The following is a 144,179-nucleotide window of genomic DNA, read 5'->3' on the forward strand; positions in this document are numbered from 1 at the left end:
CCCGAGAGAGGTATGTGTTGTGGGATTGACATTGCCAAAATTGGGAAACAGGGTAGCGTTCAGATAGTGATATATACCTGAACTGAGTATTTGTGATTTAACTGGATATTGCCCACAGATGACTCAGAAGGGGAGAATTTCTTCCTCCACTTAAACATGGGATGGATGTGCATAGAGGCTCTCTTGCTCATTGCCGCACTATAGTTGTTTTGTTCACCGAGTACATTCTTCCCAGGTAGATACAGAAAGCAAAGGTGGCCCAGCTTCTCTGGGCCTCTTGACACACATTCCCTTTCCAGATGAGATGAAAGGAGGACCCCTAAGTTGCACTGGTGTTGGTCCAAGTCTACAACCTCTGCTTTCCAAAGCCCCAGACCAGCACAGCAGTGTCAGACCCACTGAGACACCGGATGGCAGCAGAATTGCTTTACCTGGGCATCTTCTGGAGACAGAGTCTGCAGACTTCATGAATTGCTTAAGACAAATATATCTTTGGAGATATCTCAAGAAATTGGGACTTTCCCAGCTTACTAGTTTGTTTATGACAGAGCAAGAATAGCTGTGAATGACAGGCAGGCCGGATTCCATAAATAAGAAGACATTTGGCTGCAAGTAGCAAAAATTGGATCAGTGATACAAACAAAGATTTTTTTTTTCTATCACTTGAGAAGGCAGCTGCTGGCCTTGTTTCTGGTGCTCAAGATGCCATCAGGGACTCTGTTTTTCTATTTCCTGTCCTTAGCCTTTGGTCTTTTGTCTCCGAGTCACAAGATGTTGTTCCAGCAGCATTTCTATATTGAAGGTAGTAAGAAGAGGGCAAGGGGCAGCCAACCACGTTGGGAGACTTACCAGGAGAAAAGTTTTTCCAAAAACCCCCGGCAGACCTCACCTGTCAGATCACGTCACATAGCCATCCTTAGCTGCGGGAAAGGCTGGGAAATGAGTCCCTAACAGTGTCTGCTGCAATTATTGGGACAGTGCTACACATCTTATAAGGGGAAGCCAGTTAAGTGTTTTACCAGCCAGGTCAACTATACCTATAGCCTTGTCAAATTAATGTGCCAGCCTTGACTTCCACAGCTCATCTTTGATTTATTAGATGTAAATTTCTCACCTCTGTGATGGCTCATACCAATTCAGTCTGCCAGAATAGGACTTCTTTCCACCTATTTTTCTGCCCTAGTTTGTTAAAGCCACCTCTAATAGTTGAAATAATCTAACTTTGTTATAAAGTTTTAAATGCCACCCCCTTGAAACTTTTCCTTGCTTCCTCCAACCTCTTTCTCCTTAGTGTCTTTCCTGGAAATACCATTCTTCTATGGTATATGGTCTTACAGAAGTCAACAGCTCTGGAGAGTATAGGCATCAGCGTCAAAGGATGGTTATCTTATTTGCTGGGGTTTTGATTTCTGAGAAGAGACCCGCTAGCTTCTGTTCACCCACCCACACCCATTCAGTTGCACTACCCATTCAGCTACACCATTAACACAATGGGGCAAAGTTAACCTCATGACCTCTGAAGGACCCATAGGATCCTTAGGACCCATAAAGACCCTGCAGAGCTCTACTCAACCCATGGCCTTGACTGGCATCTAGGCCCAGTGACCTTCAATGGTTTTTCCTGATCCGCTTCCACCTGCCTGTGCATGTACACTCCCCACCCTCCACAACCTTTCATAACAGGACATGCCCTGATATTTCCACCACTTATGGTCCCTTTTCTGACTAGTTAGCTGGGAGTTCTGACACTTAACCCAAGTGACTTTGAGCACATGACCTAACTGGTTTGTAAGGGTCCACGGTGAAGATTAAAATGAGCTTATGAAGGCAAAAGTGTACCTGGTGGACATTTAATACAGATGAGTTCACATGTCCTTGTTGTCTAAAGGACCTGTTCAACCCAGTTACCCTCCACTCATCTTCATCTTAGTATTACCTCTCTGGGTCTCTCCCCTGCATCCCCATCTTGAAAGCCACCTGGAGAAAAGTGACTGATGACATGGACCCTGGAGCCAGGCTGTCTGTCTGGCTTCAAATCTTGTTTCTCACTTATTGGGACAAGTTACTTTGCTTCTTTATGTAAGAAAGGAATAAGTTTCGTTTTCACATAGAGACAGCATGGAATAAGGGAAATGGAGGCAAAACCAGTTTAAACAAGCCCCAGACAAAGAGAAGAGAGAATCTGCCTGATGTAAAGAGACATGAGGTAGTATCAGAGGCGGGAACTCACAGCAAAAAAAATAAAAATTTGGGGGGGGGGATTGGCTAATCAGTTCAAAATCCCAATAATGAGCTAGTTGGCTCTCTGGGATTGGCTGTACAAATTAAAATCTCAAAAGATGAATTAGTTAGTGTTCTCGGATAGGCTGTAACCTCTGTAGTACCCAGTCAATGGGGAAACAGGGGAGGGACTTGCGAATTAGGAGTAGGAGATTTAAACATCGCCATTCTCTTCCTCGGGCGCGCCAGCCTTCCTTCCATGTGTTTGGCTGGACGCCCCATCTTGCAAGATCGTAAATAAATTCTTTTCTCCTCCAGAACCGAGAGAGCGTTTATTCCCTTACAGGTACCACTTTATTTCCGACATTTATGCCTAAGTTTCTTCATCTGTAAAATGGGGATACTAATAGTACATACCTCATAAGGCAGCAATGAGGTTTCAAGGCCTGGCCATCATTACTATTGCTTGGACTCAAAATGTCCAAAAGGGAACTCCATAAATTTCACTGTGTCATATAAAAGGGATATCAAAGGAGAGACTGTTTCCTGGACCACTGACATTTTGGGGGTAGCATGGGAGGGGGGATCTGCAGGAAGGGCTCCTTGAGGTAAATTACCACCTCCTTTATAATCTCCATTGCCTGGTGCATTGTAGTAGCTCAGTAAATACTGGCATCTTAGGTTTCTCTTCCCATTCTCAGCTGCCTTGCTGACACCAGACAAACGTGGTGGATTCTCTGCTTGATGCACTCAAGTGACCAATTCCTGAGACACCGGGGTTTCAAAGAAAGAGTTTATAGCTAGGCCCAAAGCAGGAGATCAGATGGCCTTTTGGCCCAAAAATCTGTCTCTCCAAACTACAGTAATTCTGATAGTTTTATAGTATCAAAAGATGGACAGGTTTTAGGATAACAAGTACAGTGGCCCCAGATGATGTAATTAGAGGTGATCTAATTATTGAGCATGTGCAGATTGATTACATGCTTAGTCACAGAACCTATTTGAGAAAATGGCAGCTTTAATATGGTGTTGGGTGTGATTTTTAGTATTATAATAAGGCATAGGTCACATAGGTTAAAGTCTAAGCTTCTGCACATGTCAGGCCGGCCCATTTTGGTTAGATCCAGCTTTAGTGATCATAAGACTTCCTGTAAAGTTGAAAAACTTGATAAATGGGTACAAGTGAAGGTTAGTCACAAGGTTTTATATCACAAGGCACAAGATAAGGCTATACAATCATCAGAGATCAAGGCAGCTGAATTACAGTTGAGAGATTTCAGGTATTTCCCTCTGTCTACTCTAATAAACCAGGGAAAAAAGGAGTATCTACATAGTGCTTCAGTACTCATAATCATCCCTTAAATCCTAACTACTCGTTTACAAGACCTCCCTACTTAGCTTCTCTTGATCCCTTCCTTGCCCTTCCTACATTCCCCAAACTGGATTCTTTGCTGTTTCAATCCAAAAGAAGTCACCATTTCCCACCCAGGAGCTTTGCTTCAGTCCTTCTTCACCTGGAATTTTCTCCTTTCCATGTGTAAACATCCTAGCTATCTCACACTGCCTCTCTATGGCCCTAACTTCCTGCAAGGCGATTCCTCTTATGCCTCAGCTCCTCATTCGCTTCGCATATGCTTACTGAGGGCATGCTCCCAGTTGGCGAGCTTTTTTGTTGAGCCTCACAATAATTTGCCATATCTGAAGGCCCAGTCCATGTTCTGTCTTGCATGACATGTTTACCAACTTCTTTCTCTCTCCATCTGGATTATAAGCACCTTTGAAGATAGGGCTGAGCATTATACACTATGTGGATTATTCTATACGCACAAGAAATGTCTGCTAAGCACAATATTTGGTGGTGTTTCCTTTTTAGTTCTAGCAATGTGTCATCCCCCCACTTCTTTCAAGGTAGGGATGGCCTATTAATAGAACCCCAAGGTTCACAGGACCTCAGCATTCTTGACCCTCTGAGCCCTATTGATGAGGGTTAAATAGTGGCCCAAGATGGGTAGGTTAGTTACTGGCCCCCAAGTCAGCTAACCCAGTCTCAAGTAACCAAATTCATGCACGAGCAATTTACACATTCAGCTTCCCTTTCTCCTGGGAAAGGATAGGGCAGAAAAGTAGGAAGGGGGACAGGGTGGGAAAGGGGGTGCCATGGGAGGAGGCAGTAAAGTTTATTAGCCCCCTCACTTGGGGCAAGGGGAATCTGCACCGGGAATCCTTGTCAAGAAGGATTTAGGGGGATTTGGCCAAGTGTCCCTGAGGGCCCCCAGCCTCCTCCTAATCTCATCCACATTTCAGACTACTTAGGATCGCATTAAATGTCAAAGCCGACATTTAGGGAAATATCTACATTTCGAATGCATCGCCCGGGTCAAAAGAAAAGCTGAAACGAACCTACCGGCATTAGGCGCAAGAAGCACTCTGTGTGGTCCAGAGTGTGAATGGGGACAGGGGGGTGGCTCCCACCCGGCCTCCCCGCCCAGGAATGCGGGCTTTTCACATGCAGAAAATGCTAATGCTTTGTTCCAGCCTCGGCCTCCCGGAGGCACGGAGGCGCCCGGCCGGACTGTCACAGCTGTATTTGCATGTGAGCGGCCTCTTGTCCCCATCCCCGATTCCCCTCCCCCCAGTAGGGGTTTTGCTGGGGGCTTCAGGGACCCAGGTAGGGGCTGCCTACAAATGTCCTCTGCCATCATTTAATCCCTGCTAAAGGTACAGGTAGCCATTCTGGAACTTTCTGAATGAATATCCTTTCCCCTGAATCACCAGGTAGGTGATTTTTTTTTTTAACTACCAGGATTTTTTTTTTTAACACTTTCAGTTTATATGAAACAATTGATGACTAATCCATGGAAAAAAGATCAAGGCACTGGATGAGCTATCCTCCATAATTCACATTTATGTTCTGTAGCAAGTACCCTGCGTTTGATGTGACGCTTTCCAGGGCTCCAACCTAACCATTACGTGACTCATCCTCAGGGTGGGCATTCGAGACACCCGCGGGGGGGGTGGTGATGAGGTGTTTTATGCACGTTTACGGAGGGGGACACAGTCCAAAGGGTTAAGAGGACGCCGCGGGTCACACCGCAATCCGGCCGCGGCGCGCGGATGCGCAGGCTGAAGGAGGCGGGCCCGGCGGCGGCGCACGGACCTCGGGGTACCGAGAGCCACCTACCGGCGGCATCGCCTGCTCGGTGAGCCGGGGAAGGGCTGGCGGCCGGGCGCGCAAGGGGTGTGCTGTCAAGTCCGGGGCGGCTCCTCTCCAACAAAGACTCACCCCACACCCAAGGGGCACGGAGCGTTGGGGCCCCATCATTTCCTAGAGCTGAGCTTTAGCCCTCTCGGGCTAGCAGGGGCGCAAAAATGCAGGAGCCGCGGAGGGAGAAGAGAGGAGAGAGGAATCGGGAAGCTGAAGGAACCCTGAACGCACGGGAACCCTGGCAGGACGCTCTCTCGCCCTACAAATATGCTCACTGTTTCCTTCAGAGTTTATGGTGTTTAGTTTATTCATTTCATTTCCTTTGTTTCGTTTTCCTTGTTTTCTTTTCTTTTTATTTATTTTAGTTGTTTATTATTTTAGGTTTGTTTCATCTATTTCCATGAAGTATTTTATTTACTTTTATTTCATTTGATAGTCACTTCATTTTACTAATTTTATTGCATAAAGTTTATTTTTATTTCCTCTTATGTTAAATTGTATTTAATTACTTTAATTTATTTCTTTCGATCTCATTTTATGTATTTATTTCATTATTTTTATTTTATTTATGGGCAGAAGAAAAGGGTGCTATCTTTTACACCCTATTCTGGGGCTTGTGTATTTTCTAGCCTCCAAGTTTTAAGAAACAGTTAGTGAAAAAAATACTTTCTTAGCTAAAGTTGTCATCTCCACAACTAAATTCCTTAACGTCAGGGTTTTATGTCATAATTGGCACAGAAAAATATCTGTTAATTGCCCAAAAGTCAATAAATATTTCTCCAGTGGGCACACTGTATATATATAAATGAACTTTTGAGAGTAACTTGCAGACAGTGTGATCCCTCACCCTTGCATACTTCAGCCCGTATCTCCAAGAACAAGGCTATTCTCCACCTAATTATAACACAATATTAAATTATATTATCTAACACACAGTCTAGTCCATATTCACCTTTCCTCCATTGCCCCTAAAATGCCCTTTATTGCTGTTTCCCCCCTGATCCAGAATCCAACTCAGAATCACACATTGTATTTGGTTGTCATTAGCTCTTTAGTCTTTTTAATTCAGAACATTCCCCCACTTTTTTGGTCTTTCATGGCATTGACAGTTTTGAGGACTCCTGGCTAGAGGTCTAGGAGAACTTTCCTCCGACCAGATTTGTTTCTTGATGACTATACATGGATTTTTATGGGGAAGAGGCCCACCATTTTCATTTATGACCCCCCACTCTTACCCCTACCCAAACTGAAGGACCACTTTTCTTAGATGCCAAGACCACGGTTTCTTAAAGTTTTCTGCTCCTGCTTTCCTGTCTCCTTAGATTCCAGCATTCCTATCCCCACCTCACCCCCAAACCAACCTGATAAGGAAAATACCAAGACATCTAAATTTCCCTTTCTAAAAATGTCATATTTTTTTCCCAGGTTGGGAAACTCAACTTTTCATTCCCATTTAATTTCTATGGCTTTCAAAAACACTGGAAAAGGAGTAATCTGGGGGATTTGGAAGGTGGTTGCAGACCCACAGCCAACACTGATCACTGATCAGAGGAACACTAATTGGGATCAGAAGTGAAACAGTGGTGAGAAGTGGGTAGCTGTGGCTGTTCATGCTTGACTCACATTTGTTGAAATGCAGGCTGGACAGCAGTCCTGAGTTGGGGGTGAATCCAACTCCAGGTGGGGACAGAACTCTAGCTCAGATAGGAGTCTGTGAGTCTGGAGAGGGGCATGGGTGGGAGGGGGTATAAAGATAGAAGCCTCCATCCATTCTTTGGACTCATGTTCCCACAGTCAGCGGTCATGCCAAGGAGTCTGCTTAGGCAAGATTCCTGCCACCAGTGGGAAAGGGCTCGGGTTTCCTTGCCACGGATTTTGGGAGGCATCCTGCTTTGCTTTCTTTCTAATTTGTTGGTGATGCATCCACTTGTACACCTTCTCCTGGCTTCAGGGAAGGTGGGAAATATATAGACTCTGGAACTGGATTGCCTGCATTTGAAGCCTACTACTTCCAGTGTGAATTTGGGCAAGTAGCTTCACTTCTCTGTGTTCCAGTTTACATATCTTGTAGGCCTGTTATGAAATTTAAATGAGGTAATATTTGTAAAATGCTAGGCACAGTGCTTAACACCAAGTAAATAAGTGCCAGATCGGTAAAAGTTAAACAAATCAAGTAAATGTAGAAGCTGCTGTCATGCCTTGTGGAGATCCTGAATTCAGTCCTCTCTTCCAGTCTTGGAAGGGAAGCAGGACAGGGTCATGGGAAAGCCTTGGGTGCTGGAATCAGTCACTCCTGAATTCACATCCCAGCTCCGCCCCTCTGGCTATGTGATATCCACGTCTGTCATTTTGTGGGGTAAGGGGAAGGTGGAGGGAGAACGTACATTTAGTGCTTCATTGGTGAACACTGCACAGTAAATGGCCTCTAGCTGCAGAGAAATCATTCTCTGAGTTCCCGATTTCTGCCTGTTGAAATCCAGTCATCCAGGGGTTGCAGCTGCTACATGGTAAGGAGTGGGTGGGGAGGGGCCTCTGCATGCCCATCCCTTCCTGGAGCCCTGACTTCTAGGCTCTGTTTCTCTCAGAGAAGGAAACAAGCTCTTTGTTCCTCTTGACCTTTCCAAGAACAACCTGAAAATCCCTACGGTGGCTTCATGGACCAGGAATCTAAGGTCACCAATGGCCCCTCATGTGGCCTCTGTCAGTGCCATGCAGGCCACAGAAGTGGGGCAACTGTTGTCTAATCCACTATTTCTGTGACAATTGTCCTCTCCATTTACAAGCAGAATGTTTTATAGAGCTCTGAGTGTGGGTTGATTGATTGATTGATTTCTGAAACCCAGATGAGGCTGATTGTGAAAATAGAGCAATGAGCAGGTTTCTTGGCGGAAATGGCAAGCTTTGGTCCCTCATTCATTGATTCATTCAGTGAAATTCATAGAATGAAAGGATTCCAGGCCTCTAGGAAACCTGAGCCAGCAGAAACAAAGCGGTTGAGACCAGGATTCAGGAGGAAAGGCCTAGATTTTTCTTTTGTGTTTCTGGAATTTCAAACCATCCTTAGCTGTTCAAAAAAAAATTTAAGAAGTTAAAAAGTTTTTTTGTTTTCTTCTTTTTTAAGAGAATGAAGTTGCAAAAGGGTCAGGAACAAAAGGAAGAAAATGTCATCCTTACTTGATGGGAGCTAACAGCGTCACTTGGGCCCCTGGGGAGGGTTGTTAGGCCCCCAGAATCAAAGGTGGGAGAATCAGATTTGAGAGGATGAGCAGATCTGGTCAGAAAAAGCAAAAAGGGTAGGTTGCCTTTCTTAGGCCATCCAGGTTTTCTGAGAGGGAAAAAGGGCTTTTTTTCATTATGATCCAAAACAGTAGTGAGGGACTCATTCAGGAAAGGAGTGGCTGGGTTTTCCACCCCTCAGAATTCAACTGAGCCTGCAAAAGGCCTTAATTAGGTCTAGGGGCCCTAATTCAATCTGCATTGCCAGTGTTTCTTTTATTAGAGGGTGATCCTGCTGAATTAAAATTCAATTAATCCCAACTTTAAGAGCAAGAAAACCTATTTGTGAAAAATCATTAAACAGCATATAAAATCCTTTGACAAGCAGCAAAAACTAGGAGAAGTACAGCCAGGCTTTGTTAAGGTACTTTGGACCCAATGAGTTAACTTTTTTAAGGAATTTTAACAAGACAGTAGTCAAAGTGGAATTTGTTCATGTAGTTTATTTAAGGTTTTTACAAGGCCCTGCAAAGAGTTTCTCCCCTAAGTCTAGAATAGGCAAGAGTTTGGTAAGGACATGGTGAGAGGTAAAGTCTTGGAGGGCACTTTTAAACCTGTGAGGAAACAAAACAATTGGTCTGGACTCTTCAAAAATGTGGGGATCCTGAAAGACAAATGAGAGCTAGGGAATCGTTCCGGATTAAAAGCAACATGACTGCTGAATGCAACATATGACCCTGGATTGTATCTTGGAAATGCAAAAGAAATTTGCCCATAAATGACATTATTGGGACAAATGGTGAAATGTGAATAAGGTTTGTGGATTAGATAATCGTATTATATCAATGCTAAATTTCCTGATTTTGATAAACTGCACATTGATTATATAAAATCATGTTCTGGTTCTTAGGAAATGCACAAGGAAGTAATTAGGAATCAAGGGGCTTCATGCCTGTCACTTTACTCCCAAGTGGTTCAGAATAAATAATAATACGTATACGTATGTGTGTGTGTGTGTGTGTGTGTGTGTGTGTGTGTGTGTGTATGTTCCGTATCTGTACATAATATATATTATGTATGTATAATATATACATACAATATATGTATATATAATAATATGTACTTAATATAGTACATATATGTGGGGGAGGGAGAGAGGGAGTGATAATGTAAATTAGGCAAAATATTAACATTTGGGAATTCTGGGTGAAGAGCATATGGGAGTTCTTTGTACTCTCAATGCAGTTTTTCTCTACATTTGAAATTATTTCAAAACATAAAGTAAAAAAATAAAAATAAGTAAAACTAACTAAATAAATGTAAGAAGAGATAAAAGCTGAAAAAAAAAAGAAAAAGAAAGGAAAAGGGGATAGATAGAGAAATAAATAAAATGTTCATATGACAGACAACATTTACTGGTTTCCGCCTGCCAAACAATGCCCCAAGATAGGTGCTAATGGGCTATAAAAGACTTAGGAATCACCACAAGAGAAGCATATAACCAAACGGGGAAGACTTAAGGCTTAAGGCACTTGCTTCAACAATTGAAAATCCATTGTCATCCATGCATCTAACAGGCAGGCATTCAATAAACTCCAGCCCAGAGGTTGTAACTTGGTCCCTGTCTCCAAGGACCTGGTGGCTTTCTATGGGAGAAAGACATCATCTTAGTTCCCTGACTGCTGTGACAAATACCACACTGTGGGTTGGTTTAACACTGGGGATTTACTGTCTCAGGGGTTCAGAGACTAGAAGGCTTGCTTCCTCCAGGGGAATCTGTAGCTTTTAGCTGGCCATTAATCCTTGGAGTTCCTTGGCTTTCCGGTCACATGGAAATGTCTTGTCCTTTCTCTTTGGAGTTCCTGCTGACTTCTGGTTTCCAGCTCTTCCCCTGAAACCTTCCTGACTTTCTCTTTAATAAGGCCTCTAGAAATAGGATTAAGACCCATGCTGATTCAGTTAGCCACATCTTAATAAAAATAACATATTCGAAAGGTCCTGTTTACAATGGGTTCACACCCACAGGAACAGGACTAAGATTAAGAACATGTTTTGGTTTGTTTTGTTGGGGGAAGGGAGGTAGATAATTCAATTTACCACAGACCTGAACGAAATCACTGCTGTGTAGTGTGATAGGAAGTGTGACGGTGACATGAATATGAGGGTATGCATTTCAGTCTGTGGAGGGACCTTAACAAAATTATTTACTTCTCAGAAGATTGAGAAGGAAATACTTGAGTAGATGTTTTACAATCGGAAAGGGAAGGCCTGCTAGATACAGGTGATGGTCTGCAAAAGCACGCAGGTAGGAGACAATACACAGCTTTTACCAAGCAATATTTCAGCAAGTAAACATTGAGCAAAATGGGTGCTGAAAAGCAGCAGGCAGGAGGTTGGACAGGTGAATCATTGCTGAAAGGCTTAGAGGAGACTAGGGTTTCTGAGCTGGGTTTTGAGGAGGAGATTGTCAAGAATGCATGAAAACTACGTATTATAGACAGGGAATGTCTGGTATAAAAGCACAAAGGTCAGGAATGAGCAAATCCCAAGGTGAGGGGCTGGTAAACACCCCGGAGCCTGGGAGTCTGCACAAGGTGGGATTGTGCAACGTGTTTGACTCTTACCTGAGCTACATGCATTCATGCAAGTCCCCAGCCTGTAGTCTCATGGTCAGGGTCAACCCAGGAAAACAAAAATGACTTTACATATTTTACAACAGAGGGAATTTAATGGAAAGATTTGGTTGGACAGGTAATGGAACCCTGAGGTCAGCTATAGCAGGAAGCCACAGCCCTGAAGGTCAAAAGAAGAAGTGATATTACTGGAACCCAGGGCCTGAGGTAACCTGCTGGAAGCTGAAACTATTGTGGACCTGTTTAGAAGGAGTTGGAGCTGTGGAGAAGTGCAGGCAGGGCTGGAGACCCAAGGCAGGGTGAGAAGGGGAGAAATTCCCTGACATTTCCCATCCCCCACTATCCAAACAATTGCCAGAATCCTATTGGCCAAACCCAGCCAGAAGTCAACTGACTGGGAACCTGAGGAGAGCAGCCTGCAAGGATCAGCCCTCACGTGATACAGAACAGAGCACGGGGATGGCAAGGAAAGGATTGAGGGCACACAGGGATGGAAGCAGCCCAGCCAGGTCTTCTCCAGGAATTGTTTTCTGTCCTACACCTAATTGGGCAGTCCTGTCAGTATCGTTACCCCCAATCAGCATTCATTCATTCAATCACCCAGTGTTCCCCAGCTCAGCAGATGGTACTGCCATTCATCCAGATCCTCAGACCAAAAACCTTGGAGTTCCACCTCTTGACTCTTGTCTTTTTCTCATCTAAACCATTAGCAAATCCTACTGGTTCTACTTTCAAAGTATAGTGTATTTCATCACTGTGAAGAGGCACAATTTTTTCATATGGCAATGTTTCTGAAATTGGCATGGTTCTTAAAACGGATGATGCAGAATATTAAACTGGTAGTGTTTTTTCATTGTAGGTGGTGGGTAATGATGGTGTATGCTCCGGTTTCTATTGCCGCACAACAAACCACCCCAAAACTTAACCATGTAAAACAACCATTTTATTATGCTCACAGATTTTTATGAGTCTGGAATGCAGAAAAAGCATGGCAGATATGGATTGTCTCAGCTTCACAATGTCAGAAATTTAAGCTGGGAAGACATGATGGCTGGAAGCATCTCTAAGGGTTGGAGGCTAAAATCATCTTGAGGCATCTTCATTCACATGTCTGAATACTGATCTAGGATGGCATGAATGACTGGGGGCTCACTGGACATCTGTCTGTCTATCTATCTATCTAATTTGTCCATCTTTTCTATCTATCTGTTTATCTTATCTATCTTATTGGTCCATCCTTTCTATCAGTCCATCCTTTTTTCTGTCTTTCTACCTATCCATCTTATCTATCCTTTCTTTCTATCCATCCTTATATATTCTATAAGTTTCTCTATGTGGACTCTCCACATGGCCTCTCTATAAAGGCAGCTCATGGTTCCAAGGGTGAGTGTTCCAGTGAGCAAGGTGGAAGCTGAATGATCTTTTATGACTTAGCCTCAGAACTCACATAGCATCACTTCCATTGTACTCTGTTGGTTGAAGCAGCCGTAAGCCTGTCAAGATTCAAGGGGATAATGGTACTGTGAACAATTGAATGTACGATTTGTTTTGTATGACTGTGTGGTATGTGAATATATCTCAATAAAATGAAGACAAAAAAAAAAGAATCTATGAAAAAAAAAAGATTCAAGGGGAATGGTCAAAGAATTTAAGGCCATGTTTTAAAATCATCATAGGTTATCTTATAATTAGAGCTTAGAGTCCATAGAATATGGTATCTTTAATTCAGCTGCCCCTTACCACCTCCACCACTACAATCCCTGTCCCAGGCTATCAGCCTCTCCGTTCTGTCTCTGTAATTCTACTTCTGCCCTCCTACTATCTATTCTCTACACAGTAGCCAGAATGATCCTTCTAAAACATAAACCTGATCATGTGATTCCCTTGACCTTAACCCTCTATTGGCTTCTCATCCAGAATAAAACAAAGTTCTAACTTTGACTTATATGGCCTTACATAAGAATTTCACTTCTGACTTTATTTTCTATAGATTTCCACCTGTTCATTGCACTCTTACTTTCACTGGCCACATTACTGTTTCTCAAGCAACTCTATCATATTCCCATTTCAGGGTCTTTTCATCTGCAGTTCCTTCTGCCTGCTACTCTTCTCCTACATATCTGCATGGCTATTTGCCTCACTTCATTGTTGCCTCTGCTTAGGTGGGTCACCTCCTGTGGTGGTTTGAACTGTATATTCCCCAGAAATTTAATTTAATTCAGTCTTGTAAGGGTGAACCCACTGTAAGCAGGATCTTTTGATGAGGTTTCTCCAATTAAGAAGGCAAGTCCCACCTCAAATCAGAATGGGTCTTAATCTTATTATTGGAGTCCTTTATAAGCCATGTGAAATTCAGACATACAGAAAGAGGAGGTCACAGGAAGAAAGAGTCTGGACATTGATGGAACCCGGAAGAGAAAGGAGAGACCAGGAGATGCTGCCATGTGTCTTGCCATATGACAGAGGAGCCAAGGATCACCAGCAGCCAGCTGTAGAACACCAGTCTTCAGGAAGAAGGCAACACCTGGTGAGGCCTTGATTTAGACTTTCTTTTAGCCTAAAAACCATGAGCAAATAAATTCCTGTTGTATAACCTGACACATTTCATGGTATTTGCTTGAGCAGCCTAAGAAACTAAAATTAATCTCCTCAGAAAGGCCTTCTATGACCTATCAAAAACAGCAACCTCACTCCCATTATTCTGTCCCTTTACCCAGCTTTGCTTTGGTTTATAGCACTGATCACTAGAACCCAAAAATCCACATTCATTTATCTATACACTGTCTCCCCCTTCAAAGCAGGGACTCTGTTTTGTTCACTGCTGCATTCCCACAGCCTGACACATAGTGGGTGCTCAGTAAATATTCATTGAGAGAACTCACCTATTGCCTCATTACTTCACTGTGACCTTGGACAAATCACTTCTCTTTTCTGGTCAGTTGGCAGGTGGACTGCCAGCTGGCTGATCCTGTATAATTTCACTCACATGGTCAGTAGTTGGCCACATGATAGTGGGGTAATAGGAGAAACTGAGCCATATGTCTCTCACCCTCCACCAGGTTAGCTCAGGTGGTCACAGTTGTCCAAAAGCACTAAGAGGGCAAACACCAAATGTTCAAGCACCTTCAGTTTCTGATTACATCATGTTGGGTACTGTCCATTGGCCAAAGCAAGTCACATGGCCCAGCCCAGAGTCTGTAAAAGGGCACTCCCAAAAATCATGGATAGAGGGAGGCATGAACAGATTGGGGCCATTACTGCAACAACATTTTACACCAACAGGTGAAAATGTTTTCAGAAGGGAGTGATAGCTAAAGTTCAAAGGGGATGGGAGGTAGCAAAAAAGAGAAATGATTTCTGACTCAGGCTTCTGGAGAAAGCTAGGGACTTTGACTCAGTTAGATGGATGGAGATGGAGGACAAAAGACAAGAGCATCACAGAGTATGTGATTAAAGTGAATGGAGGGAAAAAGCATTATTAGTAATAATAACCCACATCACAAACATTTTCTAAACTCTTACTATGCACCAGGCTCTGAACCAAATGCTTTAAAAGCATAATCTTATTTAATGCTCATAACCATACAAAGAGACTCTATTTTTAAACCACATCTTATAGAAAAGAAAAAGAAGGCTTCAAAAAGATGTTTTAGATTTAACAACAAAAGCACACTCCATGAAAAAACAAATTGGTAAACTGGACATCATCAAAACTTAAAATTTCTCATTCAAAAGACAATGAAAAGTCAAGCTACAAACTGGGAGAAAAATCTTTGCAAGGCATGCATCCAAGGTAAAGAACTTGTATCCAAAACAAATAAAGAAGTCTCAAAATTCAATAATAAGAAATGAACATAGAAAACTTGTGGGGTGCAGCAAAGACAGTGCTGAGAGGGAAATTTGTAGCTCTAAATGCTTATATTAAAAAGAAGAAAGATCTCAAATCAGAGACCTGACCTCAAAAACAGAGATTCCAGAAAAAGAAGGGCAAACTAAACCCAAGCAACCAGAAGGAAGAAAATAAGAGATTAGAGCAAAGATAAATGAAATAGAAAAATTTAAAAACTAACAGAGAGAATCAATAAAACCAAAAACTGCTTCTTTGAAAAGATCTAAAATTGACAAACCTTTAGCTAGACTGAGGAGGAAAAAAGAGAAAGGACAAAAATAACTAAAATCAGAAATGAAAAGGGGGACATTACTACCAAGCCCACAGAAATAAAAAGGGCTATTAAGAGGAAGCTATAAACAAGTGTACGCCAACAAATTAGATAGCCTAGATGAAATGGACAAGTTCCTAGAAATATACAAACTACATACATGGACTCAAGAAGAAACAGAAGATCTCTCCAAACCAATGACTACTAAAGAGATTGAATCAATAATCAAAAACCTCCCAACAAAAAAAGCCCAAGACCAGATGGCTTCACAGGGGAATTCTACCACACATTCCACGAAGACTTAACCTCCATTTCTGCTTAAACTCTTCGAAAAAATTGAAGAGGAGTTGTGCTGGTTTGGGAATACTATGTCCCCCAGAAAAGCCATGTTCTTTAATTCAATCTTGTGGGGGCAGATTTATTAGTCTTTTGATTAGTGGGGGAACCTCTTGATTGAGTGTGTCCATGGAGATGTGACTCACCCAACCGTGGGTGATACTTTTGATCAGATTATTTCCATGGAGGTGTGGCCCTGCCCATTCAGGGTGGGTCTTGATTAGTTCACTGGAGTATTTAAGAGAGAAGCTAAGAGCCAACAGAGACCCAGATGCTGGCTAATGCTTGGAGATACTTGGAGATACTTGGAGATGCAGACAGAAGGATGTTTGGAGATGCTAAGCTAAGAGATAAAGCCCAGAGTTTGCTCCAGAGAAGCTAAGAGAAGACCCCCAGATGCTTAGAGAGAAACATCCTGGGAGAAAGAAGTAAGGACGCAGGGAAGCTGAGAGAGAGAAGCTAATACAAATGGCCAGAGACATTTTGGAGAAAGCCATTCTGAAACACAACCAGGGAGCAAAGGACCAACAGATGTCAACCATGTGCCTTCCCAGCTGACAGAGGTGTTCTGGACACCATCAGCCATCAGCCTTTCTTCAGTGAAGGTATCCTCTTGTTGATGCCTTAGTCTGGACTCTTCTATGGCCTTAGAACTGTGACTTTGTAACCTAATAAATCCCCTTGATAAAAGCCAATCCATTTCTGGTATTTTGCATAACAGCAGCATTAGCAAACGGGAACATGACATGACCCTCATGTGAAAGCCAGTTACAAAGATACCACAGGAAAAACAGACCAATATCTCTTATTTGCAATATATAGTGCAAAAATCCTCAAAAAACAAAACAAAACAAAACAAAACAAAAAACTAGCAAAACAAATCCAACAGCACAATAAAAGAATTACACACCATGATCAAGTGAGATTTTTCCCAGGTATGGAACAGTGGTTAACATGAGAAAATTGATGAATATAATACACCACATTAACAGAATGAAGGAAAAAAATATACATGTTCATCTCAATTGATACAGAAAAACATTTGACAAAATCCAGCATCCCTTTCTTGATGAAAACACTTAGAACACCAGGAATAGAAGGAAACTTCCTGAACGTGATAAAGGGTACATATGAAAAACCCACAGCTAACATCCTACTTAATGGTGAAAGACTGAAATCTTTCCCTCTAAGCTTTGGAACAAAACAAGTATGCCCTCTGTCACTACTGTTATTCAACATTACACTAGAAGTTCTAGCTAGAGCAGTTAGGCAAGAAAAAGAAATGAAAGGCAACCAAATTGAAAAGGAAGAAGTAAAACTTTTCCTATTTGCAGATGACATGATCCTATATAGAGAAAATCCTGAAAAATCCACAACAAAGCTCCTAAGGCTAATAAATGAATTTAGCAAAGTGGCTGGGTACAAGATCAACACCCCAAAATCAGTAGTGTTTCTGAACCAGTAATAAACAATTGGAAGAATAAATCAGGAAAAAAATTCCAATGGCAACTAAAGAATCTAGTAAAAACAGAGATTCTGTTCAAGTTAAGCATCACCTCCCCATTCTCTAATCCTAGTCTATTTTCTGGTAACTTATATACTTGATTCTAACTCTATGAGCTTACTTTTTTTAATTTGTTCATAACAGTGAGATCATACAATATTTGTCCTTTTGTGTCTGGCTTATTTCACAATATAATGTCCTCAAGGTTCATCTAGGTTGTTCCTTCTTACAGCTGAGTAATATTCCATCATAGGTATATACCACATTTTGTTTATCCATTCATTGGTTGATGGACACTTGGGTTGTTTCCATCTTTTGGCAATTGTGAATTATGCCACTATGAGCATCAGTGTGCAAATGTTTGCTCACATCCCTCTTTTCAGTTTTTCTGAGTATATACCAAGTAGTGGGGTTGCCAGATCATATGGCAGTTCTATACTTAGCGTCCTGAGGAACCGCCAAACTGTCTTCCACAGCAGCTATACCATTTTACATTTCTAATAGCAGTGAATAAGTATTCCTATTTCTCCACATCCTTTCCAACACCTGTAGTTTTCTGTTTAATAGTGGCCATTCTAGCAGGTGTGAAATGATATCACATTGTGGTTTTGATTTGCAGTTCCCTATAGCTAGTGTTGTTGAGCACCTTTCATGTGCTTTTTTAGCCATTTGTATTTCCTCTTTGGAAAAATGTCTATTCAAAAGCTTTTTGCCCATTTTTCAATTGGGTTGTTTGTCTTTTTATTGTTAAGTTGTAGGATTTCTTTTTTTTTTTTTTTTTTTTTAAGAAATTTCATTTTGAAATAAATTCAAACTTACAGGAACAGTTGCAAAAACAGTTCAAACCCCATACACAGAACCCCAGCATACCCCGAACCCCATCCCCTGATACCCCAATCCACCACCTCTAACATGTAGGATTTCTTTATATGTTCTGGATGGTAAACTCTTATCAGATAAGTGGTTTCCAAATATTTTCTCCCAAAGTATTGACAAAGTCCTTTGAAACACAGAAGTTTCTAATTTTGAGGAGGTCCCATTTATTTATTTTTTTCTTTCATTGCTTGTGCTTTTGGTGTAAAGTCTAAGAAACTATTGCCAACCACAAGCTTTTGAAGATGCTTCCCTACATGTTCTTCTAAAAGTTTTATGGTCCTGGCTATTATATTTAGGTCTTTGATCCATTTTGAGTTAATTTTTATATAAGGTGTGAGATAGGTGTCCTTTTTCATTCTTTCCCAGTTGAGTGGACTTGGCAGCCTTGTCAAATATCAACTGGCCATAGATGTGAAGGTCTATTTCTGAACTCTCAGTTTGATTCCATTTGTCAGTATATCTGTCTTTATGCCGGTACCATGCTGTTTTGACCACTGTAGCTTTGTAGTATGCTTTAATGTCAAGAAGTGTGAGTACTCCAACTTCGTTCTTCTTTTTGACTATTCAGGGCCCCTTATCCTTCCAAATAAATTTGGTAATTGGCTTTTCCATTCTGCAAAGTAGGCTGTTGGAATTTTGATCAGGCTTGCATTGAAACTGTAAATCAATTTGGGTAGAATTGACATCTTAACACTATTTAGTCTTCCAATCCATGAACATCGAATGTCCTTCCATTTATTTAGGTCTTCTTTCTTTTCTTTTAGCACTGTTTTGTAGTTTTCTGAATACAAGTCCTTTATATTCTTGGTTAAGTTTATTCCTAGATATCTGATTTTAGTTTCTATTGTAAATGGAATTTTTTTCTGGATTTCCTCCTCAGATTGCTCATTACTAGTGTATAGAAACACTACTGATTTTTGTGTTGATCTCATATCGTACCACTTTGCTGAACTCATTTATTAGCTCTCACGGTTTTTGTAGATTTTTCAGGATTTTCTATATATATAGGATCATGTCATCTGAAGTTGCTTCTGCCATCTTGCGTTGTCTCAGCTGTGCCTGGGGCCCAGCATCCATCTCACTCCCTCCTTTGGCCCACCTCTCCCATTCCTGAGTCTTGCTTTCTTATCCATTCTGCCATTCCTGAGTCTTGCTTTCTTATCCATTCTGCCAATCTCTGCCTTTCAACCAGAGAGTTTAACCTATTTACATTTAAAATCACTACTGATAATGAGGACTTACTTCTGCCATTTTGCTATTTAGTCTTTGTAAGTCTTACACCTTTGTTTGTCCCTCAATTCTTCCATTAAATGCCTGCTTTCAAATTTATTTGATTTTTTGTATTGAACCATATTGAATTCCTTTTCACTTCTATCTGGATATCATATATTTTCCTTGTGGTTTACCATGGGGTTAAAATTCAACATCCTAAATATATAGCAGTCATTTTTGATTTGATACAAACTTGACTTCCATAGCATACACACATACAATTTCTGTATCCCACCATCCCCTCAACTTTTTTTGTACTTGTTACAAATTATTTCTTTTTACGTTGAATGTCCAATACTATAGACTTATCATTACTTTTTCTGCATTTGCATTTTAGAACCTGTAGGAAGGAAGAAGTTGAGTTACATACCAAAAAATACAATACAATAAAACTAGAATTTATAATTACCCATTTGGTTACCTTTACTGGAGTTATTATTTATGCCATTTTGAACCACTGTCTACTGTCTTTACCTTTCAGCCTGAAGAACTCCCTCTTAGTATTGCTTGTAGGGCAAGTCTAGCACCATTTGTTATGGTGAATGAACTCCCTCAGCTTTTGTTTATCTGGGAATGTCTTAATCCTTCTCTCATTTTTTAAAGAAAATCTCACCACATACAAAATTCTTTGTTGGCAATTGTTTTGTTTCAGTACTTTATTTCAACCCACTGCCTTCATGCCTCCATGGCTTCTGATGAGAAATTGGTCCTTAATCTAATTGGAACTCCCTTGTACATAACACAGTGCTTTTCTCTAGCAGTTTTCAGAACTGTCTCTTTGTCCTCTGCATCAACAGTTTGATCAATATGTGATGGGGTATATTTTCTTCATGTTTAACCTGTTTGGTGTTCTCTGGGCTTCTTGGAAGTGCATATTCATGTCTTTTGCTATGTGGGGGAAGTTTTCTATCATTACTTCTTTGAATAGTCCTTCTACCCCTTTCTTCCTTCTCCTTCTGGGGCCCTCATAAAATGTATACTGGTACACTTGACAGTATCCCAGAGGTCTCTTAGGATGCTTTCAAATTTTATAATTCTTTGTTCTTTCTGCTCTTCACCCTGACTCATTTCAGTTGTCTTGTCTTCAAGTTTGCTGAATCTTTCTTCTTCCACCTCCAATCTGCTGTTGAAACTTCCCTGAGAATTTTTTATTTCAGTTATTGTAGTCTTCAACTCCAGTAGTTCTGTTTGGTTCCTTTTAAAAATATCTACCTCTTTATTGAGATCCTCAGATGTTCATTCATTGTTTTCTTGATACACTTTAGTTTATTCTCTGCATTTTCCTTCATCTCCTTGTGCATATTGAAGAATGATTTTTTTAAGTCTTTGTCCAGTATGTTCATAGTCTGTTCTTTTTTGTTGATGTTTTCTGGATTTTTATCCTCTTCCTTTGGATGGACCATTATTTCCTGTTTCTTTGTCTTGTAATCTTTGCTGCATTCAATTTAATATTTTTTAATGTTAACTCGGATTTGTTCCCTGAGATGTCTATTTCTTGAGTTTATAACCAGCTGGTGATATGACAGAGACTTTCTTGAGTGTTAGCCCTCCTATCAGGAAGGTCTGCCCAAGGTGAATGCAAAGTGCAGGCCCTCCCTGTCTTTTCTGGGTCTGTTTCTTTTCCTAGGCTTGTGTTTGCTAGTGGCCTTAGGAGTTCCCTGGTTTACAGTCACTTGAATGCCTCCTCTGCTTCCCAGGTGACATACCTTTTCCATGTCTCAAGTGTTCCACTGCCTGACTTAGAGCAGGTGTCTTTGCTTCAGACTGTCTGCCTCAATTGTTTTATACACAGCTTTCTTGTCCCAAGGTGCTTTTGTCTGGAAGGCAAATTCTGGGGGTGGGCAGACTAGAGAGGAATTTCCTAATTCAGTCTTTCCCAGCCAGAACAAAGCCAGGGATTCACAAAGGGAGCTGGATGGCTCCAAACTGCCCTGGAGAAGTGATGAAGGAAGAGCCAGGAAGGGTACCAGGACCTTCTTCCATGGCTCCCCAAAGCTGTACTTTCTTGACTTGGCCCCTGCCCAGCAAATGTAGCCCTTTAACTGTCCTCCACAGCTTTGAGGAAACTACTGTCTTTAAGTCTTCTTCACTGCCTTTGCCTGGGGCTGGTTGAAACAGTGGCCACCCGCATAGCTGGGACCCTAATGATGCCAGAATTAATCAAAAGCCATGACCAACAACTGACCCATGCCCACTCCAAATCTTGGGGAAGTAAGATTATTATGTCTCTTTCTGGAACCAGCATGCTAGGCCAGGGGCTTGACCACAGTGATGCCTGTCATGACAGTGGGGTTTGGGTGCCATAACCTCTGCAAGGAGAGAGCAATTTACTGGTATTTACTGTGATTTACCAGCCTTTCCCTCATGCTGTTCCCTGGATGCTGTACAGTTTTGTACTGGACTCTGGAGTTTAAAAATAGTTGATTCAGATAGTTCCCTCCTGTTTAATAGTTGTTTTGGTGAAGGTACCAATTCTTAGATCTTCATACTTCTCCATCTTCCCACAATTCTGGCCAACTGATTTTTGACAAGGGTGCTAAGTCCACTCAATCGGAATGAACAGTCTTTTCAATATGCAGAAGAATGAAGGTGGACCCCTTTATATAAAAACCATATGTAACAATCAACTCAAAATTGATCAAATACCTTAATATGAGAACAACCATAAAACGCCTAGAAGAAAATATAGGGCAGCATCTTCAGGACCTTGTGTTAGACAATGGTTTCTTAGACTTTACCCTAAGGCACAAGCAAACAAAGAACGATAAAAAAATAAGTCTCACCAAAATTTAAAACTTTTATACAACTAAGGACTTTTTCTTGAAAGTAAAATGACAAATACATTTCATCTCTTATACAATAGGAGAAATATATTTGGAAATCATATATCCAAATAGGGTTTAACATTCAGAATATATAAAGAAATCCTATAACTGAACATCAAAAAGATAAACAACCCATTAAAAATTGGCCAAAAGACTTGAATAGATATTTTTCCAAAGAATAAATACTAATGGCCAAAAAGCACATTAGGGAAATGCAAATCAAAACCACAATAAGATACCAATCATACCTACAAGAATGGCTACTATAAAAAATTACATGTGTTGGAGAGGATGTAGAGAAATAGGAATACGCATTCATTATTGGTAGGAATGTAAAATGGTGCAGCCACTGCGGAAGATGGTTTTGTAGTTCCTCAGAAAGTTAAATTTAGAGTTACCATATGATCTGGCAAGCTCACTTCTAGATATATACTCCAAAGAATTGAAAGCAGGGACTCAAACAGATATTTGCACATTGACGTCAACAGTGGCATTGTTCACAATCACCAAAAGATGGAAGCTACCCAAATGTCCATCAACCAATGAATGGTTAAACAAAATATGGTATACACACACAATATTATTCAGCCATAAAAGGGAATGAAGTTCTGATACATGCTACAACATGGATGAAGGCTGAAGATATCATGTTGAGTGAAATAAAGTCAGACACAAAAAGACAAATATTGTATGATCTCACTGATTTCCAATGATTAGAATATACAAATTCCTAATCAGAAACTAGAATATAGGTTATCAGGGCTGGTGAGGGCAGGGGGACAGGGGAAGGGGTGTAGGGAATGGGGCGTTAATACTTAAATTTTACAGTTTTTATTTGGGATGTTGGGAAATTTTGGTAATAGATGGTGCTGATGGTAACACAACATTTTGAATGTAATTAATAGCATTGAATTATATATTTTAATGTGGGTAAAATGGAAATTTTGGGTTGTATATATATTCCTATAATTAAAAATTTTAAAGAAAAATCCATAGGAGTGTACAACACTGTGAACCTTAAAGTAAACCATGAACTATAGTGAATAGTACAACTATAGATATATTCTTTTATTAATTGTAACAAATGTACCATACTATTTCAAGGTGTTAATAATAGACTGGTATATGGGAACACTGTGTTTTATGCATGAATTTTCTAGAAACCTACAAATTCTCTAATAAAAAATAAAAATAATAATAAAACTAGCAACCCATTAAAATAAAGGGCAAACTTTTTGAATAGATACTTGACCAAAGAAGTTATATGGATGGAAAATAAACACATAAAAAGAAGCTCAACATCATTAGATGTTAGGGAAACGCAAATTAAAACCACAGTGATACCACCACAGATAGATTAGAATTGCTATAATTAAAAACAAAGAAAACAAAGGTTTTGGTGGGGATGTGGACGAAGTGGAACTCTCATACATTGCTGGTAGAAATGCAAAATATTACAACCAACTTGGAAAACCACTTCTCAATTTATTGGGAAATTAACATACACCTACCATATGATACAGTCATTTCACTCCCAAGTATTTTCCTAAGAGAAAAGGATATACATGTCTAAGTGAATCTTTATATTTATGTTCATGTGAATATTTATAGCAGCTTTATTTGTAATTGCCAAAACCTGAAAACAACCCAAATGTCCATTGGTAAGAAAATGGATAAAAAAATTATGGTGTAGCCATACGGTGGAATAGTACTCAGCAATAAAAAGAAATGATTTACTGATCCACACAACAACGTGAATTAGTCTCAAAATAACCATGCTAAGTGAAAGAAGCCAGTGTCTCTCCCTCCATCCAAGAGAATACATCTTGTATGATTCTGTATGATTCCATTTATCTAAATTTCTAGAAAATGCAAACAAATGTAGAGTGACAGAAAGCAGGTCACTGGTTGCCTGGAGAGGGATAAAAGGCAGGGATATGCAAGAGGCCCAAGGAAACTTTTGGTGGTGATGGATATATTCAATCTTTTGTTTGATATATCAAAACTTATCAAATTCTATGATTAAAATATGTGTAGTTTGCTTATTTTATGTCAATTATACCTCAATAATGCTGTTAAAAACAAAGGAAGAAATTTAGGGACATTAATCTGGCATAGGATATGGGGTGGGCTGGAAAAGGACTGTCCCAGTTATCTATCGGTGTGTAATAAACTACCCCAAATCTTACTGGCTTAATATAACAACCATTTCATTGTATCTCACAATTTTGTAGATCAGGAATCCAGACTGGTTGATCTGGATGAAGCCCTGTTGCATCAACTTGGTGGTCAGGGTGGGATGGTCCGGAGATTTGAAGACAGCTTCATTCATTTTCCCAATACCGTGGCAGGGATGGCTGAACTCAAACAGGACCCTCTTGCTCTCCGTGTAAACTCAGGACTCTTCATGTGGTCTCTCCAGAAGGCAAGTCAGACTTCTTACACAGTTGCTCAGGGTCCAAGTGATCAAGGTGGAAGCTGCTAGTTCTCTTAAAGCCTGGGCCTAGAAGTGGCATCACTCTGCCATACTTTACTGATCAAAGAAGTCATAGGCCAGTCCAGGTTCTAGAGAAGAGAGCCCTGGGTGGGAAGAAGAGGCAGAGTTGGAATTGCCAAACAGGAGACAGTGCATCCAGAGCAATTATGTTTGGGTATATGTTGGTGGTGGGTAGGGCTCCTGTGTACAGGAAGAGAGGAGAGAAGTAATGCTAGAAAGGGAAATTTGGGACAGAGCAGAAAGGTCCTTGGCTGTCAGGTTAAGGGGTTTGAGTTGAATTTTTTTAGGCAAAGGGAGCCTTTGAAGTCTGGAGCAGGTGTTATCAGTGAGTGACAGGTTACAGGCTGAAATAGGCATGAATGAAACTAGTTTTTCAGCCACAAAATCAGAGCATTTGGAGTAAGAAGCTAATCAGTGGGTACTGTCCTATATATCTTTTGATTTTTCTACATTGAAAACAACTTTTACTTTTCTCCTCTTATAGAAAACGCAGTTGTTAATTTTAGAAAACCCAGACTGGCAGTTTAGGAGGAAGTGACTGGTTGTGAGCCCAATGTGAGATTCTGAGGTCCAGAGGAATGGTGATTAGGCAATGGAAAACCTGAAGGTGGGGGGGCGGTTTGCAAACCACTCTGCTGAGTAACAACAACAAAAACAAAAAGCTAATGTTTACTGAGCACTTATATGTGCTTGGTATTATATTTACCACTATACATTTAATAGCTCACTTAACCCTGATGGACTAGGTACTTACATTATTGCCGTTATATAGTTGAGAAATCTATGGCACAGAGAGGTTAAGGAACTTACACAAGGTTGCACAGTTATTAAGTAGAACTGGCATGTCACCCTAGCCAAGCTCTAATCTACTTTATACAAAATTACATATTTACTTTTACCTTTTATATGCCTATTTGTTCTACAGAGCAATTCAAGTTTTCCTACCGTAGTCTATAAAATTCTAAGTAACGATAGGTTAAATTATATTGTCTGACTTGTTATTCTGAACTCTGGGTTGCTGAAAGCAGCTGACATACTTCTGTTAATGATTCCAAGGCCAGAGTTGGGGTAGAATCAGGAGTTGGCTAGTGCATAGAACTCCATCCCCCCTCAACTGGCAGGATGCAAGCAATGACTCAATGGTTGTCTGTTAGGCTGGCACCCTACCCCCCTCCATCCAATGGTTTAAATAGTAATTATGGTGTAATGTTTGTTTATAATGTTTTTAAAAAAACACTCTGGTGATTTATAGTTTAAAAAATTATGTGAATGTACCCTGAGGATGATGGTGAAAGGTGCAATTTTGATGTCAAAACAAATGGTGCATGGAATATTTAATTAAAGGATCTGATGGAAAAAACAGATGCAAAGTTGCTTTATGGAAATGTGAGCTAACCCCTAATCCAAGGTTTGAGACTGTCACAGGGGCCTAGTGTCCTTTTTGAAAACAAAACAGTTAAAAATGAATTTGAGAAAGAATGTGAATTTACAGTCTACATAAATTCAAGGCTTCCTTTTTTAATGGTTACTTATTAAAATATGATGATTTATTTTCCGGATTCAGGAAGGCATGTATGTTCACTTTCTAATATTAAACTAGTGAAGAAAAACTGAAAGTGTGTTTCTCCCTTGCTAAAAATGGTATTTATTAGCTATATTGGCTATGAAAAATTTAATACAACGTAGTTTATAACAAGAGGATTATGACTTTTCATATGGATATGTAATTCCTGCTCTTCTCACAGATAAACTATATCTCAATTTATTGGAGTCTAATCCTAATTTGTTATTTACCATGATACCACATTTTAAAAAAATCATGAAAATGGTTATTTCCATATACTTGGAGCTAATGAATTGATTTAAATATTTTCCTCTCCTTATCTATGGTTGTCTTAACAGAAGTTAGTAAGGTGCTAATTTCACAATTTATACCGCAGTCCTGCTTCTTGGTGGTGTCCACTCTATTTAAGAAAAGAAGTTACTTCTTGAAATCAAAACCTTTTTCCCCCTTTTATTCTTTCTTTTTCTTTTTCCTTTTGGGTAATTCTGAGCAGTTGCTCCCAGGCAATCAAGTCACCAATCGCTGTCAAATTTGATTTCTTCCTAGAGTTCACACCTTTCTGCTCCTCTATTAAGGCTCAGCTAACTTTTCACCTCTGTTATCCATTTTTAGGACCTTTTATTTGGTCTTAGGGACAGGAGGACTATTCAGTTTTTTGCCCTCTTGTCATCTTTTTAAAAAACTTTTTAGATGCCGGTGGGTGGGGCAAACCAAGAGGAAGACAGCAGGTCTGGCCCATCTCTGTTCTGACCCTCAGGGATAGTCTTCCTTCTGGCAATTCTTTCTCTCCATCTGTTTTCTTTTCATTCTGTTAAAAACAAAATAAATAAAAACAATCTAAGAAAGGAAAAGAAATTAAACCAAAAAATACATAAAACACCTCTGGGGCAAGGACAGTATGGAAGAAAATTCTATAGATGTGTGTAGATTGACACCTGTGTACGTTTACAAGTGGGACTCAAAATGACCATGCACAAAATACGGTGTATTGGCAATAGATGGTGGCTGCGAGACACCCCTCTCCAATTTTTGTAGTATAAAAAGTTTCCTCTGCTTCTCATTCATTTAGCACAGGAAGAACTCAGTTTTGGTTTTCTTTGGGCAATAACTCTTCCAGACCTCCAATATTAACTGTCAGTGTTCCCTGAGCTTGTGTTCTGCTGAGGAGTTGGCTCCTGAGGGCAGCCGAGGACTTGTGCTTGTCCTCAGCCTAGGAAGCTCTTCCCATTCTTGGCACAGCACTTGGGCCCCCAAGGTGGCTTTGTCCCTGGCAGGGAGTTGCTTCTACAGCTTCCTGGGGCCTTTAGCACATTGGTACAGCTGGGTTGATTTAAAGGCTGTTTCTCCCCTGGAAAACTCATTGAATTCAGGAGATGCTGGGGATGTCCACATTCCGTATGTCTCTTTTTTCCTCCACCTTTAAGATCCAGGCATGGTTACTTAGATTGAACTTTGTTATTATTTTTTCCCTTTTATTTACGTACAATTTACACACAGTGAAATTTTGCACAGGATCTTACATGGCAAATTTATAAGTACTGAAAAATGCACACACCCATATATTTCTTTCTCTTAATGTTCTATTATTTATAAGCAGTTTTACTGAGATATATTCACACCATACAATCCATCCAAAGTATACAACCAATGGCTCAGAGTATCATCACATAGTTGTGCATTTATCACCACAATAAATTTTAGAAGACATTCATTACTCAAAAAAAAAAAAAAAAACAAAAAAAACCCTCAAAACATCCTAAACCCTTTACCCCCACTATTATTGACCCTTAGCATTGGTGTGGTACATTTATTAGTTGATAAAAGAATATTAAAATATTACTGTTAACCATGGTCTATAGTTCGCAATATATTTCTATTCCATCACCCTAGAAGGTTGCCTCCAGCCTTATTCCAGTCAATACCCCATCACCTACCTACCAGTGTACTTTTTCTATCTCCTTAACTTAGTTTTGGCGGGTCCACGCTTTCCTGTATGGAACCACACAGTATGAACTCTTTTGCATCTGGCTTCTTTCTCCCAATTTTATGTTTCTGAGATTTGTCCAGTTCCTTGTTTGTAGAAGCGGGCCATATGATGTCGCTAACTGCATGACAGTGTTAAGACTGGGAAAATTGTTCTTTCCCTCCAGGCCAGATACTTCTAAATCCTGGTAAATGGCCCTTTTTTGCCCTTCCAAGTCAATCTCCTTCCAGGGCAGTGCAAGTTCCTCTCGCAGAATCGCTCAGAGAGCCTCCGGCACGACCCAGATGGCCGTGGGGCCATCACCCCAGTCGCTGTGCCCTAAACAGCTGCCCCCTGTCCCCGCCCCTCCCTTGCATTAAAACTCAAAAGGGAACCAGCTCCTTCCACCGATCCAGAATTCAGATTCGTTGAACTCCACGTATCCATCTGCACACATCTGTGCGATGTTTTGTGTTGATCACAGATAATGCAGAATCCTTAAGAAAACGCAAAAAGGAAAAAAAAAAAAAAAAAAGGTGGTGAGGGAACCAAGATCTCAGAAATGGACATCAGCCTCCGTAGAGCCAGGATTCAGAATGCAATCTTTTCTTCTCTAAATAATCGGAAGAGTCACACTCGGCTCTTCCCTCCAAAGGCTTCAAAGGTCGTCACACTGAAGCCCGAAGGCTTCATCTCCCCAGCGGCCAGGAGAAGGGAGGAGGTTGGAGAGAGGAGGGAGGGAGCACACAAAAGCGAGCCGTGCCGAGAGGGCTAATGTTTCCTGTTTGCCTGGAGCCCCCTCCCCCGCCTCCCCTCCCCCGAACCCCCTCCCAGCACTCGGGCGGAAGTGAGTTTGCTCCTTTGGAGATTAAAAGGATTCCGAATTCCGATCACTCTCAATAACCAGCGTACTGAGAGGAGGGGGAGGAGGAGGAGGGGAAGGAGGAGAAGGACGAAGAAGAGGCGGCAAAGCAGAGAAAGAGGGAGTACGCGCTCGCGCGCGCGCACGAACACAGCCCGAACTGGGGGAGTTGTGCAAAGCCCCAGGAGGCCGGGGCACCGCGAGAGCAAAGCCCGGTAGGCGCAACGCGGCCGGGTCCAACAGAGTCCTGCTCGGCTACTCGTTGCAGAAGATGACGCGGGCGCCAGCCAGCGGCGTTAGCCACGCGGCTCCCGAGCTCGCCGCGCGGGGCAGCTGCCGGTTCCACTGATTCCAGCGTGCCGGGAAGGCTTCGTCCCCGCGGCTCGGGATCAGAGAGGGGAACCAAGACGAGGGCGAAATGGCCCGATGACAAAGGAAATGTGATCCCCCTCCGCTGCCAAGGTTTCAGAGAGGACGGACGTGAGGAGGAGGGGCGCGCGGCGCGCGCGGAGCGCGTATAGCATTGCACGACGGCCCGCGCGGAGCGGACAGCGGGTACATCTAATATCTTCCTGCAAATGAATAATTCAGGGCGGCCGGCGGGGACCTGCAGCCCCGCGCTACGGCGCGGTTAAACCTGAGGGGAAGGAGCGCGCGGGAGACGTCCGGGTCAGGCGAGGGAGGGGGGGGGCGCGAGGGCTCCGAGCCGCGTGGGGCGCGCGTGCGTGTTACGGGCGGGCAGCTGTGGCCTGCCTGGGCGGGCGCGGAGGAGACTCGAGGCGCGTGGGGCGCGCGTGCGTAGTACACGCGAGCGGCCACGGCCGGGTCCCCACGAGCTGCAGCTGCGGTCCGGCAGCCCGCCCTACAGGGGAGGCCGCGCCCGGAGGTGCGTAAGCCCCGAGCGCAGCACGCCGGGCCACCCAGGAGCCCCTGGTCGCCGCGTCATGCGGCGGGGCGGCTCGCGCCGCTCAGGGGAACACCAGCTTGACGTGTCACTCGCGTCTTACCTAGTTTGTTTAGGGCACCTTTACCTGCCGAAAAGAGACTAAATTCGTTTAAAGGAAAAAAAAAAAAAAGGCAACGCACCAAATACTCGTGGAACCAAATTGTTTCTCCTGCCGGGACTGGGATTTTACAGCAGACTCTGCTTTGGGGGACTCCCCTAAGCGAACGCGAAGCGAAGCCCCAACTGCTCCAGGGAGTCCTCTGACCTCCCCGTTCCCGCTCGCCCCTCGCGTGTCGGGACTTGTTCCGGCGCTCCCACTTCGTCAGGCACGCGGTCCCCACGTCCTCCGACAGGAATCCATCGCCTCTGGATAGTGGCATTTAATGCACGCAGCGTCGGAGGTAGCAGTGCGCGGGCCGGACGCGGCGAGGCCGAGTGGGCCACGCCGCTCTGGTGCCGGCTCCGGGATTGCAGGCTTAATCGATGCATTTTTCTGAGTGAGTCGGCGGCTCCCCCACCCACCTCGTCCGCTCTCCTCCTCCTCTTCCTCTCTGGTCTCCTCCCTCCTCCGGGCCTGGTTGCAAATGGCTTCGTTCCCCGAGACCGACTTTCAGATCTGCCTGTTGTGCAAGGAGATGTGCGGCTCGCCGGTGCCGCTCTCCTCCAGCTCGTCAGCATCGTCGTCGTCCTCGCAGACATCCACGTCGTCGGGGGGCTGCGGCGGCGGCGGGGGCCCGGGAGCTGCAGCGCGCCGCCTGCACGTCCTGCCCTGCCTACACGCCTTCTGCCGCCCGTGCCTCGAGGCGCACCGGCTGCCGGCGGCGGGCGGCGGCGCGCCTGGAGAGCAGCTAAAGCTGCGCTGTCCCGTGTGCGACCAGAAAGTAGTGTTGGCCGAGGCTTCGGGAATGGACGCCCTGCCCTCGTCTGCCTTCCTCCTAAGCAACCTGCTTGACGCAGTGGTGGCCACGGCCGACGAGCCGTCGCCGAAGAACAGCGGGCGCGCCGGCACACCGGCGGGCGCGGGCGGCCACAGCAACCACCGGCACCACCCGCACCACGCACATCCGCGCGCGCCCGCCTCCGCGCCGCCGCTCCCGCAGGCCCCACAGCCACCCGCGTCCTCCCGTTCTGCGCCGGGCGGCCCGACCGCCTCACCGTCCGCGCTGCTGCTGCGCCGGCCTCACGGTTGCAGCTCGTGCGATGAGGGCAACGCAGCCTCCTCTCGCTGCCTGGACTGCCAGGAACACCTGTGCGACAACTGCGTCCGCGCGCACCAGCGCGTGCGTCTCACCAAGGACCATTATATCGAGCGCGGCCCGCCAGGTCCCGCAGCTGCTGCGGCCGCCGCCGCGGCGCAACAGCTCGGGCTCGGGCCGCCCTTCTCCGGCGCTCCCTTCTCTATCCTTTCCGTGTTCCCTGAACGCCTCGGCTTCTGCCAACACCACGACGACGAGGTGAGTGTGAGGCGGTTTACGACGGGGTTGCACTCGGGTGGGATGGGATGGGACGGAGGAATGTGTTTTTGTACACCTGGCGTCTACGTCCGTGCTCGTGGAGGGGGGGGGTGTTCCTCGTTTTCGTACTTGATTTGATGATGATGTTGTTTTTCCACCTTTTTTCTTTTGGCTAAACGTGGTAGTTGTTGCCTCCAAGTAGATGCTTCTCAAGTGACTTAAGAAGTGTGTGTATACCTGCCTTTTTTGTACGTGCCCGCGAGAGACCCTCAACGGGTCCTGTTTTCCATGTTTCATTTTTTTTTCTGACAAAACGTGGCAAGCGTTGTTTTCAATTAAGCATGAGCTAGGAAGAGATGGGTGTGTGTGTGTGTCTGTAGATCTGGTCTATATGTCCTAGGGGCCTCCCGCATGGACGGTCCCCGAAACTGGGAGAGGGCACCCTCTTCCACCCCATTTGTTTAGGGACTTAGATTTTCTCCTTTCTGTTTGGCAAAGAGTGTAAATTATTGTCTTAAGTAGAACATGAGATGGAAGTGTGTCGACATGGATGGCCTCTCTGCGCGTGCTCACCACAGGCCTCTTTCAAAGTGAGGAGAGGGTTCTCCTTCGTAACTAGCGTATTTTGTCGCTTTTTGTCAAACGCATAGATTGTTGCTTTATACTAGCATTGGGTAGAAAGAGTTGGTTGTATGTGTGTGTATGTGTAGACCTGGTTTCCACGTGCGCGCTTGTGAGGGGCTCCCCAAAGGGATCTCCAAGTGAGGGGAGGACTGGATTTTTTGTTTGCACGGCATGGCAGTCATTTCTTCCTTGTGTTGGGGAAGAGGGAACGTATGTGGATCTTTTACTCGTGTCTAATGGGCCCCCCAGTCTAGCCCCTCTCTGCTCCACCGCAGCCTGTTTCCCGCGCTATGTAAAAAATGTATTCTTCCCCCTTAACTCCCTGACGTGGGCTCACCAGTGGGTCTCGCTGGCCCGGGGCTGCGCCCCGAGGTGGTAGCGGTGTTGAGAACCCTATCCACAGCCCACTCCCAGTTGGGAGTCCGTCGGACCGCGCCCGGCCCTGGTTTCGATCCCTTCGGGAACCGGTTTCCCCGGTTGGAAAATGTCCCCACCCTGCTCAACCAGGGACTGGACTTCCCTTGAAAAACTCTGTAGTAAGCTGCATGCAGCCCGAATCGGGTGGTGCGCAGGGTCTGAGAGCTGTATCTCAGTATTTGGGTCTGAGTTAGCTCTTTGGGCTGATGAATAAATTTTTTGTTTTTTTTTTCACATAACACGTGACTCCCTTCCTCCTCTCCACTTGGGTGTTGGTGTGGGACGAGCACCTCCCACACACCGGAATCCGTGGGACGAACGGGCCAGAAGTTTTGAGGAGCAAAATCTGCTGAGTGGTTGGTAACTTTTTGGACCAGTGAGACTTGGCTTGTGTAATCGCTTTAGTCTTGCTTTGGAGGGAAAGCGGGAGACCGCAGAAGTTTGGTGGGAGTTGCTGCCTGCGAAAGTTGAGGAGGGCGTGTTGGTTCCGAGCTCGGCTGAGGCACGTACGGCGTGGAATATTGTCCGCTCGTAACCTGTTATTTGGGGAGGAGGGCGGAGCTATTGCCTAATGGCTTAAAACCGGCTTCTTTAATTTGAAAAAAGTTGAAAGTCTGATCTTGCTGGAGCGCCTCTTTTTAAAACTTTCCTTCTGGATGTGACGCTTTCTCCTTTTTTAAAAAAAATTCAGTTTTTGGGAACATTTGTAAGTTTACAGAACCCTTCCTTCGTTTGAATGGACAATTTTATTCATGGGTGAATGTTTCTACTGTATTACTTTACAGAAGTGAACGATTGAGTCAAACATACTAACTTGAATCTCAGGAACGAAAAAGATGGAGTCATTTGGAAGAGGGGGGGAGAGGGTGCCCTGAAACCCGCGGGAATTTCCTTCCTGGGAGGGACGTTGATTGAACCCTTTCCCCAGCACTAGAATTTTAAGTGGTCAGTTTTTATTTATATTTCCAGTTAAAGATCCACATACGTTTTACTTGGGCAGTATTACCAGACTTGTAAAAAGGTTTATTCACTTTTTAAATTATAAAGCCATTCAAACCATATGGGAGAGCGAGAAGGTCCCCTCACCCTGGGAGGTACCCAGAGGCCCTGAAATTTTCCCTTTTTAATACGTCTGCAATACTAAGTTGATTGGCAAAAGTGTTAAGATACTATGTTATTAAACGAAATAGTTTTTGTGTGTCTGTGTGAAATTCAGTTTTGAGCAAAATTCTTCCTCAGTTTTTTTTATAAAAAAGTAAACTTGGGAAATTAATTTTTGTATCTATTAGTTCTTGGATATAGAAGTTGAAAAATTTGAAATTAAAGGGACAACTCGAATGCTGTGAATAGAGATCTGAAGCGTTAAGGAGAAAGCATCAGATTTACACAGGATTCCTGGCCACAGCCTAAATTCTAACTTTATTGAAGCAAGCTACGTTTCAGAATATTGTTCCTTTAAAGTCAGGCCTCTTGTCTGGGAAGGAGCACGAGGCACTTCGTAGGATTTCAGAATGTCTTCTATCTTGATTGTGGCTTACTAAGAGCCATGTATTTTACTGTATGTAGAGTCCAGTTCGATTTTTAAAATGTGCTGCTTCACCTGAGTATCTCCTGTGTCAGCAGGCTCTATTAAATAATTCGGGGCGTCCTTACGGTGATTGATGCAACCTGCCTTGGAAAGGAGGCCAGGACGCCTGGCTTGCCCCCACTAATCTTAGGGAGGGTGCCTCCAATGCAGTGAGCCACCAGTAGAGACGGCTTTCCTTACTCATCTTCTTGGATGTGGCTCCTTGGAACTGATAAGTAAGGTGTGGTGCCTGATCTTAAAACATGCCTTTGAAATCTGAAAGGAGCGAATTGGGTTTCCAACGAAATAATGAGATTTGCTTGCTAAGATTTGCTTATCTCGTATTTGGCTTATTAAAAAAACACACACACACACACAGACCTAGTTAGGGTTTTTCAGTAGGTTTGTGCCTTTATTGGTCAACCCGAAAAGTCCGGAGGAGCGGCGGCCCGGCGGGCAGCAGGGCCGGGAATGGGGGTCCGCGTTGGCGGAACCGTGGCCGCGCGCCAGGAGAGGCGGGCACGTGGGAGACTCGCTGCGGGCCCGCGCCGCGCCGGGCCAGCCGGGAGTCCACCCCACTGTGGGAACGCGGCTGCTTCTCTTCCCGCCGACACGCCGGGACCTTTCGGGTTTTGAAGAGAAAGGGTTTTCACTTCGTGTTTCAGAAGAACTTAGGGAGTTCTGTTTGTGACTTGAGTGCGCCGCTGTAGCGGCTCACGAGTTGCTCCTTAAAGTTTGTTTTATTGGCACCTAGGATGTGAGCCCTTTGCTGCTCTGGAGGTGACACTGGGATCAGAAATCTCGGGGGTGTCCAGTGTGTGTGTTCTGTGTCGAAGAGTCAGGTGTCGGCATTCTGTAAATGGAGGAAAGACCGATGGGAGTTTGAGGGTGTCCGGGTCCCCAGGAAAGGTCGTGTCGCTAGCGGTGGGGTTCGGCGGGGGGTGACAAAGTTGTCATCCCTTGAGCAGAGGGAAACATTGTAGCTGACAGCACCCGAGGATGGCAATATTTTTCTCAGTTAGGCAGTCCTGGGATTTTCCTGAGTGTCTTTGTGGAAGATGGGGTACGAGTGTTCACACAGTTTATTTGTAGAGCCTGTATTTTGTTGAAAATAAAAATGCTCCCTGGAAAGAAAAGTTCTGGGATTCCCACCCTGTTTGATCCCTATTGTTGAGCTCTGCTGGGCTGGGGGTTGGTGAGGGTGCTGTAACTATGTTACCCTAGGAAACCTCCCTCCAAAATCGGCCTCAGACTATATGGACGAAGGCATTTTGCTGCCTGAACTAATTGGTTGTGGAATGAATTCTTGTCTCAATTCACTGTAAATAGGGGGTTGTACCTGTATTTAGCTCAATTTTATTCTGTATTTCCAGTCTAAGGTTTTGCAGACATGCATACCCAGCGTATGCAGGCTTCTTTTTAAATTTTATGTATTTGCTTGTGAAATCTATACCAAAAGACATTTTGTAAAGACAAGGGAAAAAAATGAATGGAAGTGAGCATTCTAGTACTTCTGCACCGCACAATTCTTCAGTGCACTAAGAAGCAATAGGTGGATTTGTGTCCTTTCACCTTGTACATCTCACACCTACTGGCCAGAAATTTCTGTTAAACTTCCCAGAGGTGGCTGCTTTGACTACAGCTCAGCAGGTAGCAGGTAGGTGTTTGTAGCTTGAAGTTCCTTGAACTAAGAAAATGCTTGCTAAAAACATAGAGGAGAAACGTGCATTATTGATATCTAAATTCCTCAGCATTTGAAAGTAGTCTGTCTGTGGGCTTTTAAAAAGCCACCTTTGAGCTGAGGCATGTGCCCATTCTTCCATTACAGTGCATAGGAATGGACCTTATCTCTACACACCCCCGGGGAAGTGGGCAATGGTTAGGTTGGCAAGCCTGTACCGTACCTCACAGGTATAACCCCAAATCATAAACTGCTCTAATATTTGAGCACAGTTTGAATGTGAACACTGGGGAACCTTTTCTGACTTAGAATTTTCTCTTTCTAAAGAAAAGTAGACTATACTGGTTTGCGTTGGATGGGCTTGATTTTTGCCTGTAAGATTTTTATTTACGTTGCTAGGAAGTATGTATTTTGGAGAGCAGTGAGGATATTTTGGGGAGAAAACACATACTTTCTCCCGGACTTCCAGTCCTTCATTTGGCACTTACTATATTCTTTATCATTCACCTGTTTTGAAGTTAAGTAGTTGTACTTGGAATAGAGAAATCTTGAAAATGTTGGTGGATAGAATAAAATTGTCTGATACCCCAATTCTCCTTCCCATTTTAGTTACTTATAAATAGAATTTTTAGAGAGTCCTTTCTAGATTTCAGGAGGCTAAAACTGACATTAAAATGTTAGAACGAGTTACCTGACTATTGAAAATGGAATCAGCTCTCTCATGTGTAAAATACGAGCCTCCCTTGTTTACATTGTTTTTTGTGTTTTCATTTAAAAAAAAAAAAACAATTGTGCATACATAGTAAAGAAGCTAGCTTTTTGGGAAGCTATAAATGAGGTGAAATATTTAAAATGCTTATGTTGAAGTGGTTTACTTTGGTAAAAAAGGGTTTATTAATTTTCTGATCCAGGGGAAATTTTCATTTGTTTGATAATTCTCTGTAGTTCTAAAATTCAACAAAAATTCTCCCTGAATTTTATTTTCTCTGATGCTAATAACTTTAAAGCCACATGGTGTGCTTAATCTTGCCATGTCTCCATCCAGTTCTGCACATAGGGCAAGGTATATTTTATCTGTATTCATTCTTAGTGTATAAAGGACCGTTTTGATGTCATTCTTCATGACGCCTAAGCAAAAGATTGAGAAAAATTCTACCATGCCTATGGTTTCAAAGTAGTGTTCCCTCTCCCTGCCCCTGATAGCACTAACAAAGAATTAAAGGCTCACCCCTCACTAAGACTGATTTTTACCATCTTTCTGTTACTTTGGATGCCCGCAAGGAAAGATATTGACAAAGAATTACAGTTACCTACAAAGGGGCAAGGTGTCACCCATCGCAGTCCCACACTGTTCCCCTTCTCGAACCTTTTAGGCATTATGACTTGCAAGAGGAAGCTTGATCATCTTTTCTCTTCAGCTGATGTGACCTCATGCTTGTTCACTACTAAATTATTCCTCTCTCTTTGAGGTTTTGTCTGCATCCACAAACCAAGTTGACTGAAACCCGATTGACTGTTTTGATTGGCAAGACCCTAGCTTGTTAGCAGAAAAATTAGGGGGAATGGAGGATTCAGCGCTGGCTATTTACATTTGAAATTGTTTGACTTAAACCATATTCCAATGTGATTTCATCTTCATTTAGATATCTCTTGCTTTTCCCTTAGTTTAGGTAAATATAATTTGCTTACAATTGGCTTCAAAGGTAGGGTGAAATGAAAAGGAAGGAAATCCCCAACTTCTGGGCTTCATCTCCTACCCAAACCCAAGTGACTTTTTGGGAGATCCATATTTAGTCCGAAAACTTTGTACAACATTTTATTTAATCCTCCTAGCTTTCCTCCTAACCCCAGACAGTTCCTAACCTGAGCATCAATTTCTACTGAGTTATTTTTTAAGTGAGTCTATATACTGATCCCAGTTTAAAGATTAACAAGCACAAAAAAAGTTGGCAGCCACTTGTAATTTGCTCAAAAACAGTTCTCCACACAAATGCCATTTTGGTATTTTTTAGTGATAAGTTATTGCTTTCAGTAATTATTTGTTAGCAAATCGAAACTTGTGAAACTTACTGGGAAGGGAAGTTTGGTCATGAAGAAAAGGGGGGTGGGAGCTGATTTTTGGTATGCTCATTTATCTCCATAAGGGTTTCTGCAGAATAGCACTAGCACATTTTCTCAACATTTATTGGACCTTGACTCACTTGGAGCAGAGCAGTGCTCAAAAAGGAGAATGAAATGAGTCAAGGTCACTTGTGTAACTGAGAACATTCCCTCATGGCTCTGATATCTTATGATTCTGAGGGCACTTGAGTGGGCTTTGGATTCTGAAGCCAGGGAGGAGCACCTGAGAATGAGAGCCTTGTGCCTTCCCAAATGTTTGTTAGCAAGCTGTATCCTTTTGTTGTCACTTCTAGAAAGTTTGGCCAGTTTCCTTCTAGCTGTAACCTTTTGCAGTTAAAAATAGGTTTTTCTTCAGTGAACCCTGAGTTAAACCATGGACTTTAGTTAATAGTACAGTTATAGTACCAGTAGTTGCATTTGTTACAAGGTGTTGGAGGTGGGGTATATATGGGAATCCTGTATTTTAAAAGCATGATTGTTCTGTAAATGCACAGCTTTTTTTCTTGAAATGCCAGCCAGTTTCAGGAGCTTCTTTCATACTCCTTTTCTAATTGAGATAATCATTAAAATGTTGTATAAAAAACCTGTACTTTTAGATATTCCGGCCAAATATGGATCTTAATATGATGGCTTAAGCACAGGTATTTTAAGAAATGAGAATTGTGAATAAAGTGGCATTAGCAGTCTACGGTATATTGGCTATTTAAAGGAAGCCAGAAATCTAGACCACATCTCTGAATTTTGACCAGTGCCTTCTGCCTTTCTCTTTGGGATCAATGTCAGAGGGGGTGGAGGGTAATTTTCTTACTTAGGACCATCTGTAGGCTTGTACTGAAAATGTCTAAAGTGTGTGGGTAAACACTGAATAGTAAGGTGGATATGGGAAAGAAAATTTCAGCAATAACTGGAAAAATGTAAGACAATATACATGCTTGGCTTTTGTTAAGCATACCTTGAAATCACGGCTGTAGGCTCAGATTCTTGGTTTGCCTGGTTTTTCTCTGTAAAATAGGGATATGTCTACACTGTTGTAAGGATTTGAGCAAAAGTATATAAAGTGCCACAGCAGTGTCCCATAATTCAAGGAACACTCCCTCTGCTGCCCCCCAAAAGGTGGGGAGTTTGTGATTGAAGAAAACTGAATTTTTGGTTTTGGAAATTGGTGGCTGAACTGTGCTTTTATCAGTTATAATTATCTGATTCCTCAGGTGATAATACAAGGTTCATGTCATATTCAGGAAGACTGAAACTCATCTTTCATAACTTTTGATCTAGACCATTTCAGAGTTGTAGGGATCTCCAAGCAATTGTATTTAAAGGCTGCATAAATATCATCAGTTTTCTTTTTTTTTTAAAGATGGAATGCCATTTTTTGTTTAGTGTTTTTAACACTAATTTTTGAACGTAAGATTCCTTTTGGAATTGTGGCATTTCAAGGGAACAATCTGATTACTGTGACCCTGGAATACTTTGCAAGCCTTAATACAAGCCTTAATATCTTGGTAATGTCAGGTGTGTGTATGTGTTGGGGGAGGCAACTGAAGAAGAAATTTATTTCAAGAAAGGCTTTAAGTCATCACAAAAAGGTCCTCGGTTTTACAAATAGGGAGACTGAGGCCTGGGGAAGTACACCTCAGGCAGAGTGCCTTGAGCATCAGAACTGTCCTGGCTCCTAGTCCAGCACTCTTCAGCCCTCTTTTCACATTGCTATTTATGTATAAACATAATCCCATAGGTAGGAATTCCATGATTGTTGAATGAATGTGTTTTCTTTTAGGAATTTAAGCACCTGTTATACAACATTTTTCAGTCACGTGATTTCTTGAATGCAATTGAAACTAGTTCTTAACATCTGGAAGAATTTCTGGTAGAAGCTTTGAGTATTAAATAATATCTTGAATTAATTACCGAGTGTCTGGAGGAGATCTTGGCAATATCTGTGTGAGGCTGTTGCTTCCTCTGCCGGCCAATTTGTAACTAACATAGGCATGTTCTGTTCAGAGTCTTGGGGAATGGAACCCACTTTCTGCCATGCCCCCAACCCCCCCAGTGTCCTCCCACCTTGGCTTCAACACTTCACAGCCATTTTTTATTTTATTATTATTATTTAATATGTTTTTTATTGTGAAATTTAACATATACATAACAGTGATTCAAAGTATGATTTAACAAGTGGTTAACAAATTTCACAGAATGTTATGGGATGCAGTTCCACAATTTCAGTTATTTCCTTATTGTGAAATGTAACATATATACAGAAAGGTGATAACTTTCAAGGTATACATATATACAGAAAGGTGATAACTTTCAAGGTACAATTTAACAAGTAGTTATATGAGTAATTTCAGAGTGTTATAGGTTACAGTTCCACAGTTTTAGTTGTTACCTTCTTGTGAAATATAAGATATATACAGAAAGGTGATAACTTTGAAAGTACAATTTAATGAGTAGTTATAGAGCAAATTTCAAAGAATGTTATGGGTTACAACACCCTTTCAGTTATTTCCTTCTAGCTGTTCTAATACCCTAGCACCAAAAAAATGTATATATAAAAGATTCAATATTCGTAATCTTTTGTTAAATCCTGTCTTGTCTGTTGCTGCCCCTTCCTCTCGATTAATCTCTTTGTCGATTCAGCCACCACCCTAACTTTTTCATACTGAAAAGTGGTGTCAGCATTGTGGGGAAGGGGGCTGCATCTGGTTGTTCTTAAAAAGGCTGTTGCCTTTGGGTTTTAGGACTTGTGTGGCATAGTGGGGGACTCTCAAACTAGCTCTGGCCCCTGTCAGTGTTAGTAAATTTAAGGTACAGTTCCAGAAAGATTTTGCCTGATTGTCAGTTCTCAGTAGGTGACACAAGTTGTGTTTGACCCTCAAGAAGGAGCTCAAGGTGTTACCGTTTTTCCTTTGCAGGAACAAAGAGGACTTTTTAAGTTTTCAAAGCACAAGAATGCAGCTCCCTTAACCACACCCCTAGCCATGTTGGGTTTTGAAGGAATCTCCCCTTCCCCTCCCATTGTGTAGGTCAAGGGGGAAATTTTGGCAGCAAAAGAGAACAAGTAGCTTGGAATATATATGCTTGCGGCTTCTTGGTATAAAGACAAGAAAGACATATGCTGTAGTGTCAGAAGACCTGGGTTTAAGGCCCATTGTTGCCATGCAGTAGCTGTGTGACCTTGGGCAAGTCACTTAACTTCTCCAAGCATTTTTGACTTTTAAGATGGGAGGGTGAGGAAAGCCCCCATCTTAAAGACCGATTTGTGGGGAGCTATATTTTAATTAAGGGACTTTGAAGAAGGAACTAGAAACATTTATGGTCTAATGTACATGGACGTAACTGCATTAAATAACCTTAAAAAAATTGGCTTCAGCGTCTACAGGTTGCTGCCAAACTGGTAAAATTCCTTTTTATGAAATTAAATATGCTGCTTATCTTATTCTTATACCATGGAATAATTTGGGTAGTTCCTCATTGCTGACAGGACTTGTGTTAAGATATGCCTGTTTGCACTGAGAATTGTGCTCTGTGCTAAAGATGTATTAAAGCAGTCTAAGACCTATTCCCTGCCTGGCAGTGGGGGGTGGGGGTTGGAGTTCTCAACTTTTGTGTGGGTGTTTTATACGCGGTCTTATTTAAATTACTAGATGACACCTGAATGCTAAAATTTCCTGGGCTTTAAATAAATAGGGGTTCTTTGGGGGAGAAGAGTGAATGTGGGACTGAAAGAAGAGGAGCTTGTTGGAGGATTTAGATAGGAGGTTGACTGATAAGCTGAACAGTCTGCAGAACCTGCAGTGGCTGGCTCTAGAGGAGAGGGTACTTAATAATAGAGATCCATTAATTATGATCTTTCACCTAACTTTTCCTAATCTTTTCAGCAACCTAAGGAAAGCGTTAAATCTTAAGGAGTGGGTCATTGTGTAGAAGGAATAACTGGTCTATCAGTCAGGAACCAGAAGCCATGTCTGTTACTCTAATATAATTTAATATAAAGAATTGTTAGTTAGGTAACTGAAAAGGCAAGGAGAGAACACGAGAGTACTGGGAAGAAGCAGCTGTAAGAAGTAGCTACCACCTCAGTGTTGGGGGATCAAAAGGAGTAGGTTGCAATTATTGATACTTTGGGATCTTTTGGGCCTGGAACCCGTAAGGAAAAGAGGCTGCTCAGTTTGTGGTAGGTGGGGGTGTGGTGAAGCTGGTTCCCCCCTAGTGTTAGAAAGCAACAAACTGGAATCAAAACAAACTGGAATCAAATGCTGCTGCTGGAACAAACCAGTGTTGCTGGGGTTAAGAAGTTTGTTGATGGTGTGACCCAGGGAGCGCACAAGAAAGAACAAGGCTGGCAAAGCAGAGAAGTGGTTTGCTTAGTCCCAGCATCAGCATTACAGAGGAGAGGATAGAAAGAATATGGGTGTGGGGCTGAGAGACTCAATGATGGGCTTCCCAATTGGTCCTTTGTCCTGAGAGCACATCTGACTTGTGTTTGATGTAGAAACTTGGGAGAGACCTCTGCCTGACGAGAACTGCAACCTGTCCAGAACTCTTCTACATGAGCTTGCTCCAACCCTTTTCCTTGCTGATTGCAGACCACTCCCTGGGGCCTCTGGCTCTCACCAGTTGAGCTGTTTGCTTACCAAGAGAGAATGGTGATGTTTTGTTCCCAAACCTGTTTACATCAGTTGTACTTGTGAAGAAAGAATAGTAATTTCTATAAAAACTGGCCTGAATTCTTTGGAAAGATGCAATAAAGGAGAAGGCCCCAAGAGCAAAATAGCTCCATATCCATATCCCTGCCCTAAGTTTACACAACCAATTTGAGATTACATGATTCCCTGCTTTCTCCGTGGCCTTGATCTGGTTCTGACCCCTGAGTGGGGGCTGTTGCTTGTGCACAGAAGGGGCATCTCTGGACAGCTGTCTCTGGAAGACTGGGTATCTCCCTGGTGTAGACAGGAATATTACAGGCCATTATGGTTATAATCCGAGAGAGGTGGGGAGGCTCAGTTCAGTCTGCAGGAAGGAACTCTGCCTTTCCCTGTCTCCTCTCCCTTGTCAGCCATTTTGCCCTTAAAATGGGCAGCAACCCCTTCTTACCAACAGGTCTCTTGGGTGTTTGTACCCTAAAGCCATGGCTTGAAAGGGAAGACCTCACCTCTCCTAGCCTGGTGATATTCTGTTTTTGTTTATTGAGGTGTATGCTACATACAGTAAAATTAACCTTTTTTAGCTCACAGTTGTGCAGGTTTTGACAGAAACACACCTGTGTGTTACCACCACAGCTAGGAGACAGAATGTCCCATCACCCTCAAAATTCTCCTGAGCTCCTTTGGAGTGAATACCTCCCCCCAGTCCCAGGCAACCAGGGATCTGGCCTCCATGCTTTCACACAGCAGTCATTGGAGAGTCCTCCATGCTGTCTGTCAGTAGTTCGTCATTCCTTATTGCTGAGTAATATTCCATTGTATATAGGTACCACCGTGTCCATTCACCAGTTGAGTGGCATTTGCAACCCCCCATCCCCTTTTGGTGATTGTGAATAAAGTTGCTGTACGCATTCACGTATAGGTTTTTATTCCAATGCTTGGAAATGTGTGCAGTGCTGTGCTGAATTGTTGGTCACTGTCTCATGCCTGAGTCCCCATTTTGACCCAGCACCTCTGTGTAAACTCTGTGTAAACTCCTGTGACTTTGAGCTCCTCGGTTTTCTCATCTCTCAATAGGGGATGATGATAATGGCATTAGTCTTCCTCGGACTGACTTGTTTAAGAATCAAATGAAATATATTCTGAGAAAAAAACTGTAATGTGCCTGAAATGTAAACGAAGGAATTGGTTTGGGGGCAGTGCTGCACAGGCCCACTGGAAGCACTTGTCCTGCCTTTTATTTTTAATAAATTTATTTTTAATTTTCAAAAAGAAAAAAAGAAAAACAGTTTGTTGTTTCCTTTAGTTTTTATTTTCTTTGCTTTTTGTTGGCTTTGGCAGAGCTTACTAGGATTTAAGGGAATATTGTAAGAGAAAAATTTACCAATTTAAATTAAAAATACATGGTACAGATAAAAAGAAATTAAAACCACAGCTCTGGTCTGCTCTGGAGCTTTGGGAAAAATCTTGGGGAGATCCCCTTTCATATAGTGTGGATGTAGTGAGGTTTTAAGTGTCTCCACTTTGAAAACTGAAGGCTGGTAGGGGAGAAAAGATGACTGTTAGGGTTTATTTATGGTGATAAATGGAAATCATCTTAGGAAAAGGATAGCAGGATCCTCTCTCATAGCAGGAAGAGAGATAATAGTTAACTTTAGACCTTGCTTGGGACTTGCCACAATAGCTACTAATTTGTAGTTTTTTCACCCTTATGTCTGTTGGGCAGTAAGTACAAACGTAACCTTGGTGTCTAAGAATTGAAGTTATTACCTTGTCATTTGCAGTATCTTTGCCTTAAAAATTAATAACATACAAATTATATAGTGAAAGACACTTCATAAATTTGGGCATATGGAAGTTTTGCTTTTAGTACAGCCAGTTTTAAAGTTTGAAAATGAACGTTTACTTCCCTCGTAAAATGATATTTACATTTGGTCTTCGAAGCATTCATATTAGAGGGTTTTTTTTTGTTTTTTTTTTTCTGTTGATTGTCTAGGGTCTACTGCAGAATTGAGCACAGAATTTGTCTGAATTTAATGGCACTGTCCAGTTCATCAGTGTCTTTTTTTTAGGTCCAACAGAACTTGTTTTCAAGGTTTTTTTGTTTGCTTGTTTAGATGCAGAAGTAATTCTTACCCCAACCCCCCTCAAAGTATGAAAAAGCAACAAATCAATAAATAGAAATAGAATTTTAAAACCATGTACAAGATCAGATTATGGAGATGAGGAGGAGGTGATACCGGATCCCTGTTTGAGAGAGGAGGTTGAGTTTCAAGATCTGTTGAGACCTGTTGTTGGTTTGTAACCTGGACAAATAACAATTCTTACGTAAAATGGTGGGAGAGTTTCTGGGGTTCAGAATGTCCAAGGTATAACATTCTGTGGTTCCAGCACATTGAGAAGCAAAACTCAAAACTAAAGGAGTGTCAGGATATTTTCATTCTTGCAACATTGCAACCTGATATTTAAAGATTTTTTTTCTAACTGGCATTTTGTTTAGACTTACACTTGCCATATTGCTTTGTAATTTTCCTGAATATGTGTATGCCTGTTAGTGTAATAATTATTTGATCCCTTTCATTTCTGTCTCTTTTTACCATCCCTAGTCAGTTTGTAGTTCCTGAATGATTGGAAAATTGAGATTTTTCTCAGGGCTACCTTGTATTCCCAGGAAGTAACTTGGATAAATTAACTCTAATCCTGATTTGATTATACAAGTATTACATAAATGTATTCTTTGTTTAGTTTATCTGTTTAAATTAAAAATATTTTTAAATTCTTTGTTTAATTTTCCTAAACGTATCCTTGATCCCAGTCCTTTCCCGAAGTATTTGATGTTCTGGGTTTGGTGTGTTTTCTTCCAAACCCTTCAACAACCATTTATGCACACATACATACAGAAATGTAGTCTTAAAAATACACATAGATGTGACCCCGTACTGACTTGCTGGTCCTTTCTGCTCTGCGCTTGGTGTTCCTGGTGTGGAATTTATTAAGGGTTCCCTCATTTGGATTGCCTCAACATTTGGCCGTTGTCAGCAATGCAGATCCTTGAGCCCGATTTTCTTGCTTCTAGAGGGAATATCCACCCTCTACCCACCAAGGGAATTGGAGAGGTACATTTGAAATGTTAATAGATTCTGGCACTTTGCAGCTACCCTTGTTTCCATCAGTTTGTTGGAAGAAAAGTGGCTGGTCTTGCTGTTCTGCTTTGTGTTTCTGTGATTGCTGTAGATGAAGTTTCATGTTTATTGGCCATTTTGGTTTCCTCCTCCCTGAATTGCTTGCTCAGGTCCTTGGCCTTTGTATCTTCTGGGACTTGGAGGCATTCTGGATAAATGCTGGGTACTAGTTGTATGTTGTGAAGGATTTCTGTAAGGCCATAGCTTGCCTTAATTCAGTTCACATTTTAAATTTTAGTTTAGTCGACTATAGTCATTTTGTGTCTTTAATCCCACTTTAGAATATATTTTGTGTATATGAGGTGGGGATCTAGTTATCATATGAGGGTTGGATTCTAATTTTAGAACAGATAATGAGCTTTATGTCTTGACTAGTGAATATAGGCCCCCACCCCCACGCTGATTTTAAATACCACCTTTTCTCTGAACCTCACACTTCGTAGAAACCATTCTGAATGTAGCCTTTGGCTGGGGCTGGTGGAGAGCACTTTTACCAAGGTGAATACTCTGTAAGCCATTTGGCACTTACTGTTTTAATATCATATCAGTTAAGTGTTTGTACTTTGTGGCCATATACCAGTAATCGTTTAAATCTCTTCTGATGTTTGGTAGCTATTAAGGAAATAGCTGCAGATGTTCACAGTTACTCACTGCGGGTAAGTGACAACTTTAAACTACCCAAGGGTTGTGTCAGCCTAGCCTGTTATAAACCACTCATTCCTTAAGCACATTGTGCTTGATTGCCTTATATGTGTGCCAGTTACTGGACCGGGTCCTGGCTATACAGACCCGTTCTACAACTGCCTGTTTTCCCCCTCAATTTTTATCTTTTGGATTTTTAAATTGCAAAAGAAGGAAGTAGTTATTGTAACACAGGCAAATGGTAAATAGCTAAAAAAATATAACTTTTACCAATTCCATTTCCCAGATGTAACCACTGTTGACAATTGGATTGTATCATTGGTTCCTATGCTTGTGCAACATTATATTTGTATTTATAGTTTAGTCACACACACAGGTATATAGTTGTTTAGAAGTGTCCCCCTATATTACATTGTATACTGTATCTATAGTTCCACAGTTAGCTTTGTCTTTTTTAATCTAATGATTATTAGATTATTGCATGGCTATATACAGCTCAATTTACTTCTCTTTTTTTCTTATATATAAGATTAGCTTATATACAATCAAATGCACTCATTAAAAAATGCACATTTCAATTACAACACCACCATCAAGATAGAACATTTCCATCACCTAAGAATGTTCCCTTGCTCTGGTATCATTTAGTGGTAATTTCTGGAGTGTTTGGCCTGCTGTTTTGGTCATAGGTCTCAGAATGATTTACAGAAATGACAGCCAGAGGTGCTGTGAAGGCGGATGATTCTCTAATGATGGAAAGTTGTTGTATCTGATGTCCTGACTTGTTGCCAATATGAGGATAGCTGAAGAAGGCCCATATTTTTTTCCCCCTCTCTTTAACCATTTGCTTTTTTGGCCAGGACACATTGTTTTCCAAAGAGCGGAGGCCTGCTGGGAGGCAAATTCCTCAAGGATTGCTTGGAAAATGTGGAAGTGAATTCCATTCATTCAGGGCACTTTCATTGCCCTGTCCCTGGCCCTCTCCGGGTATTTGAGGACACAAAGGAATAGAAAAGAGCTTGCCTTCTGGGGACTAGAGAGGGAGTAGAGTTACTGTGGTTTTGGGTACTACCCATGGTGAATGATGTACTTGGAAAACTTCTAAATTATTTTTGATTAGGTACTATAAGTTTATTTTAAAAATTCAAGTTCTCAAAATGAGTGTGCAGTAGAATGGTGACGTCCATGCCAGTGTTGTCTGTGTCCTTCCAGAAATTGGTCTACACAAGGAAAAGCTGAAGCCCCTTGTCCGTGGAGGGAGGCTGTTTGCTTCATGTAAGGGCTAGTCAACTCTTCTAGAAAAGGGATAGAACTGGTGATAGGTTGGTGACTTCCATTCCCAAAGAAAAATTCCTGGTATTTGACCTTGAGTAGGAAATTGAAATTTACTGAAAACTTTAACTTAGTATAGTGCCACAGACTTGGGACCTTTCACCAGAGGATGGCAGGATCTTGCTAAGGAGGGACATGTGTCCCTCATGCCTAACTTTTACAGTAAGCTTTAGGCTTTTGTGTGTGCCCTGTGTGTAGAATCGTTGGCTCTTCGGTTTAGAAGGTTGATTATTCAGCTTTTTTGTTGTAGGGGAGGGGCCCCCATGGTCTTGACACTATCGAGATAACCTTGGCATGATTCCTCCACCTTCCCTGCATGTTTAACTCTTTCCCCAAGCATGATCCTCATGAAGAAAGACCTGGGAGCCTTCAAAGAGCTGGGCAAGCACTTTGCTGAGGACTATACTGGCGATTAGAACTGTATCTGCAAACCAAGTGTTCAACCACTTGATGTTAATTCAAACAGGCTCCAGGGAGTTCTTGGGCCCCATTTAAAACCTGCGGTTGGGGGTGGTGGAAGTAGGGTACTTTGATAGAAACAGAATCACCCCTGGAACCACCTCTGCCCTCCCAGCAGAGACAGACTTGCAGTGGAGTGGGGGTACACCAGCGGGGGTGAGGGATAGAAGGTTCCTTTCAGTAGTTCCTGGTCCCCACCCGCTCCCCTTCCAAAGGGCCTTTTTTGGTGAGGACACCTGACTGGAATCTCCTGTGGGGGTGCAGTAGCCATTGTTTTAGAAACAAGACAACAAAACTGGCATTCTAAGCTTTCAAGGACAGTAAAATGTTTGCACTGGTTACAGTAAAATGAATACAGAGAAGACCCTCAAGATAAAGTTAATGATTAGATTCAGAGCTTTGGCGTCCTACCTTTAAGAGATTTTCCTCTCCTGAACTTTACTCCATCACCACGAAACCTTCAGCTCCCAAATGGCTTTGCTTTTAAGGTCCAGGTTTAATATCTGCCCTGGAATCTTTCCCTCGGCCTTCTCTTTCCTCTGCCAGGATGTGGAAGGGAGTGGGCTTCCTAGGGCCCCTTGGTGGGGGTATATTCTCTACCCTGTTTTGTGCGGATACCAACTCCCACCCCCCAACGCCTGGGGCAACAGGAATTCCAATCCCTCCCAGGGCGCTTTGTTCCCCCTGAAGGGCGGGAATAGCTGCCTCCTGGAATGCTGAGCAGCTTGGTCTGAGTGGCCATTTCAGCCCGTCTCTGCTCCTGGGGAACTCTCAGGGCTCAGACGGGGTCTTGGGGGCCCTCAGGCCATGGCTGGAAGCCATCTAAGCACAAAGTAAAAATAAACCCCTTCCCCATTTTTCAAAGGGATCAGTTAATAATGTTTAGTGCTTGGCTTAATGGATATATCAGTGGAGAGTTTTCTTAATACTTGGAGTTTCACTTCCCAGAGATTTGCACAGCCTCACTCCAGTGGGGACTCACCCCCATCTCCAGACTTACCAGGAAGCTTACTGACTAGGGTTTCCACATTGGGGGGTGGGGTGAGGGGTGGAGTTTGGGGGGAATACCCAGTTACATTTGAACTCCAGTAAGCAGTGAATAACTTTAATATGGTATTGTCCGTGCAATATTTGGGACAGTCTTACATATTTTGTAGCATTGTCATCTGTCTGAAGTTTAAGTGAAAGGTCTCCCCTCATCTTGGTCCCCTGCTGCCATTCACCCTGGAGTCGGGGCACCACCCCACAGGCCTCTGTGAATGGGGTGGTCTCCTGGTTCACAATATGACCCCCCCTTCCTGCCTTCAGGGATTTCGGCAGTAGAGCAGAGTAGTGCCCCAGGGTTCCTGGAAAGAGATTTTGAGGGCATAGTTCTTGGGATTTTGCACAAAAAAGAAAGCATCCCTCTGATTTCAGCAGGGGAGAAGGGAAGCTTGGAGAGCAGGTCTATCTGCCTGTTTCAAGTTGTATATTTGGGGCTCCTTAGGAATGGGGGGGGCTGTTCTAGTTCCACTCGTGTGTGTGTGTGTGTGTGTGTGTCTGTGTGTGTCTGTGTGTGTCTGTGTGTGTCTGTGTGTGGATCTGCTGCCATTAAAAGTGTTGATCCTCTGGAAAACTGAAGCGTTTGCTAGTGACATAATTGCGCAGTATTGCTCATATTGCTTTGAGTGCCAGGAAGCTCAGACCCAACCTCATGGTCTCAGTCCAGAAAGCCACGTTAGCAAACTTCTTTATCCTTTCTTTATTTCAAGTATATTTCTGTTCATTATTTTTCTTTGTAAACTGCTTGTTCTTGATTTGGGAAAGAGTTTGCAGAGTAAATTTCAATAAAAAAAGTGAAAGATGAGAGTAAGTTGCCCAAGATAGAGGTAGTTTTTGATCCACCAAACCTAAACTGATAAGTACCCAAAAAGAATTAAGAATTAGGCTGCCGATGGTACCGGCACAGCACTTGTGAAACAAACACATATTCCTCTTGTGTGCTTCTGTCCCTCCCTGGACAGAGTCCAGACCCATGCTGAGGGCTGGGTGAGGTGTCTTGCTAAATGGGTCTCACTGAGATACTGGGGCAGCAAGGACTACAAAGCCCTCATCTGTAAAAAAGCAATTTGAGAAACCCCAGGGTTAGTTGTGTACCTTGTAGAGACCGGCTGGGGGTAGGGCTTTCTGAACCCTCACCCTCTGGGTACCCTCTATTCTGCAATTTGGTTGAGACCCCTTCTTGAGGGGCGGGAGGAAGTGGTTAATCCCCACTTCCTTCCCTGGGAGTTTTATGGGCCTCTGGGAGCCAGCCTTACTCTGGCCTTACTGGTCATAAATGACCCTCTCCAAGAGCAGGGACTGGGCCCCTACGAATCTTTTATCCAGACTCCAGGCAGTTAGGTACTTAATAAGTGCTTTTTGATGGCGATACCCTTGGTCTTAGTCACGGGCGGGGGGTGGGTGGGTGGGAGGGTTTCTAGAAGCCTGGAGGCCTGTACCAGGAGTGTTATAACCAGGCGAGGGTTCCTGGGTGCCGGAGCTAGGTAAGGCTTCCTAGGTTTCACTTACTTTGTCAGATCCTGTCCTTATGGGGAAGCCCTCGGCTTCCTGCTGCTTTCAGCGCCCCCACATCTGTCCTGTGTGATGGTTTGAGGGTGGGGAGACAAATGAAGGTAACCATAATTGAGGATTGAGTGAACCTTGCATTTCAAGAGGATTTTCCTTTCCCCAGTTTCCTTTGTTTCATTCATCAGAGTTTTTAAACCCTGCAGTCACTCCCCTGCCAGCTTACTTTTTGATGGGAAAAAAAGAAAAGAAAAAAGTAAACCGTTTGGGATTCCCCAGCTCTTGGGACAGACTTACAGAGTTGCCTTCAAGTGAGGGATACTGGGATCTGTCAAACGGAATGGATGGTCAGGTAGGTTTAATCTTGATTAGTGGGCAGAAGAGCTCTGGGAAGGAAATCGTCCAGGCAGGCATCACGTATCCTGCTAGCACCTCTCCTCCTTTTTCCCTGCCAGCTAATCCCTCTGCCTCCCGTTCTGCGCGGTTTTAATTAACTGTGTTTAATCTTCTCCGGGAAGAGGGCTTACGGCCCGCCCGTGTGCTTATCCCGTTACCCGCTGGGTTTTCTGTTCCAACCCAGCCAAGGACAAGTAACATTCTGTGGATGAGCCCCCGCCTTGGGGGCGTTAGCTGAGAGAACCTGCTGAAGTCCACTCCTGTCTTGCTGCTTTCTGAGAAGGTGCAGAGCAGACCCTCCAGAAAGCGACTGGGGCATGGACAGGGGTTAAGCTTGTTCCTGCCTGTTACCCTGGCTGCCCAGCCTCTGTGGAGGAGCTCTGTAAGTCCTGCTGAATTGAGTGTTGGCTATGCAGATAAACTCAGATGATAATGTGATTTTTCTGTTAAGGATTCAAGGTGAGCCTTGATGTGAGATAATACTAAAAAAGTATTCGAGCAGAAGCATTTTCTTTAGCATTTATTCATGCAAGAAACATTTGATTTCCTCCCTATTTAGTGATGACCTACTATGGTCTTGCTTATATTTTCTCATTTCATTCTTTGTTATTTCATGCAATCATTTAAATCTGCCTTTTCCTGTTTAACAATGGCCTGGGGAGTTGGTTAACCCTGGGGTTCCCTACCCCACAGAGATTCTAATTCTTTAAAACTGGGGTAGGGCTCATTTGCATTTTTAATAAGCACCTCAGGGAGTTCTAATGCTGGTGGCCCCTTAAAGAACTGCAGAGTTAAATCAAATCTTGTTGCCCCGGAAGAGGGAACTTCAGGTCACAGCAGAGTCCTGAGGAGCACACTTTTTGGCATTTTACCCAATTGCCAATGATTATATCTGTATTTACTTTATCCTGAGCGATGTTAAGTAATTTCCCCAGAGTTCCTACATCTATTTATTATCTGATACCCCGATTTAAGCAGCTCTCGCTAATGAAGCTTTAATTTATAATTATTGTTGTTTCTGAACCAACTTCATGCTATAACAATTCTAGAATATTTTATCTGTAGTCACCCCTCTCTTAGCCACATATCAAGTGGGACATGGGGACATTGTTTCTAAGAAGTCACTCTCCATACTCCCAGAGTTCCCCAATCTTAATGCTGTTGAGATGAAAATCCAATTTAGCCAGGCTAATGAAGACTGAGTTTTTTTGGCTTGAATGTGAGTGAATCTCCCCAAAGCTGTTGCATGCAGAACTCGACCACAAACAAAGGCAGCTGGAACTAGGTTAGCTGCTCTGGGACTGTACACAGCTGCCAAAGGGCGAGGCTGCATCCTTGGCCAGGTCTTCAGTTTCTTGTCTTGCTGCCAGTTGGCATCATCTCTATCCATATCAAACCATTCTGGGGCCACCTGGAGGCCTTCCAGATACCTGTCTCTCAGGCACAGAAACCGCAGGGCCTGCTCAGGCACTCGGGTCTGCCAAGAGGTTGCAAGCAGTGGGTCCCAGGTAGCTCCTGGGATGTGCAGGATGGACCATTCTTTTGCTGAGTGAGGGGAAATGATTGTAGCACCCCAAAAAGAAGCCCAGACCAGACCTTCCTCCCCGAGTGGCCAGAGGCTGTCTAGGGAAGCACAGTGCACACCCAACAGATTTTGTCTTGAGAAATAATCCTTTTAGAATTGCACTGTTTTGTGCTTCCTTGGAAAATTTATCGGTTTAATATGGTGCTGTATCCCAATATTATTATTATTTTTTATCATCGCTGTGTTACCTTGGAAGAGTCAAGAAATAAATTTCTCTTCTTCCCCTGTGTCTTAATTGTTTCCTATGCACCATTCCAGTGGCAAAGACCACCTTGAATTAATCCACGTCCCCTGTCACTTCCCCCATCCCTTTAGCCTCCAACATGTGGGAGAAGGAGTAACTCACCTTTCACAGTACAAATAGGGACTAGTTCCCCAAATGTCCATTTTTTTTTTAAATGCAATTTTATTCACATAACATACAATCTTTAAGTGTCCTTTTAGTTGAAGATTGTATTAAAACTGCTGGTACTGTGCTGTGGAGAGGGTGGGTACAGCAATTTTAAAGACAAAACTAAGATGTTGAGCTTGTGGCTCTGTTCCCCAGACCCAAGCCAGGCTACTGAGTCACACTGCCCGGATAAATTGGGTGGAAATGTGGCCCAGACCTCAATTACTTCTGATGCAGCCTGGCCTTGGAGGAGCCATGAAAAATTGTAAATGTGTAGGAATCTCCAGAAGCCTTGGCAAAGAGGGCAGAAGAAAAATGCAGCTGCTGACAGCTTTTCCTACAGCTTTTGGGGTCTCTCCTTCCTCCTGCTGCACAGCTCAGACCACCTGGCCCACTATGTTGGGGAAGTCTTGTGGTGGCCCAGCTTTGCAGTACTTTCTAGTTTTAAATCTTGGCTATAAAACAGCTCTTTTATGAATCAGTGTTTTTGCTTTTGGCACACTCAAGTGGGTTTATAGGGAGCTTTGAGTTTGGGGTTACTCGCAGATACAAACCTTTTTTTAAAGCAGTGAGCACTAGGTAACTGAGCAATTAGGAGATTATAAACCAGCTGTGTGTAGTGTGGATTAATAATATTAACATGCCCAGGTTTCGGAGAGAATAAAGGGACTTGGTGTCTTTCATGAGGTTTCTGGATTGAATTGCATACCAGCCATGTGACCTGGGCAGAACCTCAGTTTACACCACCTGTAAAATGGGGATGGGATTATTGCTTATTGTGCAATTTAAATGAGGTGTGCATTTTAAGTGAGATAATTCAGGGTAGCTGACTTCATTTGGCAAGTATATATCAGGTACCTGTTATGATCCCAGCTTTGTGCTCAGTTGAAGGTGGGTCCCTTCCTCAAATGATTGTGCTGACCCCCTCCCACAGTGACTTCTGAGTCTGCTCAATCTCAGTAGGGGGCTTTATTCTTTTCCTTTTTAGTTGTGGGAGGACACATTTCAGAAGTAATATGTTTGGTGGTACTTACAGGAGTGGCTGTGTGACCTTGTGCAAGTTAGTTAATCTCTCTGTGCCTTGGTTTCCTCATTTGTTCAGTAGGGATAATGAGAAGTACATACCTCAGAAGATTTATTTTTTAATAGTATACTGCACACATCATAACATGCATAGATATGAAATGCTCTGTGAGTTTTGACAGTTGTTTACCCCAGGGTAGGGCGCTACTTCTCCCAGTGCTTGTTTCTCTCTGTGTCCTCTTGGTTCTGCAGGTCGGAGGAATCTGGAGGAATCTGGAGGAATCCTGCCAAAGGAGTTCCACAGGTCTGGCTCATAAACTCTTATCTTCTTTCCAGCAGTCAGCTGGTCCTCTCTCTTCTACCCCTGACACCATACCTTTTCCCTGGAGGGGTTGGGTGCATGAGTCATAGGGTCATGGGGCTATTGGAAAGGTCAGGGGCAGCCAGGAAAGAAGAGCAGATCTTTGGGGAGCATCACACACTTTGGTTTTTGTTAATTCTTTCCCCCCTTATTTGTTATTCTTTCATATTTGTAAATTCTGCTGCTTTTCATGCTTCCTTCCAGGAAATGAAGCTTAAAAACACAACTTTCCTCATCCATGAATTACTTTCCCATCACCAGGCAGTTTTTAAATGCCTGATGCTGCTTCATAGACCACTTCATTTTTGCCGCTTGGTTCCCAGTCCTGGTCGGCTGGAGGAAACCTGGGGCGGTGACCAGGCCAGAGAACAAAGGTGAGGTGGAACTTGTACACTGGGACAGTCCTCTTGGTTAGGGAGCAGCAGGGATGCGAGGTCGCAGGAAAACTTAAAAGGGGGGAAAAAAAGAAAGCCCCAGTGAACTTCACTGGGCTGCATCATGAATGTGGGAAAAGATGCTCCCATTTGGTTTTACTGGAAAATGTTCTTGGAGGCCACCCAGCTGTGGGCGGGTCGCTCGCTTCTTCAGCATCTGATGGTTACACCAAATGCCACAGGAGACTCCTGGACATCAGGGCTGCAAGATTTTTAAGGCCTCTCCTGTTTTAGGAAACAGGATCCTGGTGATTCTGATCCTGGGAGGTCAGGGAGGCCTTAAGCAGAGAGCTGGAGGTGAAAGGGGAAGTCAGGCACGATAACTGCAATTTAAATTAAAGCCACGCGTTGGAAAACCTGCAGTTTGAATGAACAGAGTCAGAAGGAACCCTGACCCTGCAAGGCAGCACAGAATCTTGATGTTTAAATACCCGTTCATAGGGAAGGCAGAGCCAGGGTCCCCTTTAGATTATAAATTTGACATTGCCATTTTCTCCCTAGGACTAATATTTAATTAGCAAGGATGGAGAAAGGAGTCTGGATACTTTTAATCCTTCCTAAATTATTTCTGCCTGGCCAAACGGACCTCCTCCTTTTTTTGTTTGGTGGGGTGGCGCAATTGAGGGTGCTGGTATAGATTCTTGTTTTACTAACAGTCAGGGACCCCTTGGAGTATCTTTGCGATTGTAGACTTTCTCCCCGGAACATTGTGCACATCCACAGTTGTGCGTACAAACTGAGGGACTGCTGGGTCCTGGGGTTTGCACAGCGTCCATCTTTTGAGATTCTGTGGCTCAGAGCTTTCTTGGGGTATGTTTTCAGTGCCTTTCAAAAAAAAAAACAAGTGACCATTAGCATGAATTTTTAAAAGCAGAACAAAACTCCACCTAGCCCCAATGGTTGTGAAGTACATCCAGTCTTGCTCTGCTAGAAAGGTGTTGCTGCAGTTGTGAGCTTGTTTAAAAGGCCTGTGTTCCTGCAGATCTGGTTTTTGTGTAGGAGGATGTGGTGATTAGAGGGGTAAATTTGCATAATTAATTGGGAACATGAATTTTTATGTCTCTCTCTAAAAGCAAGCAATGAGGAAGGGAAAGGGCTAAGAGGAAAATGGTTTCCCAAAGATTTTTGCAAGGCATCTCCTCTCCCCCTCCTCTTGTATTTGACCTATTTATGTACTTTCAAAGAGTGTTGATGTCATATCATTTCAAAGGGATATTGTATGTCTTGACTGGTAATTCCTTTTAAATAGGCTTAAAATATTCCCCCCACCTCCCCACCCCATTACTGTTCCCACCAGTAATTGGAAATCATCATAGAATGCCTTAGTCATCCACATGACTAGAGTCATTCTCCCTCTTGCTTAATTCTGGACCCCCTTTTGCAACAACCAGAATGTACTTGGCAAATAAAAATAACCTCTAAGGAAAACTAGCTTGTGTAGACATCATTTTTTTGGGATTTTAGAAAATGTGTATTAAGATGAAATATTGAGTACTGTTGGAGGGAGAGAACCCTGCCAAACAGGCTTATCTTTTGACCTACTTATTAGTAGGGGTTTTGTTGGGGAGCCATTCCCAGCCCCATCCGTCCGTTTCTGTTATGGGATTAATCATTTCCTTTTGACCTTGTGCTCTGCCCCTAACATGTTGCATTGATCAGATCCTGAAATCTCACGTCATTTCTCCACCCCTGCCCACCACCCCATTCTAATTGAGGTGTGGGTTTTGTTTTTTTTTTTTAATAAAAAAGATTATTCTTTTAAAATACATAAAATGAAAAAAAAATTAAACAAGCCTCTGTGTTCCCCTCCCCACCCCCTTTAAGAACTCCTGTGAGCAGACTTGAACAAAGCTGTATTCCAAAATGTGACTGGAAGTGTTAGTCCGACGCAGGCATTGTTAAACTTTGTTTGGCAAAGTTAATTGGGGGGAATGGGAGAAAGTTTATTCTTTCTGATGAGTGTTAGGTCTCAACAACCCCCCATCCTTTTTTTTTTTAAATTGCTAAGTGATTGTGAGATTTCAATTTCAGGCTACAATTAGCAAAGAGCTGGGTGAGTCAATAACTATAGCATATGTGAAATTGATTGGTCATATACCTTCCTCAACTGAATCAACTCAGCTAAATATGCAAGTTGTCTTTTCTTACTATTCTTGATAGCAATGGGAGAGTTGGCAGCTTTGAGAGGGGTGAGGCAGTTTTGCTTTAATTACCTCTTGTATGACATTAATCATAGAAAACTTACTTCAGGACACAGAATAAGAGTCTGGAGAGTATATCAACATTGCAAAATAGGAGAAAAAAAAGGAACACTAATTTTTACCACCCAGGCATAGGAACAGTTTCTCTTGGGGCAGGGGAGGGGATTTTCTGTCCTCTTTGTGTTGCTCAGTAGCACGAAGCCGTTGAGCGGGAGAGAGAATGTTCCTGGAACCCTCTTGCTGGAGCCTGGGGGAACCTATGGAAACAAAGCCTCTGTATTGGGCCAGCTGCCATCTTGGGCACAACTGTTTTATGATTGGCCCAAGCCTTGGACTAAATTGATCACAGACCCCCTGGGGGCAGCCTTTTGAATTGTGGGGCCATGAGTGAAATTAGGGACAGGGACAGTGTCATGGCCTAAGCTCGAGCCCCTGGGGGCACATCCTGGACAAGGACGTTGAGGGCTGTGTTCCTTCCCCCTGACCAGAGAGAGAGTGGGGGTTGTGAGGCAGATAAATAGTTTTTTCTGTATGTCCAGTACTGGGTTATGCGTGATGGGGAAGTGTATAAATTTGAGATATTAGGAGCCAAGATGAGTGGCTCAAATAAATACAATATAGAGGAAGGTTAAGAGGCTTACTAAGGGTTAGGAGGGGGTGGGGCCCTCAAAGGGGAGGACTTAAGAGCAGCGGCCCAGAGGTTCATTTTGGGGAGTCGTAGGAAGTGTATGATTAAAGTCAGGCATGTTAAACAGGAAAGGAATTTATTCTTGACCTTTAGGCAACAGGGAGCCATTGAGGGTTGTTGTTGGAAATTGATACAAAAATGGAAGCAGTGGTTGGTGACACACAGGTAAAAATGCCTCTGCCCCAGGGTAGTGGTTACAAAAGCCCAGCTGGTCCACAGAAGTTTGTAGAAGTGAGTTTTTAAAGACAGTGGGGGTGGGAGTGTGGAGGCAGCCGTGCCAGTAGTTACTATCTGGGTTCTGCAGCCTGGCCCTCGGCCACTTTTCTAGCTGTGTCTTGGGGGGGGCTTCCATGCGTCAGTTTCTTTATCTGTAAAATGGGAATGATAATAGTAACTCCTCTATAGGGTTGTGGTGAGGATTAACATATTAGGTTGCACGGAATAGGGCCTAACTAGTAAGCACTTATAGAAATGTTTGCCATTGTTAAATTCCTCTGAGGTCTGACAAAGCTTGGTAAATAAAACTTGTAAGAGCGCTTTATGTTTCATATAAGCCCTCTCTATATACCCTGTGGGAACTTAGAAAATATGGAAAATTGAATTGCCAGTCCTAACACAGATAATTATTAACAATTTGGTAAATCATTCTATCTTCTATGGTTTTTTTTTTTTTTTTTTGGTGTTGTTAAAAAAAGACCTCATCATCTCCTCCTTGTCTCCAGAAGGAAAGCTAGAGGTTAAAACATGGTAGTGTATAATATGGTGAATCTTGTGGTGGACGTTGATTGTGATTAACAGTACAAATATTAAAAAATTCTTTAATGAACTAGAACAAATGTATGGCACTATTACAAGGAGTTAATAATAGAGGGGTATCTGGGGAAAATGTACCTATTGCGAACAGTGGACTAGAGTTAACAGTAAAATCTTAGTATTTCATCAACAGCAACAAATGTACCATACCAATACTAAGGGTCAATACTAGGTGGGGTTAAGGGGTATGGGATGTTTTGGGTTTCTTTTTTATTCTCTTTTTTGGAGTAATGAAAGTGTGCTAAAATTGATTGTGGTGATGAATGCACAACTAATCAATGATACTGTGAGGCATTGATTGTATACTTTGGATGGATTGTATGATGTGTGAATCTGTCTCAGTGAAATTGCATTAGAAAAAGAAAGACCCCTTCATCTTCTCCCCCACCGTTCCCTAGTTAAATTCATACCGTGAATACTTGCATTCTGTTTTTTTCATGTTATTATATAATTAATGTCTGGTGTTAGTTATTTAGTATAAACAGTAATTAAAAGTGTAGTTTAACAGCAACTATTTAGGAAGGTGAAAAGAATAGCAAAAGGTATTTGCAGTATCATTCTAAGCATCACACAAACACTCGCTAGTTTGGTGTGGGATGAAAAGTACACAGTAGTCTATGACATAGGAGCACAAACAGGTATCCTTCACTGTAGTTTTGGTTAGAAAGGCATACTTGTATATATTTTTCTTTCTTTACACAAATAGTAGCATGCTATACATCATTCCATTCTTTATTTTTTTCATAGTAATGTGTATTAGAGTTCACTGAGTCTCAAGCATTCTCTTTTTAATGATTGCCCATTATATGCTGTAACCAGTCTCAAACTGTTACCATTAAGCACCTGTATTTTTAAGGAAGTGCCTCATTCCAGGTGGCTTGAGCATATAAAGGCACATCTTGTAAGGGCTCTTGTTTACTGGTGAAGGGATATCCTCTCTTTTTCCTGAGAATAAACAAACTGTCAGCTGTGGGGGAGAGTTGGTGGCCTGTGGAGACCCCACTGAAAGGAGACTTGGGGTTGGCCCCTTTGAGAGCTCACTGGGGGTTTATATTCCATCCTTTATATTTCAGTAAAGATGCTCCTATATAGTTTCTGGAGAGGCACCTAGTTCACGTGGTTATGAAGTAGGCTGCTGAGGGAGGCTCTGAGAGGTTGCAATCAGCCTCGGGTCCTCTGACTCTCTCCTGCGGCCACTACCTGACGTAAAGGATCTGGAATGGAATCCATGAACTGAATTTTGATGGAATTGCCTGTTAACAGAACTAGGAAGGAACTTTTGCCAGTGTCCCAATGTCATTCCTGGGCCTTACTCAAAGACAAAAGAAGGCATTATCTAACTGAAGAAACCCTTCTGCTCTCAGCTCCAACTCAGTAAAAAGTTCTGTTTATAGTTTTTAATAGATAAAATAAGAATGATGCTTTCATTGTTGATAATTTCTCAGGATTCTATAGACAGGACTCAGCTCTTCTTTTTATGGGTTGGGGCTGTGGCCTTCTGGAGGTTGGGCCGGGCTGGGCTGTAGAAAACAAGTGGCTTTTCTAGGAAAAGTCCATAGATTCACCCAGATATCATCCTTGGCAATAGAAACTGGATTTCCCTACTATAACCTGAATTTCTTTTAATGATTTGAGAACTGCAAGCTGTGGAACACGGTTTTCCTCTGCAGAGTGGTTCCTAAACAAGATGAGGGTCAGCCTCTGGTTGTTACCCGTGGGCTCTCTACGGAGACACCCAGCACTTCTCAGTTCATCACTCTGGAGATCTGCTGTAGAACTGCTAACAGAGCAATGGGCTTCTCTAGACACAATTTTTATTCTCCTGGTGGGATTCATTGCTAACTACACCCCTTAATAGAGTGCCTTCATTTTTTTTGTTCATTCCTTTATTTGCCAAATACTGATTGAGCATCTTTGTGCCAGCCACTGCTAGATGCTAGGAAAGAAGCAATGAACAGGACAGAAAAGTCCCAGTATTTGCAGTACTTACATTCTAGGGGGGAGACAGACAGTACTGTAAACCAGCAGATATGCAACTTTCAGGTGGCACAAAGTTCTGTGGCAAGAGAAAGGAGGTGAAGTGGACCTGTGCTGTGTTCGGGGGGTGGGGAGGATGGGCTTCTCTGAGGAGATGGTATTGGGACTTTAATGAACTGAGGGAGTGAGCCATGGGGCAGGGTGTGTAGGGCCTGGTTCTTAGGCCCGGGAACAGGGAGGATTTTTAAGGAGGGCGGGGAGTGCCCATTTTGGCCACTGCACAGGGAAGAGACTGTAAGTCAGCAATGCTAGAAGCAGGGAGACCCCAGGGATCAAGTCCCAGGTCTGCTGGTGGTCTGGAGAGAGGCTGGACAATGTTGCAGGCTCAGGAATGTCTGGGGGAGAAAGGATTTCCCGAAGGGACTCAGTTCAAGTTCAGTGACAGGGGTTGTGTGGGGAAACATAGCAGTAAAGGCCTGGTTGAGAAGGAGAGAGTAGGAATGAGCTCTTGAGGGACCCAGTATAAGCTGAAACTTTTAATTGGAGAATGGGGAGAGGAGGGGTGCTGAGCATCATGGGCACAGTGACAACAACACATGGCATAGAGGAAAGGAGCCCAAAGGTGGCTCGTCTCCCACAGGCCCATCCTGAGCAGGGCCAGCTTTGGCAGGAAGAGCAAGACGGCACCTTGCTTTTTGCCCCCAATAGTCATCTTTGTCTGAAACTTTCACTCTACCCTTCAGATACTGTGTGTAATTTTAGACTGCTCAGACTTCCCCTCCTCTAGGAAGTCTGCTGGGATTATAACCCAGTGTTTTCTGATTTCTCCCCCTACCCTGTTATTACTGGCCTTACACCAATCATGTCTTCTACTGGACTGTAACCTGTTTGAGGGCAAGGACTTGGAGCAAGCATGGTGCAGTAAATAAATGTGCTTGTATTGGGAATTCATGTTAAAAATAGGACATCTCTTGGTGGGGGGGGTGAGAGAGGCCGATGTGACTGGCCTGCGAGGTCTTGTGGAACCCTGGGCTTGGCAGGCACTGTGGCCCTCACAGGCAGTTGTGGATGGCCCAGGGGTCATCATTCACATCATCACTTTTCCCCAATCTTGACATTCTTTTTGGTGCGCAAACAAAATAACAGCCTTCAGGAACACTGGTCCAGAAGTCTGTTTGAATGGCTTTATAGCCCCATTATCGGTCCACCTTGCAAACATGTTCCTGGAATTTGATTTCACTTGTTTTCCCACCTACCTACCAGGCTGGAACCCTCAGAGGATGGCCGCCACCCCCCTCCTTTCTGTTACAACGTTTAGATTTTATGCATTTTTTTTTTCACCTCTCCATTTTATGGGTAGAAACGAGCTCAGTGAACCAACTTGTCCAGAAGAGCTGGAGAAGAATCGTGTCAATATTTGAACCCAGCCTTTTCCGACTCCTCTCAGTACAATGCATTTAAAGTGCCCTGGCCCCCTTTCCTGTCTCTGTAACTGGAATAATCAACACATCTCTGTCCCCTCAAGGTCACCAGTTACCATTTAAACCCCTGCTTGGAAGCCTCCCCTTGACTCCCCCGGTTATCAGTTCCCTCCAAGGCTACTCCAGATTCTTCCCCTTCCCTTGGCTAAGGACTGTGTGCTACTTTGGTCCGACTGTCCTTTTTAACTGGATTTGTGAATCTTTCATCTCCTGGAAGCCATTTCTGATTTTCCTGCCTGAACCTAACTGTGTGACCACACTGATGCCCATGCACTGGTTGTGAGTTACAGATCTTAGGAGCGTGAGGAAGTACCCTCCCAAAACCCTGTGGAGAGAGGCACTTTGCACAGCTTATGGATGGTGATCTTTCCTCTCTGCTCACATGTATTTTTTATTTCTCCATTTCTCTTACTGAGCACATCTAGCTGGGAGACAGCACTATATTCCCAACCAAGCCATTTTTAAGAGTGAGGGGGTTGCTCTCAACGTAATTCCCGGACAGCATGCATAACCTGGACCTCCCCAGACCAACAGGTTGGAGGTCTCCTCCAGTAGACTCAGCAGCTTTTGGGGTTGAAACTCTTCTGGGGCTTTTAACAGAGTGAATAGTTTTAAAAAAACTTTTCAGTAAATACAGCACAGCAAGTAGGTAAGGCCATCATGGCCTCAGAGACTACCATCTTGATGCAGGCCTAGTATAAGAATTGTTCCTAAAATGGATGAATTTGAAGGCCCCCAAGGGCAAATATCAGGAAACCTCAGAATTTCCCCCCAGCTGACCAGAAGAAAGTGGACACGGATCAACCTGAGACTCTCAAGCCAGCATGGAGAAGGCCCTTCTGGTTTTAGGTGCAATAGGACTAATAAAGAAAAGCTAGAAGGGGCCAGAGCCCCCAAACGCCAATTTGAGAATGCATTACAGCCAGATATTTAGATTTCTTCCTCCTTCTTCCTGATTTAAGTGCTAGTCAAAATACACAAGATTTGATGCAGGAATGTCAGGACCCAAATGGAGACCAATTTAAGGGTTATTCTTCTACTCCTTTATTTTTCCATCTGAAAACTTAGATTACATAACCGATACCATCTGATTGTTTTCACCAGCTCAGCACTTGTGAATTTTCTTTTCCCAGTCTAACAGGTCTGGTGGCTTCTCTCTGTCTCTTTTTTAATTAGAAAAGTTGTTGGTTTACAGAAAAATCATGCAAATTTTTACCTCACACACACAGTTTTTCCTATTAATAACACTTTGCATTTATGTGGTATCTTTGCTACAATTGATAAAACCATATTATAATTATACTGTTAACTAGAGTCCATAGTTTACATTAGGGTTCTCTGTGTTATCTAGGCCTATGATTTTTTTGTTTTTAATTTTTATTCTAGTAACATATATACATCCTAAAATTCCTCCTTTTAACCACAGTCAAATTTATAATTCAGTGCTTTTAATTATATTCACAATGAAGTGGTACCATCACCACCATCTGTCACCAAAACTTGTCAGTCACCCTGAACTGAAACTCTGTACCAGTTCAGCATTAAGTCCACATTCCCTGCACCCATCCTGGCCCCTGCTAACCTATATTCTAGTTTCTGACTATGAGTTTGCTTATTCTAATTATTTCCTATCAGTAAGATAATAGGATATTTGTCCTTCGTGTCTGGCTTATTTCAATCAACATGATGTCTTCATGGTTCATCCATGTTGTCATGTGTATCAGGACTTCATTCCTTTTTAGGGCTGAGTAATGTTTCATTGTGCATATATACATTTTATGTATCCATTCATCAGTTGATGGGCACTTGGATTGCTTCCATCTTTTGGCAGTTGTGAAAAATGCTGCTATGAACATTTTAATTATTTTGAGTGTGTAACTACATGTTCTCCCCTATTTTTGAGCTCAAGACTTTATCCTTGGGATTCTGCTTAGGGAGGGAGGGGGAAGGTTGTTTGCCCCTAACCACTTTTGAAGTGCAGAAGTGGAGGGCTGAGACAGGGGAGTGGGCCTCCTGCTTCTCTTCTTGAGTTCTGTTGAACAGCCCAGTTGAAAGAGGAACCTCACTCCAGCGTTGTTGGGATGAGATGAGGTGGAATTTCTGAAAATGGTGCATCTGAGAGTTTTTCATTTAATACCATCATTTTCTCTAAAATGGAAAAAAGTAATGTTTGAATGATACTGGGAATTCAGACTTCTGAAGAGGAATTTGACTCCTGTTTTTTTTTTTGATTCATTTTTATTGAGATATATTCACGTACCATACAGTCATCCAAAGTGTACAGTCAGTTGTTCACAGTACCATCATATAGTTGTGCACTCATCACCCCAATCTATTTTTTGAACATTTTCCTTGTACCGGAAAAAGTGAAAAAAAGAATAAAAAAGGTAAAAAAAAAAAAAAAAAAAAAGTAAAAAAAAACACCCAAATCACATCCCTCCCACCCTGTTTTTCATTTAGTTTTTTTGTTGCCATTTTTCTACTCATCCATCCATACACTGGATAAAAGCACTGCGATCCACGAGGTTTTCACAGTTACACTGTCAAAACTGTAAAGACTGTATAGCTGTATAGTTGTATTGCTGTAAAGCTGTATAGCTGTATTGCTATACAGTCATTTTTAAGAGTCAAGGCTACTGGGTTTTAGTTTGATAGTTTCAGGCATTTATTTCTAGCTATTTCACTGCACTAAAACCTAAATAGGTTATCTATATAATGCATAAGAATCCCCACCAGAGTGATCTCTCAACTCCATTTGGAATCTGTTAGCCACGGAAACTTTGTTTCGTTTCATTTCGCACCCCCCTTTTGGTCAAGAAGATGTTCTTAATCCCATGGGGTCTGGTCCAGATTCATCCCCGGGAGTCATATGCCACGTTGCCAGGGAGATTTACACCCCTGGGAATCAGATCGCACTTAGCAGGGAGGGCAGTGAGTTCACCCGCTGAGTTGGCTTAGCTAGAGAGAGAGCCACATCTGAGCAACAAAGAGGTACTCAGGGGGAGACTCTTAGGCACAGTTAAAAGCAGGTTTAGCCTCTCCTTTGCAGAAAGGAGCTTCATAAGGGCAAGTCCTGATAGAGGGCTCGGCACATCAAACAGCCGGTCTCCAATGTTTGTGAGAAAATCAGCAGCAATCCAGGTGAGGAAGCCCAACACCTGCATTCCCCCCCCCCCCCCCCCGGCTCTTCAAGGGGCCACCGCATATATGTTTTTCTTCTCTGCCCGAATTAGTTTGGGATGTGTTGCTGTTTCACACTAACGTGTGTAAACCTCCCAGGTCTCACTTCCTATTAAAAGTTCCATGTAATTATGGTATTTGAACAAACTGTATGAGTTAAATTGTTTAGGAAATATAGCTTTTGCACCAACTAGCCAGTCTCTTCCCTTGGTGTCACATGGAATTTGAGGTTTTAAAACGCAGTCAGTATTGTCCTTTACCCTTTGGCCTGATCTGCCCTAGTCCTAACCATATCTGCTTCATTCATATCTCTAGTTGAAATCTGGACTCAGCTTTTTTAACAGTTGCTGTATATTCTAATACATTCATATCTGCCAAGTTCTAGCTCTGAGTTTCAGGTGTCACACAGATACCCAGTGTTCCAGAGACCAATCAAGTTATGCACAAAGGGATCAGCATCTCAGAGTTTGTAGCTAGCCATTGCAATTCAGGAATAGATTTGACTGCTCTAAGAGTTTACCATCTAGGGACTATTACAATAATCATTCCTCTGTTAGGCTGTGTTCTAAGATTCAGTTCTTAAGTTTACACATTGTAGTTAGTCCATATTGGTGAACCATCATAGTGTTTGCCTTTGTTTCTGGCGTAGTTCACCCAGAATGTCTCGATAGGTTCCATTTACCTTGTTGTGTGTCTCACAGCTTCACTCCTCGCAGTTGCTCAGTATTCCATTGTCTGCACACACAGCAGTTCATTCTGTACCTCAGTCAATGTACCCTTAGGCCACCTCCACCCATTGCAAATCATGCATACTGCCTCCATAAACACCAGTATGCAATTGTCCATTCATGTCCCTGCTCTCAGATCCTCAAAGTAAATGCCCCCTAATGAGGTTGCAGGACCTTATGGCACCCACAAATACTTAGCTTCGTGTGGAACCACCCCACTGTCCTCCAGAAAGTCTGTATCATTCTACCTCCTAACTGACTCCTGGTTTTTACCTGCAATGTTCCCAAACTTTGTTCTGTCTTCTGATTGTGTATCTATTCTACTTAGTTAGCATTTCCCCGGCTGAAATCCTGCTGGCCTGGGGGTCAGGATTCCCTGATTTTGCCAGGGGCATTTTACTTGTTTTTTGCCAACTCCTTTTGCAATTACTGCTTCTCTGAGAATGCAGTTGTTGAAAAGCTGTAGCTGTGCACACTGGTGGGTAAACTTCCTTTCCTTGGGTGGTGGCTAAATTGGATCCTTTGCAGTTCCTGGGTTTTATCTGTTTCTCTGGTATGATTTCTGCACAGGTTGATCCCTCCTTCGCCAGGGCAACTTGCCCTCTGGATCTTTAACCAGTTTCTTCTGGTTTGCCTATCTAGTCCACCCTTCACTGAAGTTGATTTCTGTTCCCACACCCTTTTTTTTTTTTAAAGACCTTTAAAAGGTTAATGGTTCTTAATCTAAGATTCCTTGACTTTTTTGTTTTCGTTCTGTAGCTTTGCCTCACTGCCCCATCTTGTACTCCATGGGTCGCTGATAGGAGAAGGTCTCGTTTGGGTTTCTCAGCTTGGACTTGGGGCTGGGTTGGGGTGGTGGGGAGTCCTTTCTGGCTCTGGCAGGACCCCCCTCCCCCCCAGTAACTCCCTGAATCACAGGACCAGACCTGAGAGCTGGTGTGGGCATGACTTTTCCTTAAGGTGTGGTTGACAGGTTGTTTTCATCTCAGGGCAGCTCTTTAAAGCTGGTCTCCTAGCCTGGGGTCATTGTGGACCTGTCAGCGGGCAATGTTTCCCACTGGACCGGAGGCAGGGTTTAGACAGACTACCTAACAAACTCTAAAGGGGCTTTAAAACAGAGGCCTTTCCTTTGCACTACAGTCTTGGTTTGAGCCCCTCTTGCTCTTGCTGTTGCTCATTTTGACTTTTACTCACAGAGAAACCATTTAGCATGCACCTGGTGATTCCTGGGCTATCGGGGGCAAGAAGGTTCTTCAAGAGTATATCCAGCCAGTTTCTGTCTTTAATGCCCTCCTTGTTATCTCCTTGATTGGGGGCACTTTGGGGAGGTGCTGTGAAAGGCTTGGAGACACATCCCCCCGTGGGTGCCCCACCTGAGCCTCGGCGTCCTCCTGCTGGGGAGTGGGTACTTATTGGCATTAAGGGAATTTGGGGAGACTGCACCATCTACTGTCTCCTGGGATTTCCTCCCCAATAATTCTGAATTAAGACAAATTTCTTGTAAGTGTTGGTTAATCTTGATTTATAGGGCAGTATTTGGTAAGGTCAGCAGCTCTGGACCACCAGGTTGCCTACATGTTGGCCCATTGAGAAGGCCAAGATGGGACCTTTCTTGCCATAAACACTCTGAATCACCACCATTAGCCAAGGCAGAGGGCAGCAGACCAACGCAGGGCCTGAGAGAGGAGTGCGTTCTTCCCCTGCTAGTTCAGCGTTGCCATCAGTTAGGAGTCCAGCTACTCACGGTGACACAGCTTGCTGGAGTGGGGAGGAAAAGGACACTTTTATTATGTTGTGTTGAAGGGAGAAAACTTAGCTAGTAATTCTTAAAAACCTTTTGTTACTGGTTTTAAGTCTTATCTGAGTTCTTATTTCTGCTTCTCTTCTCCGGACGGCTTTTCCCAGGCGATGGGTTAAACCCACCTGTCCACATGATCGCCCGTACAGGCAATTGAAACCTCATCTGCTGCTTTAGGGGGGCGAAAACAGTTTCAAGTGCACAATGTTGCCCACTGTTTAAGAGGAGAAGACTGAGTTACACGGCCACCTACAGAGCCAGGCCATTTTTTTAAGTCAGCCCACAAGTACCACTGACTTGCCTAGAACACGACAGATTAAAAAATCATGCCTGGCTTTCACGACCTTGGAGGCAACTGGAAGAATGCGTATCTACATCAAAATCTATCTTTCCGTGCCTGATTTGAAAATCTATAATTTACGTGAGCAGTGATCTCAGTGTTGGAACATATCTTTTTTATTTGCTACTGGAAGCTGCCTGGGCCACTCATTAGTACATCAGAGGTCAGATGCATGCCGGGGCGGCAGCTGGGACACTAATGATTTCATACGGCTTTGTGTGATCGCTGGCTGCCTGTGGTGTTATAAGTCGGACTCGGGGTTCTCATTTCTTCAAAACCTCCAGGGAATTAGTCGATTCTTACTTCTTGCTAGATAGAACTTAAGATAACATTTATAGTGGAGGGCAAAAGAAAAATAACACCTACTGGTAACGTTGTGGAAGGAATGGTAGCAACCAATTAGAAGTAAATTATGTGGGACCATTGCAGTAACTCATTTACGGTCTCCATGAATAATTACTGGGCCCTTAGGCATGAAGATGTGCCACTCCCAGGCTAAGCTCGAAGCGTAGTCCCCTGGTTATCAGTGGCAGGGGCCCCTCCCCCCTTTAGGTGTAATTTCCATAAAACAGCACAGGTTTTAAGTGTACACTGGATTTTGACGGTTATACACACCTTTGTAACCACCCCTCACCCCAACATAAAGAACATCCCCATTCTCCAGAATTCTTCCGGTTCACCCCATTCTCACGCTTAACTACTGTACTGCTCTTTTTTCACCTTAAGATTAGTTTTGCTGTCAAAAATGGGATTGTTACAGTTTCTTCTTTTGATTCTGGCTTTTTTTTTCCCCCACCCAGTGTGATGCCTGTGTTGCATGAAGCAGTAATTCATAATTCATTCCTTTTTATTACTGAATAGTGTTCTGTTGTGTGGATATTCCACAGTCTCTCATCCATTGATGTGAAAGTCGTGTTCTTGTTTGTTTTTACTGGAAGGATTTTTTTTTAAACACCCCACTTTTAAGTAAGTAAGCAGTTTTTTGTTTTTTTTTTTTTAAAGGTAGGCAGCAATCCAAAACACGGTTCTGGCATATTACAAAGAATCTCTCAGTGTTGCATAATATAACTTGGATCTGTTGGAGAAAATCCTAAGCACAAGTGTGTCACTTGTCACTGTCAAGAAGATGGCCTAGTTTGTGTTAAAAAAACAAGCAAGAGAAATTCCAGGCCGTGGACTGTAGATCCTGCCGGCCTTGGTGGGCATGACCGGCCATGAATGTGTTTCAGGCTTGTGTTGGTTGGTTGATAGCGAGCAAAGATAACTCCACAAGGCTTCAGCCCCCAAATCAGAGTCTGACCCGGAGACAAATGCAGAAGCAAACAATTAATGGTCCAATGGTAGATAAACCCATTGCAGGTTGGGTCCGCTACCCCTACCCCATCCAGAGGCAGATGAGAATTTGGAGATTATATTGTTTATGAGGGATCAACAGCTGTGAAGGCAGAAGGGAGTGTGGGAAGGAGGATGCTGTCCACACGAGGTTTTCCTGCCAGCCGTGCCTCTAGGGGCTGCATCTGCAGTCCATGCCTGGGGTCAGGTTTAGGATGGGTGCTCCTGATAATGAGGGAATTGTCATCTATAGTGTACTTACCTTGTGATTATACTTTTACAATTTAAAAGTGTGTCCTTTTGTGATTTCACAGGCCCGGGCATATGCCTAAAAAGTGTCAGCTAGGGCTCAGTGCAGGAAGTGCCTTGTCCTTGCCTTTTTCCTACCCTGAATTTCCATGCCCTTCCCTGCCCTGACCTCTGCACCTGGATTTCTCCTACTCCTGGAAAAACTTAACTGCAGCTCCCTGAGTAAGGTCAGAATCATGAGAAAAACCCTCGTCTGAATTATACCAGCCTATCCTGCCTTAGAAGGACCCTTTCTAGAGTCAAGATTTATTGCAGTACCCTCAGCTTTAGGAGAGAAGGAGGGCTGCTGTGATAAACATTTGTGAAACTATTTTGTCTGTGACTCTGGCAAAACTGGTTTAAGGCATTGTGCTGTGCCGCCCGGGGTTTCATTCTTCTAAGTTTTCATCTTCCTTCAAAGAGTCAGTGTTAAGAGAGACATGCTTTTCATCCAGGATGAACTCATTTTCATACTTAAAGTAATTCTGACAGTTCTGGTGAGCAAAAATTTGGGTTGATTGTCTTTTACCAAATCTGCAGGTAGACTAAAGCATTCAAATAAAGCATTCAGCTATGGAAACAGAATTTACTCATCTCATTTTCTGTGCTCGTTTATTTAGTTTTAGTTTTAAAAAGATAGTACTGCCATTTTTGTGGTCATTAATATTAAAAGCTTGGAAATGTTGTCTAGCTGTGTGTTCAAGACAGCGTTGTGCTTTGGGGGAGCATTATTCCACGGAGGAGGAACAGTGCATGCAAAAGTCTCCTCTACCCCAGACAGGGTGGTGGTGTGGAACACAAAGTGGGGGCAGAGGCGGATGAAGTTGGACCACCTCACGAAGGGTCATGTCCATCTCGGGGCTCACAGACGAGAGCCGGTGATCAGGCAGAGGGACTGGTGGAGTTGGAGGGAGGCCTTGCAGAATGGGCCTGGCTGGTGTTGGGGAGCCGTGGCACCTTTCAGGGGAGCATGGTCAGTGGGAATTTGAAGCCATTCTCCTAAAAAATAAGGACCAAGAGCTTTTGCTGTGGCTTTTGGAGGCAGCACCAAAACACCTTATGTGAATGCGTGCCAAACAGATGTCCTGATAAAGCTACACTTCTCCCTTGGAGCTACTGACAGTAGCAAAAGCGCCAGTAACTGCAGTTGATCCCAAAGTCTTTAGAGCTAACCATGTCCCTCTCTGATTTTAACCCTTCTTTTCAAGTTTCCCTTGTTCACAGAGCCTAAAAATTTGGACTAGGGCCAGGTAGGCTGCTCCTCTATCCTTCCTGATCCCATCCCCACCTTTGGGCTATTCTTGGGTACACTCTACCTCCCAGGTAGTGTCAACTCCGTATTTCTTACTTATCCTGGGAATGAATGTTATTCTGTCAGTGTGCTGAACAGATGGCATTGCATGTCTCTGTACACAACAAGTGTGCATAGCTCTGAACACTTGGGGTCAGGTGTGCCTTGGTGTTTGGAATTCCAGTTTTCAGAAAGTTGTTAATAAGGTGCATAATACATTTATTAAGTAACTGTACCCCAAATAACCATTAATATTTCTGTAGTGAAATATATAAAAATACACATAAATGTTGTAAGTAAATTATAAATCGTTTTCATGCCTGTTTAGGTTTTGCTGCCAAATAGCTTTACACATTTCCAGAGGCTTTTTTTGATTTTGGAATTGCAGAAAAGGGATTCTGGATTTATACTGAGCCCTCTGTGTTTGCTTCATTGGATGGCCTCTAGAGACACTGCTGATAAGCAGCATGTCCTCCCCCTTTAGGTTTGGGGCAGTCTCCTTAGCATTGAGTCCTAGGTCTGCAGAACCCACCACAACAAGGCTTCTTCCTTTCCCCGCCAGCTCCTCTTTTGGGTCTGGGTCTCTTCTCAGCTGCGCCACCTCCCTGTGATGTGTGTCCGCATTGTCAGCATGGCTTCCCACTGCTTTTTATGCACGTTTGGTCTCGTTGGAAACAGAACAGGGACTTGTGTTTTCCACATGGATGGATGTTACTAAATTTGGGAGTTGTTACTGTCCACGCTTGGACTTGCTATCCATGCTTGCAAGGAGACCCCCCCCTCACCATCATCATTATGTCAGGTGATATAGCCTTTGAATATATTACCAATTTGAGATTTGGGGAATATATAAAGAACAAGGATATTCGCTGCAGCACGATTTGGATTTCTTTTTTAATAGTCAGAAAAACAGCTTAAAATCAGCCAGGGTACTGATTAAATAGGTTTTGTTAACCCACATGGCAACATAGTCATTAAAAACTTTCAGACCAGGCAGTTCTGTACAGAATGACCCAGAATATTCTCCAGGTTAATACAGAAAAGTGAGGAAAAAAGTCTAGAATATTGTACTACCATTTGTCTTTTAAAAATTCAGATATATATATAGAATGTTTTTGGAAGGTTCCATAAAGAAGTAGAAAGCACAAAATGAGAAATTAGGAATTTTTTAAAAATATGAATTGCTTTTTTTGGAACTTTTTAATAAAAATTTAGGAAATGCATGCTTGCTTTCCTTGTCTAAATAAACTTTTTTTAAAAAACTGTTTTTGTACCCTTCCGTATCCCCAGCCCCTGAATAAAAGGGAGCTCTTCTGTTCCCCCAGCCTTCTGCCCAGGGCTTGGACTGCAGGTTTTGACCACTGGTGTACTGTCTGTTCTTCACAAACCAAGTCGGGCTTTGATGTTTTTCCTTTAAGTTTGTTTATTTTTTAAAACGAGCCCTCTTGTCCCAGAGTGGCACACGCAGGTAAGCCTCCTGAGAAACCAGACCCTCTTGGGTGGATGGGAGAGCCTCACGTCATTTTAAGGAATGTTGTAGAAATCTGAAATGGACAGCAGATGATGTATTTTATTTAGTTGCTGCATTTTGGTAATCAGAGACCCCTCCGTTCTTTCACTTTATTCTTTTCACTGATATTGGGTCGTCGTATTTTAAACCCGTGGCGATCTTACGGGATCCTCCATGATGTGTGTGTTCATCAGTGGACCACAGGTAGTATGAAAACTAGAGCGCAAAAGCGCACACACACACAAAATCTTGTTCATTAGCAGAGCATTTTATTTAAACATCCACTAAGGTAAACCTGCCCATTTGGTATTTTTATTTATTTATCTTTTCTTTAACCTCTTCCCCCCTCTTCTCCTCCCCCGGGCCCACATTCCTGGGCCTTTGTTTCTGTCTGGTATTTTAGAAATTTTGGGAGAGGAAGGCTGTGGGTGGGGCATTCTGGAGGCGGGGGGCAGGGAAGAGGGTGGTCACTTGTGGGGTCAGAGTTCAAGCCTGCTCCATTCAGCAGGAGCAGCCTGATTGTCGCCAGGCTTGGGGGATGGGGAGGCGTGTCCACGCATCTGCCCGGGAAGCCCCGAACAGGCAGCCCCAGGCCCTGGAATTTTTGCCGCCTGAGGACCTCTTCCCAGCCCCCCACCCCTTTCCTGCCGCCGCCTTTCTGGCTGTGGAACCCACTGCACAGCGCTTTAAATGGAAGGCATAGACTCCGGTTTATCCTTTATTTTATTTTAAAACTTAACAGCTGGTTCAGAGATAATCATGCCGGGCACATCCTTACCCATCGATCTTGTTTCTCCAGCTCTAGAAATTGTGGTTTTTCAATCTTAGAAAATGCAAGTAGATAAAGTGTGAAATTTCATGCAATTTTCTGCAGAATTTTATGTCTACTCTTAGCTAGGAGGTTTATAACAGTCGATCTAATGTTAAAGTTCTGGGACAATTCTTTTGAAAATTAATGGTTTTTTACTTATAAGCACATTGTGCTTATGCTTTTACTTCCCCTTAGCTATTTTTTTAACTTTGTTTTTTAGAGCAGTTAGGTTTACAAAAAAACCATGCAGAAAGTTCCTATATGCCACCATTAATATTTTGCATCAGTTTTCCTATTAATATTTTGCATCGGTGTGGTACCTTCATTACAACCGAACCAATATTACAATAATTATTGTCAGCTCAATCCATAGTTAACATTATGGTTCTCTTTCGTGTTGTACAGTTCTGTGGGGTTCTGTTCTAACATGCATAGAACTTTTGTTTCCCATTTTAACCACTGTCTAATTCGGTTCAGTCTTGTAAATTACCTGCACAGCATTGTGCTACCATCACCATTCATCAACAAAACTTTTCCGTCACCCCAAACAGAAACTGAAAAATTAATCATTAACTCCCCATTCCCCACCCTGTATCTCTGGTAATCTAAAATCTGTTTGTCTAATAAATATCTACTTATTCTAGATATTTCCTAAAAGTGAGATCATATAATACTTCTGTTTTTGTTCCTGGCTCATTTAATTCAATATGGTGTCTTCCAGGTATATCTTCAAGGCTCATCCATGTTGTCCTGTTTCAGGTTCTTTTTTTACGGTTGAATAATATTCCAGTGCATGTATAAACCACATGTTGTTATCCATTCATTGGTTGATGGGATACTTGAGTTGCTTCCATCGTTTGGGAATTGTGAATAATGCCTCCATGAACAACAGTGTGCAAATATCGGCTTAAGTCCCTGCTTTTGATTCTTGGTTATATACCTAGAAGTGGAATTGCCAGGTCAAAAGGTAATTCTATATTTATTTAACTTTTAGAGGTGCTGCTAAACTGTTTTTTTGTGATGGCTGCACCATTTTATGTGTGCACCACCAGTGCAGGAGGGATCCTGCTTCTCCACATCCTCTCTGATACTTATCCCCCATATCCCCCCATTTTTAGTAGCCATTTTAGTGGTGTGGGTTTGTTCCCTTGGCTTTATCATCAGGCTTCTGGCCGTGGTTCTTACCCACTCCCCTTCTCTTCTCAACCCTCCCGTGGTCATTGCAGAAACACTGGCCCCTCCAAAAGCACAGTGTCTGCAGGGAACTTACCCTGTGTGAAACGATGCTTGGGTAGGGATTGCCCAGGAACCCCTTACGCCTACCTTAGAGGTGTCTGAGTGATCACAGCTGGGCCTGGGGCTTCAGGCAACTTAAACCTGCCTGCCGCCACCTGTACTTACCCGATTTCTTCTCTGGCCACTGAATCTGCCAAATACTTTAAAACCTACCATCAGTGACGGGTGTCTTGTGCCCAACAACATCCAGGCTTCATATTTTAAGGTCAACAAATCTAAAACTCAGAAAAAAGTCACTTTAATTCCTTAGAAACGCACAACTGGAGCCCAGAGTTACTTGAAAGCCGTTTGGTTCTTGATGTTGACTCCCCCGAGATAGTTTCCCTGGGATTTGAGGGGTCGTAGAGGTCCCGAGCGATACGCAGGCAGACCCCGTGCGTTTCACAGTAGCAACTGGCCCGGGGGTGAGAGGGTACTGGGTGGACTGGGCGGTCCCACTGCCAGCGAGTGCCAGGCTCAGGTTAACAGCCTCTGGTTTTTTCCACTCACCACAAAACCATCTCCCTGACGAGAGACGAGGGCAGTTTAATTCTCAGACTGTTAGCTTTGCATGAGCCCACAGACTGAAGTCACTCCACCCGGAGAAAGAAGTAAGAGGGGGTGCGTTTCAGGTGCAGAGGCATGTTTCATTCTAATTTAAAAGGAGCCTGTGAGAGAAGGTTTTCACACTTGACGTCAACATAGGAGTCGTCCTCATCCCTTTATTCCCATACGGAAGAAAGCAAAGGGAAGGAAGGTGGCCTAGGTTGTTGCAACTGATAGAATTGCTCTAGCACCAGGTTGTGAAAAGCAACTGTGTCCTGGAATTTCTCAGCTTAGCATCTTTGGTTATTATTAAAGTAAGCTTGATGTTTAGACTTCTCAGATTAGACTTTGTTGAGCTTATGTGTTCTCTGTAAGTCTATATGTTTAGATTTCTCTATAAATAATGGACTCCCCTGAAAAAGCTGTTGGCCTTGAGGAAGGCAAATTACCCCCACTTAGTTGCTAGAAAAGCACGGCAGTGGATAAAACTGGTAGAATAAAGTTACAAGCCATATACCACCTTTCCCTTGTTTAAAATAGGGTCCCTAAAACTTGCCGTATCTGAATCATTCTTTTAAAAGTAGGAACATAATATCTTAAAATCTTTCCTTCTTCCTGTTTCTGAACGCCAAGGTTCCCCGAGTCTAACCCCTGTTAGTTAATTGATCCCAAATAGAACAGCCTGTTTGCTTGACTGTGCCAGTTGGGAGTTCATCTCCTAATGGACAATCTTTGTGATAGGCTTTTGATTGGTTAATAAAATTAAAGTCCTGAAGAAGGAGAGAAGTAGCATGTATTGGTCAGGGGTCAGAGTTCTCCGGAGAAACAGAACCGACAGGATAGATATACATGTATATTCATGTATGTAAATAGTTTGAGATTTATCTTGGAATTGGCTCCCATGACCATCGGGAGTGGCAAGGGCAGGCTGCAAGTTGGGTTTTGATGAATTCCTCCAGGAGATGCTGGTAGGCTGAAGCAGAGATAGGAATTATTCTTTCTGAATGTTGAAATCTTCAGTTCTTCCTTTAAGGTCTTCAGCTGATTGCATGAGGACACTCCTCTATGTCGATAGTAGATGTCCACCATAGATGCGATCAACTGACTAATGATTTAAATCCAGGAAATAGCCTCACCTCGGGGTAACAATCAGGCCAGTGCCCACTTGAACAAACAACTGGACACCATAACCTGGCCAAATTGACACATGAACTTAACCCTCACACAGCATTCTCACTCTGTTCACCTCTAGCCCCATCTCCTTTTCCCCCAGTCCCTTTCTGTTTGGTAGAAAGGAGCCACCTCTGACCTTCCTTCCTTCCTTCTCTGTCTCCGTCTCCCACAGCTCTCCTCCCATCTCTGCTTCTCAGCCAGAACGCGCCTCCTGTTCTGACCCATGCAGGATCACCTTGAGTCTCATATCTGGTCTTCACAATACCTGGCAAGGTGCTTTGTGAAGAGTGAGTGTTCTGTGGAGTTCAGATTGTTCCCCAGGTGAGGTAGGTAGATAGTGCCACACATGTGTTGGAATCAGCTCTTCAGAAGACTCAAGTTGTCTTCCCCGCTCTGTCCTTAATAGCTGTGTGGCCTTATCTTCATCTGGGGATTAAGTACATTTTTGGGGGTGTTGTGAAAGAAACCCTTTGGAAACTGCTTTCCTGCCTGTTGAGAGTTGGCTGGCTTTCCCTCATTCAGGTGTACCAGGGGTGAATTTAAGCTCTTCCCTTGAAAGCCATCCAGCAGACATTTACAGAGGGTGGTGCTAAGTGCCCTGCTCTATGAAGGGATGCAACGACAGGGCTGGCCCAGTTTCTGTGCCAAGGAACTTTCACTCTTGAGAGTTCCTCATTTATTGGCAGGGGAGGTGATGCCAACCCTTCTCTCTTCTCCAGCATGCAGGGCCCCAGGGAAATATAAAACATCACATAAAGCAGTCTGTCAGCACTGGCTGCCTCCCAGGTTCAACTCCTTAGAATAACTTGGCAGGAAGAAGAAAGGCAAGGAGCTGGCTGACCTTACCACTAGCTTTTTGCCTTCTTTCCAGAAACTTAAGCCCGTAGCTTGCTTGAGTGCCTGGGAGGACCATGCTTTTTGCACTTCAAGCTAATCTCCTTGACGGGGAGAATGGAAACGCGCTGTGTGTGGTGTGAGGGTGATTAATACTGTCTTTAATCTTACTTTACGCGCCCAAAGACTGGGATGGCAAGAGACTCTTCCGATATTATGGGCCACCAATCTCAGACCAGAGCAACATAATCTTACAACTTTTCTGGGTAATTAATCTAAGAGGCAAAGATGTCTCTCATGCCAGAAGGGTTTTTTCATTTCATCATTGCCTTCGGAGGGTCCAGGTTATGGTTGCGAATGAAACTAGCTTGGAATGTGGGAGTTGGTTGTTTTTTCCCCCCTTGATTTGGGGCAGAAGAGAGTGGGAAAGAAAGAAGTGAATGTTTTCAGTTGTGTTCACTGGTGCCTGCACTGCTCCCTCTCCTGGACCCCTGTGTTGCTCACCACCACCACCACCACCCCACCCCCAATCCTGCATCTCCTTGCTGATGCCTGTCTGCTCCTGTCCCCAGGTGCTCCACCTGTACTGCGACACTTGCTCAGTGCCCATCTGCCGCGAGTGCACGGTGGGCCGGCACGGGGGTCACAGCTTCATCTACCTCCAGGAGGCACTGCAGGACTCACGGACACTCACCATCCAGCTGCTGGCTGATGCCCAGCAGGGCCGCCAGGCAATCCAGGTCAGTTCTCTCCTACCCCTCACTTACTTCCCTTGTTCATTATTGCACATCAGTCCTTTCCCCTCCTTATCAGAGTGGGTGTGTAAACTGACAGGCGGGGTGGGGGCTTGGCATGGAAGGAAGACCCAAATGAGCAAGTGGCATCCGTGCAGCAACAATCCCGTGGGGTGGGAGGTAGGAGTGTCCTCCTGTCCATCCTATAAGATGAGAGTTCTGTGATCCCCATTATGAGGGGTGTGCAGTCAAAGTTACTACTCAGTCAAGGCTAGGAAGGAGTTCCAGGTGTCTAAGCTGGGACCTGTCACATACCTGCCTGTTTCCCATCCAGTCCCCTTCCCAGATCCATGTGGACAGTAGCATTTTTGAGTAAGGGCTGGGCACATGTAAGGCTCTTGCTTTTTACACAGAGACCTCTGCTTTACAGATTTCCTTATTTAAGGTGCAAGAGAAGTGAGCATGAAAAATTTTATGGACTGTTCAGAACCTTGAATCTTTCCGTGGTGATAGGTATAGACACCTCCTGGTAATTTAGAACTTTGCTTCTGTTGACTCCCCATCACTAAGGGTTTGGGAAGGGCATGTGTAACTGGGGGGTAGTAGATAGCAAAGTGCTTTTACATAGTTGCACTGAATTGTACTCCTGAATTGATCTTGAATCTTAGTGACTGATCCAGGTGACAAGGTTTTGGGAAAACAGAAGAGAATGTTTGGTTTTCCCTGTGTTACAGGATACTCGAAAGTCGAGAACCACTGCTAAGCCTGCAGCAGAATTGCATAGGAAATTAATTTTTTCAGGTGTCATTTGCATACTGCTAGGGTAATTAAATAAATGAATGGGTTTGAAAAATAAGATATTTTTTGGAAGTGGTGAAGAATGGAGATCATGTGCCCTAAAAAGGGAGGCAGAAGGATGATTTAGAATTTGAATAAATATCTCAGCAGCTGTCACAACCCTATGCATGATATTGAAGTAATCTTTCCAGTGAGTTAGATTTTCTGATGTTCAAGTCATAAAATTGGAAGTTTAAGAGTCTGTATTCCTGGAATGACTTCAGAGTGTCTCGGGATTACCATTAAGCTTTCATTTGCCAGTTCTTTCTTGTATTCTGTGCTAGTGTATTCTGTGCTAGCGTGTTAGTGTCACCGTGGCTGAAGTGGTGTGTGCAGGACCTTGCCACGTGTCTCCCAGGGAAGAACTGTGGGTGTCTCTCCCCTACACTGTGATATGTTAATCAGTCTAATAGGGTCTGTGACCAGAGTTTTTGAAGTTTTTTCAGAACACTCAAGAACTTCCTTTTTGCCCCCTTAAATGTTCCCTCTCTGTCCTTGGAGATTGAGAATGCTTGGGTCCTTGAAGCATGAGTAAGAGCATGGCTGGTGCTCTTGGGCCTCTCCTTTGTAGGATCAGCCACTTTGGGGGAAAAAACGAGTTGTCCTGATTTGCTGGAGGTGTGAGGAGAGATCTGGGGCTAAAATGATGAAATCTCAGGAAAGTGTAAATCTGAGCTTTTTTGTGGACAGAAGGGAGAGAAATAAAGGGACAGAAGATTCTGTGTGCCATGCTCAACTTTCTATACTAAATGTGGTCAGTGTTTGCTGAGAATCTGCTTGGTGAGTAGTGAAAAGAAAAGCTAGGCATGGGCCCAAGGAGTGGAATTCACATTATTTGCTGATACTACTACTATGTCTGGAACTAACCTGAACACTGGATCTTCAGGTCCCTTGCGCGGGGGCACTTGGCAGACGGGTATTTAGGTGAGATGGGAGACTCAGTGTTTTCACAGGGTGTCTGGCTACACCCAGGCACACCTGGTAAGTAGTAACTGCAGATTCTGAACTGACTTCCTACAAAGTCCTCATGAAACCACAAGTGTGCATGTGTGCTCAGTATACATTCTGGGCTCTGGGTTATAATTCTTTAAAACCTGCATTCAGTCAGTGATTGGGAGATTGGGGGTACTGGACACCTGTGTCTGTCTGAAGGCTCTTGTCAGATCCTCAGTGGCGTGACTATTCCTAAAATACAAACATCGGGAGCCCAGCTCCTACTCTTTGAGTAGAGTAGGGATATGGTAAGAAAAAGTCCCTGTCCGTTGGTGGAAACACAGCCCTCTTTCACTCCCTGTTAGCCCTGGGATGCCAACACAAGCCTTTGGGGTAGGGAGGGGAAATCAGGGTAAAGGTTGAGGACAAAAACAAGCAAAAGCTAGTTTTGCTCAGTAAACCATTTGCTGGAAAGCCAGTTTATTTCCTCAGTAAGCCAAAGAAACAAGTTCTGTTCAGCAAGGTCAGAAGACTGGTGTGTCACAGTTTTCAGCATGAACAAGTGTTTTGTGCATGGGGTTGTGGGTACAAGTTAGGACACATCAGTTAGTTGTGTGTCATTGAAACAGATTGCTTGAGAATGGAGAGGTAACAGCCCATGGGTCCCCTAGATTGGTAATAAGATACTGGGGTCAACATGTGCTCAGCAAATATTTAACTGAGCCTCTGCTGTGTGGGAGTGCACTGTTTTGAGGGCTTTGGAGGGCTCTGACTTGTATGTAGAGTGTAGTCTATTAGATGTAGGGAGCATCTAATCCAGAAATCATTTCAGAAGGTACATGTAAAAGGCTTCGGAAAAATAGCCACTGAAGCTCAGGGTAGGGTGTGCTTTTGCTTGTTTGTGAGAGATATTTAAATTTGTATATGGATGTACAAATGTTTTCTCATTTGTTGGTCACTGAGCAGTGGAAAGCAGGTACGACCCCTGAATTGTTGAGATGTGCCTCCCACAGGGTAAAGAAGTGGCCTTGAAATGCCACTGATTTCAGGGAGCAGTGATTTCACGTCCTTGATTCTTCCATGCGGTTGGTCAAAATGTCATGAAGTAGCCCAACCACATAATTTTTGTGCTATTTTAATAGCATTTATAGTAAAGAGTACAACACATGTTTACAATAACCATGTTCTTAATGTGAAACATGGAGAAAGAATGAATGCACTCTATTGACATGCAATTTTCTGGAGTGGTGGAATTTCTGATAATATATATATAATGTGGGTCCTCATTTAATTTTTTAAAGAAAATCACTTAATCCACTTAAACCAGAACACAGAGTAATTCTGGCCACAGATTAAGAAGAGATTCTGATTTATTTTACAGGGAATGTTTAAGTAACAAATTTCATTTGAAGTCTCTGGTCTTCCAAGAAATCGTCCTGGGTTTGTTTACTTGCTCTTAGTATAGTATTAATGGATTAAATAAGTTATTTAGGCTCTAAAAGCTGCTTATTCCTACTAGCAGATTGTCATATACAAGAAACAGAATAGCTATCCCAGAAATAGGCTTTATTTTGCTAATACTGTAACAGAAGTAAGAAGACATCAAACCAAATAAAGGGTGATAAAGAATATATTTAAATAACAGAAGTAAGAAGACATCAAACCAAATAAAGGGTGATAAAGAATATATTTAAATAATCATAACAACCACCAGAACAAGCCTGGCTGGCTTAAAGGTTATAAAAGTATTTTTAAAAAGAAGAAAGTAAAAGTGGATTTATTTTAAATGCCTAAAGGCATGAAAGTGCTCTTAACGTAAAACGTGATAGAAACTTAGACATGTGAGAAACTGGTAAAATTAAAAGGGAAAAAAAACCTAGAAAATTTTGACAAATAATTAGTAAAAATCATAAAAATGGGTAAAACAGGAAGACACTGCCAGGTAAGAGGAAGGAATGACAAAAATGAACACATGCCTTACAAAGAGAAAATAAACTGCCTTATATAAATTTATGGAAATATATTCAGCCTGAGCAGTAATCTAATTTAAATGACTTTTTAAATCGTTGCGTAATTAACTGGATGTGGACATCATGCATACTTGGGAAAATGAGCTTTGAGAAATATCCAGAGCTTTAAAGTTGGCAGTAACTTGTCGTTCCTGCTTTGGGGATCTTCCAGAGGCAGTTGTCTGCCTTCCAGGAAAGAGGTTTGGGCACAGGGGTACTCATTGTACCATTACGAATGTTCAACCTTGGGAATTAGGATTTTGTAGTCTCTTCTGTTTATAAAAGAACTCTGGGAGGAAGTAGACCAAAATATTAAGTGTTCTCTGGTGGGACTAAGGCAAAAAAATTTTCAACTTTAATTGAGGTAAAACTGATACACAGTAAAAACTGCATACATAAGTTTAACCAATGTATTACATCCATGCAACCATCACCACCATCAATCTCATGAACATATCTTTTTGCCTTCCAAGTTTCCTTGTGTGTATGTGATGATCTCTTCCTCTGCACTCCCATGTCCCCGAGCAACAACTGATTTGCTTTCTGTTATAGATTAGATGTTTTTTTTAATCGGTTAGGAATTGCATTTAGCGATGAACAACAGAGACCCTCTCTATACCCCCAGAGGGGTGTCTTAGACACTTAAGATTTTAATCTTTCCTGTGGGGGGGGGGGAATATTTGGAGATACTGACAATCATCCAGGAGTCTAGGTTCTACTTCTACCCCACTATTCTTAACAATCATGGCCCAGAATGGCCTCTGGAGCTCCAGCCATCATGTCTATGTTGTGGGCAGTTCTGAGAAAGAAGGGCACGTTCCCATCTTTTTAAGAAATTTGTCAGAAGTCTGATATAACACTACTGCTTACCATCTCATTGAGCAAAACTTGGTCTCGTGACCATACTAGCTGCAAGGGAGGTTTTATCTGATCTTTGAATAAAATCGAGCTACTCTTTCTTTTCATCTGATATTATTTATAGCAGTCTGCAGTACCTTTAGAGGAAAAATGGATGTTGTAGACAACCAGATGTTTTTGCCCTCTCTCTTCCTGTTTTTCTTTATTGAACATGTTTATAAGTTGTCCTCTTCAGCTATAAAAGTAAATGTTATTTGGCACTTTTCTTATGAAAACAAGAGAAATAGATATTGCACCTCTTTACACACAAATGAGAAATGAGCTTAATGACTTATTATAATTATTTTAAATCTTATAAATAAAATTGTAAGTGAATCTAAATTTTCTGGACTACATTAGCCCCCCGACTTCTGTTTTTGTTTGATCACTTTGATAAGATCAGATAAGCCATAGACACCCAATTTTATTAGCTGGAAAATTTTCCATCATGAATGCAGAGAACGCGTATTCTCTCTTGTGAGCTGACATAACTATCTGAGGAAGTTGATAATCGAAACATTTTCTTCCTGTTACAGATGTGCAAATGGAAGAACAAACTTTAGTTCCTTTGCTCAAGATTCCAGATTTGATTCACCATAAGCCCCAATCTTCCCTTTTCATCAGTTGCCCCAGGCACTGAAATAGGTGCTTTGTGTGTACACAGCAATCCTTTGGGGTGTGGATGTCATTCTTTTCATTTTGCTGAGAGAAAACAAAGAGATTAAGCAACCTGCTAAAGGTCACTGCTAGTGAGTATAGAGGAATTGCAGCAGAACTTAAGGTTGTGTTTCAGAGTGTGTATGCACATACCCAAACTTATAAACATGTTCAATAAAGAAATCAGGATTGAAGAACTTTAATACAACATGACCTAATTAAAAATTTTCCTGTGCCGTCCTAATTAGTACGCTTGGTTACAAGCAACTGAATGGGAATGAATAGTGTCAGATAACCAGGTAGAATATGGATGGATCAGGCTTCAGGTATCCGGGACTCAGATCATGGTGCCTGTACCCTCGCGGCCACTTAGCTCAGCCCCTCTCTCCATGGTAACCTCATTCTTGCTACTAAACATGGGCTAAGTCCAAGCAGTGGAGAAAAAGGTAAGCATAAATGGAAATTTCTTGAGCAAGCCATCCTCAAGGAAAGAGTTTTCATTTTTTTTTCCTTTTTTTTTTTTTTTTTTTTTTAAGAAGGGGAGGGGATTGGTAGAGAAGATTGCAACATCCACCTGTAAAATCCTAGGGAAAAGCTGTAGATTGGCCTGGCTTCCTTCATTTCCATTCTTTGAACATAGTGGCTGGAGGCTGGGGGGTGGGGGTAGGGGGACAGTCTCATTAATAGCCTCCTTTGGACCAAATGAATGGAGCAAGAACACACCCCAAAAGTAAAGGATACTGGCCAGACCAAATCTGCAGGTGGATTTAAGTCCCTATAAACTGCAGACCACCCTTAAATGAGTATCAGTGACATTTTATAGCAGATCTGGACTACTTGGGGATTGTATGTTTCAATTTCCATTTACCAGCTTTTGTTTATAAGAGGTGTTTTCAGGAACTCTATTCCTGTTCTTCAGCCAGGAACACTTGTCTGTTCATTTTCCCTCCATGCTTGGAAATAGTATATTCTCCCATGAGACACAGCAGAGGTGTTTTTGCCTTTCTCCAGTCACTTGTGGACCCCAGATTGTACCACTGATCATGTTTCTGCTTGTGTGTTGGTGCCAGAGGCTTGAGATTCATACTTATTCCTCTTAGAACAAATGAGCTGCCCTCTACAGCATGCAGTCTGAATTTCCCTCCCTAGTTGGGTGATCTTGCCTTGGACACTTTGCCTCCAGTCCTGATATCCTCATCCACTTATTTTCAAGATTGGTTTGTGTGCTTGTTTAAGTTTCCAGTACATCATTTCTAGATGGGGAGAGCATACATATAAAAGGTCCGTTTCACTCTTGAATAACTGGTTTTTATCCACTGTTAAATTTTAACTGCAGATATACAGTTGACTGTGAATCTGGGTTCCTAAGTTTGGACTTGAGAGGCTCACGATTTGTGTTTATTTGAGTCTTAGTTCTAGAAGAGACACCCAGACAAATCCTTATGTTAATTCTTTTTTAAAATGCAATTTTGTTGAGATATAGTCACACAGCATACAATCCATCTGAAGTACACAATCAGCGGCTCACAGTATCATCGCATAGTTGTGCATATATCCCATGATCAATTTTAGAACATTTTCATTACTCCAGAAAAAATAAAGGAAAACCCAAATCCTCCCATACCCCTTATTCTCTGCTATTATTGACCCATAGTGTTGATGTGGTACATTGTTACTACTGATGAAAGAATATTAAAATATTACTCTTAACTATAATTCATAGTTTGCAATAGGGAGGTTCCCCCCATATACCCCTCTTGTAATAGTGTCATGCATTTGTTCTAGTTTCATGAAAGAACTTTTTTATATTTGTACAGTTAATCACAGACATTGTCCGCCCCAAGATTCGCTGTGTTATACATTCCCATGTTCTAACCTCCAACTTTCCTTCTGGTAACATACATAACTCTGAACTTCCCCTTCTTCCACATTAACACACCTTTTAGTATTTGTGCCAATTTGAATGTATTATGTCCCCCAAAACGCCATTATCTTTAACGCAGTCTTTTGTGGGCAGACATATTACTGTTGATCAGATAACTGATTGGATGAGTTCCATGGAGGTGTGGCCCCGCTCATTCAGCGTGGGCCTTGATTAGTTTACTGGAGCACTATATAAGCGCAGACGGAAAGAGCGAGCTTGCTACAGCCAAGAGAGACACTTTGAAGAATGCACAGAAGCTGAGAGAGTAGCTGCAGATGACAGTTTGAAGATGGCCGTCGAAAGCAGACTCTTGCTCCGGAGAAGCTAAGAGAGGACGAACAACCCAAGAGCAACTAAGAGTGACATTTTTGAGGAACTGCAGCCTAGAGAGGACAGTCCTGGGAGAAAGCCATTCTGAAACCAAAACTCTGGAGCAGACACCAGCCACGTGCCTTCCTAGCTAACAGAGGTTTTCTGGACACCATTGGCCATTCTGCAGTGAAGGTACCCGATTGTTGAGACTTACCTTGAACACTTTATGGCCTTAAGACTGTAATTTTGTAACCAAATAAACCCCTTTTATAAAAGCCAATCCATCTCTGGTGTTTTGCATTCTGGCAGCATTAGCAAACTAGAACAGTATTGTTATTCTCACAATAACATGGTACCATCACCTCTATCTATTTCCAAACATTTAAGTTCAGCCTAATTAAACATTCTGCATATATTAAGCAACTGCTCCCCATTCTTTAGCCTCATTCTATATATCCTAGTAACCTGTAATCTATATTTTATGTCTATGAGTTTACATATTATAATTAGTTCTGATATATCAGTGAGATCATACGCTGTTTGTCCTTTTGTATCTGTCTTATTTCATTTAACGTAATGTCCTCAAAGTTTGTCCATGCTGTCTTGTGCTTCAGGACTTCATTCCTTCTTACTGCTGAATATTATCCCATCATATGCATATACCACATTTTGTGTATCCATTCATCTGTTGATGGACACTTGGCTTGTTTCCGTCTTTTGGCAATTGTGAGTAATGCCGCTGTGAAAATGGTGTGTAGATGTCTGTTCACATCCCTGCCTTCAGATCCTCTGGGTATATCCCAAGAAGTGGGATTGCTAGATATTAATTCTGTTTAATCCTGTGAAGAGTATTCACATCTTGGGAGGGTAGAGGCACCCACAACAAAGAAAGCAAGGAAAATTGATGCTTTAAGAGGGACCACTCTTTTTTTTTTTTAATTAAGTTCAGTTTTATTGAGATATATTCACATACCATATAGTCATCCATGGTGTACAATCAACTGTTCACAGTACCATCATGTAGTTGTGCATTCATCACCCCAATCTATTTTTGAACATTTTCCTTATACCAGAAAGAATCAGAATCAGAATAAAAAATAAAAGTAAAAAAGAACAGCCAAATCATCCCCCCCCATCCTACCCTATTTTTCATTTAGTTTTTGTCCCCATTTTTCTACTCATCCATTCATACACTGGATAAAGGGAGTGTGATCCACAGGGTTTTCACAATCACACTGTCACCCCTCATAATCTACATTGTTACACAATCATCTTCAAGAGTCAAGGCTACTGGATTGGAGTTTGGTAGTTTAAGGTATTTACTTCTAGCTATTCCAATTCATTAAAACCTAAAAACGGTTATCTATATAGTTCGTAAGAATGTCCACCAGAGTGACCTCTCGACTCCATTTGGAATCTCTCAGCCACTGAAGCTTTATTCTGTTTCATTTTACCATCCCCCTTTTGGGATCACTCATTTTTACTGCTTTCTAGAACATTTGTTTTCACTTTGACTCTTTTCCTGAAAGTACATAATTTTGGTCATTCATGTGATTAGAGGATTTCATGATGTACACGATCACCTGGAAATATGTATAAACTAGGGTCAGGAATAGTTGCTCTCCATATGCAACAGCCTTGATTCTTTCATGTTTCTTTTCATATTTGCACATTTCTTCTTTATGCTTACCCTTTGTCTTCTTAACATTCCTTATCTCTTTAAACATATTTTCTTTCATCTCTTTGAATTGATTTAGGAGATTTGTTTGCATATCTTTGATTAATTGTTCCAAATTCTGTGTCTCCTTTGACTTTTTAATTTGTCCCTTTGGGCCATATCTTCCTATTTCTCAACTTGTCTCTGTTGCCTGGGGGTTTTGTTGTTGATTGGCTTTGTGTTAAAGCTCTTCTTTGACTTGAGACTCAACTTATTCTAGACTTTTAGAAATGCCCATTTTTAACTAATTAAATTTATTCAGCTCTTCTGCATCTGATTCTTGCCCTGGGTTTGCAGTACAATTTTTAAGATTGCTCTGTTTATGCAGTTGTTTCACCCCCAGGAGAAGGTTCCTTTTCTCTGTTCCTTCTCCAGGAATATTTATCATTTATCTGTTCTATTTGTTTTTTCCCACTTAAACTCTCTCCCCCCTGCTCCCCTCTTTTTTTTCCCTCTAGCTGCTTTTGCCTAGAAGGCAAATTCTGGGAGGAGGGTCACCCCCAGAAAGGACTTTTCCAGGTTAGTATTTCCCAGCCAAAACAGGGCCAGGGACCCACAAAGGGGGCACAGACCAGTTCTGAAGGGCCCTGGGGAGAGGGTCAGGAAAGACACTCAAAAGCCTTTTTGTCCAGCTCCCAGGAGCTGTACTTTCCTGGCCTGTCCAGCAGATGGCACTCTTTGGCAAGCTGTTTCCTGCAGCACTTCCTTTGGCTCCACCCCTGTTGGGGGCAGGGTTGAAACAATGCACCCCCCCTGCACAGAATAAAACTGTGGTTCAGAGCCAGGACCCAGTGGTCTAAATTCTTCAATCGAAAGCCTTGATCTCTGCTCAGCTCTGCCTCCCTCCTCCCCAGGAATGGGAGAGGAGGGTTTCCATATCCCTCTTTGTCCTCCTCTTCCCTGTTTGCTGCACAGTGCTCCCCTGGCCTCTGGAGCCCCAGAGCATTTGTTTCAGACTGTTTCTGCGTGTCCACTAGCTTTTGGAGGAGTGGCAGGTCCTGTCGCTCCCTACTTCACCATTCTCCCCCAAAGTTCTATTCTTGTGCTGCTTCTGCTGCTCTTAAATGCAGCAGTGGAGCACTCAGAAGGAGAAGGTCCGTCTACTGGGAAGCAGAGGGGGCATCTCAGGCTTTCCAGGACTTAAGAAAACTTCTCAGCTCTACAGCAAACTGTCCGGACTGATGCCCTCCAAACCCAATGTCCACCAGACCCCTGTACGTGATCCATCAAGGCTGGGGATGTTAGAAGATTTTCAGTAGGTTGCAGCCTGGCTAGTCCTCCACACCTTCTCGTTTTGATTAGCGGTCAGCTTTCATTCTTTACTGCATTTCATCACATTTGAGATGCCATTGATTATAAGATGGACGTTTTTAAAAATATACAAATAACAAAAGTCCAGACAAATTGTAAGATATATCCTGTTGTCAAAGATGTTAAATGTGATAAAAATAACATTTTAGAGTGAACTTCAGTAGTTCCCCTTATCTAATACAATAGCCTAAGAATTTAAGGGTGGTGATTGCATTCTGTATTACTGTCTTCCAACTATCGAGGTGCTTTTTACCAGTCATCATCGTACCACTTCTGTTCTCCGTAGCAGACATTGCTAATTGATAGCTGGCCTCTTTCTGTGACCCAGGTTTCACCTCCCACACCTTCTCTACGCTGACCGGCCACCACTTGGTCAGTTAGCTCTCACTGATACGCCTGCCCAGATTGAGACACTCAGCTTTTAAATGTTTGATGGAATCTCTCTATTAACTTTTAAAAGATGGTGAAGTTTTCTATCAAGTCCTATGCCTGTTGGCAATTCTCTTTTCTTGCTGCAGAGTGTGCATTTCTGTTGTAGACATTTATTCAGCCCTTTTTATCCATTGCCATTTCCTCCAACCAGTTTGCCTCTAGTCTCCTGCTTCAGGAGAATGGGAACTAGTTCAGCAGGTCCCGGGATGCACATCTTGTAATGCAGTGCCTTAATTGGCATGTGTATGTTTTGGAAGGGAGACCCATTTTGCCCTTCACACCCTAGGCTTTTGTGACTCTGCTCCCACGGAATGATATCCTTGCAGGCTCAGTGATAATTCAGATTACAATAAGAACTTCACATTCTTTCTACCTGTTTGAAAATGGAAGAAACAGTTCTTATCATAGAACAGGGGTTTCAAACATACAACCCCTCAGGAAACATGAGGGAATGAGCCTGGATAAGAGAAAATAGGGAATGATGAGTAGGGGGCAAACCCACTCCCTGTGCAAAGGGAATGGTCAGTCATCTCTCCAGCCAGTTCTTGCCCTGTGGGAATGTAGACTTGCTATTTCCACATTCTGATTTTGTCGTGTTATGAAGGCTTGGTTGCCTCAGTCCGATTTTGACTTGACACCAGCGGTGTGCAAGTTACGAAGTGCTAGTCTCTCGGCTCTAACTCACCTTTTCTTCCCTTTTGTTTCATGTTCTTATCAGCAGCATTTCTTCACCCTGACAGCAGAATTTGTTCCAATTTCTAGTTTTTGCCACCCTCAGAATTCTCTCGGGATGGCTCTGTACGTCGGGGCTCTTGGTTTAAAGCTGGTCTCTTGTGTGACAGGAACTAAATGGAATGAGGAGAAAGTATGACTGAACTTTCATTCCAGGTGTTTATAGCTGAGAACTATTAATAACATTTTACTTGTGCCAGGCACCTTGCGTTTTCCTCACATTTTTACCCTTTAGCAAGGTTGGAGGAGGGCAGGATTTCAGCAGGGTGACCAACCATCCCGGTTTTTCCAGGACTGTCCCAGTTTTAGGCCTGAAAGTCCCATGTCCCATAAAACCCTCGGTGCAGGGCAAACTGGAATGATTGAGTCACCCTGCTTGTTCCTGAGCCCCAGGTAAGCTCCTAATCCGTATACTTTCCTAGGCCCTGCCTGAGTTGGATCAGCCTCTGTAGAACCTGTTGCTCCATCAACAGTCAGTTTGGAATCCTTGATTTAATACCTCAGTTACCTCATAGAAATCCTTGTGGCTTTTCAAGATACAACATTTAATATTAATGAAAACCACCAGCCCTTCTGTTTGAATTAATTTTTTATGAACAATAATACATCCGATTAAACTGGTTAATTTACTAGTGGTGGTGGTAGAGGGCAGGGTATGTGATGGCTAGTAAGGCCGTCTCTGACCGCAGGGTGTGGTTTCTTAGGTGGATCAGAGTATATTCCCAGCAGGCATTCCGTTGGTTGTAACTGGGATGAGCTGTGTTGCTAATGACTTGACAGCAAGGTGACAGATAACCACTAGCAGGCAACCTGTTGAACACCCTCACTTGCTCAGCCTGCAGGGTTTCCCCAGGCAGGGAATAGAGTCTGAAAATCTGGCAAGTTGCCTGTGTGCCCAGAGTTGTACATTTCACATAGCTCCTCATTCCCCGTTTTCGGCTGTGACCCAGCTACACTGGTTTCACCATGTCAAAGTATATCTTTAATAGTCTCGACATTCACTGTGGAGGTGCCATTTCTCATACAAAGAAATTCAGAGCTTGCCAGTACCTCCTTCAGTTACATGTCAAACAGGTGCCAGTCTTTCCCTAAATGCCTTCTTTCTTTCCAGGGAAATGTATCAAGTGGTCTGGGGGCCCAGGGTGCTAGCTTTTCAGGTCTGAAAAGGGCAGATTGAAATGTTTTGCGTGAGGAGTGAAGAGCCTCCTAATGCCTCGGGTTGTTTTTGGTTTTTCAGCTGAGCATCGAGCAGGCCCAGGCGGTGGCAGAACAGGTGGAGATGAAGGCAAAGGTGGTACAGTCAGAGGTCAAAGCTGTGACTGCAAGGCATAAGAAGGCCCTGGAGGAGCGAGAGTGCGAGCTCCTGTGGAAGGTAACGGTGAGATCGCGCAGCCACTGCACCCAGGCTTCCCCGGGCTAGCCAGCACATCCGTGAGCCACAGCAGAACCCTCCAAGGGTTCCAATTTCCGATCCTGGGCCCAGGTTCTAAATTTAGAACACTTGGTATTTGTCCAAAAATCTGTTGGCAAAAAGATGCAGAGGCCCCTGGAAAACTGTGGGTGCTATCTGTGCAGTGAAACAACAAGAAGTCTTTTCAGAAGTGGCCATGCCCATGGCTGGAAAGAGTCTCCAGTTTTATTGCACATGCTCAAAAGGAGACAGAAAGAAGGGAGTACAATTACAACTGTTGTTTAGAAAGGCAAGCTGGTAGGAAACATCCTTATTTTTGGTGTCCTGGCTGGTTTCACTTCCTGATCCCTTGAGGAAAGCCGGTTTTCCGCTTGTAAGGGCAATGCACGCGTGCCCTTTTCTTCCTGTTGGGGCAAAGAAGAGTGGTGAGCACACTGGTGTGCTGTTTAGATAAAATCAGCTGGAAAGATTACTCACCTCACCCAAGCATAAGTCACCATGCCAACTTTTTCTTTTCTGATCTTAACATCCCTACTCAGGAAGAAGAGAGTATGTCTGTGAATGGGCCAGTTTCCCACCAATTCTTTTGCCTATAATTACATTCTTTGAACACACAAACATGTAATGATGGACAACCAAAGCTTTTATTTGAATAAGACTATATAGCTGATTAAAAAGGGCATGCTTGTGTTTATGCGTGCTTGCTTTAATCTCCAAACTATATGATGGCAGGGATAATGTCTCAGTTTCTAAAAGTGGCTCTCTTACTGATTACTGTGCCCTAAAATGTCCTGTAGAAGATAATTTGGATTTTGCATTGCATTTTCCATTTAGTTGCTTTCAGCCTCTTCTGACCTCTTAAGGAATATGGCTCAGTTCCTCAGTTTTGCCTTTCGACCAGAAGAAAAGAATGGGCGGGGGGAGGGGGCATGCAAATCCCAGATTTAATCCAGCACATATTTTTTGGACACCTTTGTAAGCCTGACAGTCTTTCAGGTTTTCAGACACTTGGATGTCCCCATGGTCTGCCAGTCGCCTATGCCACCCACGAATGTTAATTATTACTGAAAGGGGGCCTGCTTCTTGCAACCTGAGAGCTCTGTAGTGAACTCTGCCACAAACTCGCTCTTCTGGATTTGTTGATGAAAGGGCCTTTGTGTGTGTGTGTTGGGGGGTGGGGGCGTCCTCCAGACCTCACCTTAGTTCCCCTCCCTCCTGTAAGGCTGACTCACATCCCCTCTCAGGGGAGTTCTCTTTCAGGAGGAATAGAAATCAGGTTTTTACTCTAGGAAAAGCATGATTGGAAGAAGAGTCGAAAACTCATATTCTCAGATTATTATAAAACAAGCCTTGTTCATCCTAAACACACCTTATCCCCATTTATCTTATCTCTTTACTGTTAACCTCAACCCTAATTCTCCCTCTCTTACTAATAAGTGATTTTTCTGCTCTTCCCCAACAAAGCTTTTCTGCCTGGACCCTTCTTTGTCATACAGTGTTATTTTTTTCACATCGCCAGATATTGGACGTTAAGATACATGAGTATAAGGACCTTGTCTTAATTTTCCCAGTAACCCAGTTTTATGTATCAAGCCACACCTCTTGAATCTGTGGCTTTATCAGGCAAAAAAGCATGAATGGGTGAAAATCACATCATTCATTATCACCCAAGGGAAAATCAACTTAAATTCCATGCCTCGCAACAGTGGGTTCTTACTCTGAAGTAGTCTTTCTGTGGCTTTCAGATTGGGAGAGCACTCAGAAACCATGGCTGTCTCTGCAAAGTGGCATGAAATAGTTGAGAAACTTGTTCATTTACTTCACCGAGAGAAAAGTACTTAAAATTGGAGGAATTTCATTTACTTAGTTAATGTCAAGGAATTGAGAATACTACTTTGTATTCATTGGTGAGACAAAATTCCATATTCCCAAATAGTGTGGCTTGAGAACCACAGGCGCAGGACTTATTTTTTCTGTTTGGAATCATGTACATATATCATAGTAACTTAGATTTGGAGGGCTCCTTGGGAAATAATACAGGCCAAGTGGTTGCCGAAAACTGGCTAACCCAAATTTGAGGTAGGGGGCTTTTTAATTTCCTGGGTCACACATCTAGAACTTTTAATTCAGAACATTTGGGCATCTAGATTTTCAGAATGCCTGACAGATGGCTCTTTCTTCCCAGCCAGTTGTGAATCATCTATAATAAGGATTTGAATCTGGATGTACTGGCTTGGCTAGTTTGATTTCTCTTGTCTGGCCATATGGACCATTGTTGGCATTAAGCTGCATGGAACTATTCTTGGCCTTAAATTATAAAGGGATAGTAAAAATTGTTTTTATCAATATGGGTTAGCTTTCACCGTGTAATGTCTGACTTTTGTAACATTCCCGATGCTAACAGTGATTGGCAGCTCATGGGGTCTCACCCATTTCCATTCGATGGTTTCTGTATTTCTGGGACATAGTCTGGATCTGCTCTTAGGTCACTCACCATTCTGGATCAAAGGCTCTAGTGTGAAAAGTTACCTGTGTTCCTGGATGGCTGAGTTAATGTTTCTGCATTGTAATGATTTCACTTTGCAACCATGTCTGAGTTTAGGCTATCTTTGTTTGTAGGACCCTTTTTCTCTCTCCCTAACGCAGTGATGAACCAGGGCCATTGGGGCTGCAGAAACGGTGTCGTTAGAGTAACAGGAAGCAACCTTGCCACTGAGAGCCACTCTTCATCAGTTTCCACTTAGCCAGCCAGGAGCCTTTCCAAACTTTGTGACTGTGACATCCTAAATATTTCTGACAAGATCACCTGCATACCTCAACTGTTACCTCTCTGTCAGGCTTCTGTGCTTTTTCCTCTGTAACCCTGAGATTCTAGGGCAATTTAAAAACAAACAAAATACTATTCTTACATTCATCAGAAAGGAAACTAATGCTTGTTGTGGTTCATAGCAGCTTTTAGTTGAAGGTTTCTAAAACCTGTTCTTAAATTCAGAAGTGAGGAGTAGGGATTGCTGTCTGGATTTAGGTCTCTTACCAACTCAACTCCCCTAATGCTCTTCACACGCAACTTCTCTCCCTCATTGTGTGCATGTGCGTGTATCTCGGGGCCTCCTCTTTCAGGAGATGTCAGGCTCTCTGTAACTACAATCAAAATTCAGTCTTTCTGGGGCTTTCGGTGCAAGGCTGCCCTCGTGATCCCGTCCATAGAGAAGGCCTGTTGGTTCCGCCTCCAGTATCTGCCCACTTTTATCTCCACCCTCATAGCCACCACCATTGTGCAAGCGACCGTCACCCTTCACCTGGGTGAGCTCTGGTCTCTGCTTCCGCCCTCATCTTTTTCCGTGTTCCACATAGCTGGCCATTTAGGAACATGAATCTGCTCATGTCACTCCCTACTTAAAACTCGAAGCATTTTTTTGAAATGCCTAACAAATGTCAGCCTTAGGATCTTTGTGCTGTTTCCTCCTTCCTGAACTCTCTCCTTCTAGCCTTTTGCTTATCTGGATCATTCAGTTCTCAACTCAGGAAAGAAACCATCCTGGACAACCATTTGTCTAAATCAGGCCTCCCTAGTCACTATTTTTCACATCCTTTTTCTACAGAGCACTGTCTGAAATTATCTTATTTTTTTCTTTCTTTGCTTGCTTAATATCTGTCATTTTAAAATGCAGGCACCGTATTTGTATTGGGCACATCTGTACCTCTGGTTCCAGTTACCTCCAGTAGGTGCTCAGCAAACATTTGTTGGATGGCTGGATTTAACCTTTATTGATTTACTTTCTAATTTACAGAAGTTGCAGGAATGATGTAAGGAACTCTATATCCTTGACCCAGATTCACCAGTTGTTAACATTTTGTCCCATTTGCTTTATCATTCATATTCTCTCTCTTTCTCTGTCTCTTCTCCCCACCCTTCTATTTGTTATATATGTGATTTGAGATTAAGTTGGAGACGTGATGTCCCTTTACCCCTAAATCATCAATAGTCAGATTTCTCCATTTGTTTGGTAGTGTTCTGTATAGCTCTTTTCACCCAGTGTAGGATCTAATCCAGGATCACAGGTTACATTTAGTTGTCAGATCTCTTTAGTGTCCTTTGATCTGGAACAGTCCCTTAACTTTTCTTTGTCTTTTTTGATCTTGACATTTTTGAAGAGTGCAGTCTGTGGTTGCCTTTTGTAGACTGTCCCTCAGTGTGGGTTTGTCTGATGCTTCCTTATGATTAGATTCTGGTTAGGTGTTTCTCTCCAAGCTTGGTTGTAAGCCTCTCCTCTCCTCTCCTTCCTTCCATCTTTCTCTCCAGGTAGAGAAGATCCGCCAGGTAAAAGCCAAGTCTCTGTACCTGCAAGTAGAGAAGCTGCGGCAAAACCTCAACAAGCTCGAGAGTACCATCAGTGCTGTCCAGCAGGTCCTGGAGGAGGGCAGGGCGCTGGACATCCTGCTGGCCCGAGACCGGATGTTGGCCCAGGTGCAGGAGCTGAAGACTGTGCGGAGCCTCCTGCAGCCCCAGGAAGATGATCGGGTCATGTTCACACCTCCCGACCAGGCCCTGTACCTTGCCATCAAGTCCTTCGGCTTTGTCAGCAGTGGAGCCTTTGCACCGCTCACCAAGGCTACTGGCGATGGCCTCAAGCGGGCGCTCCAGGGTAAGGTGGCCTCCTTTACCGTCATTGGCTATGACCACGATGGTGAGCCCCGCCTCTCAGGGGGTGACCTGATGTCTGCCGTGGTGCTGGGCCCCGATGGCAACCTGTTCGGTGCAGAGGTAAGCGATCAGCAGAACGGGACTTATGTGGTGAGCTACCGGCCTCAGCTGGAGGGGGAGCACCTGGTATCGGTCACACTGTGCAACCAGCACATCGAGAACAGCCCGTTCAAGGTGCTGGTCAAGTCAGGTCGCAGCTACGTGGGCATTGGCCTGCCAGGCTTGAGCTTCGGCAGCGAGGGCGACAGTGATGGCAAGCTCTGCCGCCCCTGGGGCGTGAGTGTAGACAAGGAGGGTTACATCATTGTGGCCGACCGCAGCAACAACCGTATCCAGGTGTTCAAACCGTGCGGTGCCTTCCACCACAAATTCGGCACCCTGGGCTCCCGGCCCGGGCAGTTCGACCGGCCGGCCGGGGTGGCCTGCGACGCCTCACGCAGGATCGTGGTGGCTGACAAGGACAATCATCGCATCCAGATCTTCACCTTCGAGGGCCAGTTCCTCCTGAAGTTTGGTGAGAAAGGAACCAAGAACGGGCAGTTCAACTACCCTTGGGATGTGGCAGTGAATTCCGAGGGCAAGATCCTGGTCTCAGACACACGGAACCACCGGATCCAGCTGTTTGGACCTGACGGGGTCTTCCTGAATAAGTATGGCTTCGAGGGGGCTCTCTGGAAGCACTTTGACTCCCCACGGGGTGTGGCCTTCAACCACGAGGGCCACTTGGTGGTCACCGACTTCAACAACCACCGCCTCCTCGTCATTCACCCCGACTGCCAATCGGCGCGCTTCCTGGGCTCGGAGGGCACCGGCAACGGGCAGTTCCTGCGACCCCAGGGCGTGGCCGTGGACCAGGAGGGGCGCATCATCGTGGCCGATTCCAGGAACCACCGCGTACAGATGTTTGAGTCCAACGGCAGCTTCCTCTGCAAGTTCGGTGCTCAGGGCAGCGGCTTTGGGCAGATGGACCGCCCCTCAGGCATCGCCATCAGCCCAGATGGAATGATCGTCGTGGTCGACTTCGGCAACAATCGAATCCTCATCTTCTAATCGCGTTTTCTAGGCTTCTGTGTTTGGGGTGTGCGTGTGTGCGTCTCTCTCACTCACTCTCTCTCTCTCTCTCTCTCTCTCTCTCTCTCCGTTTTTGAATTTCAAAGAAGAAGCAGTCTCAGGGAAATTTCTTTTTTTTTTTTTTTTCTTTTCTTTTTTTTTTTTAAAGAGAACAAGAAAAGTACAACATTGCTTAAGTCCTACCTCATCTTTATTTTTTTACAGATGAATGTACTTACCTTCTCTGCAGGGATTGAGCCTGTGAAATGATAATTTCTATCTACCTCATAAATCTTTACATTTGCTTCTCCAGCAGGCCCTCTTCCCCTCCTTCCACCCTCACTCAGTGGCGTTCAGTTTCCCTCCTCTAAGTGGTATGATATGCACAGGCCTAGCATCTGTATGGCTGGGAGGGGACTGGATATGTTTGGTGGGGGTATATGCTGTAGATTGAGCCAAGGAAACACAAAAAACTACTAAAACTACTAAATATAAAAAAAAACTGTAACAACATGGTAAAATAGGATTTAAAATGCATAATTATAGAATATTTGTGTTTTGAGCATATGGTGTTTATGTGGGGTTAGATTGTGTTGTGTGATCTTAATCTTTTTTGGAAAATCTTTTATTTTTTTTTTTTTTAATGCTGCAACAGAGAACTGTCCTATGTTCTCCTTTTAGTCCTTTTAGACCTTAGTGTTTGGCATCCTGTTCAGCATATTTCCTTATTTCTAGAAGATGTGGCTGTGGCTCACTAGCCAAAAAAAGCGAACTGTTCATATTTTAGGGTATGTAATCTTTACTTCTTTTTTTAAAGGAGGGAGTATGTGTGTATGTGTGTGTATGTATTACAGACGCCATGCACCAAGATCGTAAAGCTGAGAATGACACCACCTCCCAAAGAACCTTGTCTTTTTACACTTTGGTTTCTAAAAAATAGGCATAGTGCAGGATTTTTTTTATTAAGCGTATTCTCTCAAAAGTTAAATATTCTTGTTTTGCTGTTGGTTCAAGAGTTTAAGTGGAAAGAGGAATAAATGTGTAACCTCATTCTTAAAGGGTTTTCTTTCACATGTGGACTGGCATGTGAGCATGTGTGCTGGGTCAGTCAGCAGAGCACACAGGAGAGAAGCAAGGCACCCCCAAACACAGGGACTCTGCAGGGGAGGGGAGGTGGTTTGATCCCCAACCCGAGACTGAATGTTGTTCTGTAGTGCTGAGTGTTTCTTTTCCTAAGAAGAGAAGGCAAAGGAATGAACTTTTATTTTAAAAGCACAATTTTTTCACTGCTTTGGAAGTTCAGGGAAATAGAATGTTTGTATTCAAGGAAACAGCTCACACCCATACCCTTTGCTCAGGCTACTTGTACAGAATGGTCTGCCCCGAGTCCTGCTGCCAGACCTCATGGTTAACCTGGATTTTTTCCCTTAAGGCCTTTGAATGTAAAGGATTTGTAAACCAAATTACCCCAACCTGAAATGTAGGACGTGATACGGTTTCTTAACCCTCGGACTTGGTACCAAAGAATGAAAGTGTAAGCCAGGCTGCCACTGCAGAGCTATGGGGTGGCATCTCTGTCACTTTACAGGGTTTGTTGTGAGCCAGACTCGGGTACAAAACCTTGTGCTTCTGGGCGCTGTCTGTCTTTAAGTGGAAAGCAGGTGTAGCTGAGACTGTGTTTCCCAGATGACCTTTTTCATTCCCCCAAATACTGAAATAGGAACCAAATTTCAGAGTGCCACTCCTCAGGGAGAGAAGATGCGCTCGGGGACGAGTGGCTTAAAGGTAGGACTGGCCTTCTGTTCTTATACCTGTTGCAAGTGATGTCATTTTAAATGAACAGAATAAATTAACCAAATGGAGCTTTTTGCTCCTGTTATCCTAAAAGAAAAGTAGATGATGGGGGAAGGGACAGGGGAATATGAAGAGTCAATTAAATTGCTCCTCCCATCTACCTCTTTTGGGCCTTTAATTTGCCACTTCATGGTACCCTGTCTTCTTCCCATTGCTTTAATTATAGGTATTTCTGAGTGACCCAAATGGGGTGGTTGGGTGGGGGTGGGAGCAATGACTCTCTTCACAAAGGAGGAAAAGGAGAACTGCATGCAATAAAGGATCCAAAAATTGGATAGCAGCTTCAAACTGCTGTCTCCCAGCTGCTATGTTACAGGGTGGAGAGGAAAAGATTTACCAAATCTTGTTTGGTAAAATCGCCTTTTTCTTTTATTGAAGAATTTAGTTATGAATTCTTCACCAATTCCTGTCCAGTTGCCATTTATTTTGCCCCTATATTCTGATTCTTGACTTTAATTATTAGGCGAACATCATTCTGTTTTTTATTTTGGAGAAATTTGGTGCTAATTTTCCTTTCCCCCACCAACCTTTTTTTTTTTTTCTTTAAAGAGCTGTCATTCTACCCAACAAATCAAAATCACCCGTTAAACACCAAAGATGACTGGTTTTAAATGCCTAAAAACATATTTATTAAGGGAATGAGTCTTTTTCTTAAAAATCTCAGAAACCTGGATCATGCTTTTGGCTGGGAGAAGTTATTTCAAGTAGTCGCTACCTTCGGTTATTCCATCTTCATTTTCATGATCATCTTTGCTCTGTTTCTGCTCAGTTTTCACAATTGTGGGGAAATCTTGTGACATAAATGAAAAATTCTCTTGGTGTGAATAACAGTAACTAAAACTCTACTTATTTAACATTTTGCTGTGGATTTAGTTACAAAGCAAGGCCTTCTGCTTCATCCAGTCTTAACTAATAGAGTGACCAGTTTGCAGACTTAGCACAAATACAGAGTTATCCCCTGAAGTGTGAGGGTTTAGGTCTGAGAGGATCTCTCTGTATCTAAATGGTGGTGCTTCTTTAGGGTGGTATGTGTCCTTCCTGCATCTAAAATGGTGCATGACTGGCATTTGAGGAAATTTGGAAAGTTTTTGTTCTAAAACATTTGCCACCCGTGGCTGCCCACAATTAATCCCTGATCCACAGGGATTGGTGAGAAGCACTTTGGAGAGTATTTGTTTATTGTATAACGTGGAATGCTCCAAATCAAAAATGAAAAAAGCAACATTTGGTGCTCTTAGCATGAGGCTGTTAAATGCATGTATTTAAATGCATATTTTCTGCCCATTTATGAAGTGATGCTGTGGCAGGTAGGAATTGGATCAGAGAGGAGTCTTCAACATAATGAGAAGATAAGGTCCTGGGTGCTGCAAGGGAGGAGGTTAGAATGTTTCTATTCAGTAGATGTGCTTTTTATACAGTAATCCCCATATGGTTCTGATCTGGGTGGATGGGGAATGGTGAGGATGTCAGTTTACATTTGGAGTTGACAGTTGGATTTGGATATTTACATTTGGGTATTGAGATGGCTAAAGGAATCTAAGTAACTCATAGGTAAAAACCACTTTTGGTTGACACCAACTTAACATTTCAAAAGTGTTATCTTTTACAAAAACAACAACATCAATTTGGTCAAGAGAAGCAATGCTGTCTCAGAACCTGTGCTCTAGTGCAGCTGGCAGACGGCACGTGAGTTGGCTGGAGCCCTGTGGCCCAGGCAGGAAGTACCCCAAGTGCACTATAACTTCTCAGTTGATGCCCTTTTAAGTCTGACTTATTTGGGGAAACATAAGGGTACCATAGACAGAATCTAAATTATGTGTTGGGCCAAAAAAGTTGCCAAGATAAGGCACTTGTTGATGGAGAGTTGTAGGAAAATGGCTTGAGATTGGCTCCGTCTATTTTATTCTAGTTAAGCCAAAGCTTAATTATTTGCAGAGGAAAGTCTTTCAGACTTGGAGCAGCAGAACACTGTAGAACACTATATATGTGTGTTGTCTTCCTCTTTGGAAGAATCTAAGATTACTGTGTTCTGGTAGATAGTGAAAGATGCCAAAGTTATGGACTTGCTTTTCTGTTTAAGAAAAAAAAAAAAAAAGAATCCAAGGGTGCCAAAAAGTATTTAGGGTATTTATTAAAACATCACTCTTATTTAGTTTCCAACAGTCTGGGGCTGTATAAAAGTCAAACTTGGTACTTGCGTGTGACAGTATCAGAGCCAGGCTTTCTCTGGTTCCCCACGGGCTAGAGGCACAGGGCACTTGGCACCACTCCGGCAGTGCTTGATTTATTTCTACCTCAGTTTTGGCAGAAGTCATCTACCTCATGTTAGCATTTGACAGGTCTCTGAAAAAGAAGAGTATTAATCCACTGGGGAGTGGGTGGGAGTGGGGAGCTACCTCTAGAAGAAAACATTTTTTGCAAATTTCCTAAATCCCAGGAGAAATGTTTGATTGGCCTTGAAACTTTGAAACCAAATATTCCTATACTCAGGCAAACATGGTCATAAATCCAAGTAGTTCTTAACAATCTGGCTTTTTTCCCAAGAATTACACACACCATTGTCAAGGTGTTCAGTATCACAAAACCACTGGTTAATCTGACCTGTTTGAGGACTTCACTGCAAATAAAGACCTTTAGGTCTCTTTCTCTTGAAGAGAAAAGTATTTTACCTGTATTTTGAATGTCTGCAAATAAATGTCCATTTAGAAGCAAATCTAAGGGTCTAGCTGTTAGAAACATCAAATATTTGAAAGGAATAAGAATCCTTTTGATTTCATGATTGTGTTTGTAGCTCTTCTGGACCCAGCAGGGTGTTTATCATCATGTTGCAACAATCACTGTTTTTACTGGGCAGTGACTGGTGAAATGTGTCTTTTCTTTCTTTCTTTCTCTTTTTTTCCTACCAAAGTTAATATGTTGACAGGTTGGGTTTGGGTTTTTTTTGGTTTGTTTTTTCCCTTTGCTTGTTTATTAAATACTTGATAAAGTTGAGAAGCACACTACCAGAATATACTGTACTGATCCTCTGCCTCTCTTCTTCCCCTAGGTTTTATTTTGGTTGGAAGAGAGGGTCCTGAGACCACTGTAGTTATCATGAGTTGGGTTTATAAATGTCATGGTGAAGAAATACCTCAATGATGTCTATTTTTAAAACTGATCTTACGGGTTAACAAGCCAGCCTGGTGGGATGTTTTCCATCATCATTTAACCAGTAATGGTTCTAAAAGTTTTGTGTATCCACACGGTCTTAGACCTCCTTTTAATGATTGTATTAACTTACAAGCTCAGGTAGTATTTTTCTTAAGGCTCTGTCTTGGAGCATGCTGACTGAATGTTAACGTGTGTAACAAATTGTTTACTTTAATAACCAGCTCTGTAATAGTTCTTTATGTTTCTAGCATTCTGTAGTTGTTTTTCTTCAGAGGAAGACTTTCCACTTTTCGGGGGGTTTGTTGTTTTTAAGACGGTAAGGTTTCTTTCTTGCATTTTCCTTTTCCCTTAAAATCAATGCAGGTGAGAGGGTGGGTGGGTAAGGGATGTTGTTTTTAACTAGCATGTTAGGTATAGTTGGGTGGCTGGGAGGGTTGTTAGTATTTGTTTATGAATCTTGCTTAATACTGTCCATTAGCTGTCATGCCTGGTCAGCAAAATGCTTTAACTTTTAAGTGTAGAACACATGACTCGGTTGAGTCTTTTTTTTTTTTTTTTTTTTTTTTTTCTGAGAAAGGTAAATGATGCAGAATTGGGCATGTTGCCCAGTGTTAGAATGATTTAAGTTAAACATCTTAGATTTTATTTGTCCAAAGCAGACATGATATGAGGAATATGTACCAGCAAGATGACTCCCCTGGCCACAGAAACCATGCTACAAGACCATCTGAGGTGCCAGCTGCCTCTGGCCGCTTTTTAAAAATGGGCAATGCAGCGGCAACATGGGTCCCACCCACTAGGTGAGGAAGTAAAAAAGATCTTTCTCCATACCTTTAGGAAAAGGTGGATTTTTGTTTATTTGGTGGATGGGGGTGGGGGAGGTTTTCCTCTTTTTTTCCTTTGGCTTTTGCTTTAAAACCTTAAAATGTTATACTGCAGGCTGCAGGCATGACTGGCAATGAGCAGGTGAAGAACCAATGGAAAAGTGTTCAAAAAACTCCTGTGTTAGCTAACAGGCTTCTGAATGTATCACTGTGGTCCACAGAGAAGGCTGGAGAAGGTAGCAAGGAGATGCTGTATCAGCTACTGCAGCCTTAAAACAAAGTTGGTGTCTCTTTGGACTTTAAAATTGTTCCTATGCAGTTTTATTTTATTTTTGTTTAATCAAATAAACAAGAGGGCTTTTTTTTTCCATGGAAATGGTGTCTGTGTGATCCTTCAGTACGAGATAAGTAACGGTGTGTCCACTACATTTTCTGAGAAGGGGAGTCTGATGTGGGCCTTGGAGTACACACTGCCCTCGGCTGGCTTGTGTGCTAGGTTGGGCCCATACAGTGTTTTCAGAAAAGGTTAATGCCTGCATCTTAAAATAGAGGAAAAATTGAAAAGATATTAGATGTTTGTAGAGATAGGAACTTCTGCCATGATGTAATTGGAAGGTTTTTAATGTGGAGTAAATGTTTAGAATCATTGTAATTCATTGGAAAAACAGTTTATAGCATTTAAATTACAAATGAAAAGGCTTTAACATTGGGATATCCTTACAGTGCTACGTCAGGGTTTCATTGTTAAAGTTGAACTTTATTCCTCTTAAATATGCTGCATAAATCAAATTCTGAACCATTCAGAAGCATTGTCCTTACTTAAACATTGCAATTGTCTCCACAAGTTACTTGAATAAAAAATAAAGTGAAGATGTCAAAATTGGAAAATAAACTGTGGACTTGTGAATTCTTTGGAAATTTCAGAAGATCTGGCAGCTCTGGGCCCACCTTCTCTCAGGGAGCTCACAGTCAGTGTCCCTTTAAAAGAGGCAAGTGTGTGATTTCACCCTGCTACGTGCTCCCGTCTCCCACAATGCTGCCACCCTCAGAATCAACCTGGATACCCATGGAGGGGAAGAATGAGGTGAGCAATTCACCCAAGCGCTTCTCCCTTTGGGGACCTTAGATTCACTGGAACCAGATTTCCCCCAAGTTGGCTCACCCGTTTTCTCTGTCTAATCAAACAGCATCCAATGGCCTCCTTTGGATGGAAGATCTGGCAAAATAGACACCCGACACACTAGTTTCATATTTCCCTGAAGCTCTTTCCTGTCCTGGGTCCCTTTTCCTGCTGTGATAGGAGTTCACAGAAGTTCTAATGGTGAAGGGTCTTATACGTATAGTACAGGAGTGACTTTTCTTAAGTGCCAATCATCAATACCTGTCAGGGGGAATCATTGCCCTTTCTTGCATTGTATACCATATTGATATTAAACATTAAAGTGTTTGCCCCATTGGTACCTCCAGCTTCAAAATTGTAACGCATCTTGAGCAGCAGTTTACTAAGTGCTGGGAGAGTCATGGACCTACTGGCCATCTCCCAGCCCTCACCCCCCAGAAGTCCTTTCCAACCTGAAGCTGAGCATGCAGAGCTGTCATCCACCGACCCTGACCAAGCAGTTGGTCTCCCAGGACCCTTTGTGCTGTGTAAGTACCAAAGTGGTCATTACTGAAAGTTTCTGTTGTGCTTGAGCTCGTGTTCCCACGACGCACCCTGTAGCAACTCCTACCACATAAGGACTCAAGAAGGGAGTGTAATTGAATGGATTCATGTTCCTCTCCCCATTTTCCATATTGTTATCCAGTTTCCTCATTTTTATTTTCCTCTTACCAGCTGGATATGACTAGGATTTACTATTGAATGTAAAACGTTGGATTTTTTTTTTTTTTTTTTTTTTTTTGTTGTTGTTGTTGTTGTTGTTGTTGTTGTTGAAGGAAGGGATCTCTTCTCAATCCTTTGTGAAATCCTAGAAGCAGCAGCTAATGGAGCAGGACCCATTTCTGAGGGGAGTGCAAAAAAGCTCTAGAAACCCAATCTTCAGCCGCCCAATTACTGTGGTCTCTTCCAACAGGCAAGGTGAACTTGGAAGGACTCAAATCGGATGATGACGACTCCTTTTGCAGAAGGCCACTGCCCTTCTTAAAAGTTATCAGCCAGTAATAAAAAAAGACGGTAACAAGTGTTGACAAGGATGTAGAAAAAATGGAACACTCGTGCATTGCTGGTGGGATTGTAAAATGATGCAGCTACTTTGGAAAACAGTTTGGCAGTTCCTTGAAGTGTTAAACAACTACCGTGTGACCCAGAAATTTCACTCCTACATATATGTCCAAGAGAAATAAAACCATGTGTCCACTCAAAAACTTGTACACAGATGTTCATATTGTTATTCATAATAGCCAAAAACTGGAAACAACCCAAATGTCCAGCATCTGATGAATTCAGTAACTTACCAAGTTATTGAATAAGAATTGTTTGGATATACTAATATCCAAACAACAGAACATTAGTGAGGGGGGAAAAAAATGAAGTACTGATAACTTCCCACAACATAGATAAACCTTGAAAACATGCTAAGTGAAAGAAGCCAGACACACAAGACTACATATGGTATGTCCAGAAGGGGCAAATTTCTAGGTACAGAAAGGAGATTAGTGGGTGCCAGGGGCTGGGAGTTTGGAATGGGGTGGGAAGGCTGATGGTTATAGGGTTTCTTTGAGAATGATGAAAATGTTCTGGAATTAGTGATGGTGGTTTCACCACTTTGTGACTATACTAAAATCCACTGAATTGTATACTTTATAAAAAAAAGGCAGCAAATCAAAAGAATGATACATTTAAGATTTTTTTTCAAGTTTTCAATGAAAAGGTCTTATGTTTTAGTTTTCCCTGACTGCTCAAACAAATACCATGTAGTGGGCTGGCTTCACCAATGGGAATTTATTAGCTCACAGTTTGGGGGCTAAAAGAAAATCCAAATAAAAGTGTCATCAGAGGATTTCTCTCTGAAAACGGGGGCTGCTGCCAGTGAGCCTTGGCCCTTGGCTTTTCTGTTACATGGCAGTACACATGGTAGCCTCTCCCGGCCTCTCCCTTCTCTGGGTTCTGTTGATTACAGCTTCTGGCTGCTACCTCTATGGCTTTTTTTCTGTCTGAATTTCATGCTGCCTTATACAGTAATAGGATTAAGACCTATCCTAATTGAAGTGGGCCACACCTTAACTTGAAGTAACTTCATCAAAAAGTCCTACTTACGATGGGTTCACACCTACAGGAATGGATTGCAAAGTTTTTCTGGGGAAAAGACAGTTCTAAACCTCCTCAGACTGGTTGCCGCTTCTGCCCCCCTTGTGTTTGGGAGGGGCCACATGACTTGTTCTGGCCAGTGGGCTGTGAGCAGTGGTGATTCTGCTGCTTCCCGGCTGGAATCTTTAATTGCGAGTATGAGCCCTTTAAGGGCCCTTTTCCCTCTCACATGGTGACCAGCAGTGTTCTATTTGATGGCATTTTCGTCAGCCTGAATCCATGAGTGAATTTGACAGAGTAGCACTCCCAGCCAAACAGTGACTTGCCTGGCATCAAAAATAGGTATTTCCTAATTTTAAAATGTTTTCCAAATTTTAAAATGCTTTCCAAGTATCAATATGAAAAGACAAGCCTGAGAATAGGAGAAGATATTTGTAAAGAGAGAACTAACAAAGGATATCCAAGATATTTAAAGAACTAGGAATAAAGAAAACAAGCCAATTATTAAAAAACATAAAGGCAAAGAAAACAGTTAAGTAACTTACTGAAAGTCAACTGCACTAAAACTTGGGGAAATAAAAATTTAAGGCAACAATAATACACAATACCCATCAGTTTGGTAAAAATGTAGATATGTAACTATAAGAAGTGTTCATAAGAAATAAGAACTGTTCTACATGGTTAATGGGAATATAACTTGGTACAACCTCTTCAGATGCAGTTTTCAGTATCAAGTTGAAAATGTGGAAAAACTCCAGCACATCTGTACAGGAAGACAAATCCAATGATCACTGCCCTGTTGTCAGGAAAATAAGAGAGTAAGTTTGTTGTATTTGATGGAAGTTTCAATGAATGTTCTGAAGCTACATGAATCTAAAACTCATAATTTTGAGTGAAAAGAGCAAGTCGCAGAATGACTTTACAGTATGCGTTTACATCAGGTTTGAATAAAGTACAAAATAGTATGTTTATTACAGATTTTTGTTCCACAAGTAAAAGTGGCTTGGTGGGTGGCATGTTGGATTTGTAGCTAGAAGAGAGAGTAGAAAAGGATTCAAAGTCTACTAAGCAACCAGTCCCCTTAGTTACTATAAATAGATGATGGCCAAGTAGATAAAGGAAACCTCAGAACTTCTTGTTTTCACCTTTACTGCCTTGCTCATGAAACATGGCAATAAGGAACATAAATGTAGGAATGATGATGAGAGAAGCTTCCTATTTAGAAAGGATGAGATTTTCTTGCCACAAGAGATATCTGACTCCCCCCACCACCACTCCCTTTTCCCCAGACTTAAAGAAAGCTGTTTTTCTCTACCTGTGTAAACAGTTCTTTGTCTTAAACCTCAGGCCAGGTTATCACTAAATATTTAGTACTGGATTTAAATTTTGCTTAAAAATGAGTTTTGTCATGTTGGAAGTAAAGTAGTTATTTTAGGTTAGTTGTCTTTTTCTTACTCCCTTGTTATGGTCTCTTTGAAATGTTCTTTTATTGTATTTTTTTATTTTTTTTATTTTTCATACAGTTGATTTAGGAAAAAAAAAGTTTAAAAAAAAAAAAGATAAAAAATAGGCAGAGCCCCCTTGAGGAGCTGGTGGAGAATGCAGAGGTATTGGCCTGCCCCACCTCGATGGTTGCTAACATGCCCACAGACATAGGGGACTGGTGGTTTGATGGATTGAGCCCTCTACCACAGGATTTGCCCTTGGGAAGACTTGCTGCGAAGGAGAGGCTAGGCCTCCCTATAATTGTGCCTAAGAGCCTCCTCCCGAATGCCTCTTTGTTCCTCAGATGTGCCTCTCTCTCTAGCTAAGCCAACTTGAAAGGTAAAATCACTGCCCTCCCCCCTACGTGGGATCAGACACCCAGGGGAGTGAATCTCCCTGGAAACGTGGAATATGACTCCTGGGGAGGAATGTAGACCCGGCATCGTGGGACGGAGAACATCTTCTTGACCAAAAGGGGAATGTGGAAGGAAATGAAATAAGCTTCAGTAGCAGAGAGATTCCAAAAGGAGCCGAGAGGTCACTCTGGTGGGCACTCTTATGCACAATATAGACAACCCTTTTTAAGTTCTAATGAATTGGGGTAGCTGGTGGTGGATACCTGAAACTATCAAACTACAACCCAGAAACCATGAATCTTGAAGACAGTTATATAAAAATGTAGCTTATGAGGGGTGACAATGGGATTGGGAAAGCCATAAGGACCACACTCCCCTTAGTCTAGTTTATGGATGGAAGACTAGAAAAATAGGGGAAGGAAACAAACAAACAAACAGATAAAGGCACCCAGTGTTCTTTTTTACTTTAATTGCTCTTTTTCACTTTATTATTATTGTTATTTTTGTGTGTGTGGTAATGAAGGTGTCAGGGATTGATTTTGGTGATGAATATACAGCTATGTAATGGTACTGTGAACAATCGAATGTATGATTTGTATGACTGCGTGGTATGTGAATATATCTCAATAAAATGAATATTTTAAAAAAAATGAGTTTTGTATCTCCTAAGCAGCAGTTCCAGTTATTGAAGTTTTCAGTGGACACCAGAATAAATCATTGGGAGCATACAATCTGGTGGAATATTTAGAATCCAGTATTTAGAGACTAGCATTTTTTTCCCATTTTTAAATTTTAATTTTATTTATGTATAGTAAATGTCACTCTTTGCTTTACAGTGAGTTTTGACAAACATACACTTGTGTGACTAACAAAACAGTGAAGATATAGAACAGTTACATCATCCAAAATAATTCCCCCAGAACCTCTTTCAACCCCTAATTTCATCATGGCATGTGGTAATCTCTACTCTGTTTTCTGTCCCTAGTGTTTTCCCTTTTACACAATGTCACCTTAATTGAATCATTTGATTTGAGACCAGCAATTTTACCTTAATGGGAGGTTCACAAGGGAATTTATGGTTTAGGCAGTGGTGACCTTCATTTTATAGTTTTTCAGGATGAGCCTGACAAAATACGAATTTCAGGAAGTTAAATGAGATGCAAATACTGTATATAGTATGTATGTGTCAAAGTCAAACAAAAGTTGCATTCTCTAGAGCATCACACAACCCTTAGGTGTCCTTGTTAGACAGACTGTACTATGTCCCTGCAAGGGCCCTACTCAATATTCTTTATTATTTTCATTTTGGGATAATTTTTATCAAACAAAATGTCCAAAATTTGATCCTAGTTCCTCAGTTGTAGTTAACTTGTGAATTGATGAGACCATACATTTAGGTTGGTTCTAGAAGAACACATTAAACCCTTTCCTTCAGAAGAGAAAAAATACCAGTATCACTGGAGGGACTTATTTTAAAAATGGAAAATGCAAAGTATAGGCAGGGATGTGGAGAAATTGGAACTTTGTGCTTTGCTAATGGGAATGTAAAAGGGTACAGCTGCTGTGGAAAACAATTTGGCAGTTCCTTAGAAAGTTTATCCACTTATCTGTTGATGGACATTTGGGCTGTTTCCATCTCTTGGCAGTCGTGAATAATGCCACTATAAACATCGGTGTGCAAATGTGCTTTCATGTCCCTGCCTTCAGTTCCTCTGAAATATACCTAGTTCTAGGATTGCTGGATCATATGGCAATTCTATACTTTGCTTCCTGAGGAACCACCATATTGCCTTTCAGAATGTTTGCACCATTCTGCATTCCCACCAACGCTGAATAAGTGAGCCTCTTCCCATCTCCAGCCCTCTGGTTTTTTTTTACAATGGCCATTCTAGTAGATGTGAGATGATATCTCATTGTGGTTTTGATTTGTATTTCCCTAATAGCCATGGAAGTTGAACATCGTTTCATATGTTTTTGAGCCATTTGTATTTCTTCTTCGGCAAAGTGTCTGTGTCTTGCCCATTTTTTAATTGGGTTGTTTGTTTTTCTGTTGTTGAGTTGTAGGATCTCTTTAAATATTCTGGATATTAAACCCTTATCTGATATGTGGTTTCCAAATAGTTTCTCCCATTGTGTAGGCTGCCCTTTTACTCTTCTGACAGAGCCTTTTGATGCACAAAAGTGTTCAGTTTTGAGGAGATCCCATTTATCTCTTTCTTTCATTGCGCATGCTTTGATCTATTTTGAGTGAATTTTTGTATAAGGTGTGAGCTAGGGGTCTTCATTCTTTTGGATATGGATATCCAGTTCTCCAAACACTTTGTTGAAGAGGTTAGTCTGTCTCAGTTGAGTTGACTTTACTGCCTCATGAAAGACGAATTGTCCATAGATGAGGGGGTCTGTTTCTGAACACTCAATTTGATTCCATTGATCAGTGTATCTATCTTTATAACAGTACCATGCTGTTTTGACCACTGTAGCTTTGTAATATGCTTTAAAGTGAGGTAGTGTGAGACCTCCCACTTAGTTCCTCTTTCTCAATATATTTTACCTATTCGGGGCACCCTGCCCTTCCAAATTAATTTGGTTATTGGTTTTTCTATTGCTGCAAAGTAAGTTGTCGGGATTTTAATTGGTATTGCGTTGAATCTATAAGTCAATTTGGGTAGAACTGACTTCTTAACTATATTTAGTCTTCCAGTCTATGAACACAGTATGTCTTTCCATTTTTTTAGGTCTCCTTTGATTTCTTTTAGCAATTTTTTTATAGTTTTCTGTGTAAATGTCTTTTGTGGCCTGGGTTAAATTTATTCCTAAATATTTGAATCTTTTGGTTGCTATTGTAAATGGAATTTTTTTTCTTGATTTCTTCCTCAGATTGCTCATTACTAGTGTATAGAAACACTACTGATTTTTGATCTTGTAACCTGCCACTTTGCTGTACTCATTTATTAACTCTAATATCTTTGCTGTAGATTTTCAGGATTTTCTACATATGGTGTCATGTCATCTGCAAACAGTATAAGTTTTACTTCTTCCTTTCCAATTTGGATACCATTTATTTCTTTTTCTTGTCTGATTGCTGTAGCTTTTACTTTTACTTCTCTGTACTTCCAGCACAATGCTGAATAACAGTGGTGACAGTGGGCATCCTTGTCTTGTTCCTGATCTTAGAGGGGAACCTTTCAGTCTTAACCCATTGAGTATGCTAGCTGTGTGTTTTTCATATATTCCTTTTATCATGTTGAGGAAGTTCCCTTCTATTCCTATCCTTTGAAGTGTTTTCATCAAGAAAGGATGTTGAATTTTGTCAAAAGCTTTATCTGCATCAATCAAGCTGATCATGTGATTTTTCGTCTTTGATTTATTGATGTGGTGTGTTACATTAATTGATTTTTCTGTGTTGAAACAGCCTTCCATGCCTGAAATAAATCCCACTTGGTCATGATATATAATTCTTTTAATGTGCTGTTGGATTCTATTTGCTAGTATTTTCTTGATCATTAGAGAAAAATTGGTCTGTAATTTTCTTTTCTTGTAGTATCTTTATCTGTCTTTTGTATTAGGGTGATGTTGGCTTCACAGAAGTTAGCATGCCTTCCTCAATTTTTTGGAAGAGTTTGAGCATGATTGGTACTAATTTATTCTTGGAATGCTTGGTAGAATTCACCTGTGAAGACATCTGGTCCTGGGCTTTTATTTGTTCATGGGTTTTTGATGACCATTTCAATCTCTTTATTCATACTTGCTCACTTTAAAGCGCATTACAAAGCTATGATGGTCAAAACAGAATGGTACTAGATAAGGATAGATATATTGACCAATGGAATCAAATTGAGAGTTCAGAAATAGACCTTGTATCTATTATCAGTTGATTTTTGACAAGGCAGCCAAGCTCACTCAACTGTGACAGAACGGTCTCTTCAACAAATGGTGCTGGGAGAACTGGATATCAAAATCCAAAAGAATGATGAAAGAGGACCCCTGTCTCACACCTTAATACAAAAATTAACTCAAAATGGGTCAAAGACTTAAATATTAGTTCTGGGACCAGAAAACTCCTAGAAGGAAATGTAGAGAAGCATCTTTGATCTTGTGGTAGGAGGTGGTTTCTTAGACTTTAAACCCAAAGCACAGGCAAAAGAGAAGAAGTAGATAAACAAGATCTCCTCAAAACTGAATACTTTTGTGCTTCAAAGGATGTTGTCAAGAAAGTGAAAAGTCAGCCTACATAATGGAAGAAATTATTTGGAAACCACTTATCCAATAAGGGTTTAATATCCAGAATATATAAAGAAATCTTACAACTCAAAAAGACAACAACCCAATTTAAAAAATGGGAAAAAACTTGAATAGATACTTTTCCAAAGAGGAAATACAAATGTCTACAAAACACATGAAAAGATGTTCAGCATCACTATTAGGGAAATGCAAATCAAAACCACAATGAGGTATCACCTCACACTTAACTAGAATGACCATTACCAAAAAAAAAAAAAAAAAACAACAGAAAACTACAAATGCTAGAGATGATGTGGAGCAATAGGAACACTTATTCAGTGTTGGTGGAAATGTAGAATGGTGTAGCCACTTTGAAATGCAGTTTAGCAGTTCCTCAGGAAGCTAAGTGTAGAATTGACATACGATTTCAGCAGTCCTGCTACTAGGTATGTATTCAGAAGAACTGAAAGCAGGAATGCAGACATATTTGCACATCAATATTCATAGAGGCATTATTCACAATTGCCAAAAGACAGAAACAGCCCAAGTGTCCATCAACTGGTGAGTGGATAAACAAACTGTGGTATATATATGATGGAATATTATGCAGCTGTAAGAAGGAATAAAGTCCTGATGCATGCAACAACATGGATGGACCTTGAAGACTATGTTGAGTAAAATAGCCAGACACAAAAGGGCAAATGTTGTATTGTCCACTAATATGAATTAATTATAATGAACAAGTTCTACAAGTTAAAATGTAGAGTATAGGATACCTGGAGATAGGAAGAGGGTAGAGAATCTGTAGATGATGCTTAAGATGTACAGAATTTTTAATAAGGTTAGTTGTGTAAGTTTGGAAATGGAGAGAGGTGTTAGCACAATACTGTAAGTGTAATTAATGATGCTGAGTGTGTGTATGGTTGAAAGGGGAAGTCTACTGTCATGTATGTGACTAGAAGGAAAGCTAGAGGATAAAACATGGGACCATATAACAGCAAAAACTGTTATGGATGATGACTGGGTAATTGTACAAAAATAAGGAAGTTCTTACATGAACTAGAGCAAAAGTATGTTACTGTTACAAGGTGTTAGTAATAGGGTGCTATATTGGAAAACTACATTAATGCAAATTAGGGACTACAGATAACAGTAACCTAGTAATATATTTCATAAATTGTAACAAAGATACTATACCGAAGCTAAGCATCAATAATGGGGAGTGAGGGGTGGGGGTGTGGTATAAGGGTATGGGATTTTTTTTTTTTTTTTTTTTTTTTTTAATTTGGAGCAATGAAAATGTTTTCAAATTGACTGTGGTGGTGAATGCATAACTCTGTGATTGTACCAAGAGTCATTGATTGTACACTTTGGATAGATTGATATGTGAATAAAACTTTTTAAAAAAAGTAAATACAGAATGTAAAGTGTTATGAATTAAAGAGTAAGAGGATAAAACAGTTGCAAACCAGCAGAATGGTTGAATTCATCCCACAGACATGTTTAATTTGACCCTCAAAGTTTCCTAAAAATCAAGAGGGGCCAAAGCAACGGAAGGAAAATACAAGAAAGAATGGCATCAGAAAAGCAAAGAGAGGAGAGGAAGTGGTTCATGGAATTTTTTTGCACACATAATACATGAATGCATTCTACTTATCAGAAAAAATCAAACAGTATAGGTAAAGCACAAGTCTCCTTTAATCACCCCATCTCCCAATCCTTGTTGCACCGAGGGGTAAATGCTTTTGCCAATTTGGTATGCGTCTTTTTTTATGTTCATTGATGTAAAGATATCAAATTACATAGATTTGCTTTAGGAATAATTTTTTTATATAAATGCTAGCATACTCTAGGTATTACCCTGCAAATTGTTTTATTCCCTTTAAATGTCTTGGGGATTTTTACATATTAAAATACATATAGAATAACAAGTTAATGATTTGGTTAAATAAGAAAAATCAGCTTGGGGATTTTTACATATTAAAATACATATAGAATAAGTTAATGATTTGGTTAAATAAGAAAAATCAGCTTTTTAAAAATAAGCTGATGAATGACACAAACATCTCAAAATTAAAAGAAAACATATATATTAACTGCTGACACATCACATAATATTTTTTCACTATGTTTTTGGCTGCATGCTCCTTGATGGCCTTTTCATATTACAGCAATTTTTTTATACCATTTTCTTTAGAGAGAAAAATAATTCAGTCTCATTTGGCAGGGTTGATTAAAATTTGGTTTTTATTATTGGCAGCTTGGAAGAATTTCTTCCAGTTTCATAACTTATTGTGAAGGCCACATCAGTAACTTGTTCAGGGTTGGGAGGAGGGGCAGGTGGGCACCAGCCCTTCGGTCCTGATGGGCAAGGGCACCCTACTCCCTCAACCTCTGCTGCAACGACTGATCCTCCTGCTCCTGGGGTTCGTCTCCGATTGCAACCCCTCACTCCGGGCCCTGAGGGGTGGCAGGGCGGGCAGTGACTATGAAGGTAGACTTTCAGCAGGGAGCAAGGGAGCACCTACTACAAATCCTTCTGGGGGTCACATAGGTGGTCTTGTATGAGATCCACTGTCTGCTGTTCGTTGTTGGGTAGAAATGGAGATGTGCTGGCAGATCACCACCCTGCCTGCAGCTTCAGGACTGCCACCAGGGCAGGGAGGCTGACTCCATCCCCTGAGAGGGACAGAATTTAAAGTCTCACTGACTTCACAAGTAAATCCACCTCTGTTCATTATCCAAGGTATTACAATATGCATCTTTACCCTATTGAAGTAAAGGGTAAATGAAGTAATGTTACATTGTGTAAAATAACTGGTCTTTATTGTTCAAAATATTAAGGTCGTGAAAGACAAAGAAAGACTGTTCCAGATTAAAGGAGACCAAGTAGGACAAGTAATGCAATATGTGATCCTGGATTGGCTCCTGTGTCAGGAAAAAAAAAAATTCATATAGGGACATGAAAATGCTTTGTAGTTTAGATAAAAATATTGTGTCAGAATTAAATTCCTAAATTTGATAAATGCATGTTGATTATGTAAGATTGTATCTTTTATTGAGGTTTAAGGGAGCATAATAAATGCAGTCTATTCTTGAATGTTTCATAATAAATGAATATATACACATATATATGAAAGTGTGTATATATTATGTATGTATATGAAGGTATATGTTAAATGTACAGAGAAGAGAGGTAAAGACGAGAGGAGAATGATAAAGCAAATATGGCAAAATGTTAAAAACTGGTAAATCAGGATCAAGGAATACTGGATCTTTGTCCTATTCTTGCAACTTTTCTGCAAATTTGAAATTATTTAAAAATCAAAAGTTAAAAAAATAGGTCAATGTTAATTGGTACTTTTACCCTCTTCTCATTAATGCAAGAACCTTAGAACACTACCCCCCAAAATCAGCCTTATTCCTTGACATTTATATCTCTGTTGAAGTGTATTTTAATACTCTATATTTTTACAACTCACAGGATATTATTATTGTTTTATGAATCAGTATCCATTTAGATTGACCCACATATTTACCCATTTTCCCTTCATTTCTTCCTGCAATTTTTTATTCAATTTTATTGAGATGTATTCACATACCATATAATCATCCAAAGTGTACAATCAATTGTTCACAGTACCATCATGTAGTTGTGATTCATCACTACGATCAATTTTTGAACATTTTCCTTACTCCAAAAAAATAAAAAATAAAAATAAAAGTAAAAAAGAACACCTAAAATATCCCATTCATTTAATTTTTGTCCCTAGTTTTCTACTCATCTGTCCGTACACTGGGTAAAGAGAGTGTGAGTCACAAGGTTGTCACAGTCACAGGGTCACACTGTGTAAGCTATATAGTTTTACAGTCGTCTTCAAGAATCAAGGCTACTGGGTTGCAGTTCAACAGTTTCTTCCAGCAATTTTGAGCTGTCTTCTGAGATCATTTTCCTCCTGCCTGAAAAACACCCTTTGTTATTTTCTTCAACATGGGTCTGCTGATGATGAATTCTCTCACTTCTGTGTGTGTGAATATGCCTGTATTTCACCTTTAATCTTGTAGAATGTTTTTACTGGAAATAGAATTTCAAGTTGGAAGTTATTTTCTTTCAGCATTTTGAAAATATATTTTTTATTTCTTTTGTGAAGTCAGTTATCAATTGCTATTTGACTCCTTTGAAGGTAAACTGTCTTTTTAATGCCTTCTCTTTTATTATTATTTTTTAACTTTCATTTCAGCAGTTTTATAATGATGGATTAGGGGTAGATTTCTTTTTATTTACTTTGGGATTCTTAGTAATTTTGAATCTGTGGCTTGACATATTTCATCAGTTTTGGAAATTTTTCAGTAAGTGCTTCTTCAAATATTGCTTCTATCTTACCCTTTCTTCTCTTTCTGGGTCCCTGATAAATGTATGTTAAACTTTCTCATTGTATCCTCCATGTCTCTTATTTTTGCTTCTGTATTTTCCATCTTTTGTCTTTCTGAGCATCATTCTTATATTTTTTAACCTGTATTCTACTTCACTAAACTTCTCTTCAGTTGTGTCAGTCTGCTGTTAAACTCACTATTGAGCTAATTTCAGTTTTTTTTTTTTTAATTTTCCTGTTGGTTTTTTTTTAACCTGCTGTATCCTTTTTTAGGTTCCATTTATTTATTTATTTATTTGCAATTCTAGATTTTGTCTTTTATCTCTTTGAATGTACTAAGTTTAGTTATTTAAAAGTATTTGATAACTCCTATATTTGGAGCCCCATAACTCTGTTTCTAGTGTCTATTTTTATTATTGTTATCGTCAACAGCTATAATGGTATTCCTGTTCTTGTTGTATTTCTTTGCGTCAGACATTGTACATCAGAAACTGTTTATGCAAATTATTTGCAGTTTGTAATAGTGTTTTCTTCCTATAGAGAGGCAAAAGCTCTCACCAGGAACCTGTGGACACCAGAAAATGGATCTCTTCCATTCTTAGGACTTGAGATAATTTGAAGTTAGAGTCAGACCTTTGAAGCCTGGTTTACTTTGGTCCTAAAGTGTAACCTTTCATGGTGCAAACCCAAAAGTTAGGTTGTTTACAAGGCATACTGTCTTCGTTTTCTAGGCCTGCTATAGCAAATACCACAGACTAGTTGGCTAAAACAATAGGAATTTGTTTTCTCACAATTTTGAAGGTCAAAGTCCAAAATCAAGATGGTGGCAGGCGTTTGCTTTCTCCGAAGTCTGTAGCATTCTGGTACTTTGCCAACATAACTTAATCTCTACCTCCACCACATGGCCATTTGACACTTTCTGTCTCCTCCTGTCTCCTCTTCCGACCCCATGTCCAAATTCCCTCTGCCTTTAAGGACTCCCATTATATTGTACTAAGATCCATCCTGATTCACTTTGGCCTCACGTTAACTGATAATATCTTCAAAGATCCTATTTACAAATGAGTTCACATCCACTGGACTTGGGGTTAGGACCTGTACATATCTTTGTCGGAGACATGATCCATCCATGACACATACCTTCCTTGCCAAGTCCTGAACTGACTCTTGTCCTCTCTGCCCTACAGTCAGTCAGAAGTGCTACAAAGCCTCTTGGTTACATCTTCAGTAATTGGCAAGGGCCCCAAAAGGCTGAGTCCACATCTTTGGATAACTGTTGCCTCTAATAACTTTGCTCAAGATTTCTTCAGTAACTTGTTAATTTGCTGATGCCTTCAACATGATTTTTTTATTATTTGTTTGGTATTTTCAGTTGTCCTCACCAAGAAGATTGTTGGTCTGATCCTTTGGGGAAAAAAAAAAAAAGCCAATAAAAATTTTAGAAAGGTCATGATAAAGAAACAAAGAAACCTATATGAGCAGCTGAGTTTGGATAACATGAGTGCCACAAGCACATGGGAACGTGACCTCCCTCCGCAGGAACCAGTGCTACCGACCATGGCCAAGATTTGGAAGAAGGCCAGTCCTGGTAAAGGATCAATAGGGAAGGCACCCAAGCATAGGCCAGCCAGGTCACAAGGCAGGCCAGATCTTCATCCAGAAAGAGGTGGAAGAGGAAACTGGCCAACATGTTAACCAAGAAGGAACATAAGAAAATGAGGCAACAGAAAATGGAGATACTAAAAGTGAGGAAAGGCCAGTCTTGATATGGCAGGGGAGAAAGAAATATAATCTGAAAAACATCCCATACCAAGGATTATCAGTGGGTTTCCAAACTTCCTTCTTGTGCAACTTAAGGATTAATTTCATTAAACATTTAAAAATAATTATTTATTTACTTTTAATTGTAAAATATACACAATATAAAAATAATTTTAAACATTTTAAGTGTACCATTTATGGACATTAAGTACATTGATAATACTGTGCAACTTTCATCACTATCTTTTTCCAGACTATTTTCATCATTCCAAACAAAAATTCATACTCTTTTAGCAATAATTACCTCCACCCACCCCCACGCCTGCCCTGGTAATCATTATTCTGCTTTCTGTCTATGAATTTGCTCAATCTAAGTATTCCTTATGAGAGAAATCATACAATATTTGTCCTTTTATGCCTGGCTTATTCCATTCAATGTAACATCCTCACAGTTCATCCCTTTTGTCACATGCATCAGGACTTCTTTCTTACAGCTGAATAATATTCCATTGTATGGCTATCTCACATTTTGCTTATCCATTCATCCGTTGATGGACACTTGGGTTGCTTCCACTTTTTGGCTATTGTGTATAATGCTGCTATGAATATTGGTGTACAAACATCTGTCTGAATCCCTGCTTTCAATTCTTTTGGGTATATATGTAGGAGTGGTGCTGCCAAGTCCTACAGTAATTCTATGTTTAACTTTCTGAGAAACTGCCAAACTGTCTTCTACAGCAGCTGTACCATTTTAAATTCCCATCAACAATAAATGAGTGTTCCTATTTCTCCACATCCTCTCCACTTTTAATTTCTTTTTCTCTCTCTCTTTTTTTTAATAGTAGCCATTCTAGTTGGTGTGAAAAGTTATCACATTGTGGTTTTGATTTGCTTTTCCCTGATGGTTAATGATATTGCATATCTTTTCATGTGCTTTTTGGCCATTTATGTATCTTCTTTGGAGAAATGCCTATTCAAATCCTTGGCCCATCTGTAGTTGAATTTTTGTCTTTTTGTCAAATTGTACCAGTTCTTCATTAATTCCGGGTATTAAACTCTTATCAGACATATGGTTTCCAAATGTTTTCTCTCATTTTGTAGATTGTCTTCACTTTCTTGATAATGTCCTTTGATGCACAAAAGTTTTTAATTTTTTTTTTAATTTTTTGTTTTCATTTTTATTGAGATTGTTCAGATACCATACAATTATCCAAAGATCCAAAGTGTACAATCACTTGCACCTGGGTACCCTCATATAGCTGTGCATCCATCACACTTAATTTTTGTTCAATTTTTAGAAACTTTTCATTACTCCAGACAAGAAATAAAGTGAAAGATGATAAGAGGAAAAAAAAAAAAAGGAAACTCTAAACCTCCCCTATCCCTAACCAACCCCCCTCAATTGTTGACTCCTAGTATTGATATAGTACATTTGTTACTGTTTATGAAAAAATGTTGAAATACTACTAACTGTAGTATATAGTTTGTAATAGGTATATAGTTTTTCCCTATATGCCCCTCTATTATTAACTTCTAATTGTATTGTCATACATTTGTTCTGGTTCATGAAGTGATTTCTAGTATTTGTACAGTTGATCATGGACGTTGCCCACCATAGGATTCAGTTTTATACATTTCCATCTTTTGACCTCCAACTTTCCTTCTGGTGACATATATGACTCTGAGCTTCCCCTTTCCACCTCATTCACACACCATTCGGCACTGTTAGTTATTCTCACATCTTGCTACCAACACCCCTGTTCATTTCCAAACATTTAAGTTCATCCTAATTGAACATTCTGCTCATACTAAGCAAGAGCATCTACATTTCTTCCACAAGGCAGGAGGGAGAGTCAAAGAAGGTAGAGAGGCAAAAGAAAGAGGAAACAAACAAATGACAGCTAGGAAGCAGCAAAAGGAAAAATAACCTTAAATCAAAGTAGAATAAAGAATCAGACAATACCACCAATGTCAAGTGTCTAACATGCCTCCCCTATCCCCCCCTCTTATCTGCATTCACCTTGGTATATCACCTTTGTTACATTAAAGGAAGCATAATACAATGATTCTATTAGTTACAGTCTCTAGTTTATGCTGATTGCATCCCTCCCCCAATGCCTCCCCATTTTTAACACCTTGCAAGGTTGACATTTGCTTGCTCTCCCTCGTAAAAGAACATATTTGTACATTTTATCACAATTGTTGAATACTCTAGATTTCACCAAGTTACACAGTCCCAGTCATTATCTTTCCTCCTTTCTTGTGTCTCACATGCTCCCCATCTTTCTCTCTCAACCGTATTCATAGTTACCTTTGTTCAGTGTACTTACATTGTTGTGCTACCATCTCCCCAAATTGTGTTCCAAACCACACACTCCTGTATTCTATCACCCTGTAGTGCTCCCTTTAGTATTTCCTGTAGGGCAGGTGTCTTGTTCACAAAGTCTCTCATTGTCTGTTTGTCAGAAAATATTTTGAGCTCTCCCTCATATTGGAAGGACAGCTTTGCTGGATACAGGATTCTTGGTTGGTGGTTTTTCTCTTTCAGTATCTTAAATATATCACACCACTTCCTTCTTGCCTCCATGGTTTCTGCTGAGAGATCTGCACATAGTCTTATTAATCTTCCTTTGTATGTAATGGATTGCTTTTCTCTTGCTGCTTTCAGGATTCTCTCTTTGTCTTTGATATTTGATAATCTGATTATTAAGTGTCTTGGTGTAGGCCTATTCATGTCTCTTCTGTTTGGAGTACGCTGCGCTTCTTGGATCTGTAATTTTATGTCTTTCATAAGATGGTAAATTTTCATTAATTATTTCCTCTATTATTGCTTCTGCCCCCTTTCCCTTCTCTTCTCCTTCTGGGACACCAATGATACGTACATTATTGTACTTTGTTTCATCTTTGAGTTCCCAGAGACGTTGCTCATATTTTTTCATTCTTTTCTCCATCTGCTTCTTTACATGTAGGCTTTCAGGTGTTTTGTTCTCCAGTTCCTGAGTGTTTTCTTCTGCCTCTTGAGATCTGCTGTTGTATGTTTCCATTGTGTCTTTCATCTCTTGTGTTGTGCCTTTCATTTCCATAGATTCTACTAGTAGGTTTTTTGAACTTTTGATTTCTGCCATATGTATGTCCAGTGCTTCCTTTACAGCCTCTATCTCTTTTGCAATATCTTCTCTAAACTTTTTGAATTGATTGAGCATTAGTTGTTTAAATTCCTGTATCTCAGTTGAAGTGTACGTTTGTTCCTTTGACTGGGCCATAACTTTGTTTTTCTTAGTGTAGGTTGTAATTTTCTGTTGTCTAGGCATGGTTTCCTTGGTTATCCAAATCAGGTTTTCCTAGAGCAGAACAGGCTCAGGTCCCAGAGGGAAGAAATATTCAGTATCTGGTTTCCCTGCGGGTGTGTCTTAGAAAATTGCTCCACCCTTTGATGCCTCGGGTTGCTGTGCTTTTCTGCCCAGAAGGTGACGCCTGTTAGCCTATAATTCTTGACTGGTGTGAGGAGGTATGGCCGTGTTCCCCAAGGCTCTGGGGTCTGGTTCTGAATGGAAAGGGCCCCACCCCTTTCCTCCTAGAGAAGACAGACCCCTCAGGTGGAGGTCATTAGCATTTCAATGGTCTCACTCTCTGCTTGTGGTGTCTCCACCCTTCCCGGAGTCACAGCCCTGGAAACTGAAAATGACTGGGGCTTTCTCCACTGAGCCAAAAAAGAAACAGATAGTCCCCTTCAGACCCAGTCCAAGGCGACCCTCCGGCTCTCCCAGGTCAGTCGTCACCCAAAGCCTCTGTCTGTTTTTTGGGGCTGTGTACCTGTAGTGAGCAGTTCACACTCGCTACTTAAAACCCCAGTTGGAGCTCAGCTGAGCTGTACTCGCTTGCTGGGAGAGAGCTTCTCTGTGGCACCACGCGGCTCTGCAGCTCAGGCTATGGGGGAGGGGGTCTCCCGACCTGGTTCCGCAGGTTTTACTTACAGATTTTATGCTGTGTTCTCGGGCATTCCTCCCAATTCAGGTTGGTGTATGATGAATGGATGGTCTCGTTTGTCCCCCCGCAGTTATTCTGGATTATTTACTAGTTGTTTCTGTTTTTTTGTAGTTGTTCCAGGGGGACTACTTAGCTTCCACTCCTCTCTATGACGCCATCTTGCCCGAGACCCAAAAGTTTTTAATTTTTACGAAGTCCATTTTATCTGTTTTTTCTTTTGTTGTTTGTGTTTTTGGTGTAAAATCTAAAAATTCATTGCCTACTACAAAGTCCTGAAGATATTTCCCTATGTTTTCTTGTAAGAGTTTTATAATATTAGCTCTTATATTTAGGTCACTGATCCCTTTTGAATTTGTATATGGTAAGAGGCAGGGGTCCACTTTCACGCTTTTGCATGTGGATTTCCAGTTGTCCCAGCACCATTTGTTGAAGAGACTACGATTTCGCCATTGAATAGATTCGGCACCCTTGTTGAAACTCAACTGGGCATACATATATGGATTTATCTCTGGACTCTCAGTTGTATTCCATTGGTCTAAATGTCTATCCTTATGCCAGTGGCACACTTTTTTTTTTTTTTTAGCTTTTTATTTTGTAATGCTTTCAAAATTACATTTCAGTTACAAAAACAATACAAACCCCACACAGAGAACTCCAGCATACCCCTAACTCCCAGATATCCAGATCCATCAATTCTGACATTTTACCACATTTGCTGTATCATTGTATCTGTTTATCAATTCATTTTCTGAACAGTTGAGTGTAGTTTTTATACATCATGCTCCTTGAACACTTAATACTGCATGTACATTTACTGAACACAAGAATGTTCACTTATAGAACCACCTAATGTGGAGTTCTCAAGTTCAAAAAATTTACCATTGATATAAAACTTGCAGGATATATATTCCAATTTTTTCATATGTCCCCCAAATGTCATTTTGAGCCTTTTCTCCTCATATATCCCATTCAGCATCACGTATTGCATTTAATTGTCGTCTCTTTAGTTGCACTATATACTATTTTAATTACTCTAGCTTTGTCCTAAGTTTTCAAATCAGAAAAGAATTCTCCCACTTTGTTCTTCTTTTTCAAGATTGTTTTGGCTATTTGGGGACCCTTGCAATTCCATATGAATGTAAGGATCAGCTTTTTTGTTTCTGCAAAAAAGGCTGCTGGTATTTTATAGGGATTGCATTGGATTTATAGTTTGCTTTATTTTGGCAGTATGCTGGTTTGAAAAAGTTATGGACCCCAGAAGAGAAATGATCATTTAATCCAATCTTGTTGGGTGGAAACTTTTGATTGTTTCCATGGAGATGTGACCCACCCAATTGTGGGTGAGAAATTGATTAGATTATTTCCATGGAGGTGTGACCCTGCCTGTTCAGGGTAGGTCTTAATTGGTTCACTGGAGTCCTTAAGAGATCTCAAGAGCCGACACAGATGCTGATGTTTGGAGACGCTTGGAGATGCAGACAGAAGGACTTTGGAGATACTAAGCTAAGAGATGCCCAGCATTTGCTCTGGAGAAACTTGAGAGGACCCCCAGATGTTTAGAGAGAAATACCCTGGGAGAAAGAAGCAAGGATGCACAAGGGCTGAGAGAGAGGAGTGGAGACAGAAGCCCAGAGACATTTTGGAGAAAGCCATTTTGAAACACAACCCGGGAGCAAAGGACCAGCAGATGCCAGCCACATGCCTTCCCAGCTGACAGAGGTGTTCTGGAAACTATCAGCCATTCTTCAGTGAAGTTATCCTCTTGTTGATGCCTTGGTTTGTGACTTTTATAACCTTAGGACTGTAATTTTGTAACCTAATAAATCCCCTTTATAAAAGCCAATCCATTTCTGATATTTTGCGTAATGGCAGCATTAGCAAACCAGAACAGGCAATATTGACAACTTAACACTGCTAAGTCTTCCAATCCATGAACACAGGATTTCTCTTCGTTTATTTAGGTCTTCTTTAATTTCTTTCAGCAATGTAGTTTTTTTTTTTGTTTTTTTGTTTTTTTTATCTTCATTTTATTGAGATATATTCACATACCACGCAGTCATACAAAACAAATCGTACATTTGATTGTTCACAGTACCATTACATAGTTGTACATTCATCACCTAAATCAATCCCTGACACCTTCATTAGCACACACACAAAAATAATAAGAATAATAATTAAAGTGAAAAAGAGCAATTGAAGTAAAAAAGAACACTGGGTACCTTTGTCTGTTTGTTTCCTTCCCCTATTTTTCTACTCATCCATCCATAAACTAGACAAAGTGGAGTGTGGTCCTTATGGTTTTCCCAATCCCATTGTCACCCCTCATAAGCTACATTTTTATACAACTGTCTTCGAGATTCATGGGTTCTGGGTTGTAGTTTGATAGTTTCAGGTATCCACCACCAGCTACCCCAATTCTTTAGAACCTAAAAAGGGTTGTCTAAATTGTGCGTAAGAGTGCCCACCAGAGTGACCTCTCGGCTCCTTTTGGAATCTCTCTGCTACTGAAGCTTATTTCATTTCCTTTCACATCCCCCTTTTGGTCAAGAAGATGTTCTCCGTCCCACGATGCCAGGTCTACATTCCTCCCCGGGAGTCATATTCCACGTTGCCAGGGAGATTCACTCCCCTGGGTGTCTGATCCCACGTAGGGGGGAGGGCAGTGATTTCACCTTTCAAGTTGGCTTAGCTAGAGAGAGAGGGCCACATCTGAGCAACAAAGAGGCATTCGGGAGGAGGCTCTTAGGCACAATTATAGGGAGGCTTAGCCTCTCCTTTGCAGCAACCATCTTCCCAAGGGTAAAACCTACGGTAGAGGGCTCAACCCATCAAACCACCAGTTCCCTATGTCTGTGGTCATGTTAGCAACCATCGAGGTGGGGTAGGCCAATACCCCTGCATTCTCCACAGGCTCCTCAAGGGGGCACTACATATTTTTTTCCTTTTTTTTTTTTAACCTTTTTTTCCTTTTTAAATCAACTGTATGGAAAAAAAAAATTAAAAAAAAAAAAAACATACAATAAAAGAACATTTCAAAGAGACCGTAACAAGGGAGTAAGAAAAAGACAACTAACCTAAGATAACTGCTTTACTTCGAACCTGTTCCTACTTTACCCCAAGAAAGTTACATAATATAGCAACATTTCTGTGAACTTGCTCCTACTATATCCATCAGAAATTAATAGACCATAGTCATTCCTGGGCATTCCCAGAATGTTAAATTTACCTATGATAGCTTATCTGTTCTTGGATTATTGTCCCCCCTTCCTTAATTGCTCTCTATTGCTAGTTCCCCTACATTCTACATTATAAACCATTTGTTATACATTTTTAAAAGTTCACATTAGTGGTAGCATATAATATTTCTCTTTTTGTGCCTGGCTTATTTCACTCAGCATTATGTCTTCAGGGTTCATCCATATTGTCATATGTTTCACGAGGTCGTTCCTTCTTACTGCTGCGTAGTATTCCATCGTGTGTTTATACCACATTTTGTTTATCCACTCATCTGTTGAAGGACATTTGGGTTGTTTCCATCTCTTGGCAATTGTGAATAATGCTGCTATGAACATTGCGTGCAGATATCTGCTCGTGTCACTGCTTTCCGATCTTCCGGGTATATACCGAGAAGTGCAATCGCTGGATCGAATGGTAACTCTTATTTCTAGTTTTCTAAGGAACTGCCAGACTGACTTCCAGAGTGGCTGAACCATTATACAGTCCCACCAACAATGAATAAGAGTTCCAATTTCTCGACATCCCCTCCAGCATTTGTAGTTTCCTGTTTGTTTAATGGCAGCCACTCTAATAGGTGTTAGATGGTATCTCATTGTGGTCTTAATTTGCATCTCTCTAATAGCTAGTGAAGCTGAACATTTTTTCATGTGTTTCTTGGCCATTTGTATTTCCTCTTCAGAGAACTGTCTTTTCATATCCTTTGCCCATTTTATAATTGGGCTGTCTATACTATTGTCAATGAGTTGTAGAATTTCTTTATATATGCAAGATATCAGTCTTTTGTCATATACATGGTTTCCAAAAATTTTTTCCCATTGAGTTGGCTGCCTCTTTACCTTTTTGAGAAATTCCTTTGAGGTGCAGAAACTTCTAAGCTTGAGGAGTTCCCATTTATCTATTTTCTCTTTTGTTGCTTGTGCTTTGGGTGTAAAGTCTAGGAAGTGGCCGCCTAATACAAGGTCTTGAATATGTTTTCCTACATTATCTTCTAGGAGTTTTATGGTAAGCAGTGTAGTTTTCAGTGTACATGTCTTTCACCTTCTTGGTTAAATTATTCCTAGATATTTTATTCTTTTAGATGCTATTGTAAATTGAATTTTTTTCTTGATCTCCTTTTCAGATCATTCATTACTGATGTATAGAAACCCAACTGATTTCTGCATGTTTATCTTGTATCCTGCAAAGTGTCTGAATTCATTTATTAGTTCTAGTAGCTTTCTTGTGGATTTTTTGGGATTTCCTATATATGGGATCATGTCATCTGCAAATAGGGATAATATCAACCATTTTCAAGTTCAATTTTCTTTGCATGGCTCTAAGAAACATTTTAAATCAGTGAATCTTGCCTTATCCCATTTTTTGAAACACATTTAGAGAAGTAGAAGTTCTTGTTTTTTCTTCAGAGCTGAAATTATTTGCTTGTCCATTTTTTCTACAACTGTAAATGAATAGAATGTTAAATTACAAGAGACTTTAAAACTGTCTTGGGTATAAACTGAACATTCCCATAAACTGTGAGAGTCAACTTTTGTATCCTTATAATGTGACACTTAAGGTAAATGGAAATTTGAAGACATAATAATACATTTAAAATGTTTTAAGCAATAAAACCTACTTACTACCTGCTGTTTTCCTCATTCATCTCTTTACTTTTCTCCTCCTTGTCCTGTTCCTTCCTCTTATTTCCAGTTTTCTTTTTACTTATTTTGAAATAATTTTATGTTTTCAAAACAATTGCAAAGATAATACAGACAGTTTCCATATGCCCTTCACTCAGCTTCCACTAATAGTATCTTACATAACCATGGTATATTTATCAAAACCAAGAAATTAACATTGGTACAATATACTGTTAACTAAACTACAGACCTTATGAGGATTTCATCAGCTTTCCCATTAATGTCCTTTTTCTGTCCTAGGATTAGTTCTAAGATGAGTTGTCACGTCTCCTTTGTCTCCTGTCTGTGACAGCTGTTCTGTCTTCTTTTTCATGACCTTGTCACCTTCGAGGAGGACTAGTCAGGTATTTCCTCAATTTGGATTTGGCTGATGTCTTCTCATGATGAGATTGGGGTCTTGGAGTTTGAGCAAAGATACTCAAGGAGGAAGTGCTCTGCTTCCCTGCCTCCTGTCAATTCATGCTGCTGACATAACCTCTCAGCGGTGGCCTGAGCTTTATCAGTTGGTCAACATGGTGTCTATAAAGTTGCTATTTTTCCCTTTCCATAATGTGTTTGTTAGAAACTTATTTCTATTTTAAGCGTGTTATCCTAAATAAAACTCTTTTCTGTTCTTCCCTCCCCCATCGGTCACGTGCTACCTGTGAAATCCTGTTTGGTAGTGGGGAGTCCCGTTTTTCCGAATAACTTTATTATTGGCTTAAGAGCTGAAATCATTTGCTCATTAAATAAAATTATTTAAAATTACTTGAATTATTTGATTTAATAACATAAAATTAAATCCTGAAATGCTTCATAAAAGACTCAGCAACTTATCAATATTTTAATGTACTGGGACTTGAAATCTTCATTGTATGGAAAAACTGCTTCTGAATTTTAACTGGGAAAGTTTTGGAATAACTATTTAGAGAAGAATTACATTTACATGATGTTAGAAACTTGTGCTGATAATAAGAATTGTGTACAAATTATTTGTGAAGTTTGTATACCCATCACCAAATTTTAGGAAAATCTTGAATACAAATGAGGGAAATTATATAGGCCATTTAAATGTCTTTCCTTTGTATCACACTGCCCAGAATATATAAAACAGCAACACAAGGTGAGATGCTAAGGTTCCCGGTGGCTGAACTTGATGCTAGTGTCCAGGGTTGGGGTTGCCTCAGGAGTGGCCCATGCAACTCAGAAAATTGCCTCTCACCACTGCCTCCTCCCTCTACATCAACCATTTCTCCCTATAAAACTCACAAATGCCATTTCATTAATTGTACAAAATCAATTATGAGTTACTGGCTTTATCAATAGAAGTTATTAAAATAATATTGTAAAAATCTGAGGACATAAAACACATTGCCTATTTTTTTATTTAAAAGAACCATCAACAATTGTATAGCTATGTTGCTTACATGGTGTGACTGTGTGATTGTGAAAACTGGTGGCTCACCCTCCCTTTGTTCAGTGTATAGACAGAAGAGTAGAAAAATGGGGACAAAAATTTAATGAAAAATAGGGTGGGAATGTTTTAGGTGTTCTTTTTCACTTCTATTTTTATTTCTTTTGGAATAAGGAAAATGTTCAAAAATTGATTCTGGTGATGAATGCACAATTATATGATGGTACTGTGAGTATACACTGTGGATGATTGTAGGGTATGTGAATATACCTCAATAAAACCATATTTTAAAAAAGAAGAACCATATGTAAAAAAAAAAAGAACCATCAAATAAAATGATGTGAATATACCTCAGTAAGTACTCCAGTGAACCAATTAACCATCAAATAAAAATATCTTTCTTCAAGCTTGATTTTGTGTAGCTACTGAAGCACTGTTTCCCTGGCTTTCTCTGGGCCACTCCCAAAGAATCCTCCTCAGTAGTTCTTCCTTTGATGTTGCTGTCCTTTTTTTATATAAAGTTAGCTTAATTTTCTCATTATGGGCTTTCTATATTCTTCATAGTGTGTCCCTCCTCAATATAACCACTTCTTGCATTTAGGGTGAAGGCTGAATATTAGATGGTGTGGGAGGTGAACGATGCTCGTGGACATAAGCAAAACTAGCTGGTCCATCTGGGGACTGAACACATGGTTGCCCAACAGCAGATCCACATACATGCTGGGCCCTCGTTCCTTTTTGCAAAATGATGTGGGGTGTGTCGGCTCATTCCTTCTAACTCTTAGTCAGGGAGTGGTAGTTCAAGTGGGGCACTGACTAGGATGTCCTGATCATTAGCTCTTCCATTTATGGGAGAGGAGGTAAAGAGTTCACTACAGTCCATTTTCCTAAAGTCTCTTACTTACAATTAACCAATTATAAGTCTTCTTGTTATTGGTTAATAACAAGGTAAAGAGTTCACTACAGTCCATTTTCCTAAAGTCTCTTAATTACAATTAACCAATTATAAGTCTCCTTTTCCAGGATTGGTTTTTCCCCCCAATAAGACTGTGATATTTTTTAAGGCAGGGATATGACATATTACTTGTTTTGTTTTGCTTTTTGCCTTTTTAAAAATTGGGCTGAAAGTCACATAACATAAAATTAACCATTTTAAAGTGTACAATTCAGTGGCATTTAGCACATCTGTGGTGTTGTGCAGTCACCTCCTCTATCTGGTTTTGAAACATTTTCATCACTCTCAAAGGAAATCCTGAACCCATTAAGCAGTCACTCCTCACTGCCCCCTCACCTCAGCTCCTGGCAACCACTAATCTGCTTTCTGTCTCTATGGATTATCTATCCTGGATATTTCGTATAAATGGAATCATACAATATGTGGCCTTTTGTATCTGGCTTTTTTCATTAGCCTAAAGTTTTGGAGGTTCATTTACGTTGTAGCGTGTATCAGAACTTCATTTGTTTTCATGGCTGAATAAGTCTCCATTGTAGGGATATTTATATTTACTCTTGATCCTCTATGCCTGGCATAGTGCCATAATGAAGACATCCCTGGAAGAAATTAAATTGGGAAGGGAGCCCTTTGATGGAAAGGAAAAAGATGTATGGAGTTTGGGGTTGAGTTTGAGAGGTAATACTTCCCACAGTGTCGACAAATGTGAAAATGACCTTTTAAGTCCACATGACTTACCCATGACTTTCACTGCGTATTCACACACTTTTACCTAGAGGGTTCTGTGATGTGAATGTACTTTCTGCTCAACCAAGCCCTTCTGGGACCTGCTAAGTCAGGTGGCCTGACAACTTTGTTTTTGCAGTGGTATAAATTGCTGGTGTTTTACTCAAAAGACATCAACCTTGATTTTAGTGATAGGGGCATATCTTCACATCTTAGACAGTCAGGCATTCCCAACATTTTAAAAAATGACTATCATATACAAGATCCAGAGTTCTATTTCTGGTAATCATTGCTGCCAAAGGCTAAAGACAGACTATTTTCTCTGGACTGAGCTAGCTGGCATTGAATCTGAAAATTTTCAACAGCAGCATAGACCACGCTTCTCCCAGGTGAGTCACTGGTCGTCTGTGTGGGGGGCCCCACTTGCTTAGCAAGAATGGGGTGGGGAAGGGGAGGGTAACAGCTGGAATCTGAACTGAGAGTCACCTCTTCACGTTTGGGGATTCAGTTTAGGAGCATGCCCTCTCAGCTTGATGGTCTGTGATGAGAATGAGGAGAGAAGGCGTGAGGGGTCCACCCAGAGCACACTGTTCCACGCCCCTCACATAAAGAAGGCTGGGCAGGTGCCAGCGTGTCAAGGTTCCCAGGCAATTTCAGCAGAATCTCTGAGAAACAGGCTCTGTTGGGATTCCAGCACCACCTAGTATTGCTACACCTTCCAGATAATAACATAACCTCTCCTGGAAAAATTCTGTCTCCGGAACATTGTTCCTAAAACAAGGAAGACCAAGCCGCAGACTCAAGCCCACCTCTGAGGCTTGGAAAATAGTGTTGGAGACAGAAAGGTGCTTTCTGTGGGTGGTGCAGTTTTCCCAGTTGGGGTACAACCAAGTAGCACCCTCTGTTTTTGATGAGCCATTCCTTATCCATTTGGTTTCCTTTGTTTACTGCTTTAAATATCTTTATACTTGATCATGCCAGGTGTGTGTATATGTGTGGAAGACTATGGACCTAAAAAGTCATTTTCTTGCTTGTCAGTTCTCCAGAAAATCTCTGCCACCATCAAACTCAAAATGCTGTAAAACCAGAGTCCTCTCTTCCCCACCAGCTGGCTCCCTTTCCCAAGCTCCTCATTTTTGCCAGAGGCACCTCCATTTTTACTTACTCTCAGACTAGAGGCTCTGGTGTTGCCATTTTCTGTGCTCATTAGTTCATTCATTCAATAAATATTTCTTGAATGCCTATATGTGCCAGTTCCTGTTCTAGGTGCTCGGGATGACACAGTGACCAACACAGACAAAAACCCCTGTCCTCATGGAGCCACATGCTGCATTCCCTGTTTCCAACCTCTCACCAGGTCATGTTATCTCTCCTAAAATGATCCCATAATTTGCTCCTTCCTTTTTATTTCCACTCTCACCATGCTTCTCCTTTTATGTCTAGATTGCCACAGCGAGCTCTTAGCTCTCTGCTGTCTGCAGTCTCCTGGCCTTACCTCCCAGTGCCTATTTCCTCCTGTGTTCTATCACCACCCTGCAGATCTTGGCTGTGTGATCCCACTTCTGTCATTCACTGCTGAGGGGATTTGGGCAAATGATTTAAACCCTGAGTCTGTTTCTTCATCCCTGTAATCAGGATGTGGACAGACACTGTTGTTCCTGCACAATGTCCTCTCAGATCCCCTTCCCATTTCTCGTTTCATAACTGGTGGGCATCCACTCCCAACAGCCAACACTTGTGTCTCTTTGTTGGTGCTACCTAAGTTCATCCACGCTATTGATCACCTACTGTGTGCCAGGCACTCAGCAAGCTGTCTTATATATGCTATCTGTTATCCTCAGCAGCCTGCAAGGTAGATATTGTGAGCCTCTTTGGGTTGGGGCTGGGTTCCACAGCAGCAGACCATGAAATGAGGATCTGTGTGAAAGTGATTTATGAGGATGTGTTCCCAGGAAAAAGTTGTAGACACATTGGAAGGACAGGAGGCCACGCAAGGGTGTAATATCAAGAAAAGTATCATATCAAAGAAAAGTATCACTTTGACTTAATTCCTCAAGGGAGGGCTCTGAAGATAATGTAGGGCACAATCAGACTTGACATAAGCAGGGGTGAGGAAGCTGGAGTATTTATACCCTGCCCCACTCAGTCACTGGTTAAGGGAGTTGTGGCAAAATAGTTTCTGTCACCATTCTGTTATTGAAGACGTAGTCATCAGGAGGCTCAGGGAAGGGAACTTTCATTTATTGTATTTTCTTGTTTAAGAATCACACCAACCAATAAGGCAATAATATCCCTGTTTTCAAGGTGAGTTACCAGATAGGCAAAGGACTTGCTTAAGGATGCAGAGTTAATAAGGGGCAGAGCTGGACAGAATTCTATCTTAGCTCAGCTGATTCCAAACATTCTGAGATTTCCATGCTACCAAATAAAGCAAATTTCTACTGGGGGAACTATGGAAGGCAGGCAGGCCAGAAGCGTGTGAGAGAGGTGGTGTTATCAGGAAGCTGCTCCTTGACGAGGGGAAGTTTGCTGTTTTGTGATTTTCTGGAAGGGGTTTCTGTAAGAGTAAATACTGATATTCTATTACATAGTACCTTACATTTGTATCACAGCTTTTTGAAAATAACTCATATAATCTTACCAGTTTTCTCTTTACATTCGCCTTTCAAGGTAAGTTACTGTAGCCAGCTGAAGGCAGACAGAAATACAAAGCCAGGACTTTGGCTTTCAGCACCCAGGGCTGGAGTTGCAAAAAAGAGATGACTCTGGATTGGGAGAAATTCTGGAAGGTGTGGGGAAGTTTATGCAAAGAAAGAATGGGGGTGGGATGTGTTCACTGCAGGGGGAAGGTGTGGCTGGGGAGTAACCCAGCTTAACTGGGGCCAGACTCCTGTGGGGACAATGATTCTGAGAGGGGGGAGGGGCCTTGGAGCACAGCTCAGTGTTTGGACTTGGTAGCTGGGATAATAAAGAAGCAGGGATGGGCAGAGAACTTTGGAGCTGGCTTATGACAGGTAGTGCGGGAGGCCAGGTGAGGGATGAGAAGCAGGAGACAGGCCCAGAGGAGGTGCAAAGTGCTCAAGCTAAGAAAAACTGAGGTGAAAACCCTTGAGTGGGGACCTGGAAAACTTAAGAGATAGGTAGAGCTGGAGGTGGGAGAGAAATTGGAAGATTCTGCCTCTAATTCAGAGGTTCAGTACTTGTCGTAGGTCACAGAGAAGCCCAAACCCAGAAGGGTCTGATTCCAACCTGTGCTCCTGACCTTTCTATATTTTGGTTTGGGCAAATCGAAGGAGAGCTTTCTCTCTCCTCTTGGGTTTTGGGTTTTGTCACTCAGCCCTCAGGAAAGCCCTCTGTGGAGCCCACCCCAGAAATCCCATCTTTCTGAGCCCCTAATTCAGATTTCCTGCTTCTTCATCAAATCTGAAGTTGTTTTTACTTTGGGCTCACATTTCTCAGCTATTCCATGCCAAGACATTGGATCTTCCTGACTTCCCTGAAAATCCCTTCCCCTCCTGCATCTCATCTTCTCCTGAATTTGTTCTACTTTTCCTTTTTTTGTTTTTTTTTTACATTATACACACACACACACACACACACACACACACACACAGAAAAGTGATAACTTTCAAAATACAATTTAACAAGTAGTTAGCAAATTTCAAAGAATGTTATGGGTTACATTTCCACCATTTCAGTTATCTCCTTATTGTGATGTATAACATATTCAGAAATATGATGACTTTCAAAGTGTAATTTAACAAGTAGCTATAGAGCAAATTCTGAAGCATGTTATATGTTACATTTCCACCATGTCAGTTATTTCCTTCTAGCTACTCTAGTACCCTAGGAAAAAAAAATTATATAAACATTCAGTATTCATAATCCTTTGTCAAATCCTGTCTTGTCAATTGCTACCCCTCTCTCGTTTGATCGCTGTCTAAGTCTTCAGGGATATCTGGGCAGCGCTGGTCTACTTCTAAGCAAACCAAGAGACCTTGGACATACTACTGAACCCATCAGTCGACCCTTTATCATCTCTACATGGAGTCAGTCATTCCTGCCCTACTTCACAGGACTGTGGGAGCTAAAACAACCCAGTGTGTGGGAAATGCCTTAGAAGAACAGCCACAGTCAGGGAGTGAAGTATTGCTACCAATTCTGCTGCACAGCAAATTACGTCAGTTAGAAGGGAAAGGAGATGTCGTATCCAGCACGCGGCTTCAAAATCCTGGTGTCACCTCTTGCCAGTTGTGTGATCTTGGACTGGTTGCTTAACCTCTCTCCAATCTCTGCTTCCTTGCCTATAAAATAGGGATTAAAATAGTCGCCGTGCAGGGTCACTCTGAGGAAAAAATAAAATACTGGTGTAAAGGGGTTCATTCAGGGTCTGGCTGATACTAAGCTTTGGTGGATGGAGCCAGTGTGATGATGGTGGCTCCCTGTGTAAGGATAAGGAAGTGTCCCACTCAAGATGTTGATAACGGGACAACAATCTTACCAGTAGTAGGTTTATCATTTGCTCATCCAACAGGAACAATGGTGATGGGCTGAATGACTGGGGACCCAAGCCCTCACGGTGCTGCACTGACCCCTGGTGGCTGTTTCACAGTTCACAGGGACCTGCTCGCTGTGTCACTTAAGGGGTGAAAATAATCACTCCGGAGTCCTGGAATGGACAGTTGGTACATTGCAATCACTCAGCCAATGCAGAAATCCCTTCTCTGGCAGCTGGGCAGCAGCTTCTCCTTGAACTCTGCAAGAGACAGGGACCTTGGCTCTACACAGACGATGCCTGCGTTTGCTTATTCCACCCTCTGGAACTCAACAGAGCTGATGGAGACCTTTGTTCCATGTCTGCTGTCCACATACACGTTCACGGGAAAGGCAGGTGGTGCAGAGGAGGGAAAGGTATTTGGGAGTCAGTCTCTTGAGAGCTGGCAAGCTCAGGCCACTTACTTAACCTGCCTGGGCCTCCTTTGTCTGCAAAATGCTAATAGGGAATTAGACCTCCTAAGGACTGCTTTCAACCCCAGTCAGGACAGGGTAGGGAGGTGGGGAAGGGTTGTGGATTGGTCTGCACCAGAGTTTGATTAAGGAAGGGATAGGTAGCATGTGTAAGGAGGGCAAGTGTGCTGGGGGCTTGGCACAAAGCTGTTCTTCCCTAATAAAAATATGAGTGCAGAAGAGAGGGCTCTTTTCTGCTCCTTTACATGCCTGTAAGGTCATGGGGTTCTAAGGAATGTAGCCATTTTGAAACATGAGGCCCCGAGCCTGGGCACAAAAGCCAGTGTGCTCAGGTCAAATGGAGGAACTGGTGTATTTGCTGACACTGTCGCGTGTGCTGCTAAATTATACAACCTGGGACCACCCTGCCACCAGACTGCTTGTAGTGGGTTGTAATTAATGTCCCCATTGTTTAAAGCCACCCTTAACAAGGTTTTCTGCTTCTTATAGCAAAGCATCCTAATGATGCTTGTATATAAATCCCAATGAAGACAACATTCATTCACTAAAAGTCTAATTATTTTTACCTACTGGTGGTGCCTAGCTGTGGACTTATCGAGAAGAGTTGGAGGTGTTGGTGGGGCTGACACTAGTCACTCAAGCGCTAGAGAGTCTGCAAATTGCAGTGGGGGGAGGGTGCCAGAGTTTTCTTTATCCCTCTGGGCTAGCTCTGGATGGGCCTGAGTCATAGGAGACCAAGGCATTGAAAGAATCCTGGTAAGGATGTTTTTACCTTCTTAAAAATAAGAACAGCCTCTATTCTGGGTTCTTCTGTGAAGGGCTTTCCATTTGGGAAGCAGATCTTTTATGGCAGTTTCATCCCATTATTTTCTACAATAATAGTTATAATTGTGACTGGAAAAAAATTAATTTATATATTTCTGAAATTATGGTAATCTGGAATGGATCTGGAGGGAAATTCAACTTTTCAGTTTTAGCTTATATAATAACAAAAAGATTTGCTATATAAATTAAGATAGGAAACTGTCTGAAGTTACTTTGGAAGTATATATTTAAAGGAGAAAATTTATGTAAATACAAATTTGTCTTTTAACCTAAAATAGAAATTCTGTACAAATTAAGCATCAGCTCCTCATTCTCTACCCCCATTCTATTGCCTGATAGCATATATTCTAAATTCTAACTCTGTGAATTTGCTTATTATAATTAGATCATATCAGTGATCGTACAATATTTGTCCTCATCACTCATTGTTTAGGCAAAAATCAAGTTATATTTAGTTTGTCTTATAACTATAGAAAGTGATGCTCTGGGCAAATAAAAATTACTTTTGTATTTAAAAATAACCCTTATTTCTAACTGGCTCATGTAATACTGCATTTATTGTATGTATTGTAATTGACCACTACAGCAGACTGAATAAAGGCTCTATCAGGTCCTAATCCCCAGAACCTGTAAATTCTACCTTATTTGGAAAAGGGGTCTTTGTAGGTATGATTAAGTTAAGGATCTCAAGATGGGGAGATTGTTGTGGATTATCTGGGTGAGCTCTAAATGCAATCACAGATGTCCTTATAAGAAAGAGGCAGAGGGAGGTCTCACACTCAGAGATGAGAAGAAAACAATGTGACTGCAGATGCAGAGATTGGAGGGATGAGGCCACCAGCCAAGAAATGCCAGTGGGCACCAGAAGCTGGAAGAGGCAAGGAATGGATTCCCCTTAGCAGTTCCAGAGGGAACGCAGCCATGCCGGCACCTCAATTTTGGTCCAGTGTTTCTGATTTCAGACTTCTGTCCTCCAGAACTGTGAGAGAATAAATTTCTGTTGTTTTAAGTTACCCAGTTTGTCATAATTTTCTACAGCAGCCCCAGGAAACTAATACAGGGAAAAAAAATGGAAATATTTGAGTCATTTATTTTAAAACATTGACACTAAACTGATAGTAATATACAATTCAGAATGCTTTTTGTAGAGAGACTAAAAAAATCCTGGTTGTATTGAAGTTTCTGGAAGTTAAATGGTTTGGTTGAAGACTGAATTGACGCTGAAGGAACTCACTGCTATTTTCAGGACATGAAGGTGAAGGAAAATTGAGCCCCTGCAGGGGTAGCGTAGTGGGGGGGCTTTGCTGGAGGAGGAGGTAAAGCAGTCCTTCTCTGGTGAGTTCTCTGGCAGCAGTGACCTCAGACTGGAGGGGCAGGTGATGAATGTGGCCTGACAGCATGGGGTGGGGGATGCTGTGTGGCGGTAAGGTTAGGTCTCTCTCAGGTGGGCCCCTGAAGGTAGAAGACTCCAGCTGGTGGCTCTAGTCCCAAGACTTTGTTTGGAAAAACTTTCTGGTGCCTCCTTTTCACAACTGGTTAAATGTGGGCAAAGTGGTCTGCACCAGATGCTGCTTTGGGAAATATGGCAAGTCTCCTTCTGCAAACTTCTTCATATGTAGATCTTGGATGTACCAAGAGAACAGGGAGATAATTAACCGTCTGTCTAGCATGGTCCATCACATTTTTTTTTCTTTGTTATTGTTAGTTTAGATTTTTTTTTCAGCACCTCAAGTCATTATAAGCAGTGTCTTGCATATTTTTAAGATTGTTGTGAAATATGGGTAAACCTCTATCTTATTTCTTTGGTTTGAGAGGTAAGCTATGAGGATCCAGTGATTAATCTTAAATATTCTTTAAAGTAATGACACTCACTGCCTAATGGATTGTTGATGTTGCCATGGAATATTTTTGAATTTTATATTGGTATCATGTTGCTAGATAAGTGGGCACAGTAGGCAGTGGACATATTCCTGGAAGCCATTCCTACACCAAGACAGTTAGCAGTAACTTAGCTATGCTTGGAAGTGATTAGGAATCACATAAATATATTCTGATAAATGCAATCTAAGTGTATTCCCAGTTCAGTTTCCCCTTAGCTGGATTCCCCAAAAGTGTCAGTGGCCCCTGACATGAGGAGCAGGTAGGTACACAGGCTGAGTGGAAAGAGACAGTGGTCTTAACCAATTGTAGTTAAAATATCTTACTTTTGCTTACTTTATAAAACATATGGCCATGTTAGCACATTGCTTTACTGTAGGGAAAATCTGTGCTTCTTGGAAAACAATGCATTATCTACAACATTTCTTTTGCATTGTCTGATTCTGATTCAATGGGAGCTATTTTACAATTCTACACTGTAGATAATTGATAGTGGTACAAAATAATTCTTATCTATAGACAAGAAAATGAATTCTGTCCAATAGAGGGACAACCTTCTTCCTACTGGAAAAATTAGTTTTGTCCCTATTTGCACATTTCAATATTTCTGATTTATAAATGTGTCTGTTCTTTGTTTTTTCCTTTGAACTAGTTATAACATCTATCTGGTTCCCGTATTATGAGTAAAACAACATATTTAAAACATGTTTATTTTATATCTGTTCAAGAGTGATGATTTTACCTTTTTTTTTTTTTTTTAATTATCCTTTAACACTCGGTTCCTCCTAGGGAGAGAGTCCATGCAAGTGAGAGGCCATAGAGTTTGAACTTTATGAGCTTTATGGTAAATCCACTTCTTTTGGAAGCAAAAATTCAGGCAGTGTGTTAACATGAGAAGAAAAGAGAAGTATGGATGGGCCCATTTAAATGGGGTAGTTTGAAGAAGCAAACATTGGGTAGGAGTAAAACCAAAAGAAAATAAAAGAATGCCGAGTTTGGAGAATTAAATAATAGAAAACAGTGTAAGGTGACTTAGCAAGTTTAAGGAAGATAAAGACCTAGAAGTGGCAATTTGATTTGAAAATTGCGACAGTGGCCCTCCTTTATACTAGAGCAGTATTAGCACAGGAGTAAATTGCCGTGGCTTAAAGAGCGAATGGGAGTGTATGCGGTGAGTGCAGAGAACTTGGCCCCCTATTTCAAAGAATTTGACGGTGAAAGAAAGGACCGAGATATCCCAATAGAAAAGAGTTTCAAGGGTTTTTCCCTAGTGACATTTTTTTATGCTCATTCATATCATTATTGATATTTTCAGATATTGACGTACCTCTAAAAAAGAAAATACATATATTTTTAAAATTTAACTTTATATATTGAAAAATTAAAACAAACAAAAAAGAAGATATAAAGAAGGAAAAAAAGCTATAATCACAAAGAGATTACCAAGTTTCCATATAAAATAAGCGAATGTATATAATATACAAAATAAATGAGCATGTTTTGTCTGTATATAAATATGATACAAAATTAGAATCATACTACATATATTATATAAGACTGTATGTAATTCCTTTATCAAATGGTAGAATGTTCTCATCTTTAATAGCCTTCTAAGTCACCAGCTGAAAGATTGTATAGTAGTCTATGTTGTGGATAATTAATGAACTCATTCTCTTAATATTTGGCCTGGCCTTTAGATTATTAACAATTTTTCCCTTTCTTGATAATGCTGCAGAACTTTCCTTGTACATTAATCTTTATGATCAGCTCTGATTCATTCCAATGGAAAAATTATATTGAAGTAGAATTCTTGGGTCAAATGGTACATGTTTCTTGCCTTTAACACATATTCTTAAATTACCCTATAAATAGGCTTAACTGGGTCTTTCACAAGAGTATGAGTTAATGCCTATTCACCTATACTCTTTATCAATTATAATTTATATATATATAAACTTTTTATTTCGAAACAATTTCATCAGAATTTTCATATTTTAAAAATATTTGCATTAATTAGTTAACATTGAACTATTTAAGGTTTTTGTTTTCTCTTTCCACAAGCTTAGATTACATTATTCTTTTCTATTTTGCTAATCATTTCATTACTGATTTGAAATCTGATTTGGAGAAAATGGTGGTTGTCAGTGATTTAGACGAGAAAGACCCATGGACTGGATTGGTTAAAGAGAGAATGGGAGGGAGAGAAGTGGAAACCACAAGTGCAGAAGGCTCTTTTGAAGAATTTTTCTATAAGGAGAAGCAGAGAAATGACTTATGGTGGAAATGGGACATAGGGTCAAGGTTGTTTTGTTTTTTAAGACGGGGGTTATGCTTGTTATGGGGATGACCTAGTAAAGAAGGGAGATTGAGGGAAGACTGAGATATTTGCAGCAACCAAATCCTCATATGGGTGAATGGGAATGAGCGCCAGGGTACTCGAGTCGAAAGTGAGGTGGTTCTATTGTCCTTTTCAGTGAATCAAGAAATGGCCAAAAGCTGAAGTGGGAGGGCACTGGAATTTTGACATGAATGGAGGAGGTGCAAAATTGCTTTTCAGAGAGTGGAGGAGCAAATTGATTGGAGAAATCTAGTGAGATTGCAGGGCCCAAGTAAGATTTATGGTTAGAAACTGAATGTAAAATCAGTCTACACACGCCTAATTTTTTTTCTTCTGCCGCAATAAGCTGCTTAGATTCAGGTGACAAGTAAGCAAAGAATTGTATTTACTGAGGGGGCTGTTCAGGTGAGATTGTTGCCAGATTTGAGTTCCTAGGTTCTTGGCCATGCTGCAAGAAAGAATTCAAGAGCACAGCACAGATCAAGCAAGCAAGTAGAAAATTTATTAAGTACACACGCGAGAAAGGGTGTGCAGGCACTGTTGCAAAGAAAGAGGCAAGAGTGAGATGCCCGGCACTGTGGGGCAATCTGCTTTTATTGCTTAGCCTTACTTACTCCCCCTCCCCGTTCCTGGTTCAGAGCTTTGTCCTCCCCTCCCTTCTCTCCAGGGTGGTCCTTGTGGTAGATAGTGCTCTGGTGCAGGTTAGCTGCTGCCAGGTGTTTTGTGTAGGTGGGTAGCCTCAGGCAGGATGTCTGTGCAGCACAGGTTCTCCTGACCTTGATTAACCGTCCTTGCTCAAGGGCTTCTTCTTGGTATCTTCTCTCCCCTCTCAGGTCTCTGCTCTAGTCTGCCTCAAGATGAGTTAGGAAGAAAGAGGCTAGAAAGTTGATTATGGAGGCGGGGCAAGATGGCGGAGTGGTGAGGTGTACATTTTAGTTACTCCTCTAGGAAAGTAGGTAGAAAGCCAGGAACTGCGTGGACTGGACACCGCAGAGCAGTTTGACTTTGGGCATACTTCGTACAACACTCATGAACATGTCAAACTGCTGAGATCAGCGAAATCTGTAAGTTTTTGCGGTCAGGGGACCCGTGCCCCTCCCTACCAGGCTCAGTCCTGTAGGAGGAGGGGCCGTCAGCGCTGGGAAGGAGAAGGGAGAACTTCAGTGGCAGCTCTTATTGGAAACTCATTCTACTGCTCCAAACTCCAACCATAGATAGACTGAGACCAGACACCAGAGAATCTGAGAGCAGCCAGCCCAGCAGAGAGGAGACAGGCATAGCAAAAAACAGCAAGAAAAACTCCAAAATGAAAGCAGAGGATTTTTGGAGTTCTGGTGAACATAGAAAGGGGAAGGGCAGAGCTCAGGCCCTGAGGCTCATATGCAAATCTCAAAGAAAAACTGATCTCTCTGCCCCCAAGAGCTGTCCTTAATGGCCCTCATTGCTTTGTCTCTTAGCATCTCAATAACCCATTAGATCTGCAAGGAGGGCTTTTTTTTTTTTTTTTTTTATCTTTTTTTTTTCTGTTTCTAAAACAATTACTCTAAGAAGCCCAATACAGAAGGCCTCAAAGACTTGCAATTTGGGCAGGTCAAGACAAGAGCAGAACTAAGAGAGCTCTGAGACAAAAGGCAGTAATCCAGTGGCTGAGAAAATTCACTAAACACCACAACTTCCCAAGAAAAGGGGGGTGTCCACTCACAGCTATCATCCTGGTGGACAGGAAACACTCCTGCCCGTCACCAGCCCCATAGCCCAGAGCTGCCCCAGACAACCCAGTGTGATGGAAGTGCTTCAAATAACACACACACCACAAAACTGGGCGTGGACGTTAGCCTTCCCTGCACCCTCAGCTGGTTGTCCCAGAGTTGGGAAGGTGGAGCAGTGTGAATTAACAAAGCCCCATTCAGGCATCATGTCAGCAGACTGGGAGCCTCCCTACACAGCCCAGCAGCCCAGAACCGTCCTGGGGGGGACGGCACTCACCTGTGACATAGCACAGTCATCCCTCAACAGAGGACCAGGGGGTGCACAGCCTGGAAGAGGGACCCACTCGCAAGTCTCAGGAGCCATACACCAATACCAAGGACTGGCAGGACGGAACTGAAGGATTAGACTATTGCAGCAGCTTTAAAACTCCAGGAACACCAGGGAAATTTGATTGTTAGAGCCACCCCCCCTCCCTGACCACCCAGACACATGCCCCATATACAGGGCGGGCAACACCAACTACACACACAAGCTTGGTACATCAATTGCACCCCACAAGACTCACTCCCCCACTCACCACAAAGGCAAAGCAGGGGAGAACTGACTTGTGGAGAACAGGTGGCTCGTGGATGCCACCTGCTGGTTAGAGAAAGTGTACTCCACGAAGCTGTAGATCTGATAAATTAGAGATAAGGACTTCAATTGGTCTACAAATCCTAAAAGAACCCTATCAAGCTAAGCAAATGCCAAGAGGCCAAAAACAACAGAAAATTATAAAGCATATGAAAAAACCAGACGATATGGATAACTCAAGCCCAAGCACCCAAATCAAAAGATCAGAAGACACACAGTACCTAGAGCAACTAATCAAAGAACGAAAGATGAACAATGGGACCATAGTACGGGATACAAAGGATATCAAGAAGACCCTAGAAGAGCATAAAGAAGACATTGCAAGACTAAATAAAAAAATGGATGATCTTATGGAAATTAAAGAAACTTTTGACCAAATTAAAAAGATTCTGGATACTCATAGTACAAGACTAGAGGAAGTTGAACAACAAATCAGTGATCTGGAAGATGACAGAATGGAAAATGAAAGAACAAAAGAAAGAATGGGGGGAAAAATAAAAAAAATCGAAATGGACCTCAGGGATATGACAGATAATATAAAACTTCCGAATATAAGACTCATTTGTGTTCCAGAAGGGGAAGAAAAGGGTAATGGTCTAGGAAGAGTATTCAAAGAAATTGTTGGGGAAAACTTCCCAAATCTTCTAAACACCATAAATACACAAATCATAAATGCCCAGCGAATGCCAAATAGAATAAATCCAAATAAACCCACTCCGAGGCATATTCTGATCACACTGTCGAACACAGAAGAGAAGGAGCAAGTTCTGAAAGCAGCAAGAGAAAAGCAATTCAGCACATACAAAGGAAACAGCATAAGATTAAGTAGTGACTACTCAGCAGCCACCATGGAGGCGAGAAGGCAGTGGCATGATATATTTAAAATTCTGAGAGAGAAAAATTTCCAGCCAAGAATACTTTATCCAGCAAAGCTCTCCTTCAAATTTCAGGGAGAGCTTAAATTTTTCACAGACAAACAAATGCTGAGAGAATTTGCTAACAAGAGACCTGCCCTACTGGAGATACTAAAGGGAGCCCTACAGACAGAGAAACAAGAAAGGAGAGAGAGACTTGGAGAAAGGTTCAGTACTAAAGAGATTTGGTATGGGTACATTAAAGGATATTAATAGAGAGAGGGGAAAAATATATATGACAAACATAAACCAAAGGATAAGATGGCTGATTCAAGAAATGCCTTCATGGTTATAACGTTGAATGTAAATGGATTAAACTCCCCAATTAAAAGATACAGATTCGCAGAATGGATTAAAAAAAATGAACCATCAATATGTTACATACAAGAGACTCATCTTAGGCACAAGGACACAAAGAAACTGAAAGTGAAAGGATGGGAAAAAATATTTCATGCAAGCTACAGCCAAAAGAAAGCAGGTGTAGCAATATTAATCTCAGATAAAGTAGACTTTAAATACAGGGATGTTTTGAGAGACAGAAGGCCACTACATACTAATAAAAGGGGCAATTCAACAAGAAGAAATAACAATCATAAATGTTTATGCACGCAATCAAGGTGCCACAAAATACATGAGAGAAACACTGGCAAAACTAAAGGAAGCAATTGATGTTTCCACAATAATTGTGGGAGACTTCAACACATCACTCTCTCCTATAGATAGATCAACCAGACAGAAGACCAATAAGGAAACTGAAAACCTAAACAATCTGATAAATGAATTAGATTTAACAGACATAT

The 144,179-nt window shown here is 41.8% G+C and overlaps 2 protein-coding genes across 2 annotated transcripts; one reads left to right on the top strand and one right to left on the bottom strand.

Annotated features, from left to right (window-relative positions):
* Positions 1–29,167: 29,167 nt before the first annotated feature.
* Positions 29,168–30,568, bottom strand: LOC119526524. Its single transcript, XM_037825682.1, is given in 6 exon segments — positions 29,168–29,281; positions 29,283–29,395; positions 29,398–29,527; positions 29,529–29,705; positions 29,758–29,995; positions 30,306–30,568. Coding segments are annotated over 6 exon segments (1,035 nt in total).
* Positions 30,569–30,663: 95 nt separating this feature from the next.
* TRIM71 (tripartite motif containing 71) lies at positions 30,664–96,865 on the top strand. The gene is made up of 4 exons (XM_037828554.1): positions 30,664–31,533; positions 77,777–77,944; positions 90,937–91,071; positions 95,414–96,865. Exons 1-4 carry the CDS (start codon positions 30,664–30,666, stop codon positions 96,863–96,865), a joined length of 2,625 nt encoding a protein of 874 aa, XP_037684482.1.
* Positions 96,866–144,179: the final 47,314 nt, after the last annotated feature.

This window comes from Choloepus didactylus, chromosome 1, assembly GCF_015220235.1.
Source record: "Choloepus didactylus isolate mChoDid1 chromosome 1, mChoDid1.pri, whole genome shotgun sequence".
Taxonomy (NCBI): domain Eukaryota; kingdom Metazoa; phylum Chordata; class Mammalia; order Pilosa; family Megalonychidae; genus Choloepus; species Choloepus didactylus.

Bases quoted from the DNA above. Each gene is read 5' to 3' on its own strand.
- TRIM71 (XM_037828554.1), top strand. From the start codon at position 30,664: ATGGCTTCGTTCCCCGAGACCGACTTTCAGATCTGCCTGTTGTGCAAG. The intron at 77,945-90,936 runs GTCAGTTCTCTC...TTGGTTTTTCAG, and splicing joins AGGGCCGCCAGGCAATCCAG to CTGAGCATCGAGCAGGCCCA. The intron at 91,072-95,413 runs GTAACGGTGAGA...CTTTCTCTCCAG, and splicing joins AGTGCGAGCTCCTGTGGAAG to GTAGAGAAGATCCGCCAGGT.